The sequence below is a fragment of the Aythya marila genome, assembly GCF_965140915.1.
Source record: "Aythya marila genome assembly, chromosome: Z".
Lineage (NCBI taxonomy): Eukaryota > Metazoa > Chordata > Aves > Anseriformes > Anatidae > Aythya > Aythya marila.
In genome coordinates, this window is record NC_139080.1 from 17930191 (window position 1) to 18074369 (window position 144179).

Consider the following 144179-nt stretch of genomic DNA (forward strand, 5'->3'; position numbering starts at 1 on the left):
AAACTCCTGCAGTTACATAAGACAGGCTCCTTTTCCGTAAGAGTGAGAGTACAGACGCATGTTTCAGTCATAGAACTGACTAAATCACAGAATCACAGAATCACAGAATTTCTAAGTTGGAAGAATCTTCCCTCTGGTCACATTTTCCCATTGCTTGTCTATTCTGGGGCTTCTTGGACCTTTTCAGGGGGTTCTTGAGGAGGTGATCTCTCTCAAACATAGTATACTGCACTGAGGCACTAACCAACTTACTATAGTAAATCTGCATCCCAGGTAAAGAACTAAAATTGATCTCTTTTCTTTTACCATTTATCTCTGTGCGTTTGATAGGAACAATAGAAGAGAAAAAGGAACAAATAGAAGAGGGAAAAAAAAAAAAAAAAAAAAAAAAAAGTTTTTACATTCTGAAACAGAACTATTGCAAGCAAAATATCTGAGATGGGAATCTTAATGGTGGCAGAGATCAAAAATAATCTTCCAGCTGTAGTACTTATGGTTCCAGTTTTAGTTCCAGTAGATAAGAAATTTGTTCCAGCATCATAAGCTTCCTTCCATTTGTTGTCTATTGCAAGCACTGGCACATACGTCTAGAATGCATATTGTGGATACAGTCTGTGAATACATGTTGGCACTAGTTCCTTTACAGCCACGGAAACACCTGCCTCCAAGCTAATTTATAATCTGTACCTATGGCCATGGGCCACTTACAAGTTTATTGAATAAGGTCTTGAGAAGCCATATAGGAAAGACTCTGTTCTTTCTCTTCCTGTTCCACATGACATAAGTTTGGCATTAACAAGTCACATTTTTATGTCCAACTTTATAGATTGTTAATAATATGTAAAGATATTTGATATGTAAGATCATGGGTCAAATATTTCTCACTTTACTCGTGTGAGTAGTCCCACAAACTTTATTTATACAACTAGCCTGAGCAAGACAGTCATGGTTTACCTTCTCTGTAAAATTACACTGCATCGTTATGAAGTAGCCCTCACCATACCTCACAGCATTCTTAAGTCTGAAGCACAATGAATGTCCCACTCTTGAGCTGTTCAGACTAAATCCTGTAAGATAAAGGAGAGTTGTCCACATGTAAAAAGAAATCTGACAAAGCAATTGGATGCCCTGTTTCTTCTCACATATGGTTCAATATAGTAAAATATCATATCCTCTTTACGTTTTATGGGTTTAATGTAGCCCTTTTTGTACTACATAGAAATAATTATGAAAATCCATTCAACCACTATTTCCTTGACAATGTTTTTTTCTTTTGTTTATAAATGACTGCGGAGAACAGGTCTGTAAATGAGTCATTGCTTTTGACTCTAGTGTATTCAGTTGGCATACTGTATCCTGGCCGTCTACTAGACCTAGGTGGTTTGTTTTTGTATAATTATCATCTAAGTAATCAGGAAGTGGAATCTCCTAGAATGTTTATAAATATCATGAAGAGTCATTATTAAAAGTACCAGGAACAATCCTGTAGAAGATACGTCACATGGTCTGGAAAGCAGAGAGGAGAAGTTCAGGTTGTAGTAGTTTTTCTCCACTGACTTGCATAGGAAAGAAAAGCATTCCATAAACTACAGAGCAACATAAACAACTCATTCCGATTCAAATCTGGATCCAAGCTGGAAGCACCTTGGGTTTAGCATTTAGCACTGAAATCATTTCAACACAGAACAAACAGCAGAAAGTTTCCACAGCATTTGCAGTTTTATTGGAAATCGGCAGATGGTGCTTCCACAAGGCCCTTTACAAGTTCTGCTTAATGAAATATATAGGTGGCTAGGTCCTGGTGAAATGTTAAGTTTAGCTGTCATGCATTGCTGTGTATTGCACCTGTAAAGTCTGTTCATTGACCAAGTTTCTTGCAATTTTTTAATTGTGGACCTACCCATAAAATTGGCGGATTATGTCACAAATTTCACTGTTAAGCCTCAGTATGGATGACAGACCAGGTCCTGGGAGTCAGTCGTTCCCCTGCAGCTTGAAGAACAAACTGCATAGCTACTTTGCTATGGAAAATATCTTTCCTGGAAATCTAAATACACTGACTTAAGTGCCCTCTGACTGAGGGACAGAGCTCTGCGCAACCCAGGAAGAGGTATCCTACCTGAAGAATAAATGAGTGCAGCATCAAACAGCAGGGGATAGACAGCAATTGGCTACTGCAGTGAGCTGTTTAGGAGTATCAGTAACAGAGGCACAACTTTTTGCACAGCCACAGACTATCTTGATTTCAGGGCCAGCAAGAGAAATAACTCCACTTATTTGTCTGGTACCCTGCACAGACCTTTTCTTCTCACCTCCCCTCTGATCCATGCTTGGTAGATAGTGGAATGAAACAGTCAGGAGGCAGAAGCCTTTTGTGCCCTGTTCAGCATGTGCTGGCAGGCCTGCTGGGATGTGCTGGAAGAGATGAAACACTGTTTAGGGATTCCTCCCCTCCCACTACCCATGCAGGACATGGTTTGGTGTCCCTCACCTGGGTTATCAGGTGGACAACAAGAGCTCTGGACAAGGCAGCTACCTTGGATGCATTCTGCTTTTGATAGTAGAGTTTCAGAATAGCCCAGGAACATATATTTAATTTATAATTACACTCAGAGTGCAACATGCAGGTTTATTACCATTACCATAAGTTAATAGTGACCTAGGACAAAGCAAATGAAATTAATTTCTCAGAATGACAAAGGAAAGATCATTTATGATTTTCCAATTACTATGTACTATTTTAACCCCTCATCTGTTTTTCTCCCTTGCAAAGTAACCTTATCACCACACTTGTAAGCCCATTCATATCCAATGACTTATTCCTTAGCAGCAAATTACTGAAGGTATTCTTGCGAAATGCTTAATAGGTCTCAGAAAAAAAGTAAAGCATTCCTTTGGTTCCCAACTGCCTTTGATGGCATCAATAAACCCTTTAAATCTGGCAGCAGCTAACACATCCCATTGGCGGTAACCATTACTTCTTCTTTCTTAGAGCAGATAGCTGGGGAGAAGAAGCAACTCCAGAAATAAAGTAAGATATCATCAAGTGTTTGAAAAAGTCATCTGGCGAAATACACATGCAAAGGGAGTCAGAGAAGTAGATACTGACAATCTCAGTTTAAAAGGAGCCAATTTCATGATCCTGAAGATGTCCCTCCACCCGCCTCCCTAACATAAAATGAAATGAAATAAATATTTAATAGTAATAATAGAATTGATAATTAAAACAATTCTCCTTTCACCTTGGCATCTTTTTTTATTACTATTATTATTTTCTGTCTTCTTTTACAAGAAATCCATATTAATAGAAGTTTGCTATTTCTGTTTTTTTCCATAAAAAGTGGAATGGCCACCAAAGCTCTGAAACCGAGAGCAAAACAGTTGAGGCTTCAGGAGGGAGCAGCTACACATAGTCCTCAATGCGACATGAAGGCAATGGGCAAAGGCAGGACATCCAAGAGAGCAGCACACCTCATAGACCCCAGACTCAGGGGATCCCATAGACTTGGTGGGAATACTCCTCAAGGAACACGGAATAAATGTCCTTCTGAACAGCTGCCTTCTGCACATCTGTGTTTCTATATGCCTTTCAGAGCATCAGAGCTTGGGTATGATCAGAGTGGTCTCAAGGGAAGCATCCCTTGTGGCACATTGTTTGAAAGACACTGGAGATATTTCCCACATGCGACTGAAATCCCAGCCTGTTCCACTAGAGGGTTGTGGCTAAAGGACAAGCCTAAGCAGCGGCACTAACAGGCAGGCTGGTGTGATCTGCCTCAGTGTTGTGATAATTTTCATTTTCTGAATATAGCCTTTACTTTCGACCACTGGTTCTTCTTGCAGGAGCAATCTGTGAAGCATAAAGCCCTGAAATGTTGTCCTTTCCCCAGCTTCTGAGCCTTCAAAGCTCCCATGACACCTCCTTCTTGGTCTGACTTTGCTGACTACAGAACAAGAAAGCTTGTCTGATTGTAAGATATTAAGATAAAAAAAATTGCTGCTTAAATGATGTCTCTTCTCCTCTACCATACAGAAAAACTATTTTTTTGATGATAAAGAAAGTTCACAGCATAAAAAAAAATAAAAAAATAAAAAAAGTAAATTGCAGAACACTTCTACTAAAACAACAGGCCAGTCCTAATAACCTTTTAGCAGAAAGATGGGTCTCAGCCTGGTAATAGACAGCACCCTTATCTTGTCTGAACTGGAACGATCAAGAAAAGATATATCAGATTTGAAGGTAATCCTAATTCTGCCACTAAAAATGACATTGCTGAAATTGAATCACAAACATCCTATCTCTTTAAACAAACTGTTAAGTCACAAAAAAAAAAAAAAAAAAAAAAAAAAAATTAATGACAAATAAACCCATATCATCTACCTCCTCTCCTATCATGCAGACATACTCTTATCTGTGAGCATTCATCTTTGTGTCAAGTTGTTTCTTTTTTTAACTTGGTGTTGGATCCTGCCCAGGATTTGACTTCCCTTTTCCATGAAAAGAATATGATTTTATTTCTGAGAAGTACCAAGTACATTTTGGAATTTTTCTCTCTCTCTCTCTCTTTTTTTTATTTATTTTTTTTAACTAAGATGAATAAAACCAACACTCTCATACTACACTCAGTAGAATATCCTACAAAGTGCCAAAAATTACCTCCATTTATCCTGCTGAAGCATAAAGACAACAAGCATGTACAAACCAAGTTTTTAGGAGGCTTAAAGATCTCAAAAATGTTGTGTATCTTTAAACAAGACAAGGGTAAATAAGGATAAAAATACTACTTTCATTTCATTTATAAGTGGTTCCAGACATTGCAAGTTATGTTGTTGATATGCTGTTATTTTCCTCAGAAAACAGTTACTTCAGTTGCAGCATTGAACTTCAGTATATGGCAATTTGAGCCAAATAACACACAGAGTCTGATGCTTAAATGTCTCTGTTGTCTAGATTTGTTATGTCTTCATCTCTGAGGTATATCAGAATTAATTCTTTTAAGGATTTGTGTTTTACTAGTAGCAGGTTACTAAACCTTTCTTCAAAATTTTGTGGATAAAGCACTCACTTGGCTTTAGATACTCATATATTTTATCTCCAGTTTATAGATGTCAAAACAGTTTTTGCCTAGGTCTCCTCATGAATGCTTTCCATTATTCTCTTCTCCTTTGTTTTACGAATAGTTGAGCAAGTTACACAGACATCTAAGAACAGAACTAAGGGAATTCATCCTTAGTCCTCAAGAGGTCTCTCTTATTTTATGAATTCCTTGTAGATATAAGTCAGTTTGTGGTAGTTATTTGAAATTAATATATTTTCATATATTCAAGTTCTTCTTTAAAACCTCCCAGCTAAGATACCTTTTTAATATTTTTTTCTTCACCAAAATATTCTGAAAACTAATGGAAATCTAAAGGCACGAGCTTGTTTTGATTATCTACTTTAGAGTCCACTCTGGAGGTTCCAATTATTCAATTATTTACCCCTACACTTTCCTTTCTCTTCCTCCTACCCTGTCCCTCCACCAAAAGCTCTTGAATTTCTGTAAATGAAGGAAAAGGTCTTTCTCTGACAACCATATTTTTATAAAGTATGATGCTTTTGCTATTCTGCCTTCCCATCTTCCAAGGCCAGCACAGCCTCCTATGTTGCAGGCCTAAAAATCCTAGTTAGAATTTCTAGTGTTTCTACCAAGGAGATATTTGATGATGATAGCTACTGGAACCTGGACATCATATAAGTTCAGCTCCCATTTTTCAAAAATTATGCCAAAACTAATTGTTCTTCAGAGAGACCTGAAAATGCGATTGCCATCTCAGAAAACAGAAGATAGGAAAGAAAAAGAACACAATAGCTATTTAATCTTAGAACACAATAGCTATTTAATTAGAACACAAGCTATTTAATCTTACTTGTTTGAGTCAAACCTCATGATACTCATACCTTCAGTACACTTGACCTTGGTAATACTACAGCTCACTGAGGCGAGCTGCTATTAAAGACAAAGGCTCAGAAGAATCACTGGTGAGAGGAATGAGACCTGAGGTATTCTTTAGCTAACCATTACTGCTATTGCTAGAGAGAAACAAGCTCATGCCAAGGCTCAGTCAGATTTGCTGGGTTCGCTCATATACAGTGGACAGCACTGCTACAGCATTCTGCTTAGAAGGCATTTGAATGAGCTGATTGTTCAGTTTTGGACTACTCTGTGCCTTTCCCATTTGAAGATATGGCCACCTGTACATACAAACATGTGTTATCACAGCTGGAAAGGAGAATACAGAATCTATAGTGAGGCTATAGAAAGGTGGGGTTCGGTCTCTTCTCCCAAGCACCAAGTGATAAGACAAGAGGAAACGGCCTCAAGTTGCACCAGGGGAGGATTAAGTTGGATCTTCACTGAAAGGGTTGTGAAGCATTGGAACAGGCTCCCCAGGGAAGTGATTGAGTCACCATCCCTGGATGTCTTCAAAAAACACGCAGATATAGTGCTTAGTGACATGGTTTAGTAGTGGACTTGGCAGTGCTAGGTTAAAGGTTGGACTAGCTCATCTTAGAAGTCTTTCCCAAACTTAATGAGTCTATCATTCTATGATCTTCTCATCATCACCACCACAGAATTTCATCCTCCTTTTCGATCTTATAAACAATGATCAAAAAGCTCAGTTAGGTCAACAATGAGTTTGATGAGGGTCTAGGAAAAGAGTTCGGAATTGAAAACACAGACTTTTTGCACTTGTGCAGAAAAGATGGAACTATAAGGTTAGAAATAAGGAACACATGGAGCCTGGGCCAAACAGTGGTTTCCTTCCAATGCCCATAATGAAAGAAGGTTGAACAAACTTCATGAGCAAACCTGAGACAACTCATCTGGGTCTCCAGGATTATCGAGCATCTGCATGCAAGATTTATTTACAAAAAAAAAAAAAAAAGATTCAATAGTAATCATTATTGTAATATATAAATGAGCCACCTAATACAGACCAAATCCTGCATGTCAGGACTTTATGATTTGTAAAACAATTTTTCTTTTAATAATCTTCTTTATCATTTCACACTTTAATGCATGGAGCCATGCTATGGATGTTTGCAAAAATGAATGAGATAAAGTAAAATAGCAGCAAGAAAGGATGGCCACAGGAGACAGAATTAGATGGGATATGGAGTTTTTTCCTGCTACTTTACAGCCTATTCATACACTTCTGGGGACATAATTTTTTGCTTGATTCAGTTGCATAAACACAGAAATTTAATGTCATTTGTCACCTGGGTACCCTAGAACATACAAGGCTAACAGATGTGATGACACATCTGTGCCAGTCATACACACTTCCGGAGAAGCAGCTGGAGTCCCAGTAGTTTAGGCACATTGCATGGGAAAATGGTTAAAGCTCTTCTCCTGCCTGTACCTCAGTCCCTCTCCAGATAATCTCTGTTCTTACCCTTCTTGCTCTCACAGTGTTGCTGAACAACAAAACCATTAAGGATTAGCAGGTTTTCAGAGCTGGAGGCCCCCCAGTCATCAGTCCCGTTCTGAGAAGTTGGGGAACAAAGGATTTGGTTGATCCTTAAAAGAGGTAAGAGCCAGAGCAGAGACAAGAAAGCAGAAGCTTACTGTAACCTAAACATTAGCAGTCTGTAAATCAGTCCTTCTATTCAGATTTGTGGCTCCTCAAGTCAACTCTTGATCAAGAGTAGAAGAAAGCAAGTATGAACCAACAAAGCTAGTGGACCCGAGATACAAGGATTCCTCCTAGACCCCCCTCCTTGGACATGAACAGGGCATAAGCCAGTTATTGAGGTACAGGAGGATGACAGCTTTCACAGTACATGCTGTGGAGTCAACAGACCTTCAGCAGTCTATGCATGGCCCCTGCTCAAAAAGAAAAGAAAAAAAAATTACCATGGACTATTTCTTCCTTCTCATTCTATTAGCTAATATTTACAGTCTTACTTATCCCATAAAGCCCTGACTACAAAATAACAATTTAGGAGGTCCACAGATTTTTTGTGTTTTGTGTTATGATAAGTCTACAGAGCTACTTGCAATGACATTTATAATACAGTATGACATAACACATTTAATTTGTACTAAAAGTCTTTCTGGAAAGTCACTGTTATTTATGCAATAGCACAAATGTTCTTTAATGAACTGAAAAGAAAATTTTGATGGTCTATGAAGAGTTGTACTACATCTGATGTTGTAGCAGATCTTGAAATAAAAACATTTTTAACACTAACTGCTTTTTATGCATATATTTTGTTATAAAAAAATATAAATGAAAGAATCAGGGTAGTCACAAGATACCCCTTTTCTGCTCATAAAAAAAGCTCATCACAGTTGGCAAAAAGCTTTTCTTTGCTTCTGTCATAGCCATGACCTTAACTTTTCTAAAATTCTTTGTTGCAATTAGTCTTGTTTAGATCACTGTTTTTGCTGGGGGATCTTTCTAACTCATTTCTCCTCTCACATGCTATATATTCACCAAAATATCCCACCGTTCTAGGAGGTGACATTTGGAGTTTAACACAAGTACTGCGCAGGACAGTTTTGATAACATTCCAGTAAGCTGCAACTGACTGAACAGCATTCTAAAATCCATTTGGTTCCATTAATCTCTGAAAGTAAGCCATTAAAACTGATCCTATTCCTTGATGGGCAGTAAATACAAACCTTACAATAGTTAATGATCTATTCCTAACGAGGCTGTAAGTTTGATGTGCTCAAGCACCTACTCTCTCAGTCTAGTAAGAGGATCCAGTATGTCACCACATATATGCACTGAGCCAGAAACTGTCCATTTGTTACCCTTTTGGCCATGCTATATTAAGTTTTTCACAGTTGGCTATGGGTAGCACTCTCAACAATGATTTTTATTCCATTTAAGCTTCAGGCTGGGACCTTCAGTAAAACAAATCCTTTTTTGGATTAGAAAATGATGTGACTCCACATATCCAATGAATCAGATATGCCCTCTGCATTATCTTTAGTAGAATCAAAATAACAAGAAGAAAAATAATGTAATAGCAAAAATTAATTGAATTTTCACAGTAGTTATTTACAAACTACGTCCGTCCTCACTTTAATCTTGAGATTTGTCTCCAATCCTGTTCCAGCTGCAACTGATTGCCAACTGACATGTCTTTTAAAGTCTGCCACACTAAATGTTCCAGACCTTAAAAGTACAATAACCACATATAACCCTACCATTCCCAAAGCACCATGTGCCTCATCTATTATTTTAACTTAAAAATTTGATGTTATATCACCAATTGTGACATAGCTCCTCTTGGCAGAGTTATGGAAGTAGGAAAGGCAATTTGCCAGTCATGAAGCTGGGCAAGAGCCATTTTGCACTTAGTACACGACTAAGGACCACTGAAGATTCACTTAATACTGGTCTTCCAGGAACTGTTATATCTGACATCTTTGCTCTTTCCATGCTCCATTCCTCTATGACAATTCTTAATCCTTTACATGGAAAATGGGTTGTCTAGGTATGGTGGTGATGCCTTTCTGGCATTTAGGCATTTCTTCAAAACAGCAGCAGCCTAAATGGCTGTTCAGAGTAGGTTGCCAGCAATTACTACATTTTCTTTTTCCTACATTCTCGAAATTTCATTTAGAGTCAAGGTTGGAATTCCTGCTACTGAACACATTGCAATCTCAGAAACTGGAGAGTCTTCTGCCCTAGCAATTCCATGGTCTGTGCTTCTAGTTGTTTTCTGTTCTCTGCAATTACAAAGAAAAGTATCCAATCAATATATCAGATCAGTGTAGGACTGGATCGGTATTTTACAGTTTTGCATTTAACTTCCACGGAAAGTCAATGACTTTAATGCTTCCCTTAATTTTATTTTTTTTTTCCATTTGAATTTTCTACTCATGTCCAGTTTTTCAATAACTTGGAAACCTTTTGTAACTAGTTTATCAACATGTCATAGTTTTCATTCTGCTCATGCATTAAACCTCACCTCACCAAATCACATCCTGTTAGCAGTGGGTACTGAATAGTAAGGCCTGCCTCACTTCCTCAGTGCTGGTTCACAGTGCCACCTACACAAGAGAAGACAATGGGTTTGGAGTATCTAAGGCAGCTTGTCCCACCTGGCCTTCAACAAGGTGAAAGTATCCACCAAAGTGCACAGGGACAATTTGGTTACTACTACCTGAGTCACCAGTGAAAGGTAGGAAGGGGGCCAATTTGTCTCATACCCCACACAGGTCTATTTTATCTGACCTAAAACATGAAGGACACCTGTCTACATGCCTTTTTTCTAGTCTGAACAAAGGCACAGAGAGAGTGGCAAAACCTCCATGGGCTACCAGAAACTCCCATATTTAAGACCACAGTAACACTTGTCACACCACCCTCCTGCTCTTCCCATGAACCGCAATGAATCAAAGTAAACCTTTAAAGTGCCTTCCAGAAGGTCTGAGCACCCATCATAGGGTTGATTATTAAAAGTGCAGATTTCTCTCCTACAAGAGGAGTAGTTGACCATGTTCAACTCCTTATTTCAATTCAACCACAGGAAGAAGTTCCAAATAGAGTACAAGAAGAAGTTACAAATAGAGTGTTTCCAGCTGTCTTGGTCAAAGGTGATGACAGCTTTTTAGATGTGACTTACAAAACATTGACTGATGAGCAAACTTACACTCCCTTTGCATTACCCCCACCCCCCCCAGTGATATTTATTAGGTAAAATCCCTTTTACCTCTTAATTCAGTCCATTGTACACTACCTGAAAACCCTTTGGTCAATTTAAAACATAATAATAATAATTGAATGTATTTGTATTCCTCTCATAAGCACAACTTTTACCAATATCATACAATATAAGTTCTGTATTTAACCATCTCACTTATGTGTAGGTATAACTTCACTGTAATAGCACACATATGTAACACCTGAAGAGCATAACACCAGAATTTACTTAATACATTTGAGGGGCTTAGTTTTATCAGAACTGGTTTGCTTGTTTTTCATGAAAAAGTCTTGGCTAAATTACAAAATGAACCTTTGCATTCCAAGTTCTTGTGCTACTCTGAAAAGCAGTACTTGACATTTGTACAGCAGGAAAAGGATTGAATTGCCCACACTGGGGAAAACAAAACAAAACAAACAGCTGAAAGAAAAGCTTATAAACTGCAATAATGCAATGGTGGTCAGAAAAGTCCTTAAATTTGGTATCAGAAATGTAAAATAGGAGAGCTTTCTTAAAAGTGCCATTTTCCAAAAAAGGGCCCTAATTTTTGTGGTAACCAGGACAATTAGGTGAAGCTAGCAAGGTTTCTCTGCTACCAGAAGAGGACGTTCTACCTTTATTTGAGCTCTTGCTCCGTGGGAGAAGCCAGCTGTGTGAGAAACCAGATTAGATGATGCGTGCATCCAGGACAACGGGAGGATGCTAGAAGCTTCTTCACCTCTCCTGAATTTTAGGCAGGGATGTGTCAAGATAGGTTTCCAAATTTTCTCGACCCAAATCAAGATCTCTTCCAAATAATCAGCTTTTGCTTGCAGTTCTGTTCACACCCGAGAAAACATTATAAAAACATGCTCTTTACCAAATTGATGGTCCTGAGGTGGCCATCCTTGACACAGGCAACAGCTCCTGCATTAAGAGACAGTACAACGAGGATGGAATAGTAAAATAATAATTAAAAAAAAAAAAAAAAGCTTATGCTAGCACAATATTGACACCACAAAATAAATATTCCACACACATATGTACATGTGTATATATGTACGTATGTTAATAGTACATGGTTAGTACAAGGTTACACTCTAGGATTACTTTTCCTCTTACTCAGTGTTTTGCAGAAATTTCCTCAGAGAACAGCCACTTAATATATTGGGTTATGAAGTTTGTTGTAGCTAGAGCTGTATTAGAGATAGGGAAAAGCCACATATTTTATGTAAATTGAGAGCTAAAACTGAACTTTCAGGAAGTCTGAGATGTTAGGATATAGGGGTGTTTTAAAAGGCTTTATTATTCCAAGTTCAGGGCCAGCTGCAAAGATTGGACTCACATCCAAAAACATATATTAAAATGCATACACTTCTTGGTAGAAAGAAGTTTTAAAACCTGTCAGGCTGAGAACAACACTCTTTTTGTGTGCTGCTTGACAATTCAGTTACAGATCGACCCTATTGTTTTTTTGGTAATTTAAATGTGATTGTTGGCAAAGCAGAAAGGGGTGGGGGAGTAGTACAGGGAGGCACACAGTGAAAGAGAAGAAAGCATTTCTGATTATACAATGTTGTTACACACAAACCCAATATTTAGCATCTAAAAAAAAAAAAAAAAAAAAAAAAACAATAAAAGAAAGAGCAGCTGTTTCTGTGTGATGTCAGGGAACAGGTGTGATACAAATCTCCATACCAGCGCAATCATATTGATCTCCCGATGATGCACGCATGAAGCACATGTGCAAACGTTATCGACCCATCCGGCATCTCATTTCCAGGAATACGGCCTGAAAATGCCCCTTTATAATTGAAAACATTATCAGGATAAACACCGCATTGGCCAATTATGAAAAAAACACAGACAAACTTGGGGAAAAAAAAAAAAAAAGAGAGAGAGCGAGAGAGAGCAGGAGCAGAGCGGGGAACCTGCGCCCCAGTGGCGCGGTGCCGGGAGCGGGGCGCTCGGTGCGGGGGCGAGCCGAGGCAGCCCCGCCGCTGCCCCCCAGCCTTTTCGGACCCCCGCCGGAGACCGGGACAAGCCCCTTTACCCCAGCTCCCCAGGGGGCGTTGCCCGGTGATGGAGAGGGTTTTGGGGTCCGGCCCCCTGTAGGCACCTTGCGCCTGGGGTCCGTCTCCTGCAGGAGGAGAGGCGGCTTTGGAAAGCTGCCCTTTTCCGCGGGCTGAGGGGCGTTTTGGTATTAATTGTTGATGCCGTCTGCCATTAGAGGGCACTAAGCAACCCTGCATTCAAGCTGCTCCGGCGAGAGAGGAGGGAGAGGCGGGGCGGGGGGGCGTGTGGGGGGAAGAGTGGCACCAATTTGGGAAAAAGATTAAAAAGGATGTGGAGTCCCGGAGCTTCTGAAGTACTCAAAATGCCCGGGCGCTGCTCAGGACGATGATCATAATAATAACAAAAAAAAAAAAAAAATGCAGCGAGGTCAATCATTTACCAGTCTGCTTCTTAATGCGTGTGACTGCAGGTGGTACCGGGGGACATTGTGATTCATGCCCACTTTCAAAGCGGGACCCGGGCCCGGGCTGAGGCACCCAAACAACTGTCTTCTAATATTAGCACGGCTGTATTTCTGGATCTATTATAGTCTGTCCAGACAGATCCCATTGTAATGGGATCTTTTATTAAAAGATTAGCACTATCTCCTGCAGTTGGTGGAAAAAAATCTGTTATCGCTGAGTTATTTGCAGTTGTGGGGAGGGGGCGGGCGGTGGGGGGGGCCGAGGGGCGGGGGCGGGAGGAGGGCTGCGGGGATGGCCGGCGGAGGGCGCGGGCGGCCGCGGTGCACCGGCCCCTGACCCGGCACTGTCCGGGCATTCCTGTCTGCATACTTCGCAGTCTGTTGTGCTTTGGTGGCTCAGAAAAGCGAAAGAATCGAAATTAAAAAGGCAGCTTTTGAATAAACAATGCCATTTTCCGTTAAGTAATCGTTTTGTATAAAAGGAAATATCGCCTACTCAGTTTCATTCAACGGTGCCAAAAAATGTTATAAATGAGAGACCGCCAACTTTTCTAAGGGGAGAATAATGCCAGACTGTGCTTAATAAACTAGTGCCCTAGAAGTTCATTATCGATGTTGCAATCCTTTCTGATTCTGAAAGGAGACCGCCTACGTCGCCCCCATTCCCGTCTCGTCCTCCCGGGCTCCCAGTGAAAAAGGCTGTCACTTGGGCAGAGCCCTAGGTATTAAACTTTTATTCGGTTCCTTGCTGTTTTTTTTTTTTTTCCTCTTTATTTATTTATTTTTTTTTTTTGGTCCGGGGTTGGTCGCTTGGTTGGCCGGGGCTTTTCTTCGGGGGCCGAGCCGTGTGTGCGCGCCGCTGCGGGCACCGGGGGCTGCGGAGCGCGGATGGGGAAGGCTGGGGAAAGCAGCGCGGCGGGGGGAAGCTCCGCGGAGCAGGGCGCGGAGCGGAGCACCCCCGGGCAGCGGAGCCCCCTCGGGGGATCAGCGCAGCCCCCTGGGCCCCCAGCCCCGCTCCCTGCGCCGCGACCCCCGTGGGTCGCCAAAACCCCCCGGGTGCGCGGCGCGGGTCCCCAGGGCTTTGCGCTGCCCCCCGCGGGTGCGGAGTTTGCGCGGGTGCGCGCCCGGGGCGTGGGGGTGCGCGCCCGGGGGGGTGCGCGCCCGTGTGTGTGCGTGCACCTAAAGCAGATAATTGGAGAGGGTTTCCAGAAGGTGGAAAATGTCACCTGATTCACACTGAACTTTTTAAATCTCCCCACCCCCGAGCAGACACACACACACATTAGGAGACCGCCCACCGCAGACAGCTAAGACCCCCGTATAGATTTAAAGAGAGACTGCATTCAGAGCCTGACGTTCATTCAATAGAGCGATCATAAGCAGGCTGGCTAGTGCTCGCTCCCTCTCCCTACTCCCCCTCACTCTGTTTCTGTGTCTCTCTCACTCCGTGCTACGCTGAGGATGTTAAATCAGAGGATCCACCCGGGCATGCTCTTACTCCTGATGTTTCTCTGCCACTTCATGGAAGACCACACAGCGCAGGGTAAGACCGGATTGTTTATTCGTAGATGCGTTTTATTGCTGTTGTTGTTGTTGTTATTACTGTAATTTTCCGTCTTTCGGGCGCTGTTTAGTTCGCTGCGGTGTTAAACGCCTCTCTCCAAGGTCCAACAGGAAAGAAGTTAACTGTGGGCATGGGGCTGCTTTGTACCGAGGCACAGAGGTGTCATTTAGGTTGCTTTTTGATCGGATCTTCACCCCGCTCTGCACAGGCACAGAGGACAGATGAGGATGTTTCTTGGTATTTTTGTTATTATGCAGCATGAATGAAGAGCAGCATCGTGGGGGAACTTTTCCTAGGCTCGGGTCCCGAATGAGTGCTCAAAGTTTGTTGGTAATTTAGCTCAGATTCTTATCTCGCCCGCCTGACAGAAGGAGAGGTGATGATGGGGAGCCCCACAATTACAGCTGACACTTTCAGAAACCAATAGTGGTCATTTTCCGGACATTCCTTTAATATTAGGATTTCCTCCTTACCCCCCTCCCTCCCATAGTGAGTGTGTGTGTATGTGAGTGAATGTTAACGTGCTGTAAATTCTCCTGCGCTGAGCAGTATGCTTCAGTGAATTTGATTTTTTTTTTTTTTTTTTCTTCTCGCGAACAAAACAGCCCCGAACCTGGTATTGACAACTCTTAAGAGCCCTCTTTCGACACAAGGGAATATTGATTTTTAGTTTGGGGGCTTTTTACCCCTTATCTTGACCGTGTGACACCCACAACCTGGATGTCTTACCGTTGCTTGTTTTACCATTTTTCTTCCATTTTTTCCCCCACGCCCCTGAGCTAGAGCAGAAGTTAATCTAACGTAGGCAACTGTAAGACGCAAAACTTTTTTTTTTTTTTTTTTTTTTTTAGGGCGTTGTTTGTTCTGTGATTTTTGGCAGAGGGGTGGGGAGGGGGACACGACACGACACGTCCCCCCCCACCCCGCGACATCCCGGCTGGCCGATCCTGACCCCTCGCTCCGGTACGTTCCCATCGGAGTAAGGAGGCAGGATCGAGCCCTCGCTGGATGAGCACCAGAATCAATTGGTATCGAGTCGCTGGAGAAGTCACACTGGTTATTCACGAGAGGCTCATCACAACCAAAACTCTCCAGCTAAAGTAGGGGGAGTTGCTTGGACTAATGTTCTTGGCGTGACTCCACGAATAACAGGGATACTAGTAAAAAAAAAAAAAAAAAAAAAAAAAAAAAAAAACTCTATCCGGTTTAAGGACAGTGTACTTTCCTCTGCAATCCTTGCCGGAGAGACGGCACCTCCAACTTTTCCAGTTGGATCGATTTTGAAAACTCCGTAGGGACCTCCTCCTCTGTGTGCCCTTGCGTTGTGTGTACTTTGCTCACTTTTTTTTTTTTTTTTTTTTTTTTTTTGAGCTCTGCTGACTTATTTTAGTAAAGGGAAGACGTTTGTTAATAGCAGCAGCGAAATGTGGAGATTTCGAAAGACTTCGCTAACAGCGAATGTTCCCAGTCCGTGCGGATTGCAAAATGGGCTGGGGCTGCAACTGCGTGCGGCACTAAAACAATGCTGCTGGGCAGCCGCCGTCAGGAGGAGAGGGCAGGGGGAGGAGGGAGGAATTTGCAAGCGCGATTTTCTTTTTATTCCCTTTTAAATGCACATCCTTTTCAAGCCTCTGTCACGTGCCGGCAGGGCTCCTTCTGCTCTACATATGGAATAAATATCTCGGAAAACTGCCTCGTCCTGTTTTGATCCGGTCTTTTTCTTTCAGTCGCCTTTAATTATTATTTTATTATTATTGTTATTAGTAGTATTATTATTGTTATTATATTTAACCGCGGTCCCAAGCGGGCCGGGGTAGCTGCAGGTTACGAAAGGGGGCAAATTAAAGCAGCCGCAGCGGCCAAAGTCGGGGGCGCCCGGGGCGCAGCACGCGTTGTGCCCCGGGGGTGGCGGTCACTGAAGGCGTGCGGGTGTCCCCCCCCCCTGTCCCTCCGCAGCTGGGAACTGCTGGCTCCGGCAGGCGAGGAACGGCCGCTGCCAGGTCCTCTACAAGACCGACCTCAGCAAGGAGGAGTGCTGCAAGAGCGGCCGCCTGACAACCTCGTGGACGGAGGAGGATGTCAACGACAACACGCTCTTCAAGTGGATGATTTTTAATGGGGGAGCCCCAAACTGCATCCCCTGCAAAGGTGAGGAGGGCCCTGCCAGGCACATAGGCCTGCACAGTGGGTTGGGGGAGGCAGGGGGCTCCAGGAAAACCATGCTGCCCCAGGGGGACCCCCTTTTTCCTCGACCATGCAGAGGGGTTGAGGGGAGGGAGTCCCCCACGTCCCTATCCTTGCAGGCTGGGGGATTTCCCTTGCCTTCCCTTCCCCACGTGGGTGTGGGGGTGTGGGGAGGTGTGTTCGCTGTGTGCCCTGGGGTCACAGCGTGTTTTCGTTCTCTGAGCGATTTTGGCACCAAGTCTGTCCCGCATGCTGGTTACTGAAGGGGTGCCTCTTTCCTTCCGTCAGAAACGTGTGAGAATGTGGACTGTGGACCCGGGAAGAAATGTAAAATGAACAAGAAGAACAAACCTCGGTGTGTTTGTGCTCCGGATTGCTCTAATATCACTTGGAAGGGCCCCGTGTGTGGCTTAGATGGGAAAACCTACAGGAACGAGTGTGCCCTTCTCAAAGCCAGATGTAAAGAACAGCCCGAACTTGAAGTCCAGTATCAGGGCAAATGCAAAAGTAGGTTTGCAAATCTCATCTGATCTCCCTCAAATGCCAAAGGGTGTGTTTCTGAGTGTAGGGAGGAGGAGCTGACGTACTTCCCCAGTGTAACCAGAGTGATGTTGCAAGTGCTGGGAGACAGTAACTAAACCATGCTCAGCAGACCAGGACCTAGCTGGACTGAGAGTTCCCCAGGGTCTAGCAGCACTTACGTCCCACCAGCTCCCCTAAGATGGGAAAGTCCCCTACAGCAGCCCTTAAATGAGGATTGCTGCTGAATGCTTTAACTGATCATTTGTCTCATTGTGTCACGCATTTGCTTCTCACTGGGGTGCTGGGCTCCCCTAATTAATCACTCTGTTTCTGTCTTTATTTCAGAGACCTGTAGGGATGTCTTATGTCCGGGCAGTTCCACATGCGTGGTGGATCAAACTAACAACGCCTACTGTGTGACGTGTAATCGAATTTGCCCTGAGCCTACCTCCCCTGAGCAATATCTCTGCGGGAATGACGGCATAACTTACGCCAGTGCCTGCCACCTGAGGAAAGCCACCTGCTTGCTGGGCAGATCCATTGGATTAGCCTACGAAGGAAAATGCATCAGTAAGTATCTCAGCCGGACTGATAAGAATGGATGGAACAGAACTCGCAGTCTCGGCTGCTTGGGGGTATTGTGGATGTGTATCGGTGGGTGCGTGAGTGCGTGAATGGATGGATGGGGTTTGTGCTGGGAAGCAGGAGAGATTCCAAGCACCCTGGGTTTGTGTTCCCCTCCAGGACAAAGCAGAGCTAGAGCGTGCTTTGCACCAGCAAAGATTGTAAAAGGGGTGAGGGAGTAAAGGGTGTGATCCTGCTCCTCTTGCTGTCACTGTGGGTGCTGACATTAGTGTCCAAGGGAGAAGTACCCGCCATTAAATAAATGATGACATGGTTAAGGCATAACAAGGTCTCGATATTCAGTGGATCTGGATTCCTGGAAACAATTGTCTTGGCAAAGCTTGCGTTAACTTAATTGGAAACATCTGATCACTTTTTCCTCTTCAAAAATATTGCAGAGTTTGGAGACAGTTGGTGGGTGAAGATAGGAAAATAATCTCAGTGCATCCTGACATTTTGTGTTGTAATTCCCAGAAAGGAGCGGTAGTGAAGCATGTTACGAGGAAGCACCTTGCAGCCTCTGCTCCCCCAAACTGCTGGAGGGATGCCGGGGAATCTCAGACAGATTTTAGTTGGCATAGGTTGAGGTGAATTCCCCCTCCAATCTTGTAGGAAACAGCTCTATGAGAGTTAGTGTAAAAATAATTGATTTAGAAATGCTGAATGTGTTGGCAAATTCTCCACTTACCACTAATTTGGGGAGCTGAATTGCCACTGACATCAAACGGAGCAGGAAGGTCATGTGCGATATAGGCAAATGTAATTATGTATTCCCAGGGCCAAGCTCTACTGGCACGGCTGTCTTTCCTCCCCCACGTACAGACAGGCAAACATGTCCAAGGGACTACTTGCTTAAAAACAGCAAACATCACCCCATCTACAGCATCTGAGCTCTGTCTATTCACAGTTCATTGGGAAGAAAAGGAGTTTGGGGTTGTTTGGGTTTGCTTTTTTTTTTTTTTTTTTTTTTTTCTCCTTTGTCTTTTCACTTACCTCTAGTATCTTGTGTATATTTTTAGAAGCAAAGTCCTGTGAAGACATTCAGTGCAGTGCTGGGAAGAAGTGCTTGTGGGATTTTAAGGTTGGCAGAGGTCGGTGCGCCCTCTGTGATGAGCTCTGCCCTGAAAGCAAGTCAGACGAGGCAGTCTGTGCCAGCGATAACACAACTTACCCAAGCGAGTGTGCCATGAAAGAGGCAGCCTGCTCCATGGGTGTGCTTCTAGAAGTAAAGCACTCTGGATCTTGCAATTGTAAGTGAGATTTTTAACTCTGCAGACACTTAAGGCTTCTGAAGGCAATCCCTAGGTAACAAAGACTTACGCCTTTAAACCTAAGAAAGCTTAATTTAGAGATTCAAGATACGGCACATGTGCCATACAAGTATGTATGTATCACGCACACGCTTTGGTTACTGATGAAATGCAATAGATGTCCAGCAACCAGTTGACTTTCAAGTTGGGGTTTTGGGGATATTCTGAGAACAAATTGTTTTCTCAGAAACGGGTTGCCCTAGGAGCATACTTTTAGCAATTTTTCCTGATTTGTCTGCTCTCGTGTGCTTCGCTGATTGCTTTATTAACACTCGGATAAACTCTTAACTCTGTCCAAATGAACGAGCCTGATGGTAGCACATGGGCACCTGGCTTGGCACAGTTGCCTCTACTAACTCTGAATGAAGGACACAAAGCAGTTAAACCTAGAACACAAGAGCGCTTTTTATTTGATTTCAGGAGTCTGCCAATAAAACCTGAGCCATTGATTCTTCAGAACTTTCTGCAGTTATGACTTCATAGATTATGTATAAAAAACCTTATTGCATAACAGCAGATGCCAAAGAGCATCTCACTACAAGTCGCATAAAATGCAACGCTGTATTATGGCTGTTCAGAGGGCTTTGAAAACATGCACTGAGCTGCTTCTGCGCTGTTGTTGTCCTTATTTAAACAACAGCTCCCCTGTATTCCCCCATCTAGCCATTAATGAAGACCCAGAGGAAGAAGAGGAAGATGAAGACCAGGACTACAGCTTTCCTATATCTTCCATTCTAGAGTGGTAAAACCTCCATCACTATTGGAACAGCCATTGGGCACGAAATCAATGTCCATACTGTAAATAAGTGTATGCTTATTTATTTTGGGGAGAAAAAAAGTATACATATAGTTGAGTCTCGTAGACATTTATTTATACTGTGTCATGTTTTATAATTTATACATAAAATGTCTGGTTGACTGTACACCTTGTTTTTTGAAGAAATTTATTCGTTACGGGAAGAGCAGTGTTATTTATTGTGAGGTCTCTTGCTTGTAAAGTAAAGCTTTTCTTTTTTTCTTGTAAACTATAAAAGTCCATTCCTTAGAGCTTACCCACATGATCTCATCTCTTTGTTTCACTGAAGTTAACTTTTTTCCACTTTAACAAACTTGCATGTCGGTTTCTGTTATGTTTATTTATTGGATTTTCTTCTTGCCGGTCCTGTACATAAAAGATCCCTCGGGTTTTTGTTTACAAGGAATCTTGACTGACCAAAAGGCATTGTAACTGACTTAAATATACTTCCAGGGTGCAGTGAGGCGGTCTTTAAGGAAACCTCTTCCACTTCACTTTTCTCTGCTTCTGATCAGATCACGTACTGACGTGATCTCAATGCGCTGAGCATTTATACTGTACTATAAGAATTCCGGACCCAAAGAAATCGGATTATGAAGGTTGTTAATAGCTACAGGGCTAACTGTAATAAGAATAAAGTTTTATTTTATTTTTATTGTTTTACTTTTTGTAACATGCATAAATGTTTTACCAGGTGTTTCCTTTAAGATGGTCTTGCAGTACCACTTTCAAAGTTTTGTTTCCCAATCAGTGTGTCACTAAAAGTTTTATCAAAGCTTTATCAGTTCAAGTTTCTTGCTTTTCATAATACTTTTTTTCTGATGCAATTTTATATTTTCAAACATGGCGAGTTAAATATAAATTCATTTAAATATATAGTTTTGTACTTTTCTACCATGTAAATGTGCAATGTATATAAAAGTTATAATGTGTATTTGTAAATAAATGATGAGTGAAAAAATAAAAAATGGAATTTTCCCTAGATGCAGTCCTTGTTTTTTTGCTTCTAAAGGGTTCTGGTGCGGAGGAGATGTACTGGTAGTCAGGGGAAAGGAGGCTTGTGTCTGACTTCGCACTGAAACACACTGGTTAAGGCAAAAGCTTTCAGCTGACATTAATTCAAGAAACCGTTCTTTTCAGACAGAAGCAACATCTCCAGTCTGTTGATGTTACTTCATTTTAAATCCAAGTACTCTGACGGATGGGAAGAGATTCAGCATTTTTGTTTCCCTCTCCATCCTGAGAATAAAACGTCTGTCATTTCTTGGACATCTTTAATTTGCACATTTCTAGGACGTTTCGAACACACATTTGAGTTTATGTTAAGCTTCAGATCCATGTTAGTGAGGTTATTGTATCATAATTTTAGATGAATAATAGAAAGGGCAAATGATGAACTTATTGCTCAAATGCAAGACAGGTAACAGTGCAACAGACGAAGAAAAAAAAAAAAGAGATGCATCAAACAGCACATTGTCACTTGGAAATTCTTTGCTCCCAAGAGGAGGGTTAATTCATTAACTGTTTAATTCTGAACCAATCTTCAGATTGGACACTTTTATTGTCCAAGACTCAGAGTCCAGTGAACTCAGAGGAAAGGTATCAGCCAGCCATAGGCACAGTAGGGATCAAAATCTTGTTTTATGCTACCGGGGTTATGCTGTTCTCCCAAACAAGGCTCTACTTATCAAAAATTCTCCACTGTACTGCACAAAGCTTAAAAAGGTACCAAGCACCTTCTTCAGTAGCATTTAAGCAGTTTGCTGAGTTGAGGTTTCAGAGCGGAAATTGACTTACCCGGTTTGTTTGAATACAAATCGTATTTAAAGCCTGTTCCTGCTATAGTCTTCTGTGTATTTCTTACTATACAGTAAACTGTAATTTGTTATGGATTGTTTAGCATTATCCAAAGCAAATATAATTTATTCATCTATGAACACATAAAGACTACAGGCGTGCATTTATAATATTGTATTCAAAATAATAGCAAAAAAATTCTTCCCTTCCTCCTTCCGTTGCTTCGTTTAGACAAGTAATCTCTTTGGAAGGAAGTGCACAGTGAAAGGAGCAAAGTGAGCAGGATTTTAGTCTCCTGAGGGCAACAACCCAGAATAAAGGAGAATGGGGGCTGGGAAAATAGAGGGATGGAAACAGACCCTATCGGAAAATCTCCTGATGAACTAATAAACACATGACAATGAAATAGAGATGAAATGTTTAATAGATGTGGTGAGTACAAGGGGAGAGTTTTCTCAACTTCAGATAGGTGTCAGCTACCTCATTTCCAACAAAACGACAACATTAAAAGGCTGCTTTTAATTGTAAATATATTTACATGTCTTACTGTAGCAGAGCAGGATTTCTGGGTTCTAATTTTGCGTCCTGCTTCACAAAGTCACAGCCAAATTCAAAAAAGCATCAAAAATGCCAGGAAATGTACATACACTTATGTATGTACATGTACACGAAACAGTCACACAAAATAAATAAATAAATAAAACTACATCAGGGTTTTGCTGATAAAATTATCTAAAAGTTCTGCCATGGCTTTTCCCATCACTACTGCTATTTCCATGCAGCTGAAAACCTCAAAACCTACCTTGCACCAAAGCCTGCCTGTGGTGTACAGGTGAGGCATCTCCCAAGAGGCTTCATGAGGTAGGCGCCTTCTGAGCATATCTAACAGACACCAACCTCAGCATCAGGCATGATGGCCCCAGAGCCTTTCTCCTAGAAACACATCCAGAGGTAGTGGCAGCACAGCTGCCAACATTTTACATAATATCATACTTGGAGATAAGGTGCTTGCTGATGAAGTGGGAGATGCAGGTTCATCGCCAGTCTCATCCTGAGGAGATCTTTCCCACATCTCCCAAGAGCACATCCACCAGCAGCTCAAGGTGAAGCTCAGAGAACTGTCTGTCATGCCTCCTGAAGCCATGCTTCTGTGTCAGAGAGGAAACAAGATTATTTGAGAGAGGATAATTTGCAACCCTAATAGGTGCTTCTTTTGAAGAGGAAGTCTTGGGTTCTTGCCCCAGGGGCTGCCTACACGTTTTGCATTTGTAATTGAGTAACATACATAAATAATGCTTGGAGCAGGGGACAGAATCCAGGTTGCCTCCCCTTTTCCTTCCCCTAGTATGTAAGTGCCTCCGTCCTTGAGCTATGAAATCATGTTTAACCCTCTGTTTAAATCAAGATTACAAATATCACATCTCTTTCTACACTGAGTCATAGTTACAGCATGAGAGGCTTTGGTTTTTCCTTTTCTCTCCTCCAGACTTGTATGTAAGGAACTTCCTGGGAAGTGGAAATGTGATCTTAATTCCCTCATGCTAAGGAAGGTGCTGAATCTGTATTTTTTTTTTTTTTCTAATTCCTTTCCTTTCTGAGGGTTTCAAGAAGGTGGTTTCCAGCTCTGAAACCGTCTTGCACAAGCTCCTAAATCCAGAAGAGAAATAAATTTTCAGGAATATCTTTCTCTTCAGTGTTTTCTATCAGCTGGCATATGTATTCCCCTTGCTGTAAATCATATTGCTGAAACTCCTAGTGAACTCTTAGTTCACTATGGCATGTACTAATGTCAGGCCTCGAACTACATTCACAAATGCAGGCGCTTAAATGTCAAAGAGTATATGTTTGAAAACAGAAACCCATGCTCTGGCTCTTAAGCAAAATCAGCTTAATTCCAAGAGACTCGGTTTGAGGCATTTGAATGATAAGAATATTGCTTCTAAAGCCCTGGTTCCCAAACCTATTCATCCATGCAATATATGCAAGCGAGTGTAGACAATTTTGATCACACTCAAAAGCATTCCTGATAGCTATGTTCATACGATAGACTTAAGAACAATATAACGGATCTCTTTTGCACCTTTTACCTCTTTGCTTGCTTTCTGCCTGCTAATGTACCTCACCTAAAACCACATTCCAAGCCCCTCAGCAAATTTCAAACAGCTGCCTTTTTTTTTTTTTTTTTATTACATAAAAATGTTTCCTTCTTTCCCTCCAAATGGGAATCAGGTGAAATTAAATTTCAGTATGCAGTGCTGTTCTCTAGGCAGTGACATTTTACTATATAATGAATCATCAGCACAGAAACATCTGTATCTTATCCTTTTGAAGAACTAGGATTCCATGCTTTCTGGTGAAGCAAAGCATTTGTACATAGACCAAGAGGTTCACAAGCTATCAGATTTTAAATTCATAACTCCCTGAACATAAGGCAATTACTCCTTTTCTTCATTTGTTTGATATTTCTGTAATTCCAAGGCCTGCCTGACCCATTGCAGCAGCATGAATTTTGCAGGTAGAGGTATGTGAAAAATAGTTAACTCAGAAGTTAACTATGTATTTATTTAAGATAGGTGTAAATAAATAATGGACTTTAGGGTCTGAATTTTGCTGATGCTCATTTGGGATTATCTGTATAATTCAGTTAGATTACTCTTAAGAAATATGGCCAATGAAATTATCATGCAGTGGAGCAATATAATATAATATAATTTGAAATGAAGATGAGAGCCATTGTATTCAGCTTAGAGACTGATTTGGAGTTGAAACATGTACAGTTCATTTTCCTCTGATTTATAGGTACCTTCTTATGATCTCTTAAACTTTAAATGGATTTGTTCAACTTTGCTTTTGGATTGAAGAGCACTATTGTGTCAGAAAACTGAAAAGAAACTCTGGACGGTGATAACAGCTTATCAGACTTACTAGATGCAGTTACAGGATAAGGAATTTACCAAAGTGGTCCACTGTAGATCAGAATGCCTGAAGGCTGCTGAATTTCCACCTGTGCAAATCAGCAACAGCATGAGAGCCTCTCAGTGCTTCCCATGAGGTCTATAGATAGTTGGAACTCCCCAAAACTGAAATCACTGCATTCCCATGGAAGAGTTAAATTTTACTAACCTGGTTTTAAAGATTTTTGAAATATTTTTAAATTAATGTTGAAACCTTTCTTGATGGTATGTTAGATGTACACAACAAAAACATTTAAAAACAAAACAAAACAATATTTTCCTCTGTAGCAGGATTGTATGCCAAAATACAGTTTTACATAAGTTCTAATATATTTTTCAAGATCCCTTAGCAGCTTGGAATGCTGTTATTCAGATAACAACATTCCTATCAGTCTTTTGGTGAGCTTCATGTTATTTACTCTTATTTTTTTTTAAATTTTTTTACTCTTAAGTTTTTTTTTCTTAAGCACTTCTAATTTTAAGAGTCACCTGGAACTACAAGGATGATGTTGATAAATGGCCATTGTTAGAAACTCGTAGAAGGTACTAATATGAGCTACCATTTGATTTTTTGAATTAGAATCACAGAATCACAGAATTGTAGGGGTTAGAACGGACCTTGAGAGACCATCGGGTCCAACCCCCCTGCCAATGCAGGTTCCCTAGAGCAGGCTGCCCAGGTAGGTGTCCAGATGAACCTTGAGTATCTCCAGAGAAGGAGACTCCACAACCTCCCTGGGCAGCCTGTTCCAGTGCTCCGTCAGCCTCACCATGAAGAAATTCTTTTGCATGTTGGTGAGGAACTTCCCGTGATCCATTTTGTGGCCATTGTCCCTTATCCTGTCCCCACAAACCACTGAAAAGAGGTTGGCCAAATCCCTCTGTCTCCAATACTTCAGGTATTTATACACATTGATAAGATCCCTAAGCATTGCTGAAAGAAGTCATATGGCAAGACACATAGATAAAGAAGATAGGTAGTTATGCAAATCCTTAGCCAACATGGAAGAAAGTGTGACTGAGGACAAGAGAGCTCAGCAGAGGCCCACCAGGATGCTCAGGAACTGGAGCACCTGCTCTAAGAGGGAAGCCTGGCAGAGGGGGCTGCTTCTGCCTGGATAAAGGAAGGGCTTGGGGGCAGCCTTCTACCTGCAAGAAGGTCATGGAGAAGATGGAGGGAAGATCTCCACAGCAGTGCATGGTGGCAGGACAAGAGACAACAGGAACAAGATGAAACAAGAGAAGTTCATACTGGGTATAAAGGAAGCTTTTTTCCCCATGAGGACAATCCAGCAGATGATCTCCTGACACCCCTTCCAACCTGAATTATCCTCTGATCCTATGAAGAGATAAGTCCATCCATTTTTAAGTATTACAGATTCCAGAGCCAGAAAGGAATGTCCAGTTTAAACAATTCCCTAAAGAAACATTTATGGGACCATATCACCACAGCTGCTGAATGCAATCGTCAGGAGGAACATAGAGTGTTCCTTCTTTAATATGTCTTTCCCTTACACAATCCTTAAGTGATCCTAAAATTCCTCATAAATGCTATTTTCCCATTGATTTTGGTGAAACTTTTTGCTGTGCAAGGAGTGCAGTACCTATTCACTAGAATGTTCATTCTATATGGAGTAGAATACATAGCGGAGAAAAGGCAAGCAAATGCATAAAAGTTTCTCTCTGTATTTCTCAGTGAAAAAAAAGTAAATAAGATGAAAGAGTGAAGTAGTTAAAATGTGACTTTAAACTATTGTATTGTTCAGATTGCAATATTTTTTTAGGATTGACAATAATTCTCAAAGAGACAATAACAAGTACAAGCTAGATTGGTCAAGACAGCAAGGAAAGCAAAAAAAACCCTAAGGCAAGACACTTGGAAAAATAATGGATAATGCCCACTGGAGCAACTAAAAAGAGCCCTGCAGGGAAGTTTCCCATAATCTTTTCCCACATACAGATGGTTTAGTTGGAGCAATTCAAATCCTTGTTTCAAATGGTGACTCCACCAAAAAAACTGCAAAAAGTCTAAAATGCTTGGCATAAAGATACACAAATATTGAGTACTTCCACATTTGGACTCAAACTTCAGAGAAATTATTTTTCATTCATTTTATGGGAAACGAAAATGGACTCAGTCTATCTTTCTAACGATACAGACATGGAGCTCCAAATTTAAGCAGCCCACAAACTTGAGAGTCGCACTTCCCAACCCAGCATGCCTGGAAGCTGTGACAATTCATTTATTAATCTCCCCGGCAGTCTCCATTTACGGGCTCTGATGGAACTTCAGCCTTAATTGAAAGGCACTTGCCACTGTCAGCAACCTAGCAAGCAGCACCACATGTGCTGACGGGGTGAAACCCAGCCAGGGCCCACAGCAGAAGCCCTCATTTCCTATCTGGAAGAAAGTCCTGGCCAGGATCTGAAGTGTTTAGTTGCAGCCAGTGTACAGCAAAGGTAGCACAACAGCTAGGCTTGGGGACATACAATGTCTTCATTTGGATATATTTCACAAACATGCTGCAAGTTAGTAAATAACTGGTTATCTTACACTTCAAAAAATATGTGCTTAGCAGTATGCACTGCTCTTGGTATTATTACCATTTTGTCTGTAAATGCAGACTAGGTGATTGCAGTGCCATTGTGGACCCAGGTATTCAAATACATACTTAGGGCCTTATATACATTTGGAAATAGGTCTTACTCACTACCTGAGGTCTCCTCATTACTCAGTCACTCAGGATCCAGATAACTCTTTTCTGAAAAATAAATAAACAATATACATATATATGTATATATATATATATATGAGAGTTTCCTGCTTGATAAGATTTTTTTTTTCTTTTTTCTTTTTCTTTTTTTTTTTTCTGGAGAATAAGATATTCCATATGGAAAACTGGGAGAAACAGAAAAATGTCATAGCAAGGGGAAAAAGAAAAAGGAAAAAAAAAATAATAAGAAGGGCAGAGTAAAGATCCCAGGAAAACAGCATAAGACTGAAGAGTTATTTCTCTCTAAATGCCAACAACGCTAAAAGTTGTACTTGAATAACTGCACAAAAAAAGCCAATTTATCAGCCCCTCAGATGTATAAGTAATGCTGTGAATGCTGAAGTGCCATCTACTGGTATGTCCTGTATTAACTAACGACATTCCTTGGAGCCCACCATGGGACACATGAAACTGAAGCTTCATCTTTTTTGCTGCCACTGGCTTTTTGGTAATTGTGAGTAATAGCTCTTGCCAGAACAGTGTGCTAGTCTCCCCACTGCGAAAAAAGGATATTAAGATTTCATAAGCTGTGGGATTTCACATCCCATGCAAAGCTTTTTGAGATATAATGGTAGAAAGTTCTGCAAGAGAAGTAGGAACTCCTATAGAACCATCTCCTTGTCCAAACATGGCACACCTGTAGAAAAGGTTAAAAAATGAAGTGGGAGACACAGAAGGAAAGGAGAACAGAATACATCAGAGGAAGATGAAGGGAGAAGAGGGTAAAGACCAGTAGGAGTTAAGCAGGAGGAGAGTTGATAGAACACACTGTAAGTGATTAATTGGTAAGGACAATACAATTTACACTGCAGTTTTAGCAGATGTGTATGTGTTGTTCCAGCTGTGGGAACAACAGACTCTCCAGATCTTGTTTCTGACACGCAATAACTGTGAACTCCATTATGTGCAATAATAAATCTAAGCAGCACCTCCAACATATGAATGAGAAAGAAAAAGAAGGTCTTATTTTCAGAAGTGTTAGCACATATTTGTCAACACCCAATTCAGCTAAATAGCACAAAGGAAGACTACAAGACAATGGTAACCCATACCCAAAGCAGTGTGTGAGCTTGCAAGTAGATACACATTTTTGAAAATCTGACCCATGTTTAATAGGTAAGGCCTCCAGGGATGGCAGACTGTGCAGGGTCTTGGGTAGCCTGGATGGGTTTGTTTTGCTGATGTATTTACTGGCTGGTATGTTAATTTTTTCAATGTGTTATAGAGCAGTTCCCAAGTTAGGGTCATGACCCCACTTGGGGCCCACAAGCCTGGAAGTGAAAATGAAAGTGGGGTTGTGACCCTGGAAGTAGGGTTGCTAAGGGAAAACTTTGGGAAGCCCTGATGTTGTGCTACTAGGTGAGACCCCTATGTGGATGGTGAGTTTAATCACTGACGAGGGATAAAGTTTTTAACAATGCCTATATTTCTCACAGACTTTCTGACTGATTTACTGCCGGATTCAAGTACAGGTCTCAGGTACCTTAAGAATGATTTGAGAATTAAATTCAGAATTGTACGTGCTACACCTTGAAAAGATCAGGCCGGTAAGTACAGACCCACTGTTTCCTTTAAAACATCCATTGGTCGCAGTAGTCTACTGATCAGAGCATTTCCCTGACAATCCCTGGCTTGAAGAAATCACACCCATCACACCAAAATCTGCCATTTTTCAGAAGGGTGATCACCACCAGAGTATCACTGTGGGATGCAGCTAAACTTACAGATTTTTACCTAACTCTGCAGTGTGACCAGAGGAGGTGGGGGTTGTCCCTCCCACACAACCTGCATTATTTTGGGGCATGGAAAGAGTATATTTCATGGTAGAACTGGAGAGTATTCCTGACTTTCATCTAATGAAATATTTTGTAGCTATTAATAGAACAATTGTGATCTGTAGCATGCCATTTCAGTAAGCGAAGAGACATTAACAGCTGATTTTTGGCAGTGACATGTGTCTATTTCTCATTTATTAGTAAATTGTATTGATTTATACCAGGATTAATTATTGATGCAAATATTTCACCCATATTTTTTCTGTCACAAGCAGGGGAAAAAATGCATGGCTGTGAATAATCCATACAATGGTTTATGAAGCCCAAATTCCTCTGAGGGTATCAGATATCCACCTGGTGTCCCTTAGTGCTGGATTTCACATTTAGATTTCTGAATTAACAGATGTGTACAGTCACATACAGGCAGAAAGCTCCTTCTTGATGCAACATCTGAGGAGGCACGTGAGCACTGTTTATTTTAACTAAATTGTGGGATATCTTGTGCTTGTGAAATTTGGTCCAAATCTACTCATTTCAAAATGTTATTAACCAGTGTTCTACAGTGAGCTCAACTTCTAAATTTTAGTTCATAAAGCACATCTGAAAGAGGATAAGTGTACATACTGTAATATGGATCCAAAACCAAAATAGCCACAATTTTGAACAGAAGCTTCTAAAACTCCAAAACATACTTTTATAATATATGCAATCCTATTAAAAAGTGAATCTTATTTACATTCTTGCCGGAACACTTTGATACATGAGATCCAACACATTTCAAGTCACTTTAGGTAAATAAAATTTGTAGAAGTCATTATTATCAAAAACATAGTGTTAAAAAGGGGAAGTCTGAGAATGAAGAAACTCAATTGAAAACTTACAAAATTTTTATAATGCTGCAAATTTGAGATACTTGTATTTGTTGTGTTTCCAAGTTTTTTCTCCACTAATATTAAGGCTAGAAAGACATTTTAATATGAAGCACAGGCTTCTATGTATTCATGTTATGCAAGAACTTGAGGATTTTAAGAAACTAAACAAAAACAAATATCTAAAAACACAATAAAGTCGTAAGAGTCAGCAGGGCTGACTGCCAAGCAGAAAGGATTTTATTTATTCAGAACTGTTCAGTGTCTATGAAACTGAAGCCTTGTCTGCACTTAAGAACATCTCTTTTTATTGGTCCCGCATTGGGCAATCATTCTCCCTATCCAGAAGTGGTAATTCTAGCTGAAACATGATTTTAAAGGTATATCTTACGTCTGGCCGTAGCAAGAGCTGAATCTTCAGCACAAGTGTCAGCATACTTACATCTGCACTAGGGCAGTGTGAAGCACAGTTACGATGTTGAAAAAGAATTGCACCGCTAGCAAACATAATCATGCTAGTAAAATTATTAAGTATAGACCAGACTTGAATACACTATTTTCTGAAGAACCACAGAAACCAAGCTGACATTTGGGATTTGCTTTTTTCACAGGAGCAAGTAGCCACAGCTGCTTATAAAGTTTTAATAGCTATGTTTTTCACTACCGTAGCAAATCATATAGGAAAATATCAAATAAGCTTTTATAGTAGTCTTGTAAAATAGTCAACAGCATCTATCAAGCCCAGAACCTACATTCTCAGTCTTTGTTCTGATTATGTTAATAAAGGGAAGAAAAAAAAAACAAAAACAAAAACAAACAAACAAACAAACAAACAAAAAACATGCAAAATAAAAACCCCACAACGTAATATTTTGACATATCTGGTACAGAAAAAAGGAACAGTTGAATATGCCTGTCATTATGAAATCCTCATCTTCTTTAATGAACAGCAAAATATTTAAGGTCAATTTTTCAACAACTCATGGAAAAAAGCTTGCACATATTATTTGCATATTCAGACCAAATAACTGTCATTTTCTTGCACATACAGTCACTTTGATGTCTGTCTCAGGCAAATTGGCTGCACTATCCTGTTCACAGCATTCTTTGAATTTCCTTGGGTTTCACAGAAACTGAAAACCGTAGATGACATCTTTGTTTAAAATCTTCAAGGGGGACAGTTTCTCAACCAACTGTTGTTTATTTTTGTGAGGGAGGTGAAACAGACTTACTGTTATGTGCAGTTTTTCTTCCCTCAACCCCAGGTTAAGAAGAAGCGCTGCTGCCACTAAAGAAACCTGGCTTGAGGAAGGAGGTGGTGTTTTTCACCCTTCCATGCCTTCTGTGAAGGCAAGTAGCCCTAAGCTGCTATGCTCAGTACAGAGAACTGTGTGGGTCTTAGGTTACTGAGTTGGAAAGGGACCCTAGGTGGTACTCGGAGGCAGGTGAGCGTGCAGTGAAAATCTTCTGAGAACGCTGCACTGATAAGCTAAACTGCTAGAGGATGGGTGAGCAAGTGCAGCATGAAATTGTTGTATTTTGTTATATAACTGTTAGGCCAGATACTGCTCTCCCACAACTCAAAGTCATATTCCAGAGATTCACCCGGGCCAGGGGTCATCCCCAACAGGCAGCTCAAATACACCTCACACAGAGTAAGGGGCAGACATGCTAATCACACAGACAGAGGCCTTGCCATTCCTGTTAGCTTTGGGATCAAAGCATAGTCCTCAGTCCATTTTGTTCACTAATACATACAGAGCCTTCAAGTCAGATTTACATGCTGCATGTGTGAAACCTCTCACTTATAAGGTCTAGGAGTTACTTGTATAACTTGCAAGTGATGGAATGACATAAGACAAAGCCACAAATGAGTTGTGCATGATACTCATCTTAATTCTCTAGCAGAGGCACACATGTATCAACCTGTCCATGTTCCTCACTCCTTTAACAGCACTGCCGAGATTTTTCTTGGAGAATCAGAAAAAAGAGATAGCAGGTAAGTGAATATATTCAATTAGTATCTTAATATGCAAATATTATACAAGTAATATACTAATAACAGAAAACGTTCTTGTTATTAAAGTACTCAGGAAAAAAAAAATTGATTGATTTGAATAACTCGAATGAACTTCACAAGCTGTGTTTCCGAATAGGAGAAGTGCCAGATTTGGAATAAGTAGTTGCCTTATGGAGTCTTGGCGTTTTCTCCTGTTCAGAAATGCAAACTGTGAAGTTCAAGTGAGCTATGCAAATCATCCTGTCTTATGCTTCTCTTATTAGGCAATTCTGTCTTGATACTCTGAGTAATGAACTGCAAAACACAGTCTCAATGGTACATGGAATCAACATGTTACTTCAAGAGTGGAGACACTCTTAGTAAATAATTGTTTGGAATAATTTCTTTCATGCTGAAATTAAAGAGCTGCTGTATGCACAAACATAGCTAGGAGGACTGAAACAAAGAATAAGAAGGAATGAAGCACTATTGGACACACCTCATGGGTTCCTGATATCACTAGGAATATCCCAGGTGCATAGTTCAGTCTGAGATGCTATCTAAACTATGGGATGTGGGCAGATAATTCACATTTCCTTTCTTGTGTGTCACTGATCTGTCTGCATGAGAACAATTTATCTGACCTACTAAACATAAACACATCAAGAAGCTTTGCTTTAGAAAGGATCACAGCAATTTTTACAATGTTAAGAAAAATACCAAAATATATCAGTAAAAGAATGAAAAAAAGGAAAAATGTATGACAATAAATCGTATTAAAATAGCCAGATGGACTACTAGTCCTTGCAAACAAGGGGAGTTAAAACACATAAACAAGGCTTATGTGGCTTTGTTTTTATTCCAGAAAGTTGGTTTTACAGCAAGTAATTAAAAGGTACAGTCTTGGAACTCCCCACTGGAGAGAAAGCTAGTTTTCCAGAATTAACTAAGCAGAGACTATGCTATTACCTTCATACTACAGAGCAACAAAAGAGCTGCTTTGTCTCCATCAGGATTTCACAGACATAGTAGCTGATTGACTGGAGGGGAAAAAAAGAGCAAAAGAGAAAGAAGTGAAAACACAGCTTCTGAAACTTTACTGTATTGCTAACTGGAGAAATCTATAGTATCTACAGTCAATTTTGAGCACCCAGCTTAGCCCAAGCCCAGTGAGCCACAGTGCAGTATTACTCCTCTACTCATGAGAGCTTTGTGCATGTGAAGTGTGGTGTTCTTAGGAAGATCATGTATTTTTTTCCTGCAATAAGATGAGTTGTTCTCTAAATTCTTCCAGTGGGAGAACTTTCTGTCCTGGGCAGAACCACTTGAAAGTATTAGCTACTGGCATGCTGATGATCTTAGATTAGCTTTTCACTGCAAAGGACATAGGCAACCAGCCTTGCTAAAAATGACATCCAGGCTCTAGCAATATAAAGGTAAGCGCTAAGAAAGGCAAGGGAAAACTACAAAATAGCGACTGTTGCATTTCTCGGGCTAATTTTAGCCGTGTGATTTGCTTAGATTCATTAATTATTTCAGCAGCCCTAATTGCCAATGAAGACATCTGCCGTAAAATTCTCTTGATATCATCTGAAAATTAAGTCTTGGTCTCACGTATTAGTGGTCCTTGCATGGTGGAAGAAAAGACTGTTCTATTTTTCTATTGACATGATTTTAGGGAAAGATGTCTTTTTTGCCATCAAGGAATCTAGACTGCTTGCACACCATTAAAAGATTCAGTCAAGAAGCTTTTTACTAAGGAAATTACATTCATCCCTAAAAATTATGCTCTTTAAATAAAAGAAAATGCCACCCATATTTTCAAAAGCTGTAACTTTTTGCTGTCTATATAAAAATAAGATGAAAAAGAAGGGAGTTTTGAAAACTGACTATAACCATCCTGCAAAACACCAGGGATCTTTTTTGTAGCATTTTACAATCAAAATCCACAAAACTATGGGGTCTTAGATGTTAGAAAACAAGAGTCATTAAGTGTTTAGGTTGTTGTGATTAATCTTACAAAAAAGCCCTTTCATATAAAAAACACTGAAAATAAACAAATAGAAATATATTCTCTTCACATATTTTGTTGAAAATAGACTACCTTTTCAGTCATCATGAGACACTTCTGCAAAAGGTCTTCAAGACATCTTTTGACAGGCTGCATAGTAATTGTATTCTAACTGTAATTCTATTGTCAGACACTGGTGATAGGGAAATCAGGGCCCAGGATACTAGAAAGAAATACAACCTTCTTCCATATATTTAGGTGGAATGATATGGAAATAAAAAGGACCTTGTGTTATATACTTCTGATGGCTCCTTTCCACCTATTTTTGCTATAAACAAAGGAGGATGACCTATGCTGAAAAAAAAAAAAAAAAAAGAAAAAAAAAAAAGGAAGAAAAGAAAAGCAGGACTTGGTGCCTTGTCAAAAAGGGAATGAATAATACAAAAACAAGCACAGAATTGGACTAGGCTAGAATCAACTCAAAATAAAAAACATTCCCTAGGAAATCTGAGTTTGGAGCTTATTTTCATCTGAAGGTACTTAAACTTTCACTGATATTTACATCCCAACACGGTCTTTTTCCATCAGTAAGCAAAGTTTAATTTCTGTCTTACACATTTCAGATGATTTCTATGGGTTTGCTAGAATTACCCTACCAATGTGCAAAAGGTCACAGAGAAGGCAATAATTAAATTAACTAATTAATTAAAAAGGAAACCAAGAAGAGATGGGTAAAATGCTAGACAAACATCTTGTCACACTGATATTGAGTGGTCAGATACTGTCATTCTTTGATGAGATAATATATTTTCAGAGAATGGAAATGCAATAGCAATAACCCACTTGGTCATCAGAAAAATAAAATGTGGTATGATACCATAAAGGAAAGTTTAAGTTATGGTGGAGGAAGGTGAGGATTATTAGAACAGTAAGGCAGGTAAAGAAAAATGTACAGAAAGACAAAAAAGGAGATGATCACAAGTATTCCTGAGAAAGTAAGTATCAAACCAGAGTGTTCCTCAAAAATCATGCTTAAAATATTTGTAAAGATATGACAAAAGTCCATGCGTACATATGTTCATAACCAAAGTTAGGATATACTTGTATAACCCGTACAGAAGACACCACAGATAGCACCTACAAAGAACTGGACCAGTACATTTACAAGAGAAAAAAAAAAAAAAAAAAAGAATGAGACTCTAGACTGAGGGACTACTAACAACAATACAAGACAAATGTGTGATTTCAGCATCCTACAAGTCAAGCACAACCCCAGGACAGGATACAAAGAGCACAAAGTTCTTCAGCAGTCTTCCAGAAGGAGCACTGGGGCAAAAATAGCCTAGATAAACTTAAAACAGAATTCCAACAATTTATTAAAAAGATTACATAATGTAGTTTCCTAAAATAGGAGGAGATTGGATGAGCTAGAAGATCCCTTTCAGTCCCTACATATGTTTTAAAAGACCATAACACCTTGCCACTATTTCTAGAAATATGACTTAAAAGCACAGTAACCTGTATTCAACAATTTTCTATTGCAGTTAATTTTCTTATTCCAGTTCTTCAAAATGAAAAGCTATAAATGCAAAACTCTTTAGCCATTTGATAAAAGGAAAATCTGAATACAGAAATCTGAGTTGCTATGGAAAACTTTTAACCTTTTAAGGCAACAGTTAAACCATAATAAATCACAGAATCATAGAATGTTTTGAGTTGGAATAGACTTTACAGCTGCCTGGAAGAAAAGGACCTAGAGATATTGGTTGACAGCTGTCTGAACGTGAGCCAGCAGTGTGCCCAGGTGGCCAAGAAGACCAATGGCATCACGGCCCCTATCAGAAGCAGTGTGGCCAGCGGGGCAAGGGGAGTGATTGTCCCACTATACTTGGCTCTGGTGAGGCTGTACCTCAAATGCTGTGTTCAGTTTTGGCCCCTCACTACAAGAAGAACATGGAGGTGCTGGAGCAGGGCAACAAAGCTGGCGAAGGGTCTAGAGAACAAGACTTATGAGAAGCAGGTGATGGAACTGTGGTTGTTTAGCCTGGAGAAAAGAAGGCTCAGGGGAGACCTTACTGCTCTCTATGACTGCCTCAAAGGAAGCTGTAGTGGGGCGGGGGTCAGTCTCTTCTCCCAGGGAGTAAGTGATAGGATCAGAGGAAATGGCCTCAAGTTGTGACAGGAGAGGTTTAGGTTGGATATTAGGAAAAATTTCTTCACTGGAAATATTGTGAAGCATTGAACCAGGCTGCCCAGGGGAGTGGTTGAGTCACCAGCCCTGGACGTATTCAAAAGACATAGATAAGGTGTTTAGGGATGTGGTTTAGTGGTAGACTTGGGAGTCCTAGGTTAACAGTTGGACTTGATGATCTTAGAGGTCTTTTCCAACCTAAGTGATTCTATGATTCTACAGATCATCTAGTTTCAACCCCCCAACATGGGCAGGGACACCTGCCACTAGAGGATTTAGGAAAGAATGAGGGAAGGAAAACATAGGCTTTTCCTTCTTTGGGAGACCCTTACAGCTGAAGGCTGTGGTGATGGAAAGGGCCATAAAGATAATTATTCAAGGCAAAGCTCAAAGTAACTTATACAATATATTATATATATATACAAGTAATTCTTACATAAGAATTCCTCAAATTCACTTTTATTTTGTAGTAAATAATTGGCAGCTAAACACAGTTGAATGTCAGTCTTTTTTTTTTTTTTTTTCTGAGTATCTAATTTTCCCTGCTAACAAGTCACATAGCGATCACTATTTAAATACAGAAATGGTGAATGCTGTGTATGGACTTTGTAACTTGGACATTTTTCAAGAATTATCTCTAGAAATTGAAGATCAGAAACATTTAAGAACAAGTTTCAACACTTTTGTCAGTGATTTTAAACACAAAAAACTAAGGAAAGGGAAAACTCCTCTGTGAAGGAGATACTAATAATCCTTCTGAAGTGCAATTTCCAAATTTGTAAATAAAGAGTATTTCAAGTCATTGCAAAATTTTGCATTTTTTTTTTAAATCCAAGCAGAAAATTGTGACAAGCTTATTTTATTTTATTTTATTTTATTTTATTTTTTAATCATTATCTTTTGGAAGTTGTATTTTTTTGTATTCATTCCTTGTCATTTGAGGATCTTAGTTTTGGTTTACATTTAATTTCACTGGAATCAGATAGGTCAATTCAGCAATGCATTTTAGTATGTTTCAAATTTCTTTAGGGCCATGAATATCTCCACTGAACATATACAGGACTTATATTACGTGAATGTGAGAAATACAGTTGGGTTTGAAACACACCTGATGAGACTTTACAAAGTCTTTCAGGCTAAAATGTGCTCAAAATGTGTCTATTTTTTAATATGCATTTCTAATGAGGTAATATAAATTAGTGGTACCTCTAGTATCCAAATATGAAGGTAAAAGCTCTCTAAACTCTCTGAACCTGTTAGATACTTACTTACACAGTTGTTGTGTAGCTTAACAAAAATAATCTTTGTGAATATATATATTTACCATGTCTAAGATTCATCAAAACTAGAAAGAAGCATGAGGCATAAGATAAAATTTAGACTTCCAGAAAATGTTGGAATTTATTTTTGTTTCTGAGAGCCTTTGTTCTCATTCAGAATGCCAGTGATCCTCTCTAGACCACAAAGATTCAACAGAAAACCTTGACTATTATGTCCATTTTGTTCATAAATGTACCCTTTTATTTCATCTTGCTCTCTCTTTTCAGAACAACTATTCCCTTCTGCAAAAGGAAAACCCTAATAGCACTTTCCTCCAGTGAATTCCAGTAAAAGGGGGCAAGCAATAATAGAAGTATGGAATCATGGGCATTAAAATGAAACCATATGGAAACATGGGCTGAGGATTTAAGCAGGAAAAGTACTGTTTAAAAATTAATCTTTATGGCTTAATGTGGATTGTTAGGAACACTTAAAAAGTTCTGAAAACTATTAATTCAATGCTGTTACATAGCTGAGGCTCTGAAAAAGCTAAAACAACATTTATGTCGTCAGACTGGCTCATCGTAGAATGACAGCCTGGGAAATACACTATGTGACCTAAATCCAAACTAACAAAAGACCCTGAAGAATACTTATTGTATCTGTCATTTTAGTCACAATTTCTGTGACTGCTGACATGTACACGTGTACAGGGAATTTATTACCCTGTTGTGGTATTACTACCCTTCACCTTCTTATGAGGGAAATAGAAAATGAGAAAGAGGAAGGGTCTCCAAAGTCTCACATGGCAAATAAAGAGTAAAGAAAGGAATATGAGAACTATAGCAATATTTAGCCTGTTGTTTATAAAAAGGGAATAAACTGTAAACTTCAAGGATATATAACAAAAAATATATGAGACAAGTAGTGTTAATTTTTTTTTTTTTTTATGCTTTCTGAATTGACAAGAAGAATACACAGACACAACAGGGATTACAGGTCTCTTTGATAAAGTCTCTATTTAAACCTGTTTCTGCTTTCTTCCTGGAATGAGCTAATCTCTCCAAAAATATATTCTCTGAAGTGACTCAAAAGGTAATTGCTAATGTATGGCTTAGAGGTCAGAACAAATGTGTGAAAAAAGGAGAGGAATAATAAATATACAAATAAAATTAGGAAAGGTCCAGGATGAGGTAATTTCACAAGCCAATTAATCTAGCAAATGCTTAACTGTTTCACTGAAGAGCAGGAAGAGAAAAAGTGATGATCTATATGACCATTGATATAAACCGTTCATGTGAAACAACACATGGGTGAATTAGGTTCTCCCCTACTCGATCCTGACATGGTAGTATCAGCATCAAAAGGCACATATTTGAATAACTTTACTGTATTAGCTAAAATTAAACTCACCAGTAATACTGAACTGGATGGAAAAGAACTATTGTGTCTAACACTTTCTGTTTCAGATGAAATATATATATATAATATATAATAAATATACGTATATATAGGTGTTTAAATAGAACTGCCTTTGGTGAAAACTAAATCTGATACAAAACCAAGACAACAATTTTATCAAGAAAATGTCATAGAAAATAAAATAAAAATGACCCCAAATTAAAAGAACTAATTAATTATATGATTAGGGATTTTAAAATATATTTTAAATGATTTATTTTATCTCAAAATAAAAGTTCCATTTTATTTTTCAGGGAATTAATATCACTTCTGCTTTGCCACTGCTTCCTGATGGATATACATGTAAGTATCCTCTTCCTCAATATAACAGTGTCCTGCAGCTGAATGGCAGATAGGACCAATTAATATGTTAAACCTTTTAGGCAAAGGACTGAACCATCCCATTTTACCCCAATGCTGAAACAGGCCTACAACTTATCATTTCATGTTAAGACTCTGAAGTTTGATTTGGTAAACTATACTCTCCAAAATTAATAACTTACCTATTTCTTGTAAGTCAAAACCTTGTGGCATTCATAGTCCTACTGTTATTGTTAGATTATGTGCTATTACCTCAAAAAGAAAAAAACAAATGGGGTGAAATAACTAATTTATAGCACTTTTTTCCATCATGAAGACAAATTATAGTATCCAATAGAAATTACATGACTACCACAATGATAATCCCATAATCAGATACGTACACTACTAATGACAAAGTACAGCTCAGGCCTTAGTACAAAACTATATATGTAAGTAGACATCCTTTTTCTGAATGTTTTTGTGATTAGTTTTATACAGGCTATAGTATCTTAGCAGGTAGGAAACATGATGCGCATCACAGGTGTCATTGTGATTCAATCACTAAACAAGTGTTTAAAGAAAGCCATTTAGAGAAGAGAAAATTAATTGAGAAAATTAATTAAGCAATCAGGTATCTTAATTTATAAAAATAACAACACATTTTGGGAAAGATGTGGCATTCAAGCTAAAGCTGCCACTGCCAAGAATCTGTATTAAAAATGTATTCCTCAGCATGTAATCTGTCCAGTAGTTATTCTGAAGAGGGTATAATGGTCTTCTACCAGTGTAGTAAGTAAAACCAGGACATTCTTCATTATCTTCTCTTACAAATGAGCCAGAATTTCTTTTCTCCTGGAATTTTTCTAAATATTCTATTTAGAAAATATTCTGCCAATATATACTTTCGTCATTTACTTCCATGGAAACAGAATCATTAATCCTTAAGAATTCCAACAGCTGCTTTACAGAAATCATATTATTTTCCTGGCACCACAATCCTTTCTGTAGAAACTCATTGTGTCACCAAAACCACATACCCTGTACAGTTAATACAGTGATGGTCACAATTGAAGTACAATACAGTGGGCTGTACTACAGTGTCAGATTTTGATCACTTCCATCCAAATACAGAAGGTGCAGAAGTGCATGTATGGCCTTTTCTACACCAGCACGCCACTGCTTAAGACAATTACAGAATCTGTAATTCCTTATGCAAAGCACTCAGAGACAAAGCAAGCATAACCCAATTGGGATAATGCCTTCCTCTTTTTGCTGTCTCTTGATTTCAGATTCCAGTTACTACAGGGACATCCACCCCTCATTTCTATATGGACAGTCACAGATATTACAGACTTTTTGGCAACTCTTGTGACTCTTAGACTGTCAAACTGTGTGTTTAAGAGAAAATGTAATTTTCATTTTACAACAAAGATCCAAAATAACATTCATTGTTCTGTAGGATAATTTGAATATGCAAACTGAGTAAAACAAAAAGGCCCTAAAATCTGGAGGTAACCCATATTTTTATTATTGAAAAATAATAAATAAATAAATAAATAAAAAACTCATGATACTCTAAGCCCACCTTCACATTTCTGAACAGAAGGGTTTGTAACACCAGGTCTGTGATAGATGACTCCATCCCCATATAACGTATACAGTCAATCTTCTCAGCAGATGGAGACATGGGGATTTCCATGGGAGGGGAACCACTGAACTGTAGAGATCTGAACACTTACCCTTTCCCAGAAGAACTGAGCCATGGAAGTTGTTGGGATATGTTGCCAGCATGAAAGCCTGCTCATCAGTGAGCTCTGAGCAACACACCAACACCTGGAAAGAGCAAGAAATAGGGTTTTCTTCAGTCTGGTCAAGAAAACAGGAGCACAATGGCAAATGGCGGAGTGTCACACCAGGAGAAAGAAAAAAAACTCTTGTTAATTTTGCAGCACAGTAGGTGTTCAGACTCTGGTTCTGAACTGGGGAAGCCCAGGATCCAGCTCCTGCTTCATTTCGTATGGGCCATAAAAAAGCAGCCACCCTTGAAAGTCCTGTTTATATGAAAGTGATGTGGAGATAATGAAAACATTAGGAATACAATTTCAAAAAATGCCATACAACTCATAACTGTCTTATGGTGTTTCCTACCACTGAATATCATCAAGCTCATCAAAACTGTGTCTTTCAGAGAACATTTCTGAGTTGAAAAAAAAAAACAAACTTAAATTTAAGGATATTATTCAGGATGAGAACTTCAGCTTAGAGGACTTGATGACATCCTCTCCTGCATTCCTATCATTAGAAGCACCTTAGAAGCTTTCTAATTCAGTTCTCATAAAGCTAAAGCAAATTATTTTCACGTTTCTTATTGGACAGCCTGGCTGCTTCATAAAAATTAATTGTTACTACATATTTTAATAATTCTCTGTTAATCTACCAAAACCACTAAAAAGCCTCTTAGTTCAATGAAACTGGTGACATTTAGTATCATAGTAGATGCTATTCCTTAAAATTAGGTAAACTGAATGAGAGAGAGAATACTTTAAAACTACTTTTAAAAAAACTTAAATTTCTCTTACAGAGTGATGGTACTTCTTGTAAAATCTGACTACAAAATGTGTTTATGCATCTAAGTGATGATGAGATCACTGATAAAGTGAGCTTCAAATGGCAAACAGTAAAAAAAATATATGTATATAAATTCTCAAATAGTTATGTTTATTTTAGCTCACCTGGCTGCTGTTTTCATAAAGAATTAGAAACTTTAAAATATATGTATTTTTTTATTACTTCTTTTCAGTAATACATTAAGAAACAGTTTCTGATTTTGAATGAAATGGAAATAGAGTTTAGAAAAATGGCAGTTCCAACGCACTACTTACCATTCTATGACTTAGTCTGTTCGGCAGTATTATATAATTACAGTTTTAAACCTTTATCTTTCACATTAACCAGTTTAGGGGGGCTTATCCTAATTCCTATACATAACTTCACAAAGACCCTAAAATCTCATCACCACAATTTAGAGCTGATAAAATAATATCAGAAACACCAGGTTTCCTAATGAAACCTGATCAGGTTTCCTATGGTGGTTGGCTACAGAGAAAGCTTTTAATTTTTGTATCACGAATCGAAAGACCAAGGACCAGCCAGACTTATATTCAGTCAAGACTAGGGAGGAACATTTCCTGAAGTCCACGAACCTCAGGAAAAATTCTGATGGAAGAATGATTAATATTAGCATTATCCATCCAGGATGGCTAAAAGGAACAGAATCTCTAAGAACTACTCTCCTTTTATTATGCTAAGACACTCCCACTAACAAGTACTCAGGCACACCCAGGATCTTTCAAAAATCATGTGAGAAAGCAGATGGCTATAAAAATTCAAAGACTAAAATCTGCTTCACCTCCAGTTAAAAAACAAACAAACAAACAAAAAAACAACAAAACAAAACAACAACAACAACAACAACAACAACAAAAAAAAAAAAAAAACACTAGAAATTACCCTACAGATGTTAATAATTGTCTGGGGTGGGAGACAGGGAAGGGGGAGGCTGGCTTCTAAGTAAACAATACAAAAAAAGACAAAGAGGTCCCTGCTGATGTAAAACAATAAAAGCAGTTTTCTCAGCAGTGTCAGCTTAGCAAGCCTGAGGGTCTGTATTTTAAACCCCAGCGGCCTGACGTCACTCACCCTGATGCTGTGTGTGAAGGAAGCTATCTCTCCGCGATGACCGACCTGAAAAGTGTTTTCAAAGCCCAGTGGGCTAATGTCACTCACACCGAGGGTGGATGGTGGGATCTCTCAGGGTGGCAGCCCGAGGGAAGTGAGCTGCAACACCAGCAGCCTACCATCACTCACTCTGATGGCAGGGGGTCAGCTGGGATTCTTTGGTGGCCTCCCGGGCAATAGTTAAAAAGATTTTGGTTCACATGTCAATGTCTAGCTTGAAAGCAGGGAGTATAAAAAGTGATTTTTTTTTTTTAATTGTAGTTCACAAGTGGCAGCAGTGCAGTCAGGAAGGGGAGTTTCCCTGCGAGACTGTTTGATTGCATGTGAAGCTTACAATGGAGCTGGCGTTGCCTGGTTTTAATTTTTTTCTCCTGTATGAGCTGAGATGTTTTATTCTCCCATATGGGGGGGGGGGGGGGGGAGGAGAGAGGGGGGGGAGAGAGAGAGAGAAATTAAATCCAGACAGCTCCGACTGCATTTTAAATTTCATTTGCAATCAGACTTTGAGAATATTGTCATCTTCCTTACCAACCTGGCTGCCATGTAGAGAATGTAAATAAATACTGAAATCCCCAAACATCATGTTCTTATGATCACTCATCTTTTAACGCAGAAATTGACATTTGGGACACAATCTTCCATCAAATTTATCCTGGCACTGAAAGCATGGTAAGGTTTGTAAATAACTATATAAGAGAAATAGTCTTTGTCCGACTGCAAATGCTTGGAAAAACAAACAAACAAACAAAAAAACCTCTAAGGGTAACCGCAGCTGATATTTCACCAGCAAAAGAAATTACTGTGGGTAAAACGGAGCCAACAGAAGCACTACTTACAGAGTGAGCTCTTACAAAGCCAAAACATGCTTTTCAAAATAAAAATTGGTATTTGAAAGACTAAGTTCCAGTCCTGTAAAAGGTAATGTTAATAACTAAGTACATGTTAAGCTACCGCCATGCTTAGATATACAAAGGGTCAGAATCTGAGAGTTATCCAACACTTAAATGATCGATTCTGTACATAAAAGCAATACAGCCAACACACAACATGGAACTGAGTGAGAATACATGTAGCTGTAACCAGTATAATCAGTTTGCTTGTGTCTTGTACCCCTTTTCTACCACTGCTCTGCCACACAGGGCTGTCAAGATCTTTGAGAATGATGACTTTGTTTCCTGAATAGTTCCTACAAGCCACTCAGGATAAAATGTAACAATTCAAAACAATTCACTAAGGAATATCTCTAGATTTCTCACTTCTAACTGCAGTTTATTTGAGACTATGAAATTATTTGCATCTGACTCGATTTCCTTGGGCATAGAGTAAAATTGTGCAACCTTATTCTTACAGAAAAAAAGCAAAAGGTTAGATTTTCCTCTCAGATTCTCACAATGTGTGCTGTTCACATATGTGAAGAGAAAATATGACTCTAACCCTGCATAGTTAAGCTAATAAGCTTTCTCATAGAGAGAGACAATAGAAACTGTGAGCATACTGTACAGCACAATAAGTGCTGGCACATAAACTGTTTCAGTCTTGAGGGACAGTGTTTCACAGTATATCAGTGACAGAAGACCAGCTTGCAGCCAGAATTATGAATGAAAAGTTTAAGCCTTCATGAAAGTATGGATGTCGAATGATTCTTTTGCGGTCACCTCAAAAACTAACTTACTGTATTATTTGGGGGAATACTGCATGTAAAGCTTTATTTTCTAAGACTGTGTATACGCACACAAATTGATTAGTTTGACCTAAGATGCAATGATTAAGAAGGTCTTATATCATATATAAGAATACATTTACACAAAGTTAAGCCAGTCACATAAAACAGTATATACCTAATTTACAACTTTACAGGAATATCTTAGAGGTCTATTTCTAAGGTCTATTTCCTATAGTGGGAAAGAGAAAAACTCGTATCTCTTGCCCTTTCTGAGGCACCAGACTGCAAGGGACTGTTGGTGCATATTAATTTCACGGTAAACTGTGTGCTTGGAATTGCCACACATGCTGTCTCTGGAGAACTATGGTTATTTGTCTAGAAATAGTCTCTCGTGTTTGTGACTACTATACAATAATACTTCAGCAACAAATGCTATGGTTACATTTATATTAGTAAATAAACAGTCCAAGGACCCTTTTGTACCCCTGATACAGCTCAGCTTACGTGGCACAGCTCACATCCGTAGAACTAAACTCTTTCTGCTCTTCTCCCCAGCTCCAAAAACACAATCCAAAACCCAGAATGGCCTCATCCACACTGCTTATTAGGAACAGTCCCAGGCTCACGCTGGTTCCCAGACTGTGCTCAGACATTGTTTGGGACGGTGCTAATTGGCCTGGGCCAAAACCTTTCCAGGGACTGTGCTAGCAATTAGCAGCACGTTCACTTGCGCACATGCTCACACCCATCAGTCGCTGTGATCTAGCACAAGACAGTCCTGTTCCCCCAGCTGCCAAAGGCAGCTCCTGATTTTGGCACCTTCCTTTTATGGATGCAGTTAATAAAGTGGCAGCTCCAAGCTCCAGCTGCCCCATGGTATTTCCCTGTCCTTTCCCCATCACCCACTGGAAAGGTACCAGGAAGAGCAGGAGTTCAAAGAGAGCCATGTGATGCACTTGCATGCTGCCTAAACTGCTGTTTCCACCTCTGACAGTGAAAGAAGACAGCAGATGAAAAAACCCTGAAAGCTGGGTCCACTCCAGAGGTCTTCAGATGAGCTGTGATTATCTGACAACTGATGGAAAATAGACAGAATCAAACAGCTTGCCTCAGTTTACATTTGGACCTTCAAGAGCAACTGGCCTCAGCAAACGACTCTTCACCAGCTGATGCCTTAGAACAGTTTTAATCTTTTCCTGCTTCCAGGGAACAACAGACTTCTCCTTGCTGAGGCATCACAGAAGGTACAAGTTTAGATTAACTGAATCAAACGTGAGTTGGTGTGAAGGCCTCCTATAACCTACCATCACTGAGGCCACTAGAAAAAGATTTTGGAAGAGGGGAATAAAAGTTCTTGAGTTTTCTGAGAGGCAGATATTCCTACTCTGTCTATCTGAATGTGAATGAACGTTCGGTATGAGAGAGAACATGCATTATTAGGTTGGTAGCTGATACATTGAAAAAAAATCATAGAACTTCAGGGAACAGAGTTTTTCAAGCCCTTCTCTCAAAACACTTGAAGAAAAACTAGTAAGCGCAAAGGTTTGGTGTATTTTCCCACTGACATTTAACACAAGCTGTCACCTTTCCATATAGGCCATGTTCAATTAATCATTGCTACAGGATTACCCCTGCTGTCTGTCTTATTACATCTGACTTTGACCATATTTACTAATGATGGAAAAATTCCTTTTAAATACTCCTATCCATAAAAGCACCCAATTTGTAAAGCACTGTCCTTACTGTCTTTGTGCTATGCTGCCCAGAATGATTTTTCATTTTTCCTCTTTTTCTGCATAGCTGCTGTTTTGAAAAAGAAAAATAGTATACTTTTCATTTCTGAAATGGTTGATGGGAAAAAAGTGTAGAAAATTACGTATGTGAGTGGAACACTCTAACAGGATGATTTACAACAGAAACTGTTTTGCAACCTTTGCCTAATACAAAGACTATGAAATAGTGGCTCCAGGTCTGACGTTTAATTAGCATTATATAATACAAAAGGGTGTTGTTTGTTTGTTCTCATTGGAAATTAATGTTCTGTTGATTTGATAACTGCAGAAAACATTTGTTCAAAGTTTGTTTAACTTTTCATTAGAACTATTATTCTTCTGTCTTTTATTTGGGACAAGAAAGCACTGGATTAACTTGCTTGTGTAGAATTTTTGTATCTTATCTTGTGAAACTGCGCAAGATAGAAAAAGTCAGGCTTCTCTTGGAGCAACTCACAAACCAGTAGACAAAACTAATTTTTCCTCCTGTAGGAGTTTCACAACTTTTTGTTTAACGTTTAACGCTTCTTAGTATTTTTCCAGTTTTTCAGTAAAAATGAAACTTGAGGTAAGTTTGTTTGTGTTCAAAAATGGCAAAAGAATTCAAAATAAATAAAATGGTGTTAAGAGTGTGGAACTTTCTTCCCCAGAACCAGAAACTTTTCAGTCCTTCACAGCGTTGCAGATCCCTCTCTAACCCTGCGCTTTCGCACCATGTGTTTCCGGACAGTGTAGGTCATTTGAGGTTTTGGCACCGAGTACCACAGTGCTTGACTCTTCTTTTACAGCAATCTATCTTCTTTAACTGTGAGTGAAGCGTCATATTCCAGGACGTGAGCACTGTTATTTCCTTGCCTTTTTACAGTTAGTGCATTAAAAATATGACTCAACTTTAAGAGAACAGAGGCCTTGCCTGTCTTCCTTCGTTGACTATAGGAAACAAGTCTAGAATTGGTTTATCTTCCTTGTCCGACTACGGGAAGTAAGTCCAGAATTGGTGTAAAGTCAAAGCAGGGCTCCTACACGCACAGCATGTTAGATACATGTTTATTGTAGTGCAACAAGCACTTGAGCGTATTTTAAGCAGAAAAACTAAGAAATAGGTCAAGACGTGCAAGAAGACACAGCAGAGCTCTGCCACCCCGGGGTGCCCCGCACCCAAGGGTGCTGTGAGGCCTGACAGGGCCCTTCTGAAGCCCTTCAGGCCCCACGTCCTTCGCTGAGGACAGCAGGAGGGCGGTGTGAGGAGGGTGCTCGCCCCCCCCCCCGCTGCCTGCCTGCCCGCCCCCTCCCTCCCTCCCTCCCCGCCCGCCCTCGCGTTTCCTGTGTCCGGGCGGAGGAGGTTTGTCCCAGCGCCGCCGCCGTCCGTCCCCCCAGCGGCTGCGCCGAGCGTCATGGCGGCGTCCCTCTCAATGTCAGCGGCTGCGAGGCTCCGCGCGGCGGCCCGCCTGCCGCCCGCCAGGTAACGGCACCGCGCCCTGGGCCCCGCCCCCGCCCCCCGCCCGCCGCCACGCAGCGCCCGGCACCGGCGGCACCGGCGGCGGAGGTGGAGGCGGAGGCGGAGGCGGCCCGCGGGGGGGGGGGCCGCGGGGCCTGAGGCCTGCCCGGGGCCGCCGTGAGGGCACGGCCGGGCCGCGTGTCCGTGTGTCCGTCCGTCCGTGTGTCCGTCCCGGCTCGGCCTCACGACCGCCGCCGGGCCTCCAGGAGGGGGGGGGGGGGGGGGGGGGGTCGGGGGTGGCCCTGCCCGGCCTGCGGGCGGCCGCCTCGGCTCCTCGCGGCGCCGCCTTCCCGGGGATCCCTGCCCCCGTACGGGCACCGTGGCGCTGCCCCCTTCCTCCCCCCTCCCCCCCGCCGGCGGCTCTTAATTTCCTGTTAATTTTTTAGAGGGCGCGTGTCTGCTCTTCCACTGCCTCCCCATTCGCCTCGAAATAACACTGGAAATCACCGTATAATTTTTGCTGCTGCTGCATTCTTTTTATTTTTTTTTTATTTTTAAAAATATATTTATAATTATTATTGTTGTTATTGTTTTGTTATTGTTATTATCATTATTATTGTTATTATTATTTTTCTTCAGTAGAGAGACCTCTACCGAAAGTCCAGTGCGTGGCCCGAGCTGTAGCTGACGGTGTGCGCGCACGAGACAAGGGTTTGTGAGAGCGCCTCTGGTCAGGCAGAAAGACGTAGTTCGAGCCACTGCCCTACGATTTTGAGGGCCTCCGGTGCTACGTAAATTTTTAAATATAAAAGTGGGTTGTAGAAAGTTACAGTGGCTCTTAAATCTGTGTATGTTTACATATACGTATGTAAACATACACACCAGGAACTGTACATACAGACAGAGAAAAAAAAGGACTACAACCACACAATTTTTTTTTATGAATTTTATACTGACAGTCCCTTTAGTTGCTTCTGCTTATTCCTTAAAATGACACCTGTTTTACAGTGCTGGAAATTAATCTTCAGTCTCATAAAAACACTTTGGAACCCAGATATAAATTTAGGAATTCCTCTGTGATAATGCAGAAACTTACTGTTCATGTTTGCTTGTTTCTGCCCTCTGTTTGGTCCTCTGTGGTGCCGATACAACTGTTCCCTGTACCCTGTAAACTGTGTCAGTCAACTGATCCAGGCTAAAAATAGCTTTGTTTGTTTGGAAGTTTTACCACCCTACCTCATAAGCATTTATTCCAAAACAAACAGTAGGATGTAGCAGGGGTAGGAAGGGAGCAGCATGGAGGTGTGAGGTATGGGCCCTCAGGTTGGTGTTTCTTCCAGGAACAGGACCTCTGAAATCATGCCCCAGGTTCCTTCCCTGCCACAGAAGTGTTAGTGTCCTTATTTTTTCTCAGTAAAAGAGAAATTGGAGATGCTCGTCTCGGAGGAAGTTGAACTTGTGTTTCACGTTCCTTAGGAACGTCACCCAATCATAAATCTTCAGGTGGCTTGGAGAAGATGCAGGGAGAAGTACCATGAGTCTCTCTTATGTCGAATTTAACACATTTTTGCAATCATTGCATGTTAGACAAGTGAGAATTAAATTTTCCTTGGAATTGGGAAACCTGGAGTACTGTGTCAAATTCTGGGCTGCCTGGTATAGGAGAGACATGGAGCTACCAGAGAGAGTTCAGTGAAAGGTCGTGAGGATGAGAAAGGAACTGCAACCTCTGTGCTGTGTGGAACAGGACTGCTCACGAAAAGAGAGTCTAGCTTGGTGGGATATTACCATTATATAACTATCTGAAGGGAGGATGAGATGGGTCAGCCTCTACCCAGGAGTGTTCAGTGATGGGATGGGAGGCAGTGGGCACAACCCTGCACACAGGAGGCTCCATCTGAGCACCAGGGGCCCTTCTGTGCTGTGCGGGTGAGGGAGCCCTGGCACAGGCTGCCCAGACAGGCTGTGGGGTCTCCTCCATGGGGATATCCAAAAACTCCAGGACATGTCCTTGAGCTGCCTGCTCTGGGTGTCCCTGCTTGGGCAGGGGTTGGGCCAGATGGACCCAGAGGCCCCTGCCAGCCTCAGCCCTTCGGGGATTCTGTGAAACCACTGAATTACAGATTCATGTTTTTTGCTGAAATTACGGGAGTGATACGGTTTATTGTTTGACCACTGTAGGATTAAAGTTAAAACCTTCAAGCAACAGTTCTATTTGCAATGGGTTTGTTTTGCAGTTCTATTTGAGGGTTTCTTTTTTTTTTTTTTTTTTTTTGTTATGTTTGTTTGTTTGTTTTTCATGCAAAACAAGTTTCTCCAACAAGTTCTCCAGTTTTTGGAACAGAATAGTAGTTTCTTTCTGATTTTGAAAACAGTTCCCAAAATCATTTTCCAGTAGTCAGAAAACATTATATTCTGATTTCTGTGAGTTATATTTGACTCTTACAAGTACTACATGTATGTCTTCCTGTAATGCAAAAATTGAATTTATCAGTGCATATTTAAGCACTTCAGAATACACATGCCTAAGTTGCTTGGTGTTTCTGAAGTGTTGACTACTAACACAACGGGGAAGTAAGTGTTCAGTCATAAGTTAGGAGCACATACAACAATATTCCTGATACCTTTAGGAAATAGTGTATGCCTCGTTTAAATCACTGAAGCAGCAGTTACTGAGTCCATCACTCTTCTCTCTAGTGGTGACTATTAACAGGTGGCTTGAGCTGTTACACAAAGTAGAAGTACCTTTTTGCTTAGATCAGTTTTGAAACTTTTATACTGTGAGATCTATCAAGTTTAATGATCTTAAAATTATGTTGAATGTGTTCAGAGTTTGACCTCTTTGGGAAGAAGGGTATACCTAGCTTGTCTGTCTTACTGAATTACTTCAATTTTGACCTCTAAGTTAAGCTCAGCCAAAATTTGATTTAAGGGTATAATTTAAATAGCACAGGTCTTCAAGTTTCATGTGAACAGAAATAGAAAGAAAAACAATAGGAGGAAAACAAAGGAGGGACTGTCTTGGGAAAGACTGCAGTTTTGTCATGCATTAGAGAATGTGGGTAGGCTGAACTGGGAACAGAACACTTGAACTTCTGTGATGGAGTGACTGCATCCGTTGACAAGGGAAGACCGACCAGTGTCATCTACCTGGAATTCTGCAAGGCCTTTGACATGGTCCCACACAACATCTTTATCTCTGAATAAAGAGAGATGGATTTGAAGGTGGGCTCGTCAGTGATAAAGAAATTGTCTGGATGGCTGCAGCTAGAGAGTGGTGGTCAATGGCTCTGTGCCCAAGTGCAGGTTGGTGACGAGTGGTGTCTCTCAGGGTTCTGTCCTGGGACTGGTGCTGTTTAATACCTTAAGAGGAGCATGGCCAGCAGGGCGAGGGAGGGGATTCTCCCCATCTGCTCTGCTCTCATGATTCCCCACCTGGAGTCCTGTGTTCAGCTGTGGGGCCCGTAGCACAAGAAGGACTCAGGCCTATTCAACTGAGTCCAAAGGAGTGCCACAAAGATGATCAAAGGGCTAGAGCGCCTCTCCTCGAAGACAAGCTGATGAGGTTGGGATTGTGCAGCCTGGAGAAGAGAAGGCTCTGGGGAGACCTTATTGGGGCTTATAAAACTTTTTATATGAGCAGATAGGACAAGGGGGAATGGTTTTAAACTGAAAGAGGGGATATTTACATTAGATGTTGAGAGGGCATTCTTCACTCAGAGAGTGGTGAGGCCATGGCACAGGTTGTGCAGAGAAGCTGTGGATGCCCCATCCCTGGAAGTGCTCAAGGGTGCTGGATGGAGCTTTGGGCAACCTGGGCTAGTGGGAGGTGTCCCTGCCCATGGCAGGGGATTGGAATTTGGTGGTCTTCAAGGTCCCTTCCAATCCAAACAATTCTGTGATTCTGTGCTCTGTGTTTGACAACAAACCAATTTCTAGTGAACTTTGGAGCTATTCATGCCAAAGCCGCTTAGCATTTGAGAGTCTCGTTGTTTCACAATGTATTGTAGTCAAGATACAAAGATTCTCATTTCTGTTGCAGAAGTGGAATATTTTGTGTATGGAGGCGTAATACCTGGCTATACTGTCCATACGTTAAATATGTTAATTACGTTAATTTAATAATGGATTTTTCTTGTCACTTTTCAGTGATAGATGATGGTTCTTCAGAGTGTATTCCCTGCCTCTTGTAATGGTGTTGTAAAGACTGAGGATGATCAGAAGTGTTTTGCTAGTTTATCATCATGGACACCTGAGGTTATGAGAGTGAAGAGATAAGGACATCTGTGTAGTAGGAAGTCAGTTACTCAGTTCATGATGTATGCTGAGGAGAATCCGGCAACTTGGATTTAAATCCATTTAAATCTTATTCTTGAGTTGGCATTTACATTAGCAAGAGGGTTTGATCAGAACAGAATGAGACAGGAAGCCGTTTTAGTGGGAAAATAAAAAACTTCTAAATGCAAAAGAAGCCTATCAAATTGTTCAATTACTACCTTGTTCTTTCATCAGTAATAGATTTATTATTTTTTTCCTCAGAATAACTAACTTTTACATATTGCTGTCTTTTTTTAATTATTATTTATTTTCTTCAAAATAGCGTTAGCTTTTGTTGCACGTTCTTAAAGTATGCCTTAGTAGGCAGACTTCAGACTTCCCAGAGATAGCTCTGCATTGACCAGAGAGCTGCACAATAATTCACAAAGCTGTTCCTGTTCCTGGCTAATAGAAGCACTGTTTAGCTAACATTAGTGCTAGCCAGTGTGACTTTTTTTCAGACTTTGAATAAGTAACATTTGGCAGCAATTCTTTTTTATTATTATTATTTCAATCACCTGTTGTGCATGCCAGCCATGTACTGTCATATGCTGTACAAGATAGTGTACATGCGGTGTTGTCAGGTTCAGACAAACCAGAAACTCATTTTTCTTTAACAGACATTAGTTCTGCGGCATTTAACTTAACCAAAATTGATACCAGTGACTAACCACATCTGCATACACTGTATGGTTAAAATTTCAAAATAAGATCAGGGGATAAAGTTCACAGACATCTTAACCTTGTGGTATAAGTTTCTTTTGGTTGTTTATGGGAGAAAAAGACCTTTGAAATACATAATTAACTTGGATTTTACAATTTTATTTAATTACTTTAATTTCTGTTTTGTTTTTAATACATATCAGAGAAATTATGGTGAATCAAACTACACTACCACAGCAGTACAACTGCAGACTGAAATGCAGAACAAAGCTCCAGGGAGTTTCTTAGTCATAAGATTACAGTGACGTGGAGGTTTGGAGCACACTCAAGGTGAAAGATGTGGAGAGACAAATGGACACAGCGAGGGGAGAAAAAAATGAAAAACACTGCAGCTTGTACAGATAATGAAGATAAGTTTAAAAACAAGACTCCAGGCAGCAGTGAATCTTCATCTGATCTTGCAGACAGCCTCAAGAAGCAGTTTGGAAGAAGTAGGTGTTACATATATTTAAGTGTATAGTTAATTTAAAATACATTCTTTTTGACTCTGTCCACACTGTTCAAACAATGATTGTGTGGATAAGAGAGTCTAGCAGTTACATCTTGAGTATTCACTGTGTCTGAAAGCATCATCAGTGGTTATTTTTTATTGTCACATGCCTCTTGAATCATCATCTGGTCTCTCTTTCACGTGAAGGAAGAACCTTTTCCTGCATCCATTTTTCATGCTTTGACAGGGAGATTTCTGACAAGTAGGATAATTCAAGTCCTTTTGCAGTACATTATGTAGGATGTCAAAATCGATAATCCTTACTTGCTTCTGTCCTGCAGTATTTGACAGGCAAACAGCGTACTGTGTTATTCATGACTGGTTCATGGATATACATGAACCTAGAATCATGCGTATCTGCACAAGGCCAGAGCAGCTCTGGTGAACCAGAGTAGTGTTTTAAATCTCCTGCTTTTGGCAGTACGGGGAGCAGGGTGAAGGACTGTTCCCTGCTTCCATTAGGATGGAAAGAGGATGCTTTGGAAAGACCACACAGGGAACAGGAAATGTAATGAAACATTCGGAACATTATAATGTTGCTGTCAAAATGAAGAATTCTGTCAGAGATGAGAGAAACACACAACAGAAAAATACCATTTCATATTATGCCTTCTTCTAGTTCTTGTCCATATCCTTAATGTTCTATGGGACTCCGATAATGTTTCTTAAATTTTAGATAGCTTCGGTGTTGGTCCAGGTGAGGAAGAGGATCATCAGAAATATGTGGAAACAGGAGGGTCAGATGGGGAAAAGAGGTGGGGAGGGCCAAAGTTTGAGAATAGGGGGAAAGGGTGAGAAGTGCTGCTCTGGAAATGACTGTTTTTCTATTGTAATCGGAGAAAAGTAAATAGTGCAGGAGATGATGGTAGCAAAGCATACCTGATGAGACTTCTTAAATTGCTACTCATAGTTGAGCATATAACTTAGAATGACTTATTTTAATTTTATTGTTTCCTTCACTTTTGGAATTAGAGCCCCAAAGAGGAAGATAGAAGGAATGACAACCTCTTTAGCAAGAGCAGGTTTAATAGAGAAAAGAAGGAAGACCTTTAAGGTATGTTTGTATGGAAAGATAGCAAGTAAATGAGGTGTGGGTTTGCTTTTGCAGTAAAACAGTTGAAAGCAGTGCAACAATTCCGTTTGAGTTTAGAACTGTGGGTCACTGCATATCTTTAAGAAAACATTATTTCATTCTAAAATATGTTTTTTCCTATGTTTACTGATCTGTCCACCTAGTGGTCTTCCTTCTACTTTGAAGATTTGAAGAGGAGTGGAGAATGAGAGGAAAAAAAAAAAAAAGAAAAGAAAAGAAGGGGGCAGAGGTGAAGTTTGTTGGCACTAATATCCTAAGACAGAAGGACATAATATTTTCCTTAGGGACTAAACAGTTTAAAATAGGTTTTGATACTGTGTTTGAAAATGATGCCTATTTTGGTTTAAAATACAAAAACAAAAATAAACAAATTCTTTCATGGAAAAGGCTTTTATGGTGGTATTTCCTAATACCAAATATTTGGTGTCTCTAAGTTTAAGAGAAGTGTTTTTGTACAACATGTTACAGTGACTTCAAACATGAAATTTATAGATGAAGAAATGCCATATGGATACAAGAAGAAAGGGAATTTGAATGCCAGCTGTCAATAGATAGCATTTCAAATCTATGTGAACAAAATAATAAAATTTGCTTTAGTTGTAGTGGTTTAATATATACTGTTCATTATCTATAGACTGGGAAAAACTTCTTGGGTTGCAAAATAACCTACTCCCATAAAGTAGGTTTGATATTTATGATTCAGTTACCTATCTTTTTCCACTGTAAATCTAAACTCAGTGCAGTATCTATATATGGTTGCCCAGAAGATGATTGTTTCGGGTTTGTATTTCTGACTGGTAGGAACTATCACCTTTAAAGCTGTTCTTCACAAAAGCAGGTACTAGCAAAATGTACAAGTGAGATTCAGAAGAACTTAAGTTCCAAAAATGAAGTAACTCAAGAATTTAAATGCCATCTATCCCAATAGCATGCTACTCTGGCCTTTCACTTGCAACTAGCTACAGCCAAATTATTTATAATGTATCTAGCATTCATGCTATATATGTAGCATTTCTGTTTTGCAAGGAAGCAAGTGCAGTAGGAATTGTTAGACCAATGTATAGGTCTCAGTATGTTAGACCAGTATACTAAGTCTCCTCTGTGGCACTGTTGGTAATTTCACCTATTAAGCCCATGTTGACAAATGGTGAGGATAGAAACACTAATTAGTTAATATGACTGACATTTTAAACTTTTGGTCGTGTTCTCAATTTTCAGTATTGCTTTTGCTGACACCTTCTTAGTGACAAATCGCCTAGTTAGAATAGTAATAATTTCTAATCATCTGCAATCTGCGGTAGTGTCTGACACTACCCAGAATCTGGGGAATCTGTGGACATTAAACATGTTTGAAAACAGTGTTAGGCATAAGATAAGTTTCTGGGAATACAAAAGCAAAATCAGTATTCATTTCTGTCTGGGAGTAACAGGTAGTCTCATTCGTAGTTACATTTTATCTTAGCGATGCAGAAAACTTGCGCATTTTTGAGTATTTAAAAGCAAACTCTGCATTTTTTTTTGTTACCATAAGAAATTAAACTCATAGTATTCAAAGAAAATCTGGAATTGAAAGATATTCTAACTCCTGCAACAGCTATTGATTTTTATGCTATTGAGCAAATTGGCTGTTGTATAAAAAATTGGCCGTCATAAGAGAAAAGTTATTTGTATTGAAATGCTAAGCAGGGAAGATAAAACCTATTATAAATAGGATTTAAAAAAAATTAGAACAAGTTTAAAAAAAAATTATACTAACAGTTTCAGAAAATTTTATAATCCACCAGAGGTTATTTGTATAGTTTCATCCATGTACGTTTTCGTTCTCACAACAATACAGTGGGTTTTGATAAGCTTTTTAAAATTTTTGTAAGAATTGGATTCTGAGTATGTCACAAAGTATACACCCAAGCTGTTTTAAGATTATGTGCATTATTGTTTCTAATAAAAATACTGTTAAGCTAGCAGGAGGCAAGCTGAAAATTTACCGTTGCCTTCTTTATAATGCACGAGTCCTAAGAAATGAATCACACACTTTTGTCTGAATTTTTAAGTGCAGTTGCTCCCTACTGCCCAGTATAAAAGTATGTTTTGGTACTGTTTTATTAACAAGCCACTTTTAAGCAGCAGTAATCTGTGTATGACTTAATCTTCCCTTGACCCGTGACTGATGTTGAGGAAGTAAATTAACTTCTGACTTGACTAGACAGACTGTAGGCAGTTCCAGAATGTGTGTGGGCAAACATTTCTTGCAGCTGTTTATTCTTGCAGTGTTAACATGAAAGATCTCATTAACAGCTTCTACTTATATTTAAAAATCATATTTGATGTATTTTATATAAAATATTTGAAGTCTGATCTTTTTTGAATGTGTACAGTACAAATATAATTATTCTGATATTGTCATTTGCTATAAATCTAACGAGGTCATGTCCTACTAATGTTAGTGATGCCATAAAGTGCAAAAGAAATTCTTGAGCTATAGAATAACTATTTAATTTTTCATTTTTTCTGTGTATTTCAGTAGTTTTAGTTAGAGATTTTTATGAATATTGTATCTGAATTCAGTAATCTTCAGAAGTACCATTTTTTATTTACAAAACTAGAGGTGTATTTTGTAGCTATTTAAAGACCCAACAATAAACAAGTGTCTTACTGCCTTTGGTTAGAAATACTGTGTTTTAAATTAAGGAAAGAAACAGCTCTTCATGCAGTAATTTTGACTGTTCTGTCATGTATTCAAGGCATATTTGTATGTGCTGCATAAGTTATCAAGGGGAATTCTGCAGCAGTGATGTTTTGTCATACGTCAATGTTGATTGTACCTACCGGAGAAAGAGACAAATAATCTGAATTTTGTTGTCTGAACTGCAATTCAAGAATAAGGTTTGCATTTGAAGCACCAGTTTTGCCTTAAGGGTTTATTCCATTTGAGAACAGAGTGAGTAATAGCAAGGCTAGTAGTCTCCTTTCAGGGAGCTAATAGCTACTCATATAGTAGGACTATGAAAAGAGACTAGCAAAAGGAAAGAACAGTACCAGTGGAGGAGAAAAGAGTCAATGTATAAATAAGAGTACAAGGAAACACACAAGTATGGTAGCCAATTATTATTTTTATCTCAAAGGTGAATTCTCAAAAATTGATTGTAAGATTGTAATAGCTTTAAATGGAAAGAAAACGCAGTAAGATAATTCTGGAACAACAGTGTAGTCATCCATTCTTTTAAAGCAGACTTAATTTAAGAAACTTGACAGTTTCACATTACCCTCGTACCACAGCATAGTTTATCCCTCATCAGTAATTGTCTGAGGACTGCAAATGTTTGTATGATATGCTGTAGAAGGAAATACTTCTGTTTATGAACTAGAGCTATGTAATCACTACTTGCACTTAAGTGTAGAATAGCATTTGAAGTTCTGATGTGATAACTTCTGTAAAACTTAATTTGGAGACTTACATAGGCCACGTAGGTTGCAGCCAAACATTTGTTTTAACCTAAGGATGGATGGGTTTTGTAGAAGCTAATTAATCACACTGGTTCCCACACAGGAAAAAAATGTGTGGTTAGTACCTTATGAGAAAGTGGTAAGATATAAAATCGGTCATTACAGACAAACTAGATAAAAATTAAGCCCTTTGGTTTGACTGCAAAGTAATGAGGCTGAAAAACACATGCAAATATATTACATGCAGTTGATGAATCTGAGTTTAATAGAAATTAATGAGTAGCAGGAAGCTGCAAAGTCTGGCAGAGTCTTCCCTTCTTGCCTGAAGGGAAGGCAAGTTGGAAAGCAAAGGTTATCTCACCAACAACAGGGCTTTCACTGACCAGGACACAGTCCTACAGCATCTCAGCATGAGCAGAGCTAGGTGCAATTGATAAAGTCTGTCAACAGTTCCAGACACAGCTAAGTGATAAAAGCAAGGTCCAGCGTCCATCCAGAGTGTCCAGTCAGGAGCAAAAGGAGACAAGAGACCGGTTTGAAGACAAGCTACAATGTTTGTCTCAAGTCCATCCAGGCAACAGAGTAGAAACGTGGTTGGAGCCATGCTGCAGGTTTGGGGATTGAGGGATTGAGACAAAACGCTAAGTAAGGATCGGTAGAGCTAGTCATGTCACTTGGGTAGGGAACAAAGACCCAGAGCTGAGCTTAAATGGAGCTTCTGGTGTTCACAGAGGCTGTGAGTGAAACTGATCTGAGTTACTATGGCCTGTTAGTGCCCTCAGGGCCCTGACACATGGTCTGGCAGCCTTGGTCTTCATGCTGTTAGTGTTAGAGAACAAGCTGATGTGAAAACTCAAATCATAATTATTCTGCAGTATTAGATGGCACCATTGGTTTTCTTCTCTGCATATAACTCAGTAGGCAAAGAGTTACTGAAGTATCATCATAGAATCAGAGTAGTTTGGGTTGGAAGCGACATGAAGATCACCCAGTTCACATCCCCCACACCATGGGGGGAGGTCTCCCAAGAGCTGACAATAACAAATAACTTGTTTTTTCCACTCAGAGGTGTATGGAATAGATGAGTTGGAATTATTTCAATGGAGGAATAATTTGTACAGGCAGAAGAAGAAAAAATGGGCTGTGGTTAATTAAGCTGTGTGGTATTGTGGAAAGTAGCAAAAGCAGATGGTAATTGTGGAATGGTGACAGTTCGAGGAGGAATTGAGGACAATAATTTGACCTCAGGAAGGAAATGGAAGAGTAAGGTGGCTGAGATGAGGTAAATTGGACAAAGCAGGGGTGAAATAAAATTATCCACAATGTTAACTAGATTATCCCATTGCCATCTAGAACAACTGCTGAGAGCATATAGTTCCAAAAGTGACCTTCTGTATGTCATGTTCCATTTGTGAGACATTTGGCTGTGATGTTTATGAAGTACTACAAACAAAAATGAATAAAAAGCTCTGGAATACATTTTTTTTTTTTTAATAGTTGCCCAACAGCTTAGGCATACTAGCCACATAGATTCGTTGACTTTTGTGAACTGTTACAACCTGTAGTTTTGCATTAGCACTTCAAGGGATTGGTTCTCTTTTTTACTACATTTCAATAGTTTACAGTTTAAATGTTTGGTGACATTAAAATAAGAAAGAATTTGCCTTAATTTGTATGCTATATTTTATAGATTGAGATTAGCGTAAGATTGTTAGAATATCTATTACATAAACCTGTATGCTCAGTCAAATAGGAAGGCAAAATCAAGAGGACAAAATACAAGACTACACTATGCCATAAAACATTTTGAGTAAAGATTCTTGCATGTTTGCATTTTTTGTTTAGTTTTACATAATTCAAAGGCTCTTGTTCGAAATGCTTAGGCTTCCCTAACACAGAGGTGGGCTGTGGAACATTAGTTTCATTCCTCACAGTTTTGGAATTAAACCCTTTGACTTTTGTTGTTCTTGCTATAAAGAGAGCACAGTTTTTAGTTACTGTCCAGTTATGTGAATGCCTGAATGTGTATGTGTGGGGAGAAATTTGACATTTAGTAAGCACAAACAAAGCAAATATGTCACCTGTGTGTTTTGTGTTTACTCCCAACAGAATTTTTTCCCTCTTCCTTCTTAACTTTATTAGGTTTTCTAACTAGATAACGTAAAATTCAGTTGATAGTTGATAATAGGCTGTGCAGCATTTCTAGTATTACTTGCCTTTCAGATGACTTGCCTACAGAAGGTTTACTGGTCCTCAGCAAGCTGTGATTTTCAAATTGTGATCTGCAATGAAATTTCTAAGATTAGGTCTTATTCTTTAGACTAGCATGTAATGGAATTGCTGATCAGCAGCTGTACAGTTTGGAGCTCCTCTGCCACCTGACAGCAAATGGACATCTTATAGATGATATATTCTATTTCTAAAAAAGTATTAGCCAAAATCTCCTTTCTTTCCTAGTGAGTTTTGTGATTTCTACTACAAAAATACTTAAATATTTTTGGGTCATTCTTAGCATGTAAATCTCCTCTGTCAAAAGTGTTTCCAGTCTTTTCACCACTGTTGGCTAGGATACTTTGAATTACGTGCATATAGGGAACTAGAAGCACTTGCATGACTTTGTTCTGAAGTTTATTTGCAAACAAAGACGGAGTTTACATCCTAGAGGTTTGAGAAAAGAGTCTGGTATCAGCCTGGGGCTGGCTCAGAACTGTTTCAGGACTTGGAGCCCTTGTTTGCCTGGGTGCTGACATGAACTGGAACTAGTGTGGATTTTTGCCCCAAATATTCCTCAGATCAAGCAGTTTTCAATGTGTAAATGCTTTTGCCATGCATGCTGCTGTTTGGCAGTGCTCAGGAGCATGGTAGAGACACTTGTGTAACTGCAGGAATAGTTTGAGCCTGTGTGTGTTTTCTGCCAGGCTTTTGCTGAGCCACAGGAAGGGCTGCACTGCTCTTCGTTGTGTTCCTGCTGGTGGCAGCTCACAGAGCTGGCGTTTGTCCTGGGGACTTCACTGGGTTGCCACAAGTGGCTGTAATGCTCTGGTCCTAGGGCAGTGTTGGGAACTGGAGCTGTGATTGCATAGTGCTGTGATTCGACTGGTGCCATGGCAGTCAGTAACATTTCTTTATCCATGGGGAAATTAAAGTAGAATCCCGAAGAACTAAGATCTGTCTGTTTCCTTCTTAATAAAATATTTAGTGCTTAGAGGTATTATATTATTTCAATTTCCAAAAGCAAACCAACTTAACGTTTTGCTTTGGTAATACGCATTAAGTTACAAACCACAACTAGAATGCTAGAAGTTATTTCCTTGTACAATTAGATGCCCAGTGCTTCTTTTCACAAGCAGATTTTTCTAACAATAAAGCGCAATCAGTTCCTGCCCTAATTTCCAAACCCACTTCCAGAAATACATGTTTTTTCATATGACCTTCTATGTTTATGTTCTTATGCAGTATTTATATATTCCTATTTCAATTTCGGCCTTTTTTTTTTTTTTTTGGAACACAATATAGAAATTTCATTACTTTAGATTAAGTAAGTCAGTATTCCTTTCATTCATTCAGAAATAGAACTTACAGTGTTTATAATTCAATATCATTTTGCAGGCTAAGTAAAAATTATGATATGCCATTATTGTCTGAAAAGTTATAAATGGGGAACTTGCTTCTCTTCCAAATCCCAAAGTTATTCATGTGGGTTCATACTGCAAAATAGAACTTCATGGTCTCCACATGTACTGTTTGGCGTTATAAACTATCCCATATTTTGTTTATGTTGGGATGTTATAAAAATAATAAAAGTATCCTGGAAAAAAAAATAAAATATAAGTGACTCTGATAAGGCATTTTCACTTTAGTAACAGTATAACGGTAATAAATTTACTACCGAGGAAGCATTATCCCGCTGTACTTAAGTTTGTCTCTCACAAGTTCAACTTTACAAGCTATCTGTATAAAAATGCAGTATATTGGGCCTGAATACCATGATCTGTACTGTATCTGACATGATGTAACAGGCAGTCATTAATGTCTGCATTTTACATGAACGAACATTGTGCTAATTTGTTTTTAGTCTACTTAATTGTAGTGTGTGACTAGGTTAGATGTTGTGAAAAGTTCTGAGCTGACAGTTTTTCCATATTCTTGTTGAGAATTTCAGGGTGGCTATATGCTGTGAAGCTTTTATTCTTCATAAATGCCTTAATATATGTAAAAAAATTTTGCTTTTCTAAGAATGGTTATCTCATTTGTGCATCAAAGGATTCAGTTCTGCTTCTACATACACACATCTTCTGGTGCTCTGGTCATTCATTATCAGAATACTTAAAACTCCATTTAGACTTACTTCTTAGTGAGTGCCTGCATTTTTTTATGAGGTGCATGAAGTTTTCTCTAGGACGTTGTTTCATCTCTGTTGTGATCTGGTTACATGTGCCATGATATCTGGTTTTCTTTAATATATCTCCAACAGTTGACCAAAAGGGGGTGCTAATAGATCAAACAGTCAGATGTGTTGCATGAAGAGGTTAAGGAGCCTTTTTTTCCTGCAACTAATTCAATCTTAACTACTAGATTAGTACAGGTAAATATAAGTTTTTGCATCTGGGTGTCATATATAACACGCTAGTGGCAGTGGTGCTTTTTGTGGAAAGCAGATTCATGCATTGAGAATATGGCTGCTTGTCATCTTTTGCTAGGCTTGTGGGACTTCCTTGTGACACTTCCTGGTGTTCTCTTCTGCAAGACTTCAATGTGTTTTGCTGCATATGAGGTTAAATAAACAAAAGCATGTAAGTGTTAAACATTGGCAGATATTTGAGAACTTCAAATTTGGTGATTTTTACAAGTTAACTATAGATATCCAAAGTTACCGAGATAAATGTTTAAGCCAGACGCCTTAGTTGCCGTCATCCAAATATCACGGAAGACTTCAGTTTTTGACTGTTTGGTTTCTTCACTTCATCAGAACTGGTTAATTAATGCCATCAACAGAGCAGTGACCTCTTAATTGTCAGAAGGGAGAAGACATGTCCCTGAAAGCAAGGAGCTCTGCTATGTCCTTATTCTATGGCAGGATAAGATGGTTGAGAGACTAATACCTGACATATATTGTGGTGAAGACTAAAGAACTTCAAATGGCTTCGTAATGGACCTCTCCATTGTGTAGCTGAGATGCAGAATGTATTTGTGACTTCACTGACTGTAGGTGGGGAGTAATGTCTTCTCACAGAAGACATGCATGTGTTTAGTTGATCACAGAATTTGTTTTTCCAAAATAAGTGAAACTTATATAATTTTTTGAATTCTGCAAATTCACATTTTCTCTAGTATTCATCATTAATTCATTCACTGTTACTGAGCTAGTGTGTGAGTCTTTTTACAAGTATTTAACAAAAAGACTATTTAGTGTACTCTTTGTCAAGTTTCTATGTTTCTACTCTTTCTGTTGAGTATAACTTTGAATTTACTATGGGACTCTAAAACAATAAAACAACTGTAGCCTTAGCCCAGTCTGGATGTAATGTTCCAGCCTGTAACGCCATTCTCAAGAACAGTGCATTATGAAAGAAAAAGTGACCTTAGCTTTTTTTTTTTTTTAATTCCTAACACCAAAACCCAGAAATGTCATTAACATGTATTGTTTTATAGCAGATCTTAAAGCTGAGCTCATGCTGTGCTGGGCCATGATTAAACTCATGCTTTAAAAAAGTATTATAAATAGTTATTTTTTAAGGGAAAAGCAGAAAGTAATATAATAAAATGATAATAAATGATAGGATTACATAATGATAATTTTGGAAATGATTATGCAGGATCATATAGATCAAGTTTAAGGAATTTAAATGCCCAACACAATACTCTGGGGGTGGGAAGGGAGAAAATACCACTTTTGTAATTGTAAACCAAATGACATTTTGAATTGTTCTTGTTTTTGTGTTTTTTTTGGAGCAAAAGAACTTGTTATAGGTTCATTCAAAGTTAGTCATGTTTGTGGAAAGACAAGTATACCTCGTTTGTGTGACAGACTAATGTGTAAAGCACACAAAAGGTATCTTCCATTAAGACAATGGCTAGGAGATTTAAGAGAGAAAGTATCCTTGGGGCGAAGGGATCTTAGATGCATCCCTAGAGGCATCTTAACCAGCTGTAGCCAGTCCTCTTTAATGGCAGAAATAAAACTAGAGGCTAGGAGACCTTGGTTTGCTACAATCCAAGAAGCTGCAGAGTTGATTAGCTGCATAATGGGTATGTGAGAAAGTACCAGGAAGATTATAGAGGACATGAGTGACTTTTTTTATAAAATATTAATTTTACTTCTAAGTGATTTTGAGTTTTTTTTTTTGTATCTTTTGTTTTAGAAGACTAATTCTATTAAAAGTCAGTCACACCTCTGTTTGTGGCAAGGTCATGGGTCACATCCTCAGAGAAATTCTCCTAAAGTACGTGGAAAATAAGGAGGTGATTGGTGACAGCCAACATGGCTTCACTAAAGGCAGGTTGTGCCTGACAAATCTGGTGGCTTTCTGTGATGGTGTTTCAGCATTGGTGGATGGGGGGAGAGCATCTGACGTAATCTGTAAGGATTTGTGCAAAGTATTTGACGCTGTCCTACGTGATATACTTGGCTCTAAATTGTAGAGACATGGATTTGACAGATGGACAATAGTGAGTAAGGAATTGGCTGGATGGTAACACTCAAGGAGTCGCAGTCAACAGCTCAGTGTTCAGGAACAAGATTAGTAACAAGTGGTGTTTCTCAGGGGTTGGCATTGGGACCAGTGCTGTTTAGCATCTTTGTTGGGGACATGGACAGTGGTATTGAGTGCACCCTCAGCGAATTTGCCAATGACACAAAGCTTTGTGGTGCTGTATACATGCTGGAAGGAAGGGAGGGAAGGGTCCAGAGGGACCCGGGCAAGCTTAAGAGGTGGGCCTGTGCAAGCCTCGTGGAGTTTAATGAGGCCAAGTTCAAGGTCCTGGGTCAGGACAATCCCAACCACCAATACAGGTTGGGTGGAGAATGGATTGAGAACAGCCTTAAGGAGAAGGACCTGGGGGTGTTGGTTGATGAGAAGCTTGATATAACCTGGCAATGTGTGCTTGCAGCCCAGAAAGCCAACCGTATCCCGGGCTGCATCAAAAGAAGCATGGGCAGCGGGGTGGGTGGTGATTCTCCCCCTCTGCTCTGCTCTCATGATACCCCACCTGGAGTCCTGTGTTCAGCTCTGCTTCCCTAGCACAAGGACATGGAGCTGTTGGATTGAGTCCTGAGGGAGGCCATGAGAATGGTCTGAGGGCTGGAGCAGCTCTCCTACAACGACAAGTTGAGCAAGTTGTATATTTTTTTTTCAGCCTGGAGAAGAGAAGGCTCTGGGGAGACCTTACAGCGGCCTTCCAGTACCTAAAAGGGTCCTACAGCAAAGCTGGGAAGGGACTCTTTGCCAGGGAGTGGCATGACAGGACAAAGAATGATGACTTTAGGTGAAAGGATAGGATATTTAGATTAGATATAAAGAAGATTATTTTTTGTTTTTACTAAGAGAGTAGAGGAGGTTGCCCAGAGAAGTTGTGGATGCCCCATCCCGAAGGCCAGCTTGGATGGGGCTTTGAGCAACCTGGTTTAGTGGGAGTTGTCCCTGCCCGTGGCAGGGGGATTGGAATTAGATGATCTTTAAGGTCCCTTCCAAACATTTTGCGATTCTATGAAACCAGGCTTTTGCATTTAGAAGCTTGTTTTCTTCTTCAGTATCTCACAGTAAGAAAAATGCTTGGGCAGATTCACAATGGATCTGGCCAGCTTGGAATCTCATCACACTGTTTATTAGATAGTTAAGTTTGAAGGAAGTTTGATCTGTATTTTGAATAGGAGATGAATAAGCCTGGAAGATAGCAGGGTGTATTGTTGCTATATCTAAAACTTTCTACAGAGTTTCTGAACATTAGAATTAAATTACATTAGAATTAAAGGTCTATTTATTTAAAATATTTTGTTTATGGTAATTTTAAAACAGAGCTTGGTTTGTCATAGAATGGTAGAAAATAGGACTCGAAGATACCAACATGGGGGAAAAAAAAAAAAAGCATAAGCAGTCAAGAAAGGCATGATGTTGTAACATGAAGCCATATTGCTTAGAAAGAGAAAGGAAGAAAACATTCCTGTTCCAGAGGTCAAAGAAAGGAGAATTGTATGAGAATGGAACAGTAAAAAGTGTATTTTATGCTTTTGCAATTCGGTCTGTCACAAAAAGCCACCTAAAGGTCCATGGTGTACGTGGGCAGAGGCAAGTATTAATTGGGAATTTTGTATGAGTTACTTTATTGTTGGGGACAGAAAAAAAAGTTGAAACAGAGTAGTCACCTAAGTGATTTAGATTTTATGTTCATTTAATTTGAAGGTTAAATAAGTGTTGTCAAGATTAAGGGGAGATATGAGTGATGAAATGATATTTCTTGTCATGGGAGTTTGAAAAGAGAAGATACCGTGAATGAGGTTTGTTTCATGGTTATCTCCTCAGTGAAGTTAGGACTTGAAAGTGCTCTAAGTTTGTGTCACTGAATGGGGAGGAGGTGTTGACTCTACTGGGGATAGAGAGGCCTTGCGGAGGGATCTTAACCAATTAGAGGGCTGGGCAATCACCAACAATATGAAATTTAACAAGAGTACATGCCAGATACTGTACCTGGGAAGAGGCAAGCCTGGCTATATGTACAGACTGGGGGTTGAGAGGCTGGAGAGCAGCTCTATGGAATAGGGTCTCGGTTGACAGCAAGTTGAACACAACCCTGGCAGCCAGGAGAGCCAGTCACACCCTAGGGTGCGTCGGGCACAGCACGGCTAGCCGGTCGAGGGAAGGGATTGTCCCACTCTGCTTTGTGCTGCTGCTGCCTCACCTCCAGCACTGTGTGCAGTTTATGGCACTACAATATAAAAAGGGTATTATATTATTACAGAGTATCCAAAGGAGGGCTACAAACATGGCAAAGGGTCTACATGGCAAGATGTATGAGGAGCAGCTGAGGTCCCTTGGTTTGTTCAGCCCAGAGCAGAGCAGGCTGAGGGGAGGCCTCATGGCAGCCTGCAGCTCCTTCACAAGGGGAGCGGAGGGGCAGGCGCTGAGCTCTGCTCTCTGGGGACAGCGACAGGACCCGAGGGAATGGCATGGAGCTGGGACAGGGGAGGGTCAGGCTGGGGGTTAGGGAAAGGGTCTGCACCCAGAGGGGGGTCGGACACTGGGACAGGCTCCCCAAGGCAGTGGTCACAGCACCAAGCTGCTGGAGATCAAGAAGCATTTGGACAACACTCTCAGGCACATGGCCTGGTTTTTGGGTGGTCCTGTGCAGAGCCAGGAGTGGGACTTGATGATCCTTGTGGGTCTCCTTCAAGCTCAGGATATTCTGTGATTTTGTGATTAAGTGTCTGACACTAGGGACAAGCATGCAATGAATGAAACTTGTTGAAAATGAAACAAGTGCTCTGGGAGTCAAGTAACGCTTTCTATTAACTTTCAAATAATAATATTTCAGATCACATGATATTTCAAAGTTGCTGCTACATAGGAAAGCTCCAGGGTACTTCCCTATGAGAGATGCAACAAATGGCAGTGTCAATAGTGTGTCATCATTAAAGCAAAGCTGCTATTTTATGTTGTCTTACACGGAGAGACCTCCATGGACTCCAGATTCTTAGTCTAGTCCAAATGCCCATTTTCAACCAGTTTTCAAACATGGAGTACTTACAGAAAGTTCCAACTCACTGTAAGCTGGGGCTGGACAGAAGTCTGCGTATTTAAGGAAAAAAGGTTGCAAATTCCAGTGGCAGGTGAGCTTTTTCAAAAATCCTGTAGTCAAGTGAAATGGCCTTTGAAAAATGATGAAGAGGAGCAGAAATTGACTTAGGCTAGCAAACTGTCTGTCTGCTTTTGAAGAAGAAGAGCTAAAACATCACAGACAGCCTTCCAATTCATCCCATCTGACGGAGACACCTTGTGCAAATAAATTAGCTCCTTCTGTATGTGGTTTTGCCCACCTTTAATCTGATGGGATTTTTACCAGTATCAGTAGTTTCCTGTTAACGTTTATTTTTTTCCAAAAAGGCAGAAATTTCCAAAATGAACAATCACCTGAATAATAAGGATGTCAGGTGACATAACGCCGAGTGGAAATAAGTTTGGAAGGGCATGGCATGAAATACATTAAATTTTGTTCAAGTTGCATCTATATTACAAGGATAATGTGTGATTCTGATCAGCCTAATTACTCCAGTCCTGGCTTCCATAAACCCTTCACATGTTCATCAGACCTTTTCACAGAGCAAGGTTCTGAGAACTTCTTGATTTATATCAGATTATTTTCTATCCGGAAAGGACCGATTTGATTGTATGGGCCAATATTCTTTGGCCATACATTAAATAACATAGTGAATACCATATCACATGGTGTTCTAGAATAACCGTGGAATACTATTTTGATACTAAAATTCCTGGGATGGAGGAAGAAACTTATTTTCCCATCACGGTGTTTTGCCTTGTTTAATGTTGTGCGCTTTCAGCTGCTTCCCACTGGAACTCACGTAATACTCCTGTTAAGAAACTTTTAGGATAACTTCATATTGGGCATGGTTTTGAAGAAGGACTATCTAAAAGCATCTTTATAGTATATTGCAGTTATAGTTGTATCCTGTTTGCATGACATACTTGTTCGATATGTCCAAATTAAAAAATGACAGCTGTGTTGTTCTCTGAAACAGAGCTTTTGAGCTAACAAAGTAGTTATCATTTAGATGTGAAATTCTTGCACTCCCTGGCTTCTGCCAGAACTATTACTTCAAAGTACACTTGCAGGCAAATTTTGTCATTTCAGATACGTGTCTGTCCATATCAGAAAGTGGAGTGATTCTATAAACTTTGTGCTTTGAGTTCATTTTTCCTGACATGGAGGCTTTTTGTTGTTGCTATTTTCAAATCAAAGATAATTTAATAGCATGTATTCTATGTTAGAGGTATAGATTGGTGGGAATCTGCATTTGAGATATTACTGGACTGAACTTTCTTCCATTTGTGTAGATCTGTAAGATTTTTGTGGCTTACTTGATAGTCACCGACTTTGAATTTCTTTCTAGTGTAGGTTTTACATCCTCAAAACTTTACCATGCCAGTATTGTCTGAAAATTGAATGCTCATTTAGTTAATGTGTTAAATCCAGTACAGCTATTCTTTTGTTATGTGGAATTATGACTGGCTTTTTCCAAGAGATCAACTTAGTATCTTCAAATGTGGCACAGAGGGTCATGGTTTAGGGATGGGACACAGATGTGGGGACACTGAGGGACATGGTTTAGTGATGGGACTCAGTAGTTCTGGTTGATGGCTAGACTTGATAATCCTGAAGGTCTTTTCCAACCTAGATCATTCTGTGGTTCTGTGAGTCTATGAAGTGCATTTTCACCAGAATCCACAAAAATTGGAGAGGGATTTAAGACTAGAAGATGCGGGTGGATGCATACATTATAGGGACTTTTCCCCTGGCTACACCTTCCGTGTTCTCATTGGCCTTGTAAAATGCTATGTAAAGTACACGGTTGTAATTTTTCAGGTTTTGAATGACTGCGTGCAAGTTACCTCATCCCAATATGCCCTTCAAATTATTGAATGTGAAGTGGGGGGACATTGAATTTTGATAGTATTGCAGATTTTTTTAGTGTCTTGGAATTCTGCTTCAAAAGCTGTGGGGTTTTTTGTGGAGGCAATTGTGGATGGTTTCCTCAAAAGAGATGTAAATGTTATCAGTAGTATTAAATTACTAGAAGTACAGTTGTAAGCATCCCATAGAGAAAGTTCATTTGCATTTGCAAGTATGTGTTGTTTCCCAAGTCTGGTAATCTGAAGAACAGTTGAAACTAAAGTGGCTTAGCCCCTCTTACTGTTCAGTTATTTGTATTCTTGCACTATTGTACCTCATTTGTTTAAAGTGACCTTAATTAAATGTGAAGCACACTACTAGCTCAGAGAATTGTGCTTTCTAGCTTGTTTCACTTGCTGTTGAGTTATTTTGCTAAAAGATGATTTGCACTCAAAAGGCCTTATCCTGACATCAGTGACATAATGCAAATTGATGACAAATTTTGTTTCTCAATTCAGTGATGGGGGATTGGGTTCCATATTTCCATCTTCACTTCGCAGGTTTAGCAATTATGCAGAAAGATTAATCATATTTCTTGGAAGCTAATAAGCTGGCCCGTACTGATTCAGGAGTGCAGCAAAATAATTGTGAGCTTTGCCCACTCAGAGATAAAAAAAAAATGTGTTTGAATTATCAGTTTATTGTTTTTTTTCCTTAAAAAAAAAAAAAAAAGTTAATATTCTGTTGTTGAAGCCTAGAACTGGAGCTTTCCCATTACAAAGAGGTTTAAGATTTTTTTCCTCTGATGCCATCATTTTAAGGATCAGAGTTCCAGAATGCTTGCAGCAGCCTTGTATTTTTCTGTCTGTTCGTGACAAACCAGCTACTGTACATTCATATAGAGCAGTACAGTCCTTGCCACTGGCAGTCTCTCTGTGACAGAGAGCCTGTAGGCTGACATAAAGTGCAGCCTGTTGTGAACTGCTAAGTGGGAGTCTGCCAAAAACTCAGCAGACAGAACTAATTGGGGAGAAAAAGGATTTTTGTGCCCTCATCTCTCCCTCTTCCATTTTTTTTTACAAGACGGATATTGTTAAAGTAACTTGTTTATGTAAGATTTGTCTGCCTCTATTTTCTCATTGCATGAATCATTTTTTAACTTCAAGTCTTGCACTGCAGGTCACTGAGCACTTCCACATGGCGGCTGGCACAGAACCAAACTCGAGACACGCAACTCATCACAGTTGATGAAAAATTGGTAAGGGTTTTCTACTGCATACTGCTATGATACAGCCTTCAGGGTTATTTCTGCACAATAGGCATTCAGTATGGTATTCTCCACTCTTCTAGGAAAGCCATACAAATGTGAACTACAAAGCAAAAATCCTTCATACATTTTTTAAAAAGCAGCATTAGTAAAACAAGTATGTGAAGGAAATATGGCATTCCAAGTATTAAGCAATATAAAATGATGAGTACCTTGTTTATTATTGCATTGTGGTCAAGGACTAGTATGAGCTGTAACTTATAACAAATTTGCTGTTTTTGAAATCTGGATATTTTTCTCTGTAGTGAAATCATACAGGATTTGCCAGCTTCCTAAAATTATCATCATTAGGACCCATATTACTAAAGAGAGTGTGTAAAGAAGCATGCAAGGTTATTGTTACTATGTACATATACTCTAGCTTTTGAATATGCATGAAGGTTATATTACAACTAGGAACAAATGCATAACATTCTTCTGCTAATCAGTAGCAGATCAGAAATTTGGCAATCTTTTCTTGTAAGTTCTTCCATAATGTGTGGTCTGTTACTCTAGATGCAACCTGACACTTATGTTTACATTATTCAATAGTATAATTTTTGTAAGACTTCTGGAGGGAATGCGTCACAGCAAAAGCATGCTTTTCATTGGTTTTCATACTGCTTTTGAATCCTCAGGAAAAAAAAAAAAATCCCATCATATGTACCAGACAGTTCATATTTATCTGCTCTCTTGTATCCCTGAAGCTATGTTAACTACTTAAGAACAAGAGGAAATATTTGGGATTTGTATTTATAAATTGAACATTTGTAATGATAACTACTGGTGGAGACAGCTCAACATTAACAGATTATTAGGAAAAAATGCACCTATTATAGCAACTCCTTAGGGCTTTTATTTCTAACGTTTTCTAACACAGATGTAGAGAGATTTTTTTTTTTTTACCTGCCTGTGCATTCAGCTTTCTTATATACTTTTTTTAATTTTTTTTTTAATTTAAAAATTAGTAATACCATGTCAGGTTCACAAATAAGGGAAGAAAAATAATACTGTATTTCAGTGAGGGTGGTTATTTGCTTACCTAATTTCATAGTTTGGGATTCAGGAAATTTCATTTAATGTATAAGAGTTCATGAGTCACTACATAAATAAGATGCACCAACTCAATAGACCCACATTTCCCTAAACATATTATGAGTTGTGTTTGTTTATTCTAGCACTGTTCTGTAATACTAAAAAAAAATGTCTAAACATTTTGATAATGCCTGAATTTACAGTGTCACATTTCCCTAATGTAACCTCAGGTGATGGATAGATACATAGGTCTGAAAGAGACTGCAGTGCAAAGACAGACCTGCAAAATAAACACTCTTCTATCTTCTGTTTTGTATTTAAATGTACATTATTCTAAGTCAGGGTTTTTCATTTCCCTGTCTAACTATGAGAGTTTATCCCTTCAGTTGAGTTAGTGATGCTAATTCAAAATACAACTGTTCTGTTCTCTCAGTGCTAATGTAAATGAATCGTAAATGAGGTGGCTATTTCTAATGTCATTATGTGTTCTCATCAAGTTGAAGGCACTGTTTACGTAGTTGTTGGTTTGCTTTCTTTTTTTTTTTTCAGATCTGATACTAGCAGCCATTGAATCATTTTGCTCAATACTACTGTTTGCTTGTCAGCTTTTGGTACATATAAACTAAATGATCTTTTTATTCTCAGTTCTTTCCAGCATTAAGTTAAATGTCAGACTGAATAGTATTTTCCTACAGTACTGTGCATGTAGGCACGCATTCTAGATGCACAAATCCTTTTCCCCAGACTCTCATGAGGCCTGAAACAAAATGATGTCAAATTAGAATAACATTTATATGGTTTAATGTGTATATTTAGATATAGTCTGACATCACCTTACAGGTGGCTTTTCTGTGCACATCAGAAAGGAGCAGCAAGAACAGGTGGAAAATGGGTTGGGGTTATCTATTTTCTGTATTCCTTTTAAAACTCTTTATTTTGAAACTGAACTCCTTCATGAGTAGATGCTTGCAAGGTTAATATATATAGTAACATTATTATGGTTATTAAAAGAGTCTAATTGCCTGTTGTAATTGAGTTCTCAGTACTTCTATGGGCCTTGTATTCCTATGTGTGTGTACACTTGCTAGAACTTGATCAATGTGGATTCCTTTGAATTACCTGAAGTCCCGTTTGAATCTGAAAGTACTAAAACATTCCTTGTCTTGGTAAACTCAAATGAGGAGGGGGAAGAGTATTGTAACACTGAATTATTAAGCAGTAGTCAGTTGCCTTCTTGCTACAGCCCAGCATGTGTTGAATACAACAGAAGAATGAGCTCTAATGAAATAGTGAAAAATGAAGGTGGTCTAAACACTATATTGTGGATGTCAGAAGAAAGTGGGACTTTTAAATGTAAAAGGAGTTAAATGCTCCACTTGTATATAACTAATGCAAGAAATGATGTTTTTGTCACAAGTATTAGTCGTTTTCTGTGAATGTTGAGTAAAACTTATTTTATGGACACTTAAATCCAAAGAAAGTAATACAAATTGAACAAAGCTAAACAAAAATACAGTTCTTGCATCATATTTTGAATCTCTGGCCACCGATTAGGTCATATTCCAAGAGTCTGGACAAATAGCTGGGTGAAAAGTAGTCTCTCAAGACCCTGCTTGTGTTAGGAAATTTGGGCTATAGAGGACAAAGGCTGCTGGCAGCATATCTCCCTCAGGTAATGTTACAAACAGCTTAACTGTTTGTGTGTATGGAATAACTTAGTGTTCATGATTGTTACATCAGGCTTCGGTGGTTTTGCCTAAAACTGGGATAAAACTCTTCAAAATTACCATGATTTGTTTCAGTCGTTATAATTACAGCGCTATTGGTTTTAGCTAGAAGAAGTCCAGCGTACGTGCTTTAAGCAGGTTCCCAGTCAGCACAGGTGACGCTGCATTGTGGTTGTCTAGCATGGAGTCTGTAGAGGCTAGACACACTTGTGGAGTAGCTGTCTGCATAGGGCAGGTGCCATACCAAATTCTCCCCAAATATTTGCCACTAAAATAACTTTTCTGTAATGGTTAAGTGTTGCAAGAGTATTTTGAAATTAGAGTAAGTGGCAGAAGATATCTCATGCATCTCAAAAGTAGGATACTCCATCAGTAAGTAACACATATGTAGTGACACAAAGCAAAAATGAATGCAAGCACAGTTGTAGAGTTTGATCACTGGGGAGATGCTAGAAACATTGGAACAGTGGTTAAGCATCAGATATTAGTTGCAGCCATCTCACAGATGTTTTTATTCTGCATTAGGCCAAGATGAAATAGGATGGGTTGCTACACAGAATTAAGCATTTGAGAACAGCAGTATCAAGTGCATTTGACATGGTACTAAAGTGATTTTTGCAGCATTTGGGAACGTGTAGGCTATATCACAAGCATGGCAGGCTAACCACAATAATGCTATTGACACTTCAGCTGCTGTCCTGAAACTGCTAAACTTTGTCAATACTGTTAATTAAGCTTTTTCAGCAGTAGTTTAGAAGTCTCAGTTCTGAAAATCAATAGAGGGACAGTTTTCTTCTGACTGTAGACAAACTTGCATGTAGCTGTCATTGACAATACCTTGCATGCTGCAGTATATGTTGAATTTGGCACAGGAAATCTGACCCTTTTTTGGAGATGAGCAGTTCATACTTTTCAGATCATGTTCATGACTAGCAGTCAGTGCTGCATTCTGCATCAGCCTAGGCCAAAACTGTTTAGTAACTATTGTGAAATGGGGATCAAGAGTCTTAGCAGCTTCCTCTTGGCTGTCCATAGGTAACAACAGTTAGTGTCTGTTGTAAGTGTTTACTACGGTATAATCCAGGAGTAGCAGTATTAGTAGGGTTCTCGGAACACAAACCTCTTCGGGGAAAAAAAGTATGCATGGACTTTCAATAACTAATTGAGGGAACACTCCAGTCCATTTTTTCTACAAGACTGCAGTATTAGCAAACATCACACGGTGTTTTCAGGATTGAGTCATAGTTTGTTCACCTTCATCCAAATCCCAGTTTTGGCGAGGCTTGGGATGTAGTGAAATTGTATGATCTCAGTTTGAAGAGTGAAGTGTGGACTGTATGTATATTATAATAAACAGGGATAATACTGCAGCTCAAAATAAAATATACAAACAAGTGAAAAATAGCCTGGAATGATGAAACTTCTTTGGATATCAATCTGATAGTCTACAGTGCTGTGAAACAAAGGACACAGCAAATCAAGCTTTAACATGCTCTTTGAAGTGTGATTGTTCCTATCAGCCTTTCCCAAGAACCAAGAGTATACAATATACTGCACTCTGAAAAACAAGGCAGTAATGTGTCATAAAGTTACGTGCAAGACAGTGAGACATTGCATTTGAGGACTGCTTATAGGAGCTGTTTTTGCAACTCAGTGAAGAGAAATACTTGGCAAAGCATCCATTTATTAAAGACAGGCTTACTAGATTTCCTTTTCTTGAAACTACTATTCAGCCAAGAATTCTCCAAGCATTACCACTGTGTTAGATAATAAGGGTATCATGGATATTCTATGTTTTGGTTTTCCAAAATTCTGTTAACCCCTTGTGGGTGATTCCTTGAGGGTTAGTTGAAGCTGTTCATAAAGCATTTTAACAGGATGAAAAAATTTAGAATAATCTTTTCTTCATTTAATCCTCTCTAACTGCAATATTTATTCAACTGGTTACCATAAAGAATTCAGTTTAGGATAGTGTTCCTCTTTAGATGAAGAATGTAACTTCAATAAATTTTGTGTGCCTTATACTTTGGCCAAAATGGCCTTGTGTATGTCCCGTAGCTTGAAGAGGTACTTTATTCCATCACAGTTGTGTCACATAAGCAGGTGAGCAGGTTATTTGAATTCTGTATTGTACTCGGGATTCAGGATGGATGAAGAGTGGTTTGGTGCTGGTATAGAAAATGTTTAATACGGTGTGTTTTGTCTTGTTTCGCTTCATATTCAATGCATTGTGTTTAGTTTACATTTAGTCATCTGTAGCTGTGATGTTTGACACTTGAATGGTATTAGTTGCCATTGCAGAAGATGTTTAAGATATTAAGTCACATTCTAGAAGTACTTCAAAATTAAATAAATTCTTTCAATATAAATGAAATATTCAAAACTTTACGTGTTTGCAAGTAAAAATACGTACTCATCTACTTGAATTATGTCTAATTTAAGTGTGGACTTAAGCTGAGTTAAACACTTTTACTCTTTTTAGGATCAGTAAAAATTGTGTGTGTGCATTTTTTACTGGAAAACTTTATCTTTAAAAACATTTTTCTATTTCCTTTTTTTTCAGTGAAGATTAACAAATTCTGCCCTGGGGAGAAAAAGACTGTCTTGGATGATTTTGTCAAGCTGTTGATGTGATGTTTAATATTTAAAGGTTTTAATGGTTTTGGGGATGGTGATAATCCTTCTCACTTTGCTTACACCATGCTGGTGTGTCTACCAGAGCACTGTTTATTTCTAAACAGTGATACTCAGTTTAAATCACATGTCAGTTTCTTTTGTAGTTTTGACTGGTAGTTGCATTTGGTCTTCAGTACAGTACAAGCTCAGGTGTAGGGGGTGTGTGTGGAGCTACAGATTATCTAGCCACTTACACATTTTCAGCACTGCTAATTCAGTATGTTTTGTAATTAAATAATTGGAATATCCTATCTTAGTTTTGCCTGTACTGCTTGCTACAACTTGTTTTTGTAAGCAATTGTAGTTTGATGAAGCTTGCAATGGTTTGGAAAACCTGGCTGGCTAGATACTGATAGACAGCTTTCTGTAAGAATGTCTGCAGGCAACAAGTTACTCCTCAAGATGAAGCAGCCTCCTGTTCCTTCTGAACACTTACAGAAACTACAGGAATTGTCCTCACACTTAGCCTCTTTTAAGAGCTTTTAAGTAAACAAAAGCTCAGGATGTGTGTGTATATATATATATATTTTTTTTTTTTTTTTTAAAATACAGAAAACTTTACATTTTGCACATGACCCTGAACCGTATGTGACGTGCTGCATAGTTCTATCAATGAGCTGCAGTTGCACGCTTATCCCTGTATATGTTCGTTTAGTTTTAGGATAGGGTAAATGATTTGGATTTCTTCCTCTGAGAGCCTTTTCTTCTGGTGGATGGTAGTGCTGTCTCTGCTGGGTATTGGAAGGAGGAGTGACTGAGATTGAGCTTACACAACCTCCTAACATCTCGAGTGTCTGTTTTGTCTGGACTTCCTTCATGCAGCATTCTTGTGCAAAAATTTCAAGGCTTTAGTCTGCAAGCACTGGGTCAAAGAATATGTCAGCTTGAAGAGTATGCAGGCGATTTTTTTGTTTCATTGCACAGTATTTTTATTTTCTATCAAGGAATACTTGTTCTGAAGTGCTTGCTACAGTGGCTGTTCAGAAAAATAAAAGGAGTATATCATGTTTAGTTTGTCTGGTTTCCAAGGGGTTATTCAACATGCAAATACTTGTTTGGTTTTGTAAGCAGTGTTTCTAATCTGCTAGAAAGAATAAAAGTAAGCTGTTGATACAGTCTAGTAATCAAGAGGAGTAAGAACTAACTTCATTTTTGGAACAGTTTTGTTTTGTATTTCTGATTTTTAAAGACTAGGTCATACTTTCATGTTCTCATAAACAATGCCGTTATCCTGGCCTTGTCTAGAATGCTAAAGTTAGTATCCCCTGTTATTGAATATTTCTGTAGATGACATGAATTCTTTTTGTCTTGTGAGGAGTAGTGAATAAACAAGTCCTTGTAGAGACCTTGTTTTTCTGTCCACTAAAATGTCTCTTTCCTCGTTTATGTAGTAAATCCAAATTCAGATAGATAAGACACATATTCTGCTTACTGTCTGAGAAAATTCTATGTACAGACTTGAAAGCGGTTTCTAGTCTTGAAGTTCAAGCTGAATTGTCGTATTAGTCAGAAAGAAAAAGCTTTCCTTGTCTGAAAGGGAAAGTTGCAGCCCAGTAATCCCATAGGATTGGGCATACTGCAGAAGAGCTTGGTGCTTTTTGACAACTACAAATTTCTACTAAGATGATCAATGATGAAATGGAAAACGATGTTCTTCCAGAACAGCTTGTTGTGTGCCTTTGAATTACTTTAGGGGTTGCTTTCTCAAATCAGGAATGTTAAACTGTGTTAAGTGAGGACATGGACCATGGAGAGAGCAACCGATGTTCAGACCACAGCGTTTTTTAGTTCTTGTGTTGTGAAGTCTTGCATGCATTGTAGGGAAGTTCTCAATCTCTTGTTTGGTCTTGACATACTCAGTGCTATTCATTCCATAAAGCCCATCCATTTATATTTTGTGTAAAGGAAAATCTTTGCTTGATGGGGAAATAATTTTCATCCTGTTAACTATTAGCTTATATAATTTTATTCTTTATTCTTCTGTTTTTTATTCTTTCTTAAGTGACCACATTTTTGCCACCATGCCTACTCCATTTGAAAGCATTCTTGGGTCAAATAATTCTAGCTGTCTGATAAGTCAGAAGTTGAATAACATCTTCTGTAATGTCTGTTTCCAAAACAATTTCTTACTATTTTATCACTGTTTAGTAAACATAATAGTGCATTGTAGTCTCCTTTGATTTTTTTCCCCACAGTAATAGAAAACCGAAAAGGAAAGCTGTAGTGGATCAAGTTGAATTACTGAATTTGAATACCTAGTTTTTTATCTTCATGACAGGTCTCTCTATTATATTAGAAAGTACAAGACCATGGTTTCTGTCCTGTAAGTAACCTTTAAGGCCAAGTATATAAAAGCCAAAGCACAAATTGCAGCAACAAACGTCTAGATAGAGCAAGCTAAAAACAGCTTGTAAAATAACACTTAACACATTCTATTTGTGATTCTGCTTTTTACAGAGATAGTAGAAAGCTTCCATTTTAGCCATATAGGTAAATTTAAAGAAATAGCTTTTGTCCAGTGGAATGCAGCCACGTATTTATGGATTATGATTAAACAGTTGAGGCCTCATGAACCTACCAGGGAATAATGAATGTGTTACTGTTAGAAAAGATCCTCCTAAAACACATGGAAGGCTTAAAAGCTGTGTGCACTAATTAACAAAATACAGTGAACATTTAAGCTGTTAATAGCCACAGCATCCCTGATGCATAGACCTTCAGTATGCTAACACTGCATAACAGTTCTCTATTGTGCATCTCTTTAACGAGGGTAACTGTGTCTCTTCTTTTCTTGCTTCACTACCTGCTGTGTATGGAAATCGTGTACACTATTTAGCACCCGCTTTCAAGTCCGTGCATATTACATAGAAGCATTGCATCTCGCATTAGGGACAGCTTTTAACAGTCCCGCTTCCTTGTAACTTCTTAAATGCAACTTCTAAAAAGCATGCACCGGCAGTGATCTTGCTCTAAATTTGCATTTCTTGATTGGGGATTTGTGCTTTCTGTTTTTCTCCCATGTGCCTCATACCACTGGCTACTTTGTGACAAAGATCTGTTAAAGAAATCACTTTAATTATAAAGGAGATGTAGAGAATAGAGAACATGCATCACAATGGAGGCAGGCATCGGTTTACATGAACTCAGAATTTCAGGATATTGTTCTTAGTAGCAGACCATGCAGTACTGTGGCAGTATTGTCAAATTAAACTTGAAAATGCTACTTTTTGCTCCACCCTTCCCCCATCTTTGATGAAGATATTTTTTTAATAAAAGCCTAAATAGCTTGTAAGATTTTAACCCTTCAAGTTAAACAGCGTTCCACAATTACCCCTAATGACAGAGTAAATAGGTAGTTGGGAGGTGAAAGGAAAAGAACACTGGAATGCACAGTAGTGGAGTTCTTTCAAAATATTGTAGCATTCTGTGCTCTAGCTACCAGCTTTGGCTGATTGATAGCTACTTAAACTGAATCCACAGTAGCTGTTTCATATACTGTAGTGATGATGTTACTTACAACTTCATCATAAGAAATCTTACTAGAGTTACCAAGTCTTAAAATTTTGCCATGTATCCAAATTTGAACTCAACAGCTCAGCTTTTTGCTGTCTAGATTATGAATTGTCTCAATAAAAGCACAGGTGTTCTGCATCACTGCAGCAATTGCACAGCTTATGTGTAAGTAGTGTTCCAGTTCACTGTCACCCTCTGAATGCTGTGTTCCCTTGAGTCTTTTGCAGCTTGAACTGTGAGCTTTTCCACAAAAAAACTGGAGAAGGTACACTGACCACACATCTTACACATACTAGATGGACCCTGTCCCTTCCAAAGGCTGGAGATGATAAAACAAGCGGTGTGAGTATCTGGGGGCTCTACCAGGGCCTTATTTGGAAATCTACCAGGGCCTTATTTGGAAAATTTCTTAATGTGAGGTTTTGTAGGGTTTTCAGATAGGCCCAAAGCAGGCAGAACCATTCATTTCCCTGTTCATCATGGAATTTCTAGAAAACAGAAACTTTATGAAATATACTTAGGTCATATGCTTACGATTTATTTTGTAAATACACACACATAAATACAGGTAACTTTTAATGAATGTTAAAAATAAGGACTTCACTAAAATAGCATCAGAATCACACAAAAAATACAGAAAGTATTCCTAATGTCACTGAGCTGCTGACTGGGGATTTGGTTGTCCATTGTCAAAACTACTTACACACTGGAAGCTTTTTTAAATGCAGGTAAACTAAAAGTGCCTTTCCTTTTATTTGAAGGTTTATGGTCTAAAAACTCCTCTGTTTTCTTATTTTTTTGCCCTTTTATTAATCTGAGGATTGACTCTAGGAACACATGTATTTTTAAATGCCTTACAGGTAGTGACAGTAAAGGAGCCAGCCACTTGTGTGTGTGGAAGCATAAGGTTTGCTTTTACATATGCTTTGAATGAGTTCTAGGTAATACGTGCTATCTAAATCTTACTTTGTTGTGAGAAAAAGTAGTTTACAATATATGCTATAAATAACTCAAGAGTCTTTTTTCCTGCCTCATTAAAGATAAGCACGTGGTTTATAATTTCCTCAATCTAAAGAATGTCATGACACTCTGAAGCCTCTTAGAGGGCTAACAGTAACAATATCAATATATTTCATAGAAATATATTCTTTTTCCAGTTTTCCTCCCCTGATCACCTGTACTCCTGTCTAATAATGATTTTCTTAATTACAGTCGTGTATGTTATAGACTAACTGTGAAATGTAAAATCAGATACTTGATTTCTGTTTTCTTTAGTTTCGTGACATTTACTCAGACAACATTTGTAAAACTAAGAGGTACTGTTACAGGAAAAAAATGCATTCTTAATAATTAAATAATAGCTTTTGTCTTGCCCTTTGATTCTTTCTTGGCCAAGAAACCTATGCTAAGCATGAAATAGCAGTTTATGCTGGAAGTGGGACTTTGTTTTGAATACTTCATTTTTAAGTTTCTGAAATGTTGTTTACCTGTCCATCAAAAAAGTACAGGCTGAATGGTGGGTATTTTCTGCATTTTTGTCATGCATTATGGTTTGTCAAGAAAAATTCCACTCTGCTTTGAGGTTTTTCAGGGTACCATGACATGCTAAATGTCATACTTCTGTCTTTATTTTAAGCATTATGGTTTAAACTCACAAAAGTACAACTCAGCAGCTTTTAACGTAAATTTTAGCATTAATCACGTCTGTAAATACAATTTTTCTATTACTCTGGCAGGACACAAAATGTGAATACACAGTTTGGGAATGTAACAGAGCTTATAAATAAAGTGCTTCAAGAATTGAAAGATGGGTTGGTGAGGGGGAAGTTTTCTACTCATTGTTATGAAGTCACATTCAAATTTGTACAACACACGTGGGATTTTCAGAAGTCCCATCACCTGTGGAACTGTTTTGGAAACTGACTCCTCCTTTCCATAATGTCAGTGTGTAGATTTAAAAGTATTAAACGAACTTATGATGATTCCAGCAGTGTGACAATTTCTGCTTCTGTTAGACCCACTTCTTGGCATGTTCTTCTCTCTATACCCAGTTTTTCTTCCGTGTTTTCTGCAAAACTGTCTATGTAAAGAGATTTTCTTTAAAAGCATTCTTGCCATCTTTGTTATTATTGAATTCTGCCTCATGTTTATGGTGTTTGGTTTTCTATTTGTTTGTTTTCATGTGGTTCTTTCACTGCTTTTCAACTTTTTTATTAATTGTTCTGCAGTGTGGTTAGATGGGAGAACATAGTACGGGTAACACATGTTCACAGATTACTGTGATAATGCAGAAAGATTGTGAAGCCTGAAAGAAAGCTGTATTCTGTGTGATACAGACTTTCCTAAGGGCAAATATGCTTTTTTCCCTTGTTATGTCTGTAGCTGTTAGATAAATGTTGTCTGACCATGTTGAGTTCATTCTGCTCCATTTTTCCATTCATGATTTGCATAGTAGACTTTGTTCTCTTGCACGTATTTCAAAAACAATGTAGTGAAATGTAAAAATGTAAATATCCTCATCCTGAGTTCCAGCCTAAGCAGCTGAGCCCACCAAATAAAAAGCCTCTTTCACAGCTGCTATTTGGTGGGTATTGTGCAAGCCGGTTTGTGCTTTGATACAGCAGCTCGTACAGAAAGTGTATTGCGATGTGAAACGTGAATTTATAGCAAAACTTCATGAACTTAGGCTGGTAAAACAGGTTGGGGGTGCGGAAGTAAGCAAGCTGCTGTGAACTCCTGTAAAGTACAGAAAACTTCTCCTTTCCCTCCTTTCTAACAAGTGTAAACTCTTGAGGTTAAGTAGGTGGGGCAACCGGAAGTAATTACTAAGGCCAGTGGCATTTTTGCGGTTTAATAAAGGCAGAAGCTAATTATTCAGTTTTTATTTAAGTGAAATGATGCCAAAAAGGAGGTTCCTGCCGAGCAGCTGCACTCCTTCAGTGTTACCCTAATTTACCACAGACACAACTGTCACAAACAGAACTTTTAAACTTGATATATAGCCACGAAAGTAAGGAGCCCTTTGTCCGGAGTGCATGCAGAAGAACTCCTTTATACAAATCAACCGGCAGATGACGGACAATGATGAAAATTTGATTCTTTGAAGTCATAATGGTCATTGAAATGTGTGAAATTCTCGTATTGAAAAGAGAGCGGCTAGCAAGACTCTAAATCCTGGGTGGTTGCGGGAAGCTTGCTGGGAGGTTTTTCTGTGTTTTGACATCAACTTCCCATTGCTTGTTCCTGGTTTCCTTTATTTAAAAAAAAAAAAAAAAAAAGAGGGGGATGCTAAACAGTATAGTTGATAGGAGTTATGTACAGTTTTTGCCTATGCATGGGGAGAAATGTCAGAGCTGAAATATGATACCTTTACGAACACCTGACTCATCCATTCAAAAATACTTATTTTCAGAGATATTTTCTATCGTTTCTGTCTTTGCCTGGAATTACAGAGTTCAGTTCCTTGTCTCCTTTGGAGTTTGTGTTATTAGTGGAGCACTACAAGAAATTTTCCTTTCCTTTAAAAGTTATCATTATGCTGAATCCTGCTTTCATTGACTCTGCCTGTGTATGAGTTTTTCTCCCCCCCTATGTAGCACTTCCATCATTTTTATTACTTCTTCCAGGACAGCTTTACCAGCCTTTCCAGCATGACAAGTGTTCTTAAGTAGTGTAAGTTGTAATAAAGACACAAACTCTTCTTGGTTTGTAAGCAATCTGATGTTATTTCTGCTGCTTAAATAAATGCTTCGTCTCTCTGAGCTTATTTCAAGAACCAAATTTCCACAAATGGTTATTAAAAAAATTGAAATTACTATTAAAAAAGAAACACCGTATAGATAAATAATCCAAAAACGAAACGGTCAGAATTCATCTTCTAGATGATAGCATGCATTAAAAACATGAAGCAGAATTGTTAATTTTTAGTACTGCAAAGTTATACAGTTCAAATCCAAAGTCTTTTATGTTATCACCTTATTATTTAGAATTTGTAATGCTGAACACCTCACTAATATTTTTATATGCTAATGGAGCAAAATTCAGTAAAGAACACTTAAAAAGGAGGAAAAGATAGTAGTGTGAAACTAGCTGTCAAAAACATCATTGTTTTGGAAAGTTGGTTCACAGGTAGTTTCAATGAAAACTTGAACTCAGAACAAAGCTCTGAAGACACAGTAGAGAGTTCAACCCAGTGCAGCACAGTTCTTTTCAAGTATTATATTGTTTTAATGGAATCTTGGAGCGGGAGCTTTAGCCCATTGAAATGTCGCTTAAAGGACAGGTTCTTCTGTCACTAGCTGGAGCTGTGTGGATGAAATGATCATAATAGAGTGTTGTAATGCATTTTAAAAGTGTGAGAAATCAGTTTGTCTAGACTAAGAGTGCGCCTACAGGGAATAGGAATTTTAGAGCTTCTGTGCTCTTTAGGTGTCAAGTATGTGATAGATGCCAAGCCTTTTTATTCCATATCTTTGGCAACAGCTCAGCTATGCTACAGTACCTTACATGTCTACAGCAAGCAAAAACAGTGATTTTATGTCAGGACAACTTGGGCTTCAGAAACCAGAAACTCATTGTCCTAACAACTGTCTGTTCAATTGCCAGCTTTAAAATGGGGAAGATATCAATAAACAATTGCTAGATTCCCAGAAGGCATGGAAACTTTAGCTATAATGAATCAAAGTGTGAAGAGCTAGCAACATCATGTAGATATTTTAGTTTCTGAAAGTAGGCAGGTTTTAGTTTTCACCTTGAAAAGATTTTTTATGGGATGAATCCTATTATTAGTAGTAAAATAACTTTGATTTGGAGCCAAACAAGTTCCCAAAAAACCATGGCTTGAAGGAGCTTAGGATTTATCTGGGTTATTGGTTTTGTTTTCATCTAGGTGAACAAGTCTAGGCATTTCTTTACCACAGTTACCTCATATATATAGCATTTGCTGGTTTTTAATAATGTTTGTTGGTTTTTTTTTTTTTTTTTTTTTAAGTAGTGTTCTGTATGCACTAATATGTAGTGTTTTTATGGGTTTTTGGTGTGGAGGCTTCAAAAGAGAAAATGTAATACGTCTATAATGGTAGTTAGTATAGTATTTAATCACAGAGAATTCATAAGCAATTCACAAACCTGTAAATCTGAAGCATAAAATCCATAATGGACATACAAGTTGCTGTGTTAAATAATATCTTTTTAAAAAAGAAAAAAAAAGTTTTTGTAATATTTTCAAGCTTGCAAATGTAGAGGTATTTGATTGCTAACTAAACCAGAATCTATCAGTGTAGCAGGATCCAGATTATTTCAGAAGGGAAAATTAAATATTGGGGAATATTCGTACATTTTCTCAATAGAAACGTGTTTGTTAAAATACAGATGTAAAGGATAATACACTTGTACAGGTCTATAAAAGGCAAGCTTGGAGGCATTACATACAAGGCATTGAAGTCCCACCAAACTTTTACTGCATGTAAAAAAAAAAAAAGGTTAAACAAAGCAGTTTGCCAGCTCAAATAAGAAGACTTGAAGCTATTTCCTTCTGAAACTGTGGTTCAAGCTTCAGCAGTCAGAAATGCCAGTCCGTCAGGAGGTGTTTCTTGTGTGTGTTGCAACAGTTCAGTAATTGGTAGTATTTCATATCATTGCTAGACTCATTTTAAAAATAAACATTACTTGATCCTAATGAAAGCATTTATAATGGAATTGTTAAGATATTTTGACAGTTGCCTTTTGGTAGTCTGGATAGAAAATATAAAATTTGGAAAATCAGTTTACATGTTTGTGTCGCCTTCTGTTCTAATTGCGAATACAAGTCAAACACTTTAAACATGCTCCCTGCTGCAGTTTTGAGGGATTGATCTCCCAAAGTCTATTTTCTAAAGTAAAACAAAAAATGAGACTTGCCATATTTCAAAGGATTATATGGTGACAGCACCAAGAGCTTTTAAGTTTGCCACAAAGCAAAGGCCCATAAAGTTAGTTGCTACAGACATGTAAAGCCACAGTATTTTGTCTAAACTTGTTTGCCTTTTCATTCAAGTCATGCCACTGCTGGTGTGATGAGTTCAGTATGCCCAGAGTTCTGCTACTCAATTTTGGACTTTAACCACTTTACAGCTTGTTCCTGGAGAGAGGAGGGGAGGGAGACCAAGGAGCTCCCACTGGCCTTTTAAGTATGTAAGGAACAGGAGTAGTTCAGGATTTGATGTTTGATTTCACTCTCTTTACTGTACTAGGGTGAACTGACAGGTTAATTTTATGTAATTACTGTTTAGTTTTTAAAGAGAAAGTTCACTTTATCAGATGCTGCTGAGAGTAATTTTTTTGTGGCAATTCTAGTGAGGTTTTTCCTTCTTACTCTGTGTTGGAGTCAGCTTCAACATAAAAAAAAAAAAAAATTAGGTGTTTTTTGTGATCCTTCAGTTTTTATCTTTGTTAGGTTTATTTGTAGAAAGCTTACAAGCCAAACCTTAGTTGAGGAGGGCATCCTACTTCTGACAATGTAACACATTATAAGCCATTTTTGTGAAGGGTGGAATCTCCTGAATACTTTTATCCTTCATAAAAATACCAATGAGTGTTACCAGTGTCAAATGGTGCAAATAAGTGAAGAACATCCCTTTAAAAATGTCAAATTACTGTATAACACCTGTTTAAAAGACATGTACTCAAACTGACACCAATGGTTGTTGAGCGTTGTTATTACTCAGTTTAAAAGACTGAGCCCTTACTGTTGGCCTAGAATGAATAGTGCTAAACTAGGTAGCCTTATAATCTGCATATGTTGAATTTGAGTGAAAAAAAAAAAAATAGTAGGTCTGCACTCTGAGAGGGGGTTAGTAAGTCAGATGAAGAGCCCTGACTGATCTTTTGATCTTGAATATCAACTAGTAATCTCAGGAAGATGTGACTCTCAAAGCAGATATTCAGAGCTAGAAACACACTTGGCCTTATTTTTTAAAGAGGAGAGGTCAACTTTATGTAATAATTAATGGTTAGAGAAATAAGAGAGCTGAGTTCTGGTAACCTTCTCTACAGTGAATAGAGTATTGTGGAAAAGATAACTTCTGCTGCTTCTTCATACTAAGCATACCTTTTCGATTCATTTTGGGTGTTGCTGCCTCTTGATTATCTATATATCTTGATTATATGAATGTGTTCACTTGGGCTTAAGTTTGCATATATATATATATAGAAATGTGTGTGTGTGTATATATATATATATATATACATGCATTTGTACTACATGAGATAGATGGCTGACCAGGATCTTGGTGAATAGACCAGTTTGTATTAGCTGTAGGCTCCTAATGTTAATGTAAAATTTCCAGATTTGTTGATGCTTCAGTTTATGCTCTAATTCTTTGTTTAAGGGGGAAAGAAGAGTTCATGATACATTTCTATGGGTGCTTTAGCTGGTACAAGCTGGAGCAGTCCTACCGTCACAGCTGTAGTCTGAGAGTTGGAGGGAATGTCTCCTGCCTATTGTCTGGCACTATCAGTTGTGTAGCCAGGAGAAGAGCAGGTTCAGGTAGCTGATCCATGTTAAATCGAATTCAGCCAGGGGAAGTAGGATGAGAGCAGTCCCAATGTGAGTCTGCTTCAGCTTTATAAAGCTAGACTCATACATTTCTGCAGAACTTCTCTTATTGTAATTATATTTAAAAAAAAAAAAAAAAAAAAAAAAAAAAAGGAATGTAATTGTGTAAAAAGCATAAGGAGTATTATTTTAGAAGTCTTGTCTTTTACATGAATTCCTTTTTAACAAGTCCAATTATGTTTTTCACAGGATATCACTTCTTTAACTGGTGTTCCAGATGAGCACATCAAAACCAGGAAAGTTCACATTTTTGTTCCAGCGCGTAATGCGATGCAGGCAGGAGTTAACAACACGAAGAAATGGAAGATGGAATTTGATAACAGGGAGCGCTGGGAGAACCCTCTGATGGGTTGGGCATCTACGTGAGTAGTTACTGAATTTTCAGATACTTTTCTTCTATATTTGGCTCTTAACTAGTCATGTAAATTTTAAGTCTGAAATTTTCTTCCTACCTGTAAATATACTAGCTTTAATACTGCTTACAGTGATTGACTTTGTTGGTTGTATGATTAATGATTGTGTAAAAACTGATTTTATCTCATGAAATCATCTGGAAGAGTTTGGTAAGTGTTAAACAAAAATTTCAACTATGACATTTGTGCTGATGTTACTGTATGCCAGCATCAAGAAAAGAAGGCTATTAGGTACCTGAAACAGTGAATCCCTTCTCAACTGTCAGTTGCATGCCAAATTTAACATTTGTTTAAACATAAACTAATGATATCTAGTTTCTCTATTTTTTTTAAGTTATATAAGATCTGAAATGAAGAGCTACAGTTAATTTTTAACAAATTATTTAAAAAAAAAAAGAGTTTGTTTCAATGTTGCCATTAGGAGTAGTAAAAAATCTTAAATACACTGAAATCCAGAAAAGGAGTAATGCTACAATTTAGAGATGTAAGTATAACTTAGATGTACTTATTTTTTTTCTAAATAAATGTACTACCTACGTTTTATAATGTGGTTAGAATTCCTGTAAACTGGACAGCAATTTTTCTGATGATACTGAATCTTGTTATGAAGCTGTCTTGTAGAGGCATTATCAGGAAAGTTAATTATTATCCATAAACAAAAGTTAAACACTGGAAATTAACTTTCAAACTGCAGAATGGATGCAATGTGTACTGGAAGTGTGTGGCTGCAATCATAATGGCATTTACAATCAAAGAACACAAAATTCTGATAATAAATAAATAAATAAATAAATACATATGAAGTAATTTGGGAATACATTTTTTTCCCTAAGGTGTAGTAAATACATCTATGACCAGATTGATCTATTTTTTTTTTAATACAAATGTTGTGAAATATTAGTTTAAAATAACTGGAATCAAGTCATCCTATTATTTTGGTTTTCCGTAAAATATTGAGGCTTACAACCTGTAACGTCTTGGCTGTATTGTTATTGCAAAGGAGTTACAGAAGCAAAGATGAACTGTGACTAGATGAGGAAGAAATCTTAATTACGAATTAAGATATCAATTGTATTGAAATACCCTGTTAAAATACCTGTTTTAACACTTCAAGCTTGCATACAACAATGACCCCATCTTAAGTAATTTGTGGGGTTTTTCACCATCTCATCTTAAGCATACTAAAATGCCTGGTTCAAGATAAGATTTCAGTGCTTTAAAACAGTTATGGCTTGGATGATTCCACTACTGCAAGTAGCCACCATGTTTAGCAAGCAATGGCTGTTGTTTCACAGTGGCCTAAATTAACTGATAGACTGTTGACATGCAATGCACCTTTGTGTTCTGTCTTGTGAGCTCCCAAAGTGTGTAGCCACCAGTGTCCAGTCCATGTATACCCCTGCACAGATTAGAGTACTGTAACCGGTGCCAGTAACACCAGCTTTATAGTTCAGGTTGAATTGAACTTTTCCTCAATTCCCCTTTAGTTTTCATCTGACTTTAACTTCTCTAGACAAGTTATTTCTTGGGTGGGAATCTGCATTTACTCTTTCCTTTTGAATAATGTGATATAATTATTGGTGAGTACTTTTCTCCTGAACTCCATACACTTGCTTATTTACTATAGGTCTTTTCTGTATTTCTGTGATTTTACAATCTCATTTCTCTTTTTGTGTGCTTTTTTTTTTTTTGTCATTGTCATCTCTTCTTGGTTGTAGTTTTTGCAATGCTAATTATCCAGTTGTAGATCTGAATAAAATAGATTAATGGCTTTTTTTTTTTTTTTTAGTTGGGAACTTTGGTTACAAGAATACTTACGGGTAGTTCTTGAGTACCTCCCTAATACGAAGCTATAAACAAAGAAACGCAGGAATCATATGGTTTCCATTGTACAGAATCTCAGAAAAAGAACAAAATTTAGAATCCCAATTTGTAATCTCTGATAGATAGCCTAGAGCATAGGAAATGCTGTGGCATTGTTACTACCACCAGGACATCCAGCTGGCTGTTCTGAACTCTAGCATTTGTTCACAGATTGTCTCAAATTTAAATACATGGATTGCACATGTAAAAGAAACCAAAAAGCTGTATGATGGATGATCTTACCAGAGAGCAGAACACACCAATTCTGCACAGTCCTCATTTCCAAACTGCCTCTGTCGTGGAAGTTTTTCACTAAACTTTCAGTACTGAAGAGGTACAAGTTCCTCGCTACACATCAAAATGAAACTTCTTTGTTTCCCACTTAGTAGTGAGTTGACTAGATTTTTCCAACCTCAATCACAGAAGAGATGACCAATAAGCAAAAGCTGTCACAATATTGCAATTTACTTGGTTGCATGATTCTCCTCTGATCACACAATGGACTAATTCATAGTCCCTAATTCTCTGTACTGCCTTTGTAAGATAAATCTTTACATGTTTTTAAGAAAGCCCATCACAGTGGCATGTCAAAGTGTAATTTCTGCCTTTATCCTGTTATTCTTTTTTTTTCTTGGGGAATATATTGGATGTATAGTGAACTCCATTTTTCCATGTGTACATCAGATAAAATTACATTGTTGTCTTTGCTGGAAGCTAGATTCCCCCTCTTCCCTTCCCCCTCTGCCAGTCACAGGCTTTGTCCTTTATTGTAGAGTTCAGTGTTCCTTTGGTTGCTTTTTCTCTTCATTTACCCATATAGCTTCAAAGAGAGAGCAGTCAGAGGCAGCTCCTTCAATAGTTCGTTGCAATTTGGTCTTGTCTTGCAGTTGTCTCCCAGGCTCATGTGTGGTGGCTGGCTCTTGGAAGCATTATGCAATCATTGCGCTCCTATGGCCCCTATCTTATGTCTACAAGAGTCCTGTGGATTAATTTTTAAAGTCCTTCTTTTTTAAACCTTTGTCATTGCTTTTAAGTTAAGCTTTTATAGCAACAAATAAGGGAGTGTTTTTTACTGAAATTTTAATTTGTTTCCAAAAGCATTTTGCTTATTTCCTTCCTTTCAGAAATGTGGTTGAGAATGGCTGATAATTTGAAAATAACCACTGTGTAATTACTTAGCTAGCAGTTTGAGTTTCTGAACTTTGTTTTCAGTGGTGGCCTGAGATCTAAGTGAAGTACTGGAATAATTTTTGGTGGCCATGTGACTTCAGCCAAATCTGAACTATGAATTTGTTCACATCTTTTCAGTCTTTGATTAATTCCTGCTCTGTTCAGTTTGAAATTATTCTCTCTTCTGTATAAGATTATTCTCCCATTAGCTACTCTCAGACTTCTGGCCTCCATGAATTGTTCAAAATTGCTGTAAGCCTCCCAGTCACCCAAAAAGAAAATGTGCACACAGATTTCAGAATCAAAAAGATTGTTGCAGTGCATTTATTATAAATTCAGCAGGTAGTTAGACATATTTATTGAGTAAAAAACCTTAAAACATTAATTTCAGCAGAAAGTTAGGAGGGAATTTTAACAAACTGAAAAGTGGAAACAATATTGTCCACAATGTAAATGTTAATCCTGGAACTAATTAAAAATGTTAGGGATTTTGAATGGCTGAAATTCAGGCTGCTTTTGAGGTGGTATACCACAATGACTTGTGTAATATAGCCTTTGGCTAGCACTTGAGATACATATACAAGTATTTTTTATTTCAACTGTTCTTAGAATTTGTCATCTGATTTCTTACAGAGCTGATCCGTTATCCAACATGGTTCTTACTTTCGCTACTAAAGAAGATGCCATTGCCTTTGCTGAAAAAAATGGTGTGTATTACGTTTATGATGTATGATAGATTTAGCTTGATGCTTAGTCCTCATGGAAGTGATGAATTAGTAGCACTGAGTTAAAGCCAGGAATAACACACATGGGGAATACAGCTTCTTCAGCAGTTTTTCCAGTGGTGTGCAGCTTTCATCTATATTTAGTCGAGGGTAATTAAAGAGTAAAATTTCTTAATCGGACTAAATTGTATAAAGTTGTTAGTTGATTTCTACTATGCACCCATAAAAATAGGAATCCATTAACTTTCACAGTTAAAAAGCTAAACCATTCAAACCAGTGCAGTTTATTTGCGCTTCTTAAAGTCTGGTACATGTAATTTCCCTGTTGCTCTTAGAGGGGATCATTTTTACACTTAATGGTCTTAACTGCATTGAAAAATAAATCGTATTCATTAAGAAAAAAATAGGATCATCATATTTGCATTGGATATATAAATTGTGATTTTCTTAATAGTATTCTGTAATGTTTTGCAAATAATAAGAAATTACAGAAAATCTGGTGTTGCTTTACTTACACTTGTGTATTGTTAATGCTATTTATTAGGAAATTCAGTTTGTAAGAAAAAAACCTGAATCCTGGCCATTATGTTAATGAGGTAGTTATGTTATCTCTTTGGACATGATATATTTTACCCTTTTGGTATGCATATTCAAGTTAAATACTCCATATGTTCAGTGTAGGAAATCTATGCATTCACTGAATTAGTAATGAATCTCCATTGTGCAGAAAGCTACAAAGAAATTTTACCAACTAAACTACAGTGACGTATAGTAGTTCAATATTTACTTAATTTGCACCCATAATTTTACCATGAGATATATGAAAATTTTCTGCAGGTACTGTGTTACCTAAATTAAGGTGGCATAGGATTATATGTATGTTATGTGCATCATATTTTCTGTAGTAGTAGCTTCAGTATCAGATGCAGCTGGAAATAAAAATTTTACAAATGTGGTTTTAGAAAGAAAAGAGGAACATAGGCACTCCTTTAGAATGGCACAACTTCTGAACTGATATTGTTGAAATACGTCTAAGTCTGGGAACACAGTTAACTTTTCTGTCCTTTCAGTAAGAATTACCCAAGTTTTGCTTAACAAAATTCCTTGAAAACCTCACGTTTAGCTTCTGCAAATCCTGGATTATTGCAGACATTTTTTATAAGATTGGGATATGATTTTGATACAGTTCTCACTGAAGGACTTAAGAAACCTCAGGCAAGCTGTCTTTGTGCCTGTCCTTTCTGAAGCATCTTCTTTAGTAGGAATAAGAGCACAGAATACAGTAACAGGAGAGATCTCTGTCCAAAATATGACTGCTCAGGATGGTCTGAAGTTGAAATAAGGAGGGAGCACTCATTACTGGGTGAAATTAAAAGTTTAGCCTGTAGACCTAAATTTCTTTTTTGTCCTGTCTGACATCACTGTTGATAAACATAGTTTTCGTAACAAGGACAGAGAGTTTTTCTACTCCAGAGTAACCTTTCGTCACATGATGAGGATGTTCTTCCAGAAGATGTTCTTCCACAGGCAGTGAAATCTGCTTTCTATCCACTTAGTTTGTATGGCAGAGTTATGGGCAAAAATAATCTCTTACAGCATTGTAATATTTTTATAAAACTGACCTCTGCTCATTGTTGTGAACAATTGACAGTTCCTAACTCAAGGAGCATGTTCCAGAGTGTGAAACCTTATCACATATGGCTGTCTATTGCAATCCAAAGGTAGATGTAACTAACTTTGTGGATTTTGGATAGCTATGGCAGGCCAAGTCATTGTGCTGGCAGTTGCAAATCTCTTTTGGAGGTATTCAGTGCCTCTCTATCTAGTGTATAAAATCATGAAGCAATAACTTGGGGCTGTAGATTCCATTCTAGCAACCAAGTGCTTCAGTGTTAGGTGTTACAATGCCGAATGTTGCAATACCACAGTCTGTCTCTGAATGTAGTCCTGGCAGCTCACTCAATCTTAATTTGTTAATCAGAATAGTAGGCAAAAGTCAGTGCTCTCACACATGGAAAGAATATGTTTTTAAAACCTCACCCCTATTCCAGTATTTCTTATAGTTAATAATAGTTAACTTGGAAATTAACATTGGTTCAACCTAATAAACAAAGAAAATCTTGGCATTTGTGAATACACAAAATTGAGGCACAATGACAAGGCAACATGTGCATCTAAAAAAACATGTTTTGATGTGTAGATGCATTTTGAGTGTTTTCTGTGAATATCTTAACAAATGTAGATTTTCAGATACATGTTAAGCCTTTTCAGATTTACCAAGTTCTTGTTTTAAAACTGAAGAAATGCATCATCTTATTAGTAGCAGTTAAAACTGGATTCTTATCCACTTCTAGCTTCAACTCAAGAATTTCAACTTTGAGTGAAATGTTGCAGTTAAAGAGACCAAACTTTGGAATACTGAGTGCTGCCCTGGCAACTTTCCAGGCACCTGGAGGCTGCAACCAATTTGCATTTTGATTTACATAAACACTAATATCTCCACCTCTTCTTTTCTGACATTTTTTAGCATTTCTCTGGCTTAACTATCACATAATTTACTTGTCTTCTATCACTTCATTCCCTTCTCTTTTACTACTAATTTTTTTATGTTCTTGTAAAAAGGTTAAGTATTATACTCCCTTTTAATGTTGACTTTTTTTTTCTTTGCTATTCCTTACTTTGGTCCTCCCACCTTTTTGTTTTTTTCTTCAATACCCATTATCTCCAATGTCTCCATTCACTCCCAAAGTTATTGTATTGGTCTCCTGTATGCTATTTTTTATATCACTTCACCTTTTTTTCTTTCCTAGCTATTTCATTTCCTGTCCCAGCATACACAGACTGCCCGTGTGATGCTATAGAGTAACGTAGATGTTATAGAGCTTGTATACAGTAACATAAATGCTATAAAGCTTGTGAAGTCATGATCTTGCAGGGCTGCATACAGAAATGGTTGGTGTTCCCTGTTGAGCTTTTCACTGATGACTGTCAAGGTTTCTGGAGGAGTATTGAAGGTTGAGGTATGCAGTATGGTGAAGTATCTCAATTTTGAGAACAAGCATGTGTCACATGCATGGCATTTCTGTATTCTCTGCTGCCAGCTACAAAGGAAGAACCTAGTGGATGCCTATCTGGAGAAAAAGATACTAAAGTTAAAAGGTTTAAGTTGCATTTGCTCTATATTGTATGCTGTGAATATTTAAAATTCTCTCTTTTTTTTTCCTTACCCCTGCCCCTGACCATTTCCCCCACAACCTCCAGGCTGGAACTATGACGTTGAAGAGAAGAAGGTTCCAAAACCTAAATCCAAGTCTTATGGGGCAAACTTTTCTTGGAACAAAAGAACAAGGGTGTCTACAAAATAAGTTGGCATTGGCTGTCTCTGAATGTGAATAAAGTCAGCTGTGCTGTATTTATAGTCCAAGTATAATACATCTCTTAATCTCCTAATAAATTTGACCTTTAAACTACAGATGCATCTTGTGATGTCTATTTAAAATGTTTTTGATGTCTCCAATTGAACCTGTTACAAACTTCCCTATATAGAGAAGAGATTTGGGGTGTTCATACTTGTAAAAATTTGCTGCATTAGGAATCTGTCAGAAGGAATGTTCAAAATCAGCTGCAACTTTAAAGAAAGATTGTGGTTTATCTTTCAGGGTAATTTTATATTCAATATCTTGTTTAAACTTATCAACTCTGCATGTAAAAACTCTCAATATAAGTGTATTTTTCTCATTATATACAAGATAAATCTATTGGATGAATAGCAGTGTGATATACAAAAATTAACATTTGACTATAATTGACACAATTCTTCATAAATATATTACATAAGCTCCTTTCTGCTCAAATCAATATTGACATTGTTCCAGAATAAGAGGATAGAATAACTTCAATATAAACCAGTGGTTTTGTGTTGAATATACAGGAGGCTTACTCCAAAAGACTGAGATTATAATTATTTCTCTGTGGTGCTCTTCCAGCATGAAACTAAACCAGTTAAATATTCACAAATTTAAATCCAAAGAGTGTCAGGTGCCTCACACAGCATCAGCATACACTAATTATATATCTATATATATCTATATATATCTATAGATAGATAGATAGATATTTTATTGCTGGTTGCATATTTATCTGCATTGAAGTTTCCTGTTGCCTGACAAAAGATGCTGTGATAGCATCTCAGACTTAATATTGAATATATAGTCTAAACTCAGTTTGTGTTACAAGACATTAAATCATTAATTATATTAATGTACAACATTGTTTGGAATCCTTGCTGTTACATGTCCGCAGCTTTTGATTTATTTATTTTTTCCTTTAAATTGTAGTTAACAAATTGTGGTATCAACAGACGGTCAGAGAAATTTATTACAAAGTGGGGGAAGGGTACACCTTATTCACATGCAACTTAGAATTTTATCCTAACCAACTCTCACAAAAGAAACAGCTGAACTCTCTTCACACAGAGCTCAAGAATGGTGGAAGTGCTATCCACTGCATTTTAGCAAAAAGAAGGCATAAAACTACCTTACGTTGTCTGGACTTGCTTATATACTTGTTTCAGTTTTAACCAGCTGCCCTATATGCTGGCTAACATTTGTTTAAACCATTGTTTTTGACCCAGTTTCAGTGTAATCAACCAGTTGGCTGATGTTGCTGTTTTCCTACCACAGACAAGAACTATTACTTCAATTCATCTTCCTATTGAATTTTGAATGCTGCATTGTGCAGTGGAGCCTACATTCCTCCAGGAACACCAAAGTGCACCAAACTAGAATCTTAACAGTCCAGTATCCTGCATCTCTTTGTATTTCAGCAAAGCTAAGTATGCAGTCCTTACTAATGAGGCGGTAACAAGAAAGGCTATTCGATGACTTTTTTTTTCTTCCTTTTGTGTTTTGCAAGTGAAGATCAGGAAGATCTTATTTTGTCTTCAAGCTTTGTGAGATAGTTGTCAGCATTAAAATAGAAAAGTGCCTGAGTATCTAATGCAGCAGATGCACAACTTGATTTTTGAAATTATGTAGCCCAATGTAATGACTGATAAACATTAAATACCTGTCATGATTTTTGGAAGCCTAATCTGTGAAGCTGCTTTATGTTAATCCATACCACTTGTAACTAGAACCAGTTTCACATAGAGCAGAGTTTCTTTGGTTCTTCAGCTAAGATAATGGCAATATTCAAAAGAGTATTTGTTAAATTTCTTTTTAAAGAGGCTAGAGGAAGTTGCTGCTGTTCATTTATTTTATACATACATTCATATATATATATATATTTATATGCACACACATCTTCGTTATGGTTCTCTAACATGCACGCCACTTTGAAGTTACTTTGTGAGGTTTGAGCTAAGCCCTTCTTTTCCTCCAACCACTTTCCTAGGACTTGGGTGTTTTTTTGATCTAGGATGTAGGGGTTCTTGACAATGAGCATGCTGACACTGGTAGAGTTGATTATTGTTGCTATAGTTTTTGAAACATAGGAGTAAAACTGAGTGCAACAGTTTGCAAGAGACAAAAGATTAGTGCCAATGGGATTATATTATATATGTATATATTTAAAAACAATTTTAAAAAAAGATATTAAACTTCATTCCCCTTTCACTAACGTACTCAGAGTACTCCAGAACTAGGCTTAAGCTGAAATTGTACAAGATGATATGACCAGCTTTAGTTACATTCCTTTAGAAGTGAATGCTTCATTGTTGAACACCACCGTTTATCCATGGTGTGTTATGACAGGTAAAATTGTTCACAAATACAAAATATATCAAAAAACAAAAAAAAAAAAAAAAACAAAAAAAAAACAGGTACCATAATTAGTCTTTTGAGTATCCTGACATTGGAAATCTAAAGTGATTTTCAAGACTCCAGTGTAAATGCTGAATGAGGTTAGTGATGCATCTTGATGGTGGTAAGTGTAGCTGTGCTGCATATAACTAATCAGATCTTTTCCTGGTAGTGATGAATTGAGAATTCTGGAAGCATCAAAATTCTTCATGAAAAAAAAGAAGACTTCAAAGTTCCCAACAAATAAAACACATTATTTACCCAGCGGAATTTACATACATCTAAGATACCTTACAATCTGTCGTGGTTTAACCCAGCAGATTTACACCACACAGCCATTCGCTCACCCTCCCCTCTCCCTCTCTGGGACGGGGGAGAGAAACGGGAAAGTGAAGCCCGTGAGTTGAGATAAAGACAGTTTAATAAGACAGGAAAATAATAATAACAATAATAATAATAACAATAATCATAATAGTACAATGATGATAATAGTACTACTAATAATAATGTGTACAAACAAGTGATGCACAATGCAATTGCTCACCACCTGCTGACCGATGTCCAGCCTAACCCCGAGCAGTCCGGCCCCCTCCCCCCGGCTAGCCACCCCTATATATTGTTCAGCATGACCCCATATGGTACAGAATACCCCTTTGGCTAGTTTGGGTCACCTGTCCTGGGTCTGTCCCCTCCCAGCTCTTGCTGCACCCCCAGCCTGCCCGTTGGCAGGACAGAGCAAGAAGCTGAGACGTCCTTGGCTTGGACTTAATTTACTTTAAAACTTTAATTGTTGCACTGCTCTGCAACAATTAAAACATCGGGGTGTTATCAGCACTCTTCTCATCCTAAGCCAAAACATAGCATTCTACCAGCTGCTAGGAAGAAAATTAACTCTGTTCTAACTGAAACCAGGACAAATCTTAAGCAGAAACAACAAATAAAATATTAAAGAATCACAAGACGATTGCATGCCAACATTGTAGAGATGCCTTACATAGGTGTTACTTTTGCATTGAGCTGTGTAGATTTGGGAAATTTTTCTTGCAGTTCAGTAGAATCCATTATTATGGAAAGGCTTACGCAAAAAAGTATCAAGGCCTAACCTGAAGTACTTTATACTCAGACTTCTGCATATTTGTTATGTGAAGGATTTCAAATAAGGAGGCAGAAATCTGCTACTTGACTTAATCCTGTCTCAGTTTTATCAAATCATTCTACAGTATCACCAATTTTCTGGAGAAAAAAAAAAAAAAAAGGCTTATCTTTGATTGGTTTCTTGGGAAGTTGCATGTCACAATGAGATGTGGAGTATTTGAATCACATATGGGTGAACGTGCTTGCTTTTAAGAAAGTTTTGAATTCATTACTTTGTGTACATGCACTTCTGTGTAACTATAGCTTGGTAGAGTAGCGTGTGGCTTCACACATTCACAACTTTGTGGACATAGGGAGGACTTCCCAAAATTTTCCACATCAATCTTGGTGTCTGTTGGGTAATCTCCACTGCACCTTGGTGGAGCTGTATGTGGTATTAGTGGTCCCAAAGACGTGTACAGACACAAACCAGCAACAATGTCTGTAGAAGCTGGGTCATGTAGGAAGATGTCAATTTTTTTTCTTCGATATGCTACTACTTTTACTCCTAACAGGTCTACAAAGTATGTGGTACATTTCTTTACATTTCTTCTATTTTATCCCTCTTGACCATGTGGAAATTTCAATGCATGGATTTTTGGAAGATTGGCCACTCCAGTACTATAATTTCTGCTTAAAAACAGGGATATTTTGGATAAATTTTAGCTTTTTTTTTTTTTTTTTTTTTTTCTTCTTCTTTCTTTTACCCTGTATTTGCATTTCCTTCTTACTGTCATCTTTTGTCACAGGAAAACAAAACAAAATAAAAAACCATACCAACCAACATTATCTGTCTTTGGGATGCTCGGAAGTACCCTAATCTGTATACTGTACTGTCTTTTCTCATACCTAAACAAAATTAAAATGCTGCCAGTAAATGTTCTCCATTCTGTTGCTGAATTCACATACAAACATTTAATATACTCTTTGCAGTATTAGATTCTCTACTAAATGTGGGTGTGTACCTGCACATGCTTTGATATATTTTGCATGTTTATGTTGTGAAAAAAAAAAAAAAAAAAAAAAAGGTAATTTAAAGGTTTTTATGGGACACATTATTTTGAAGATAGGGTAGCATTCATATTTCCTATGAATATATTTTTATTAAAAATATTTAAAACTCTTAAAATTACAATGATGTAATGGAACCTAAAGACTGTCAGGAAACTAAGAGCACAGTTTCAGATTTCTAGTAGTATATTCCTTAACTACGCAGTTTGATGGATAATTTAAAACAAATCAGACTATTAAGTGATATTATGAAATGGAAAATTTAATTACCCTTATCTGCAAAGTTTTGTCATGTTAGAGAAGGAAAAGTTAATTTGGACTAATTTTAGCTTTTACCTGTAATTTCACACCAGGAATTTGTGTAGTTTGTTTTTGCCAGACATAGAGTTATCTGACCTTACATTTGGTTACTGGGCATGTGAGCATATTTTATTATTCCAAAAAGAACAAAACAACAGATAAATCTGAAGTAACCTACAAAATAATTTTAGACAGTTGTGTGATAAGTTACAGTATGTCTGGCAATGTAGCTTTCTTTGGTAAGTCCTTGTCATCTTCTCCTGACATTCTGAGGAGGATTTTTTTTTTTTTTTAGTACTTGATTAATGCTAGAGAGTATCAGCGACAGCAGAACATTTCTGAAGTAAATGTGCCTACAACAGCTCAACACAATAATAAAAACAAAAAATATATTTTGAAATTGTATTGAAAGCTGGAATTCAGTTGGATTTAAAATAAGGATTCTTCACATTTATCATGACTGATCATAGAAATGTCCCTGCCTTGAAGCTTTTCTGTGCAGAAAATATAAATTAAAGCTTTTTGGAGAAGTTGATTAGATTAAATAGGAAGGCTGTCTGGCCTACAGAAACTTGAAATTGTGGAACTATTATCTGTAGCTTAAAGATTTTGCTTAAAATTATTTCTTGACCTGAATAACAGAACGTGACAAATCTGATGTCAGGTTTGTTTGTTTTATTCCCCTCCAGTGGTCTCTGTCTATACTGCCATGCACAGATTCAATATAAAAAGGATGGGTCAATTTGGCTGTTTAAGAAACTAACTCACTTTACACATGTAGAATTGTAGACTATCCTGAGTTGGAAGAGACCCACAAGGATCACCCACAAGGATCACTGAGTCCAACTCCTGGCACCACACAAGTCTACCCAAAAATTCAGACCATATGACTACGAGCACAATCCAAACGCTTCTCAAACTCCAACAGGCTTGGTGCGGTGACTATGTCCCTGGGGAGCCTGTTCCAGTGCGCGACCACCCTCTTGGTGAAGAACCTCTTCCAGCGTGAACCTCCCTTGTCGCAGCTTGACTCCATTCCCTCTGGTCCTGTCGCTGGTCACTAAAGAGAACAGATTGGCACCTGCCCCTCGTGAGGAAGCTGTAGGCCGCAATGAGGTCTCCCCTCAGCCTCCTCTTTTCCACGTTGAACAGGCCCAGTGACTTCAGCTGCTCCTCATACATCTTTCCCTGTGGGCCCTTCAACATCTTCATAGCCCACTTTCTCACGTCCTTCAGGGGAGTCAGTGAAAAAAGTGACTCCAGTAATCCGTCTGGCTTTACAGAGGGTTTTCACATAGCAAATTTTGGAATTCAGTGGCAAAGAACTTTTTGGCTTCCCACACTAACTTAACTAGTATGTATTCAGTGGTATACATTGCTTGGGTGTTGCACCTGCCAAATTGTTCTTGAAATTCTGAGGTGACACCTGGGAGAGGTACAGAGGTATACAGTTAATATGTCTGTGGGAGCTCTAGACACTCCTAACTCATCACTGGATACTTTAATATCACATTATGTGTGGAATTGAATTAGCGTAACACCTAAAAATAAAAGGCAAGAAAAGGTAACAACAGACCAACAGAAAATTTGTCTATCTTAACTACTAAGTGGAGAGTTAAATATAAACACATATATGTGTGTGTGTACTCTGCATACAAACTGTGTCAAGTTCTTGCTTGGATGTGGGGGTGTAATTTACACCTAGAATTTTGCTAGTGTGTGTGAACTACTGGATCAACCATGCATATGTCACTTTGCAATAAACTTGTGTTCTAGTTTGTGCATTTTCTGGAGAGCTGGAACTGCTGGATATTTGGGAAAAAAAAAAAAAAAAAAAAAAAAAAAAAAAAAGTAGGGTGTTTCTTTTTTCACAGTAGTGATCATCAGCTTTTCAAAAGCCAGTTATCAGACTCATGTACTCATATGTGGCTAAACTTCCCAGATTCAAAAGTATTTTTTGATATTGCAGAAATATTCAAATGAATATTAAGTATTTTCATATATGTACAGCTTACCCTCTTAAAATATCCCAGTAAAACAGTGGCTTTACAGTATTCAATACAGTAACTACAATTATTCTTCACAGGTATCACTGTAAAACTATATAAAAAATAGCAAGGAAGACTTGAAGATACTGTTTACCCAGCTATTGCAGATATAAATACTGGAAGATATTTGAATTTTCCTGCATTATGTAGAGAAGATGAGAAAATTCTTAGCATGTCTATCAAGTAAAGCAGTTGTCTTTTAGGCTGCCTTGGATGTCTGTTACAGGAATATGTATGCAAAGTTCTAGTCAGCCTATTGAGATGATTTTTCTAATCAAATGCAGGCTTGTCATTGCTGCCTTCTGCTTTAACCAGCTAAGGGAAGTAAAACATCAAACTGAGAAATACTGTAAATGTAAAATCTGAACAGAACACTTACCACAAGCAGTCCCTAATATATTCTCCGGTCAGTGCTTGGATGTTTCACCATTTTGGTTTACAGACAATCTGATAAGTTGTTGCCAAGTAGGTGTTTTGTCAAAATTACATAGAGAGCTGCTCAGAAATGAAATGTAATTTTGCTTTCTTCCCCCTCACCCCCACCTGACCGCTTTTATTGCCTCATCTGGGGTGTCTGCACAGTGCTTGAGAAAATCTTTTTGAGTGTTAGACATGGCTGAGGAAATGTTGCAGTTGCATGGCCTTTGCATTGCAGACTGTCTCATTTATTAATATATTGCATAGGTCATGAGGTTTTTAGCTTTATATGGTGCACTTTTTCTTTCTTTTTGGCAAGACAGATATCCAGTTTACCATAGGGGTACTGATAGCAAAGTTCCTTCACCAGTCAACATCCTGAAGTCTGGACTTTAAACATATAAAATACCCCAAAATTACAACTGGCATAATATCTGTTTTTTAAAAAAAAAAAAAAAAAAAAAAAAAAAAAGAACTGAGGAAAACACTATAAAAGAAACTACTAAATATTTTACCACTACAAGTAAACGTTTTCTTTAACACTTTCATGATCCCTGGTTTGCAATCGCTCTTTGCAGCTATACATAGAGCAACTCAGAGGAGAGTATGGTTCATTTGGCTCAACAGGGAGTAGTACTGAATAACATCAGTGAAAGCATTCAGTAACTAGATTCCACATTTTGCTCTTGTGCAAGTGTAATAGCTATGTAAATCAAATGATTTAAACAATATTTTTTTTAGGTATCTATAAAAAAGCTTTAAGTAGCTATAAAAAGCAAAACCTGCCACTGTCAATATAATCCAAATTTTAAAAAGAAAGGTAAATTGGAAACAACTTTGCTGCAGCCCATCACTGTAACTTGTAAAGTATCTGCTTCTATGTGAGGTGATGTGAGAACTACCCACCTGTCCACAATGCGGATATCCACACTTAAACTGTATTCCTTTAATAGCTGGTAGGTTTTGATCCATTTAGCCTAGTGTAGAAATCTGAAGAGCTGAGATGCACTGAGCTTCAGATGTACGTTTTTGTCTACTCCCATAGGCGTGATGTGAATGCTAAGTGTTTATATGTCTCAAAAGAGAGACTAAACAAGCTATTGGGGGGTGGGGAGGGGAAAGATCATTAAAGGTTATTAAATACATAGAAGCCACCTCCAGCTTAGAAATCCCTTATGCATAAATGACTGGAGGCTGTGAGAATACTTGAAGGTATACGACTCAGCAGGCATCCCTGCAGACCTAGACGGCTGCCTACATTCATTCCCCATCAGAAACAGGACGTGGGCTAGATGGAGCCACGGTAACCACCTTTATGTTCCTATAACCACTTATATGTCTATAAACAGAGACTAGTTAAGCTGCTGCTATCTCAACTGTAAGCATGTCAAGATCAGTCATCAGTACCACTCTTCGTTGTCTGAGCGATGATTAATTTTTGCTCCGTAAAATATTATCTAACTAACTGAGGGATGTTGAAACTGTCAAAGTGACATCACTAGATCTGACTCTCCTTGCCTTGCACAGCTTAAGTCTGAATTACAGATGTATTTTCATTTTGTCATATTTTCTCAAGTTCCAGGTATTTTTCTGCCGCCCTTAAAAAAGATGGCTGAGGCGGCTGCCCCTGCTACAAAGATGGGCTAAGAAATGCCTTCTCTACCTTTCTTTTATCTAACACTAGTAGTTTGGTTCAGTAATGAAGTCCTGCCAATGTCTGAAGATTCTACATATTTTCTGAAGGAGGCATAGATGCTACAAGTGAACGCAACAGGAGTGCATTTAGGTATACTCCTCTGGATGTGACCTCAGAAATAGCATCCTCACTTCCCACCAGTGCCTACCTTCACATTTCAGACTAAGAAACATGTGAGCGAGAAAATGCAAAGCCCATGTTTGAACTTAAACCTCTATCTTCCCAAAGAGCTCCAGGAGAAGAACATGGGAGGCAATATGGGAATCCCATTTCAGGAAGGGGAGATGACAGACTACCTGAAATATTTTTCAGGGAAAGAGCTGAGATCATTTTCAGTTTCTCCCTTGCCTGCTTTCTATCCACTGGAAGGCAGGTTATGAGGAAAAGCAGGTAACAAATGCAATTAGCACTTCTGCTGCTGACTTTTACATGTTAGAACAGAGTAGAAAATAATCAGCACCTGGCTCCCCCACTCACCAATCACAGAGTGCACCTTAGGAAATTGTCTCAAAACCAGGTTTCACTTCTTGCCTCCTTTTCCCACACTGCATGATGGCTTATCTTCAAAGCATTCCCATTTCACTATCTTCAGACAATTCTGTTTTGCAGGTGGAAGGCAGCTTTTTGTTTTTCCTCAACTTTGATCATTACCATATGGTCTTTCATATGTGCTCAGGGTCTCTTTCCAGGATCACGATTCATTTTCCTATTCCCGGGCAATTTTTCTGACCAGGTCTCTACATCAAAACAAAAACAAAAACAAAAAAAAAAAAAAAAAAAAGGAGAGGGAAAGAAACAACAACAACAACAACAAAAACTGAAAGACAAAGTGATGTGGTTCTTGGGAGTATTTTGGATTCCAGACAGAAATAGTTGTATGGTGCCAGGGACATAGATCTGTGGCCTGGCCTGGGGATGAATGTTATCAGGTATGAAGTCTTATCTCAGAGGAATGTTAACCTAAGACGCAAATATCCATAATAGAAAACAAATGGTGTCACACAAAAATCCAGTTCTTACCGGCGCCTGTTGGGCCTTTTATTCCTTTCCATAGGCATTGCCTTAAAGACACACAGTCATTCTTTGAGTGATGTGGTTATATATATTCCATCCTGGCACAACGTTTTTTGGAGTTTGGAATTTCTTTTTTGGCCAGTAGGCTCAGCATCCCACATCTGTGCACTTGAATGACCTTCTCCATCTCCTGAGGGCATAAAATGGCAGTATAGCCAACCGTCTCATCTGCGATTAGAATTGCTAGTAGTGTCTAGGTACTTAACTCTCTTTATCTGTGGCATATCATTAATCTACTACTAGGGTAACTCAAGAAGGTTTTATTTTTAGGCTTCATTTTGATTTTTTTTTAACCTATTAGAGGCCTGCTGTTTGAGTTGTCAGCAACATAAACAGCTCTCAGTCTTGGCAGCTTGCAAAATATTCTCTGAAAAAATGAAATAATGTTGGGAAATGTGGATTCATTGAAATCGTTGTGATTTATGAGGAAATTCTGGCTTAAGTAAACATGTTTTGAAATATTTTGCATCCCAGGCACTTCAGATCAAATCACTGAACTTGCATGAGATGAGCCAATAGATGGAAATTATACTATCTGGGAAGGCACACTCGAGGGACTTGCACCTGCTGCTGCTGCATCCCAGGTGAATTCCCAAACTCTGAGGAATTCTAAGGAATTCCTTTCCATTTTTCTGGCCCAACTAATACCTAGTTATCTGTATAGAATAGGACTGTTCCAATCAAGGGACTGAAGCTGGCAATGACTCTAAATATGGTTAGGGTACTTGCCTCCTATGAGAATGACCTAGGTCTGATTTGGAGCCAGAATTTCAGGATAGATTTTATGTATCCTAGGAAGCTGGTGTGACTATTAGTTGCTCTAGTTTATTTCTCTGTTGAACTTTTTTTTTTTTTTTTTTTTTTTTTTTTTTTTTTTTTCTGTGCAAGGAACTTCAAAAGCTCCATGTTTTATTTCCAGGCAAGATCCTCAGGGATAATATTTCCCCACCCACTTCTAGTTAATTTAGGGTATCTTCTTTGCCAGATCACAGGCAGAATATGCTGTCTCTCAAATCTCTGCCAAATTTTGGCTTAGAATGAAAAATAATATAATTTCTAATGCCATCCTGCAGAATAGAATTTGCAAACTCTGGATTTCAGAGCATCAACAAGAATCAGTAAAACTAGCTTTAATTTTAGAGAAATCTGTAGGCAGCAATAACCCTGGATCTAAGACTACTTAGTCACGTGCCATTGGGCACATCCTTTTCTCTTGAAGCCAAATTTTGTCTTTGTTATATGCAAGAATTTCTGGCCTGACATCCTGATTCAGAGACTAAAACATTCTGTCATGTCTGGTGGAAGGATCCTGTTACTGTGTATAAGGCTGTTCTCACAACCTTCACCTATAGTGATGCCGATGATAAAAATTTGCAATCTTATGTTCATCCAAATAAGTGCTCCTCCTATTTCCCTGAGACCCAGGGAGTCTGATCAAGTATCAGCTTTTCTTTGTACTTGACAGCAATCCATCCAGCTTCTTAGATGCTCAAAAGAATTGTTGTGTGGTTACTTTGCAGTTATTGAGCACTTCCTTTCTAGCATCAGAGGTGAAATGAATGGGGGCTGTTTTTTGACTCATTAATTTTGTTTATTAAATTGCCTTTGTGTGGCTATAGGAACTTTTATGAATATTTTAATTCTGCTTCTTGAAAACCAATAAAATTCCATTTTACCTTAATACTCAAGCAAAAATTTCTTCTTCAAATATTTGTAAGCCTTCCATGTCAATCACTTAAATACTATAAAAAGGCTTCAAATACTGTATATGTTAGAAGACTTTTTGATGACTTACATCTTACCAAAACATTCATAACCCAATTGAAGTGACTGGTTTCATTGAAAAAGTAAAAAAGGAAACCATTTTTACAAGTAGTGCTGCACATTTTCTTCCCAAACTAATCCATATGGATTGCTAACTCAATTACACTGTGTTAACAGATAGCTAAATGAGAATCTTCTCCCCAGACAGATAAAGATTTACTCCATAAAAGCTTCTGCAGCTTCTTTTGGAAATACTCCCATCTTTGGAGTATGCACTATGCCACCTGTTTATGCATTTATGAAACACTGCTCCCTGCGGGACAAGTCTAGGATGTATGCTTATTTTGATAGAGTGGTACTTTAATCTTCAGTCAGACTCTCAGCAATTACCTCCCGCCACTGAAGTCATGTCCAAGAGTAAAATACATGATACTTTTTTCTCCTTCCTTTGAATTACTTCCACAAATTAACTGTTCTTTGTATTGTGAGTGTGTGTGTATACACACACACACATATTTCATGCCCTGCTATTAAAAAGCTTTTAACAGATTTATAAGGGAAGGAAATAAAAGGCCTTTGGCTTTGATCTGTCCCTTTACACATCCCTGAATGTGATGTGGGAATACCTAAGACTCAAATGAGGAACATGTAACAGCTCTGGATTAAGTATTCTTATGCACAACAGATAAAGATTTGTTGCACAAATAGATTTAATAATACAGCAACTGTAGGAGAAGAAACAATTTGGTCTCCTTTGAGTGAGTATTTGTGTATTTCACTGTTGGTCCCTTGCAAATGCTAATCCAGTGATAGGAAAGAGATGCTTACCATCCAGCTAAATAAAGATTGAAATGCTGCTTAATCAAATAAGCTTATGTTCAAATGTTTCCCTGAGGGCATCCAACTGGTTTGATGTCTGCACACTGTTAACCAGTGCTGGGTATTCTCTCTACATTCTATACTGTCTTTACAGCTGAGCTGTAATTCCAAATATATCTTACTCACTCAATAACAACTAAGGATATATAGGTGTTTCTTCTTTTAAGGGATCATCACAATTCTGCTCAGGGAGTAGACAGAATTAGCTCCAGCAGGTTGGATCATGGCGGTTTTACAAGAATGATCCTTTCCCGAATAACTAATCTGTTCTGGCCAGTCAGCATGTTTATCAGGGAATTCATAATTCATGGGATAAACACTTTTATTTTAGCCCTATCCAGTATTTCTTCCCTTCTAGGAAGAATAGGGTTTACTATTGCTGTATACACAGCAATCCGGGTGCACCTTGCTGCACCATCAAGGTGTAGATGTAAGACCGAGGTGGTTCAGTAGGAGTTCCTCCTGCAAAAATAGCTCATTGACCACAAAACTTCTTGTAGAACTAGTAGTTGGCTTTATGCATCTGGAAGAAATAAATGAAGTGGCCTATAGTCTCCAAGTGTCAAGCAGGTGTTGAGTGACACCTTACAAAACTGAGCAAGGAACCTAATATAGGCTGTCCAATCTTCTCTGCTGCTTTTGGAACAGTACCAAAAATAGTGATTGGTAAGTTGCAGTGATGTTTTTTATGTCGTTTGGCATAGAAGGTTGCGACTCTTAACATCACTGTCCAAAGACAAAATCCTGCTATACTGCCAACCTGTGTACACCATGAAGTCAGAATGGAAACACAGATAAGTGATTATTATATTCCTGCATCATCAGAAGCTAGAACTTACTCTTCTGGCTGATGAACCAGTGAAACAGAGAAGGGCATAGGAGTGCCTACTTTAAAAAATAAAATAAAATAATAATAATAAAAGGTAAAAAATTAAGTGTCGATTGTAAACTGTATATTCTCAGTATGTTCAATTAAAGGACATAAGGAGCAATTGCCTATACTTAATGTTTTTTAGGACAGCAAACCTATTCTAAACAGCTACCGTCACAGAGCACGTTTAACTTCAGTCTGCTTCACACAGGAATAGCTCTAGTCCATCAGAAGAGGACTCTTTCTGACTAATGTTCCAGTCAAATTCTTTCTTGAACTGAAATGCCTGCTTGGAGATTCAGTCCTGTCTTTGGATTTCAGACACAGTTCTTTTTTCAGTCTTTCCCAAAGCAAATTAAAAATCTTAGGTTTGACAATTATTTGGTGAGATCGAAGGGCTAAGGAACAATATGAGCCAACCACAAATTCCACAACTGTCTACAAAACTATCTACTCTGACTGCCCTAAATATGTAACTATGCACTTCCCCACGAAACTTCAAAATCCTATATAACAGTTTCTGCCACTCTGTGTCTAACCCTAAATTTTCAGCATCAAGACAAAAAAATGTGAGGGACGATAATATGCAAGAATAAAATAGGAAAAAAAAAAAAGATGTCACGAATGTCCCTATCACAGCCTTAGTAGTAATGGGGCATTTGTTTTAAGAAAAGGCATAGGGGATCCTAGAAGATGAACACTACTTGATACCACAAAGAAAGGCAGAAAACAGAAAAGACTGTCAACAGTCAGACAACACATGCTGAACTTCGGAGAGGAATGTGTATTGTACTTAATGATCATGTTTCATATTGTATTATACTTAATAATGCACTTAACTTGATTGACCTGGGCAGTCAGGGTTTTCCTAAACAACTGAGCAGGGCTGAAAAGGTTTTTGTCCAGCTTAAAAAAAATACCAATAAATTCTGTCCCAATATCCCATCACTTTCTGCAGCCGTTGTCTGATGCTTCAAAAGAAAGTAACCCTGCCTACCCTCATTCCCCAAAAGCCAAATTATGCACTGAGGGAAAATGTAAATCTCTCTGGCCCCTGCAGGTAAACAGCTGGCAGGATTAAAGTATTTAAAATACAGTGCAAAATACATATATGGAAATGCAGTCTCCTTTCAAGCCTCCGTTACAGATACAAGAAGTTAACCACCCCAAGATACAAATCACAAGTTTTAATTTTCAACATCAGAATGACTTCTATCCTGTCATCAAATCCCAGTTACACACTTGTGAGTTGCTTGCATGAAACATTATATTCTTTGTGATCCTTATGACATTTCAAATACCAGTCCAGAATGGCTTACCTCTAAAGTACTGATTTTTCTATTCCAATTACCTTACTAATTTGGCCTATAACCAGTTCATACACCTATTTAGCCAATACTTCCTCCTGGTATTTTTTGTTTTAACAATAATAATAATAAAACTATCAGATTACTTTTCAGCATTTGATTACTAAACACATTGATCACTTTCTATGTCACTGTTTTTCCATTTCCCAAATAGTTACAATAGCCATTTCTGTCTTAAATTATTCCTTTTGTAACATAAGTGGTAATCAATGTACATATTCTAAACAAAGCTTTATCTTGCTTTGGATGCTGTCCACTTTCAGAGCACTAATAATCTCATGGCAGAGTATAGTTTTCTTCAATATTATTAAGACCAGCTACTCTAGCAGAGAGCTACAAGATAAGCAGCACCAAGTTGAACATATCCAATTTTAACCGCTGGCACTATTTCTTTTAACAAGAGTATTCTCTATAGCTTTGTCTCCAGGTGTTGTTAGAAGATAAGTGTATCTATAAAACATATTTTATTTTACAGGGCCATACATAAAGAATGAGCCTCTTCCAATACTAAAAGTACATTTCAGTCTGAAGACAAGGGAAGGCTTAACTGAAGGTTTCTATTCAACCAGTTTGCTTCCAAATATAAATACTGCCCAATGCAAAGCCAAAAAGATTATTCTAAATAGGAGTGGAAATTTGATTGTTGTCATTAGAGTTGATGGTGCTCTGGAGGTGGAGGAAATGTGTTATTGCAGTTAACTCACACCAGCATTTGATAATGTAAGTATGAGACATCACAGTCAAATAATTTTCTCGGAAGTAGGAAATGTGTAAAAGTTGGCAGTGACTTACCAGTCAGACTCTGAACTTGGCTTGTAAGGAACCTGTGATATCAGTCTCATCAAATGGAAACACTGAAAATTTCAGATAAACACTGGGGAAAAAGAAATTTGTGCTCTAAATTTTGTTGGTGGTGTTTTCAAGGAAATAACATCTAATTCATTAAGAAGTAGATTGTAATCTAACATGACGTTGATTAATCCAGTAGTTTTTAATTGTCTTCTTCTGATAATTTTGAAACTCTTTCAGTTTCAATGTATTTTGATACATGAGACATTTCCATGGAACTAGATTAGACTAATAGAAACTTACCTTAAAACAGAGAAATATGAAGCATAAGAAATACTGAGGATAAATCTCTCTTTTCAGTTTCTTTTTTTTTTTTTTCTTTTTAAGAGAAATCTATCATCAAGTGGCCTAAAAATGTTATCACCTATCCCTACATACTTTGTCTTACTTACAAACTTTAAAACAACAAGGAAAAGTCAGCTGAATATAGTCAACAAATAACAAATGGGAGTTGTTTTCTTACTAAAGTGGCAGTGCTCATGGTGGTGATTGTACTCCTAGTATTTACCTTCCATTTGCAACACAGCTTGCTAATCTGGTGATTATTTGTGTGTAGTCACAAATAAGATAGATGAAGGAGAAAGGGAAGTTATTCATCAAGATTGCAGACTGAATGTGACAATGGTCAATGTATATCAGGATTGCAACTGTTGAAACAAATGCTGATTTGCTAAGCCCAAATTGTTTAGGAAAGGCAAAGTGTTAAGATATTCTTTAGATAGCTTTGCTATTCTGTTCCCCATTTAAGGACTGAAAAACTAAGATTTTACAACAAAAATCTTCCATTGAAAGTATATTCCCTCATGATGAAGCTAAGTGAAATGTAATTTAGCTTTAGAGATTTAAAAAAAAAAAAAAGAAAAAGAAAAAAAAAAAAAAAAAAAGATAAATTTGTAGGATTGGATGAAAGTAATATTAACAACTCAGTTAAATCATTAGACTAACTTTTTCCAGGGGATCAAAATTTTCTTTTCTTCCGCAACAGGGATAACAACAGTTTCTTCTAAAAGAAGCAAAGAATGTAAACAAAGTTCATTTTTATAAAATTTTCAACACTATTCAGGCAAACAATTTTTGTCCAGGTGCCAAACAGAATATGAGCTTTAACATGAAACTCCTAAGTCCTATGGCAAAATTTATCCTTTGAGTTTGCTGGTTCTTAAAAACTGGCAACAGGGATGTGCTGAATAGATTATTGAGTAGCACATAACTATTTTAATTAGACAGTTGCTTTACTAAGACAGCTTTCAAGAACAAGTCCTTTAAATACATTGCTGTGTAATGACTAGAGGAAGTTTTGTACAGGGGGAGATGCCAGATGATACATATATATCCAAGTGTATTTATATATCTTAGATGAGGGAAGGGGCAAGGGAAGTGTGTGAAGAGCTGAAGCTTGGCTATGGACACAAGAATTTCCATTCTGTTCTAGCATTAAAGTGGGTTTGGAAACTACTGATCAATCAGATGGTATTAGCAACACATTTGTGTGTGTATGATCAAAAAATTGTATCAAGGAATTAAATGTTTGGTTACCATGGTTGTGAGGTACTAAACTTTGCCTCATCATACTGACACTAGACACTCTGAAGAGCAAGCAGAAGGACTCCAGAAGTGAGAGAAAGTATAGATGAAATCACCAAACCAGGTTTTGCATGGTTGATTCATTTCTGAATTATAAAGTTGCTGCTGTTGTTTTTTGAACATGCTATCTTGAAGAGCATCCATAGCTGGTGAACTTGGAGGAGCAAGTGCAGTCATCACAGTAAATTCTGTTGCTCTTGCATCATTTTCTCAAAAAACATCTGGCCTAAACAGCCAAGGCAGGTCTGCCTTTCAAAACACAACAACAGCAAGCATTTCTTTCTATGTGGGATTAAAAATGTAGTTGTTGGTGCCGTGAACTCATGATAGTGGGCCAGGACATCACAGACCAGAAAAAATGGTGTAATATTATACTAGTGAATGCACCTTGTGAGTGCCTTCTCCACTCCTATGAACAGGCACAACCTTTCAACCCCATGTGGTAAGCAAGTAAGGGTATCACTCCATGACTCCATTGCCTGAATTCTCTTATCACAGTGGATGCTATTTTTCAAATAAGATCTAGAATGTAAAGCTTTCTGGCTGATTTAGAAAACTAAACCAGACCTCAAACAACAGATTTTATCTTAAATCAAGCAAAGAAACAAACAAGCAAACAAACAACACAAACAAACAATCAAACCAAAGGATGTCAACTTAACTGAGTTCTGCCTGCCTCTGTGTTCTTTCCCACTTGGTATCTTACGCTGCTGGGTGTATCTAGTGCTGAGCTGCTCACTGATACCCGTCTTTCAAGGTCTGGCAGAACCTCAGGATGATAAACTGATCAATCTGGACATGTTTCATTCTTAATGTGAAAGAATCCTGATGTGCCGTAGATGTCTGTGGGGATTTCAGTGGCTGTCCCTTGGCTTGCAGAAGTGAGCAAGCAGCAGCTTGCACTGCTCTTGGAAAGGAGTTACAAGGTAATGGACATTTTTATTAAGCTCCGATGTATAATAACAAATTACTGATCTTGTAACTATTATCCTGATAATGAATAATTTGCACTATTCTTGTTTTTTACGTTATCGCTCTTTAAACCCTCCATTGCCTCACTCACATGCAGTCTCTCTCACACCTCAACTATAAAATTTTGTGTTAAGTTCCCCAAGACTGCACAGCACCATTACAGTGAAGGTCCTGTCACATTTTCTGGTATTAAAAACTACTTTCTCAGAAAATAGCAAACCTGCTGCCAAAAACATCTTTGCAAATGTGCTTATTCTTTGGTCAGACTGTATGTGTGTAACAAAGCAAGCATGTGTACTGATGAAGAAGAAGGACCATGATCAGAACACAAAATATCTTTGGCAGTGGGTGCCAGGGGAATTTCTTTGTCATCCTCTGAAAAAAAAAAAAAAAAAAAAAAAAAAGAAAAGACAATTCAGGTCTACCAGTTTAGCTACTCTGCTACTCTGCTACTACATTACTACTTTACTGTAAGTAACTTATGATTTCAAAGTCAGACGTTGAAACTTTTGCTATGTGTGTAGAATATGAATCCTGTGCAGGTGCTTGAACACATCACAAGTCCCCAGCTAGAGTGACATGGAGAATTCCACTTTACTAAGAGAGTAGTGTCAATATACTCTTCTATTAGAAAGTATGTCAAACATAAAAATTGAGGTTTTTTCACGGTTCCTGGCTCCTGTAATGCAATATATGGCAGTTGCTCTGAAACCCCAGAGGCTGTAGCTTTGAGTTGTCTTTCTTTTATTACTTTGCACAAGCTCTCTTTTAAAACTGAGAAGGGAGGATGGGTTAGAAATGTAAACATAAAACAAAGTGATCAATGATACCTATATGGAAAAACCCATTTTCAAAACCAGTCTTCAGTTTTTTTCTCCCAGCATTAGACAGCAGCCAGACTATGCTTTTTTTTTTTGTACATTCTGTTGTCCATGGCAGCTCCTGTTTGCATCACTATTATAGTGGAATAACAGAAAATGTAACCGTTTCTATATAGGCTGACAAACAATATTTTAAACCTCTAAACTATAACTGAATATATATAAACCAGCTGCAATAACTGGAATGGAGCTAAGAACAATAAAACAGTTTATGAAAAAATCACAAATATTTTTGAAATTTGATAATAAAATGATTTTTAAATCCTGTTGAGTATAAGGTTGGAGAGATTTAGAAGTCTACCAGACGTTCCACTTTATTTTCCTAGCTTTTGTCTGCTAGATCTAGATTTTTTCAGTAAAATTACACACACTTTCTCGGAGTTCATTTCTGACTTACTACCCAAACAGAGATAAAAACTGCTTTAGTGCAGTTGTTTATTATGTTACTTTATGTCACATGAGAAAAAAAAAAAAGAAAAAAGAAAAAAAAATATATATTACTTGCTCAAGTAGACTCACGACTTCTATTTTTTCTATTTGATTTTGAAGTCGCAAAGTATGCTCAGTTTACCTTCCTTTACACTGTAAGTGTCTGAAAGTCAGGGCTGAACTTCCTTTGAGTTTCTCCACAAGAAAATAAATGTTCTTGGAACATGTTGCTCTAAGTATCATTGTGAGAACATGATGATTCCCCCCAGAAATAACTATTAACAGTGTCACAGTGTTCCTAAATATTTTCCTCTGCCAAAAGTTTACTTACATTTTCCTGATAATGACAAGGGAAACATTGCTGAATTTAATAAATAGCAAGATAAGATGTTAAACATACCACATTGGCCCTACTAATATTTATTTGTGAGTCAGTCTGGTCTAAGGTGAGATTACTGGCAATTATTTAGAACATCACTTATTCTAGTCATATACATTAGATAGTAACTTAATAATGTTGTCAGGAAAACACATTTCTGAATCTGTTGGTCCAGTGAAGTCTGATTCTTTTAGGAAACACTAGAAGAGGACAGAGAATAAATTAGCAATCTGGTTCTTTACAGGCTGCTTTTGTGCTTCTGGAAAAAATAGTGCAGGTTTCAAAAGACTATTTTGATGAAAGCAAGATCTTTTTCAGTTCACAGATTGCAGTTTTAGATTAAATGAATATATATATAGCTAACCTACATGTATGAACTATGCTGTAAATAAAAAGATTAAAGAAGAAGGAAGAAAAAGAAGGGTGGAAGAAAGTTAAACAGAGGCAGGAATGTAATGAACTTTTTTTTTCATGACCGTTGGAATTTCTGGTTGTTTTTCATTATAGAACACTGAGACTATCCAGGAAGATAAACTGGTGGAAATGGAACATATTACACTCTGTGAAAAGGAGCTGTTTCAAAGACAATAACCACATCTGAGCACTGACACTTATGTGGAGATGATGTCAAAGCCACCCCTCTACCACCTTCTTTTCTTTTTTAAGGGGCGATTTTGCGTGGAAATTCAGAAACAAATTTGGTTCCAAAATATACTGCTATCCTATAGGATTACCCAAAAGTACCACCGAGGTTACAAATCATGAAGATCTTGTGGCCTTAATTAGCATGGCCTAGCAGGCACAAACAAAATGTCCCAAACCCTGTGTTTAACATATAGCTGTAAAAATGAAGCTGAAGAAGCAAAGAAATATAACTCCAATGACTGAAAGGAAGCATTTTGGAGCTTAAAGCTCTTGGCACATGATGAAAGATCTGAATGGAAATGGCAATAAGAGCAGACTGAGCAATTAGCAGTACAGAAGTACTTATGACTACAGAAAGGTGTGTGGCATAAAGTGAGTATAGATGCCGCAAGGGCTACAGAACAGATCAGTTATCTTAAGTGGGCATGCAGAACCAGGCAGTCAAAACAAGAAATAAATAGATACAACAGGAGGGGAAAAATAAAAAAAGAGTGAGAAAAGGACATGAGTTATGAAGTTAGAAAATGGAAAGAAAGAGGAAGGTGGGAGAACAATTTTATTTTAGAAGGAAGAAATTGATATCAGGTTATTTTTCAGTATGGGGTGGGGAGGCAGTTTGAAAGGGGAGAGTATGGTGGAGACTGTGCATGGGAAAAGAAACAGCAGAGAGATATTTAGGGAGACATTTTAAGGTCATTCAATTCTGTATATTGGCAGTAATCCATTGTGGAGAACAGACAGCTACTGTAGTTGTTAGTAAAGATAAATGTCATTGAATTATAGATGAACATAATGGAAAAACTTCATGTCTAGCCATTGTGTAAAATTAGGAGTGGGACATACTGGCTGTGTGGGCCTGGTGAATGCCAGGTGCGTGGGTGAGTAGTGAGCATGGGGAAAGGGTGTCCTATTCAACTGGGCTATTCAGCTCTTACACTGGCACTGTAATGTCATTATTTTTTCCTGCTCTGACTTCTGAGTACAAACCAAAGAATAGTAAACATGAAGTACATTGGTGACTATCTCAGCACGTCCATATGTTTCTGCCTGCATGTTCAACAAAACAGTGAGGGGGGTGAAGGGGGTGGGGAGGAGGCTTGACTTTAATCAGATGATTGTTCATAAAGACCTCTGTTATCACACCTGCTAACAAAACTGCACCACACCAGTTCACAACAGACAACAGGCAGACAACAGATCCAAGCAGTCAATTAGAGATTAAACCTGGTTTAATATTAAGGTCTTTATCTCTTCTGACATAGACAAATTCACACCACCTAAATTCAGTATTTAATAGGTTAATGTTGGCTTGCCAAATCTAGAAGTCTTCAGCCTTCTTCATGAAAGTCTTAAGTCTTTAAACCTCTTTGTGCTCTTAGATGTACCAAACTCTTCATGTCTCCTTCTTTCATGGGACAGCAGGTCTCCCTTTTGCTGTTATACTGAACAGTGGTATTTGGCTCTTGCAGCCAGCACAGTAGCTAAGGGGTATTTATTGTTTTATATATTGCTTTATGAAGCATCTTTTCCCTTCACCCAGTGCAGTCTGAACAAAGTCAGGGTGATGGTGTTGCTTTCACTACTTCCATGCAATACACCTTTTTTTTTTAAGTATCCATTTTGGCTTTTCTCAGCTTTGGCTGCTTTTTCCCCCAGTATTCTGTACATCACTCCATTTGTTCTTCTGCATGCGCATTTGATAATGACACAACTGCTTTTCCAATAACCTGCTTCCTCTGTCACAACCATTAAAGGTGTTAATAGCCCATTTGCTGAAGATTGTGCTGTCTGCATACAAAATTAACTAAATTTACACAGACTGCTAACCAGGCAGTGTTGTACAGTATTGGGAGAGTGACCAATTTATTTATATTGGTAAAAATTCAATGGAACTCCTCAGCCACGGGACTTATAAAGAGCCAGAGCAGGATGAACTATGCACAGTTAGCCACCAAAAGCAGCTTACTAGAAAAATGATGAAGGCCTGTTATGTCCAAGCTTAGCCTAAGAAACTATGCAGGTTGAAGCAGATTAACTGCTGGCATATTTAAGCAGAAATTGAAAAATGTATTTTATAACGCAGTTTTTGCATGTTTAAATAAAATACATATGGTAAGACAGTAGCTAACAAGGAGAAAGTAGTGATTTAGATAACATTAATAAAAGAACTCTTCATAAAATGCTTAAAAAATAAAAAAGGTAAAAGTATGTTTGCAAGTGAATCGCTGAGAACAGGTTTCCTTCTCTAACCTGCAAGGTGAGATTTGGTGGAAACTCTCAAAGCACATCCAAGGCTGCAGGCTCTGGTCTGGAGATGAACCATTGTCATCATCTCCTGATAATCTATCACCCTGGGGCGCATCAGCTCAGGTGTTGGAGATTTGAGATCATTTTAGTTTGCAGCCTCTGACCATTTCTGGCTTTGATCATGCCTGAAAATGAGGAAGGGAATACCAATATCTTAATTGTATCAGAGCACACATTGGACTTCCTTTCTTCATAATTCTCACTCTCTGATTTAGGGTAGAACTAATCCACAATCTCTATGTCTGCTATCACCAGAAATCCAAACATCACTTGTAGAGAGAGGAACATAAGAGGTTTCTTGAGCAAAAATAAAAGATAAACATCAGCATCACAAATACAATCACAAAACAGGAAAAAGGGGGAGGTGGAGAGAGAGAGATGCCACCTCTGCCTAGGGAAATTCCTCATCTGTAAGCTGCAAGACAGAAGACTGTCCCAGGAGCTATCACTCTGTGATGGTATCTATCCATATAATCTTCCCAAGATACTTGATTTGAGAGACAGTGTACATGGATCATTGGCTTCACAGCTCCAACTGTTAGGCTCACGTGTGTAGCTTCTCAGAGCTGGATCTTACCTCCATCATAGTTTCCTGCCTCTCAACACCACACCCTCTCCAGTATCATCCTCAGGCTGCCATCCCTAGGAACTAAAGGAAAGAGGCCTCTTTCCTTTCAAACAGACCCATCCCCTCATATCAGAGGAACACAGTCACTTGGCTCCTGTTCCAACGTGTATTATCACTTATCCCTGCCATGTGCACTTCACAATCTGTGCCACTTTCCGGCCACTCAGCCACCCTCTGCTTCTATGATTCAACTTCTGAAGGTTGCCGCCAGCCTGAACGCCTCCTCTGTGACAGCTACACAACGTGTACTGCACACTGAGGGAACCACCCAGGGCAAGAACGAATTATACCTTTGTGTCATGGTCAAAAGCTCAGTCTTGCCTGATGCAACTGACTCAACTGTAACTGGCAAAAATCTACCCCTGAGTGAAGGAAAGCATAACTGCCTCTCTCTTCTAAGCTAGCATTATGGAAAACACAGCTCATTCCCCAAACCTGGAAGACCTGGAAGAGAGAACTTTATTATATGGTCTGTCTATAGAAGATAAACACACCTGCTGTTTCCCTCCTTCTTTTACATGTGTTCAAAACTGTTCCATCTTGGAAGAAATTCCTTCCTGTCTCTTCTCCAGCCACCTAAATATCAGCCTACAGCTAAGACAAGGTCTACCCTGGGTTCCACCCAGCCCTACATGCTGCCCCACCTACTGGGGGTAAGACAAGAGCTGTTCCCAAACACGACCCTGGCACTGCAGGGGTTAATGGGGGCGATGGGGAGGGGAGGGGGTGAGCCAAAAGAAAATAGCACGACACTCTTCCCAGCTTGTTTGATGGAGATGCGACCTGGCAGCATTGAAAAGCTTCAAGATTAATGGAGAAAAGGCGGAATCTGACAGCTTTTCCGCTGGTTTCACTCCTCCTGGGTGGGCCGATTGCTCTTGAATGTCACTTGCTACTTAATCTTGTGTATCTGAAACAGACTGACGTGTTTGGGGAGCCCCGCTTGCTCTGTATAGACATCAATTGGGAAGGCAGATAAAAGGAAACTGCATTGAATTACTCTCTTATGCCTTTTATAGAGCACTTTCTGACTACAAAATAATTAGTAGCCCCATCCAACGAAACCCGTCGTGGTTAGGATACTCTTTAAACACCAAAAGTGAGGAGGAGCAAGTATCCCTTACTCTCTTCCAGCTGCTTCCCAGAGCATGAAACCGAGACATGTTTATACTCCAATGGAAACATCGCTAGATAATATTGTCATTTAATATCACCTCACTGTCTGTGAGACGCTTGTGTTGATTTTTTTCTCTGAATTGATTGATTTCTGTTTGCAAGATGAAGATTCGTTGGAGAGTTAACAATTTATGTGTTATATACTTTCCCTGCTGAGCAGAAAAAAAAAACTTACGTACTCTTTAAAAATGTAATACATCTCCCACTCAGCGAACATGATACATTTTCCCTTGTAGTATATAAAGGGGGGCATGGGAGACAAAAACTTAAGACTTTTTTCTCCATCTGCAGTGCAATCATATGGTGACTGTCTTGGAAAAGACATCTGATTCTTTTTTTAATCCCAGAATTTCAAGTCGAGTTCTTCCTTATCTTTCATCCATGCTGTACCATCTACGGCAACCTAGAGATAGTAGCAAACAGAAATAGCAGTCCACAACAGTTTGTGAAATTTGCTTCATGTCCCAAATTGAATGCTAGAAATATGAAATATGAGTTTCCCCTTTTTTATTAAAAAGAAAAGAAAAGAAAAGAAAAGAAAAGAAAAGAAAAGAAAAGAAAAGAAAAGAAAAGAAAAGAAAAGAAAAGAAAAGAAAAGAAAAGAAAAGAAAAGAAAAGAAAAGAGAAAAGAAAAGAAAAGAAAAGAAAAGAAAAGAAAAGAAAAGAAAAGAAAAGAAAAGAAAAGAAAAGAAAAGAAAAGAAAAGAAAAGAAAAGAAAAGAAAAGAAAAGAAAAGAAAAGAAAAAGATAATTTCTAACTATACTGGTGGCATAACACAGCTAATCAGTCTACAATCAAAAACCCAAGTAGAACTCCAACAGTCTGGGAGTTAACATTTGAAAACACTGGAAATTAACATTTGAACCTTCGAAGCATCTAAATAATAAGGTGTGCTTTGATGCCATACAGATTAGCTTCTCTCTCATGATAGAAAATTGTCTACAATAGATAACACTTAGCCGACTTGACACAGGATGTATCTACTGCAAAGTATTCTAATATTTTATTTTTCTAATAAAAAATCATGTTTGAAAAGCTTAAACTGTATCATGCAAACTTCTAGCAAGAAAAAATGTCCCAGACGAAACACCAACACTACTATTTTGTCACCCAAATACTTAAATGCTAACACCTAAAAAACAGATACTATGAGATGACTGTGCCCTCACCAATTATGTAGACCTATTCAGTTTGAAAAAAAAAAAAAAAAAGGAAAAAAACTCCATTCTGTGCATTTTTTAAAGCATTTTTTCTCAGATCTAAGTGGCACTTTAAAGGAAGAAAATGTGATTTTACACAAAGACTTGTAAAAAGCTGTGGGAATAGCAGCCACTTCACTGTTTTTTTTTTTTTTTTTTTTTTTTTTTTCAGCCAACTAATTTCTATGGCTTTTGGAGGAAGACAGAAGACATAACCTGAACGATGAATCACTTCTGTGAAAGTGTCACAGAGCTATGTTATTTTATTTATTTATTACTATTTTTAATAAGGAAATTTTCAGACACCTTACAGCTCTTAAATGAGCAGCTGTTATTTTCTGATTGGTTTTTGTTTCAGGAAAGCTGCAGAGAAGGGCCAGCAACTTAATCTCAGAGTGTACAATTTATGTTAATGGTTTAAAAAAAGTCATTTACAGAATGTTTTAAAATTTGCTTTATTTAATAAACTTGACAAACTCCAACTGTTGATTTTTTATTTATTTTTTTGCCTTGGGCTCATAACTGTATTTTAATAAATGAAGTGTAATTAAAAGTATACACTTCAACAAAGACCATATGAGATTTCTTACAGTTCAGATTGTTAATTCCCCATTTGATCTTTAAAATTGTTTCATGTATTTCTCAACATTACTCCTATAGCAAAATGCAGAGAATGTTAAAGAGAATAAGCAAGCCTTCGTAAGATGATTTATGGGAAATGAATTCCTTTATCAATGTATGCTCAGTTGAAATACATCAGAAACAAACAAAGAAACACTACTACTAATAATAAAAAAGATGTTCTAAGGACATTTTTATAATATTATGCATTATGAAAAAACACATCCCAGAAATTAAAGGGTTCTCACATCACTCCCTCCCCCAAAAGCAAAAGATTTGCACTGTTAAAAGATACAGGGGGCTTTAAAGACATTTACTAAATTTTGTGGAAACCACTTAAACAAAATTCTTTCTGTTGATGCAGTCCAACTAAATATATATTGTGCTTGTCAGAATAAATCTTAATCTTTCTATATTTGGCTTTGTTTGCTAAACTTGCTTGAGGCTTTTAAGAGCAGTGGTCAAATTCTACACACGCATTTAACTTTGTCCGTTAAGTTCCTGAGACTTTGGCACAAATGAAGGTGAGCATGTTCACAAGAGCCACATCTTACAAGTAAAATGTCCTAAACTATGTGAGAGATCCCACTGAGATCCCATTCTTTTTAAGGGTTAGGAGTAACAGGCAATTTCTGCTAATTAAATGGATATCATTTTCCCTGGAGTAATTATTGTTCGTTGACATTATACCAACGTTTTATCAAAGCAGGAGATGCAGCCAAACCTTAGGCAATTTATACAAAACAACTGTTATCTGTTGCATTAGGATACTAAAGGGAATTTCTTATCTGGGGATGCTTTGTGCAACGTAGTGCAAGCACTGATTTGCAGCCCAGTTCAAAGCACCTGATATCATAGCTGACTGACACAGCACACTCTCATACACTCTCATAACTCGCAGTCCCCTGGTAGGTGTGATATTTGTTCTTACTGTGCCTTGGCCATGCTAGAGTCTTGTTAGGAGTCAATACCCCACTAATAGCCATTCACGTGTACAAACATCCACACAAACACGTGCATAAAACAAAACCCAGAGAGTTTTGTTTTCCTTCTGTAAGTTGTAAATGCTGCTATTCCTGATGAAAATGCAATCACAAACCAAGAATGCTTAGATGAACAAGACTGGCGGTAAGTTATAGTGTCAGACAAAACAATGTTTGAACTGTTTAGTCTTTTATATCACTACAGAAAAGCAAGAGACTTTCAAGGTTGAGTTGGACTTCACAGCTACACAGGCAAAGACAACAGAGCTGTTTGTTGGACCATCCACACACACCTCACAGCCCCTGTACATCCTCAGTCCACTGCCCAGAAGAGACACAACATTCTGAATGTATAATATATATATGCTTTGTTTTGTTTTGTTTTGTTTCAGTCCAGGAGTTCTATTAAGAAGTTTATTCTGAAACCTATCTGTTAAAAGCTCCCTGTGCTTGGTAAATCTAAAGGTGAAACTTATACAGTTGCAAACACCTGTCATTAACCTGAGTTTGAAGCAGCAGAAATGAGAAGACCCTCAGGATTCCATCCTATTCCTTCAATTCCAATTTTATTAGGTCATAGTGAAATGAGATGGAGAGAAAATGACTGTGGTGCAAGAACTACATTTTTTTTTTTTCTAATATGAATGTACAGTCATGAGCATAAAGAGCCTATTCATAGCATGGTGTTTCACAAAGCTATGACAATCTAGAAGTTAATCATAATTTCTTTCTCAGAATGGCTTTGTTGCAAGAATTTCAGAAGAAAAAGCCTTCCTTTGGCAAAATGGGGCTAAATTCCATTTTACCAATCTCTAGACACTTTTCAGAACCCTGAAGTATTCTTTTTCCTTGTACTCCATCCTCACACAAACTCAGTACTGTTTATATCCACTGAATAGTGTAAAATGTGCTAGCTGTTTTTGGGATTTCCAAAGCAGAGTACTGTTCCCTGATGTGAAAGTGAAGGCTAATGTTACAAGACCAGGAGGAGTGATGCAGCCCCAGCTGAAGACGGATGTTGGAGCCAAGACACGGCACTGCATGGAGCCAGGTGGGCAGCACCAGAGGAGCTGGGATGAGGGGAGAACAGTTGCCGTGAATTGTTTGTTTAATTGCTAAGATGGAGGATGGACAAGTGTGTGTCAGCTGGAGGAACGAGTGAAAACTTGGAAGGGAGGAGGCTCAGGCAGAACAGGAGGCTCTGCATTACCAGGCAGCCCTTAAGTTTTTCGCAACATAAGCCAAAAAAATTACTTGGCTCCATACATGCAGGAGAGCTGTGAGACGATTAATGGGTTGCCACACACACAAACATGTGCATGTATATTCTAAAGATAAAGAAATGTGGAAAAAGAAACAACAATGTAAGTGTCCTAAAATATAGTATTCTGTGTCAAGATTTGGGAGGAGGGGGAGGAGGACTACTGGCTAGGTTTAAGGTTTGGCAACACTTGATTATTTTTCAAAATCCCCTCCCTCCTCACCACCATTACTCCCAAGGGTGGGATTTTTTCCATCGTGCTTTTGATGGCCCCAGCCTATACCCCAGGTCTCAGTTCCCATGACGTTGTCTTGGAAACCTAACTCAAACCTCTTTTCTTGTGTGTGCCAGGGAAACAGGGATCTGCAGCCAGTTTCAGGAGTCCTTCCCCAGCTCCCCACGGCTGCTCAGCACCCCGCAAGGCCCGGTGTGCCATCCTATACACTTGGCTCTGTGCTCCGTGGCCACAGGCTGGGCTTGGATGGTTGCTTTCCAACCCCCTGCTGCCTGGCTCCATGGAAGAGTGGAGGGAACGTGCGTTGTAATCCTATTACCTCCTCCCCATGGGGAAAGGAGAGAAGGCAAGAGGCAGGTCAAGAGACAGAAAAGAAAAGATTGAGCAACTGCCTGCAGCAAAATAGGGAATTCCACGAGGGAATGCTGAATTTGGTGGCATCCTGACGAAATGCCAAATTACATAGCCACTTGTAATGCTACTTGCTGAGCACAGGGGCCGAGTCTGGGGACCAAGACTAAGATTATTTGGAACGGTTCACACAAGTCAGGGGTACTGTTTCAGATTCTCATTGGAGTGAAGCACATGACAGTGCACTGGATTACACCATGCATTTTTAATTTTTTCCTTCAAAACTAAAAGGGTTGTTTGTTTGTTTTCTCCTCTGAACATAATCGTGAATTCCATTGCTATGAAATACATGGAACTCTCTTAGCAAACTGTTGCTGCATTTAAACTATTGCCACTCTCTTAATGGATTATTGATGATACAGTATAATACAATTAGGCTGGCCACTATACTGAGGCCATCTGCCAGTGATTCACATCTTGCCTAATTTTAAAATCCTTAACTCATTAACCTCTTTCTCTCTCTGCCTGTATACATATACATATATAATGCATAAGTATATTTATTATTCTGGTGTATTTCTTCAGCATTACATGAGCTTTGCTGATAGATCAGGCGATGGCCCACCTGGATCCAGCTGCGCTGCTACTCATACTGGACCAGAAATGCCACATGCTGGCTGCAAAGCTGTGACGCAGTGGAAACTCATGCTTCTGGGTCCAGTTTGTCTAAAGTGTGCTACTGTGCTAATGCTGTAACTACAGGCTTTGTGCCACATGAGGTATATATTACCTTCTGCAGCCAGCATAAGGCTAGCATGAATTTCATATAGTGTGGCATAACTAATACAACAGAAGTGTTCTGAAGTGTCCCACATCGATGGTCAAGGTATGACTCTGTTCTTCATTGAGACAAACAGCTGCAACTGCTGCACATTGGTCAGTTCTCAGTTACTCTGTGGCAAGTCACTCATCTGTCTTATCCAGCTTAAAAAGAGGCTCCTACTGTTAAAGAGCACCTTCCCCAAAGAAAGAGGTAGCTTTAAGTCAGAGGTTAGATAGACTTCAGTGTCAGGTTGCAACTAGAGCATATGATTTTTAATGGGACTCTTTTCAGTAGTGTGAAAGCAGCTGAGATCCAACCCTACCCAAGGGGGGATGTAGACAGAGGGAAGTTAATGAGTTTTATGCTTAGTACATGCTATTCCACAAATCTGGAAGGATAAGCTCCCTGCTCTCACTTATAGAACTTGGTTTAAGAAAACCTGAAGCAGGAGAAAATCCTTTGCTCAGCCCTTTGCTACTGTATTTTTGTGGCACAATAAAAGGTATTGACTATTCATTTCTCAATCACTGAGTAATCCTAGAGTTACCTACCTGATGGAAGACCCTTTTCCTATATCTCATTGCACAGCTTCCACAATCTGCTGCATTTGTTTTTCTTCAAGGTTCATGGTGTTTTATCTTTCAGAAGTAGAAGCAAGGCAGTTCTGGGCTCCCCACTGATGAGACTAGTTCTTCTGGTAATGTGCCAAAGCCTGTGGTTATCAGGTTTCAGAAGACAGTGAAAATCATAGTTGTTTATACTATCTTTTAACTAAATCTTACTGTAATCCCTATTGTTTATCGGTTTAAGATAGTTGCCTAAGTTTGAGCCTAACTTTTTATCTCCGCTCCACATAGTATTCAATATCTTAAAAGTGTTGTGAGAAGGGACTATTCCTCTTCCTGTACCTTGAAATCTTCCCCCACTGATGCTCACATTTTATCCTTCCCAGCTTCCATTGTTTCAACAGCCCCACAGTGACTTTTTATTCTATAACTAAAGAAAATTTGTTATTCCCAGAACAAGTTGTTGTAGCCAAGTTCTATGTGTCTGAAAAGGTGGTCTGTAATGGCTTTGCTGGCAAAGGCATCACTTTAATTAGCGTTGACAAGATATTAAATCCCTATTACACTTACCTATTTTCTGGCTTAAGTACTTGGAACATCCGGTCTTGCAGAATGCAACTTCTTTTTATTTTTCCCCTTTTCCCAAGTTTTCAGTGCAGTCTGGAAGGGTAGCTGCAGCTGCCTTGGTGCAATACAAGCCCAGTGCATGCTGAGCTGACTGCTTTGCAGTGTTTGCTTGGTAAAGGCACTTAGGAGCAGTTACTTGGTGTAGAAAGCATGGATGAGAGTATCTCATATGCCTGAAGTGTGCTGTTGGCATAATGTGTTTCTCTCTTTGTCCACCCTTCTTTTTTATTTGCTAACACACGACCACTGCTCTCATGCCCTACATAATTCTTTTACCTTTCCTCCTCTTCTCTGTTCCCTTTCCCTGTCTTTTCCACACCTTGTGCCCCGGCCAACATCCTCAGAGAATGTCTCAGACCCTACGTCCCAGATCTATGTTGCAGATCTCCAAGAGCAACCACATATGGGGAGAAGCACACATTTGGATTTCACATGTGTATGGTGATTTCACCATTCTGGTGCCCAACAAAACAAGAGACCAGGCAAGTGTCTCATTAAAGAGCTAGACTGGCTTTCCAGTGGTGAGTGCTAACAGACAGCATCATGAGTTAAGAGCTCCTGGATGGAGCACTGGAGCTCATCTGCCACACCTAGGACACTTCTGTCCTCCTAAGTCGACAATATCTTTCCCCCTTTTACTTCTGTCACATGGAGAGGGTTCATTCTTACCTTCTAGGCTGTGGTCAGGGAGAGGTACAAGGTTCTGTGGTTCTGTGGTCTGGGCTCTCACAAGGTGTCTCTGATTAATTGATTAATAGTAAAATAAAAAGCTTAAGCTTTTTTTTTTTTTTTTTTTTTTTTTTTTTTTTTTTTCCCTCCACGTATTGTTGCCAATGTTCTTTTTTTTTTTTTTTCCTGAAATTTCTTGCCTAGCAGAAAAAAAGATCAGAAGGGAAAATACCATTTCACATTATTCTCTCTATTTGTCAGACAAACCCTATTTTTCAGATCACTTTTATTATGAAGATTATTACTGAACATAGACAAAATATCTGATACACAACAGGGTTTCTAGGGTTTTTAACCATACAAAATATCTCTCAATTTCCCCCTACAGGACTATTTCACAGGCTGATCAGAAAGCAGGGTCTGCTCTGCAGACTGTTTTTTCTTAATTAGCCTGAGATTCAGACAAATAAAATCAATGAGCTGAAGTCTGGCACACTGATTTATTTTCAGGAGCAAGGTCTCACTTCGCAATATCATTTGAGGAGACTGTGTATTCCTCTTTAGTTTTATTTGCTGAGTTCCAGACAGAGGTTGTATAAAAATAGACACATGAAAAAAAAGAAGCTCTTTCTTCAACCTATTATTCTCAACTACACACATCCTTGAACCATCCTTTTTCTCCTTCTATTTACACCAGTCCAATGTTTGCGCATTGTTATCATCTCTCTTAACAGTCTCCCAGCCCAGCTCTATATGACTAACTCCCTTAATCTTTGTGGCAGGGAGGAGCAGTGGAAATTGCAATTGTTCTGTATCCACTGGCAGCCTGACAGATGAAACAATCCCCACACAACGCTCCACTATCAGCCCGCTCCTCACGTTACCTGGCAGCAAACTGGCTGGCTCCGAGGAGTTGCGCAGGGTATGAGAAACCCTGCCACAGCAGGGTGGTCTCAGTCGGGATCGCTCTGCCCCCACCTTCCCTTCTGCTCCCCATTCAGGAATTTTACAGCTAACTAATTTTACAGCTACCTTGCACCGATCGTACTCAAGCAATTACTTACTGAGATGGGTCAGAGAACTAATCTGGCTGAAAACTCTCTTGGAAAAAGGAGACTTTGGCACCAGTGGGCAGGGGGTGGAGGGAAGTGGCATGCCCATCAGCACACGCTTAGGAGGAAGGTGTGCTGGCCTGCGGGGCCTAGCATCTGCTCAAAGCCACCCGATTGCCTGGCTGCCCTTCTGCTCCTGCTGGAGATACTGCCCAGGGACACCCGTGTGGATGGGGCAGACTTCCACAGGCGCTGCAGCAGGGTGAGAGCAGTGGCTCAGGTACATACCGACGGCTGGCTGTACAGGATGAGTTCACAGAATCACAGAATCATCTAGGTTGGAAGAGACCTCCAAGATCACCAAGTCCAACCTCTGACCTAACACTAACCAGTCCTCCACTAAACCATATCACTAAGCTCTACATCTAAACATCTTTTAAAGACCTCCAGGGATGGTGACTCAACCACTTTCCTGGGCAGCCCATTCCAATGCCTAACAACCCTCTCAGTAAAGAAGTTCTTCCTAATATCCAACCTAATGTTCCTTGAGACCAGGCCCACACCAGGCTGAATGTGTGATATCTTTGTTGTTGCACTGCTAGTCACAAATGTCTGGCAGAACTGAGTTTCTTCCACTGATCTCTCCTTGCCACATTCCCCAGTCCACTCATGTGGTGAGGAAAGAAAGGCCCAGCTGTCCTTAGCAGCTCCTTTTCCAATCCTTGGACTGTGAGGACTTTGGTCTACAGCAAGCAGCTAGCCACTTGCTCAGAGAGTAAATGTACTATTTAGGAGTTTTGAAAGAGTTCAGGAATTGCAGGACAGCCCTAGCAACACAGCATCTGACCTGGATGTTCCTATCAAAAAAATTGCCTTGGACAAGGCACGACACCACTGCTCTCCACATTGCCAGAGAAGGGGGGTTTTCCTCAAACAGTGAATGAGATTTGTCTCAGTTTTGCCAGAATGGTCAGGTGTGGCTGATAAACAAAAAGGTCAGGGCCCCAGATGATGATAATTCCTTTCTATGATAAATGTCTCCCCCCGTTTCCAGTTTATATAATGACTACTAAGAACACTAACTTAATTCCTAATGGCTCAAAGTGAGCACATATCGAGCCCATTAATAATACAAAGATGTCCAAGAAAAACTGGGAGAAAAGCATTAGGAAAAAAAAAAAAAAAAAAAAAGAAAAAAAAAAAAAAGAAACAACCTAAAACCTCCCTAGGAATCTAATCATGATAGGGTGAGAAAAGAATGTGGCCATGGATTGATGGATGATGTGTAGATATTTTTTGTTAGAGACTTATGAAACAAGTAGAAAGTCCAGATGTTCAGAGACACTAAATCCTTCAGTATTTCTGAAATGGGTGTTGTCAAGGGAGCTAGTTAACACCAAGATGCCCAAATACGATACATCTTCCACTTGGCTTTATTAGCTGGCCTAGCTAAGGGTTTCTTCTATAAGAAAAAGCATTTTGATATTCATCAGAACAACGTTTGTCAGTTCATTTCAACTAACTGCATGAGGCTATCCATTTTAACAAAACATGATCCAAGCATAGGACCTGATTATTCTTCCATGTGTCTGGGAAAGGTGCAAATAGGGTGATTGTGGGCTGGAGTAATCTTCAGTCCAGTTTAGCTGTACCACAGAAACCTGGAAACTGGACATTTCACTCAAAGGCACTGAAATTCCTCTATACTCAGGCAGTTCTGACTTAAAAGATCATTTATCATTCCTCAACTCTTTAGTGATTTGCACCTAGTCAATTCATCTTGGAGACTACTAGACTTTTACTATCTCCTTTTTTTCCCCTTATCAATAGCTATTATACTGGAAGAAGCTAATACTGGAAGAAGCTCTTAAAAGATCACTCATCCGTGTCTATGTTTTACGCAAATTAGTGAGCCACTTACCAGACAAACTTAAGAAAAAATATTTTTTCCTTTCATTCATGACCTACTCTGCTGGAACTTAAATCAATGATACTTCTTCAACACAGTGGCAACACCTAAGTCAGATACAGTTTTGCAGTAAAAGTGACTTGACTTTTCATTTTGGTGAATTTTCAAAGGAAGATCAAATCTTGCTTCCAGGCTTTGTTCCAGTCAATCCAGTGGCTTCCCTAGTAGCAGCACACCTGGCAGTCTTCTGTAATCTGCAGAAAATTTTCTCCTTCACTGCTGGGGCTTGGCTGCAGGTTTGCTGTTCCTCTTGGCAGGTTCTCTTTGAATGGCGGTCTCACCACTTGGTGCCAGGATTTTCATCTGCAGTCTCTGGGCTGTCCTTCCACCAGCTCCCCAGGGAGGAAGGAACACCTCTGCCTTCCAGAAAGTACTTGGTGTCCTTCACAGATGTTCATAAGGATGTTTCTAAAACTTTCTACTACCCGATTTCTTGTGACTTCCTTCATTCTTGACCTGATCAGATACCAGGTAGTTTTACATTTTGCCCTTTCTGGAAGAAAGGTTTTCTGACTCAAGAAACAATAATCACAACCTTTCATGAACTTCATCCATAACTGCATTATTGATAGCTCTCCCGGAGGCTTGGAAGATGTATATAGCTTTGTAGTTGTTTCTTGCCTATATTACACTTACCCTCACTCCCTTTCAGTAAGTGAGATACTCTCATTCCCTCCTCCATCACTTCATAGGCTTTGTGCTCTTACAGCTGGTAATATACCAGTGAAATATACCAGCTGTAACCTACCTCCTCTGGAAGCTGCTCTCCCCATTTTCCTACAGCACTTTCTTTACCAACATTGACACCCCACGAAATCACAATTGCTTAAAATAAAGGCTTCGTATATCAAAAGTCTAATGATACAATACTTTTTGTTTGTTAACTGCCTTTCTCCTAAGAATCTTAAGGTATTTATGAGCAAGGTATTTAAGCAACCCATTTTCTTACCAGCTGCAGTAGATTGGCAGGTTTTGTTATTGTTGCTTCTAGTCCTATTTACAGGGGAAATATGCTCATAGATAAAATTTCATTTAAATTTTAGGATTTCTACCTTTTATGACATTTGATAATGTTTTATGATAATAATTCTGAAAAAAATCATATATAATATTTTTCTTAGATCTGAGGGGTGGTGTGAACATATGTATATGTGCATAAAGACAAAAACACACCTCTTTCTTTGTATATGGAAAATGTTTTTCCTCAGTACCTGAAAGCACACAAAGCATTAGTGATACAGAGAGCAGAAGGAAGAAAAATATCTAGTTTCTAAGTGTGACCAATGTATACAAGAAGTAATCATTGTTGGGACCACTAAAAATTGCATGACCAGCAATGATTTATTAGTAGTGCAGAATCCAGCGAAATACTCCCCTCTAAATTATTGTTTCTCTGGCTCTAAGCATTCAATAAATTCCCAGCTTGAGCCAGGGAATGTATTTTCTCCTCTTCTCTATATTTTCCTGTGGTTTGCATTATCATTCACTAAATATATTTGGACATAGCATTATTTTTCTTGATATGTGGATTCAATAGCATTTGTGGCTCCCCCTTTGACCCCTCCTCCCTTTTAGGAATTTCACAAATAAATCATTAACAAGCACTCCCATAATTAATTGCTGTCTTTTGAAATTATATAATAGTTATTCAATATTAAATAAGCAGTTCAGAGTAACAAATATAATCTAACTCAGCTCACTAGGTTGAAAGGCTTGAAATGTTTTCATTTTCATGCTTACACTGCTTAATTTCTCACTTTCTTTTAGAATATATATAGAAGTATTATGGACAATTTGCCATCCTTGTACCAGGATGACAGATTAGTAAAGCATCTTAGAAAAGAAATCTCTGGCTGTTTTCTGAGAAATCACCACTCTCCTGCGACCAATTCTTTTTATTAAGGACTTAAATGCTTCATACAAGTTTATTTTGTGCTAGTTTCTGCAGCTTTCATGAAAAGGAAGAAGAAAATACTCAAGTGCCAAAAAGAACAGGCAAAGTTACTTTGAAATGAGCCAGACCAAAAAGTCCCTCATGTTGCCTAAGCAAAATACTCAAGTTGACAAGCCATTGCTGCCAGGTTGGTCAAAGTCAAGTTCATCTTGGCTGTGAAACTGCTGAAGATGTTACCAAATGCAGTGAGGACTGGGAAGCCTGCTGACTGCCACTTTGAGAATAAAAGAGGACAGAGTCAGCTTTCAGTGTCTCAGTGACACACAGGTAACCACTAGTATTTCGTGATGGTCTTTGTGGAGTTTCTGCTAATTAAGAGAAAACCATTGCGTGACACCAATTAAAGAAAAAAAAAATCATAGTGAAATTTCTAAAAATCAGAAAATTTATGTTTCATTACTGAATACAAAGAAGAGTAGTCATTGTATTGTGGGCCTAGTGATGGGTAGCTCTTGCAACTAATGAGAAGAACCAGAAAAGATCTGCTAGGCCATAAATGGGATCGGCCAAACATCAGACAAAGATAAAAACAGACAAAGATGCATCATTTGAGACAAGAAATCATTTGTTGGGCCATTTAGTTTTATTTTTAATTTTAAACTGTGCTGATCTGGGCTTTATTGGCTCTGTAGCCATGACAAGGATGGTGCATGACTCTCTTTTTTTCTTTTTGGCTAAGATGCTAGACAAGTTCGTCTTTTGCAAATTAGCACATGTGACTAAATACACAATGATAAAAGCACTTATATTATTTCCATAAATTCCCCTGACAGTCATTTGAATGCAAATTGAACTGAAAGAAACCCTCTTTAAATGAATTAAGAAGGAAAGGCAGAGGGCGGGGTGGGAGGGACAGGGGTGGGAGGGGGAAAGACAGGACTGAACACAGAGACAGAGAATAGATACAACCTCTTAAAAATAGAGTTGGTTCTTATTCAATATAATTCAAGAAGACATTTTTAACATCATTATTTAGGGTCATAGGCCTCTTCAGTTCGTTTATCCAGCTTGAGTGCAGTGATACAGTCAAGATAGTGAAACATGCTTCATCTGTCTCAGTACTGCAGACCAGAGACTGTCTGTTATGTATTGGCTTTTTCTCCTTTTGTCCTTAGGAACAAAAGAAACAGCGGTCTCTTAACTGAAAGGATAGCAGCACAAAATTGAAATGATACAGCACAAAAATTGTGTCATATGTTTAGAATCTGCAGCAAACATATCTGCTTTTGGTGAAGCTCTGTTGCCCTGGTGTGTGCAGGCTGTAGAAGACAGATGACTGCTAGAAGATTTACAATAAAGCTACACTTAATCAGTCAACCAGTTTATTTTGGCTTGAAAACTGTGAAGAAGGACAAAAGTTTATAAAATGTCAGAGTGTGGTAGGTTATTTAGAGTGAGTTACTCTGAGAAAGGGTTACACTACTCAAAACTAATGTTTCCTGGTACTGCTCCCCATTGCCACAGCAGAAACTGAGTGGGAACTGCAGCATGGGTACAAACACCAAGGTCTGAAGATGAAATGAGGAAAGGCAATATGGGCAATACATATCTCCCTGTAAGCCCCTATCAAAGAAGCCAGATGGAGCATGAAGGTTCACCTGGGTGTTAGTCATCCCAAAACATTACATTGGAAAGGATTAGGACTGGGAAAATATGACAGATGGAAATTAATCTTGTATGAAGTAGTATGGAGAAAGTGAATCCAGAAGGAAACCAGAAAGAAACTAGGCTTATACACTCCTCATGTTTTCCTAAATCAAGGATCTTTCTGCTGGCCTTTCAAATCTTTCATATATTGAAGACCAATAGGTAGAGAGAGATCTAATGAAAAACCAGGCATGGTTCGCAAGAAGTGGCACTAGTGATTCGCTGTGTGGTCCTACCACTGCTCAATTGCTATTCAGCTCTAGTGAGTCAGGGATAACTGTACAGATGGATATATCACAGTCAGAAGAGATACAGAATGGCAGTGTGGCTCATTTGCAAGTATATTTCCATTTGAAAATAAGTTATTTTGTCTTAAATAACTTATTGTTAAAGAAACTTTTAATCCCTGTCACTAATTTTTCACTAAGACTAAATAAATGTAACACAGTACAGAGTATTTGAGGCTGAAATAGCCACATGGACCCATTTGGTTTAAATAGAAACAGTCTGAACTTTGAAAACTACAGCATGCAATTACACAACTCAGCTTATATGCAAATCTGAACTTCAGATTGTCTGAAAATTAGAAACTAATTGATGTGCATTATAGTAAAGATGAATAATACATTTAAATAACAACATGAACTGTCCATAAATCTGGAATAGCTGGTAGTATAATTTAATCCAATAGCAAGACTTTGAAACATGTAACAGAACAGACTCTAAAATGTGAAGATACCCTTTCTTTGTGGCTGTCTGGGTTTGGGTTCACATTGTTCAGAAGATACATGTGAATGTTTAGCTACAGCTGAAAGAAACGAACTATATCCAATAGATCCTTTCTTGTATAGAATACATCAAAAAGACAATGCCAAGATCTATGAAATGCTTAGACAAAAGACTCTTTAAAATTAGTCTTTCATGAAAGCCATTGTTCAATCATCTTCTTAGTGTGAGCCAAGATATAAGTGTACAATTCCTGTATCAGGCGAAATTGCTCTATTGTACACACATTTTCTTCATAAAACCATAGTACTATGATGCAAAATTTAGCTTTTATCCCAAAGGAGTCTCTGAAAAAATAAAAACCAGGCCATGCTGGGACTCCACCAGGTCTCCTCTGAAACTGCTGCAGAAGAGAGCTGTAACTGTTTACAAGGTACCACAAAACCATGTGCTACTTGAGATTAGTGAAATCGAGCCCCTTGTTACCAGATGAATTTGCCTGGGTTACCAAACTGAAAGTGCTTTGGGAAGCTTCATATTATATGATTACAGCCTTTATTTGGTGGTCTCATCTTTGGAAGGCCTTAGTTGCAAAGGGAAAGCACTACCGTGAGAGTCAATGTTCAAACACCAGCTTTGCTTCATAGTCTGGCTGAACTTCAAGCCAACATTTCTGTGTATTTGAATTCCATCCCTGCAAAATGGAACGGAAAAGAAGTCTTCAATTGAGGAGAGAATTTTGTGAGGCTTAATTTGGTGAGTTTGTAAAGCTATTTGGAAAACAAAGGAGAAAGAGCTGCAGGAGAATTATAATAAGTCAGGATGTTCCATCCACACAAAACTGTGGCATAATTGATTAAGTATTGATGTGAGGAGAAGTGCTAGAAATAGATTAACTACCAGAATAGATTAACTATCAGACAAAACCTCTTCTCTAGACAGCTAGCGGCTTGTACTGCCCAGACAGCACATTCAAGGGCACTGCATAAAACCTAGACAAAACCAGGGAAATATTGACATGGTTTCATCTCTTTTAACCATTGTTCTGTCTGGATGGCAAAATATTTTAGCTACAGGTCATGTCGCAGTCACCCTCTAAAAACATGCATACTTCAATGTGTTAATATGCCGTAAACAATTGTTCGTGTGATGATGGCCTGGATGTCAGCAGCGTGATGGGTCCCGGCTCCTATCAGACAGGCAATGGAGATTCTGTGGAAGCTCCAGACATAACTGGCAGCCTTGTAAGACAACAGCACTTTATTAACACTCTCAATACTGAGTTCAATGTCAAATTCTCAAAAAAATGCCCTTTTTTCCCAGAAAGATTTTCTGATTGCTTGAAAGGGGGAGAGAGAAACTGAGATAAGCAGCCAACAAAATTAACATTTCCCAGAATTATTTTGAGACATTGTCAGCAGTGGTCTGATCAGAGCTGCTGGCATTGTGCCATGCTGTTAAAGGAGTGCGTTAAACTGTGATGTTAGTCAGCCCTTGCACTGAACTGTGCCACCAATGACACCCCACATTCAGAAGATGCTATCTGCAGCCACCCAGAGGTCACTGCTCAAGGCATTCCCAGCTCTCAGAGCTGCTGGGGCTGTATGATAAGGGGGTAAGGTTCTTTGGATGCCAGGACATCCAGGAAGCAGGGAAGAAGTTAGTTTACTGGGTTTCTACATTTTCAGCAGAACAGATGAGATAAGATGAGGATCAGTGTTCTTCTGAACCTGTCCAGGTTTTCGGATGGGCCCTGCATGAGCAAAAAAAAAAAAAAAAAAAAAAAAAAAAAAAAAAAAAAGTAGAACAAAAGTAGAACTCTCTACTCTGGGGAACAGAGGCAAGATCTGGCCCAGCAATGAGAGAACTTCACCCCTTCTATTTGGGTTCAAGAAACAAGTCCAGGTTACGATGACCAAGGATCAGAGGGTTGTTTTGCAAGTGCTGGAATGAGAAACCAATTCTTTGTTTATCAAACACACCTGCCCTAAGTGAGGGAAGGTGATACCCATCATTCCCTCTAGTCAGTTTGTATGGATTTGCCAAGTTCACCCCACACTCTGTCTCCCTGCTGTGGAAATGATCCCTTGCTCCAAATATTTCTACTGTCTTTTCATCCATTGAATGTCACTGGAGACTCATTACATGCTGCAGTAAATGCTGCAGACGTACAGAATTCAGAGATGGAGAGGAAAAGGTGCAATCCCAATGTTTTTTGAGACCATCAGCACCACAGTCCCCATAGCTCTGAAAAACAAGAGCTGTAAGTCCCCATAAGAGGGCCATCAACCACTTCAGCATGACAGCAGGACATCTATGTCCTAACTCTGACACTGGGGATAACTACAGGAGGATGGAGAATTGCACTGAGAATGAAATCCTGACCAAGCACTGTTTAGGAAAGATGTATTACAAAGGCAGATAAAGAAATGAGGATAGATGACAAAGTTTCAAAATAAAATTGACTATATGTAAGTATATCTGACACAAAAGCAATTCTCATAATGCAGAATCACATATTTTTATCCTCTGAAACGTCAATGTAATATTTTTTGTTTTCCAACACAACATTTTCTCCAAGTGCCATTTTGAGTTTCCACATTGGTCTTCCCTACAAAACTCTTTAATGAAGATAGTCTGGTAATATTTTTTTTCTCTGAATTTCCTATACTTAACTAGTTTAAGAAACTGAATATGATATATTGTAGTGTTAATTAACCATGGAATACAGACATGTAGTTTAGACACTGCTCAGTGAGAATAAATAATTTCCATGGAGGAGGAAAAAAATCTAAAGGATAAATAAATATTGTAATATTTTATGTATTCTAGCTATTATGTCCCATAAATGATTAAATGAACGAGTTATTTCATAAAATGCATATAGAAAAAATATTTCCTTTATTCTGTAAACACAGGTATGGCTAAACAGAAAACTTTTCTCAAAGGATACTACAATGGAGAAAAAAATGATGGCATTTGCCTTACCATATGGAGGCCTACGTGTCTCAGTACAGTGATGGTATCCAACATGCTTATCTGCACTCCCACTTAACTCTGCATCTGTCTAGCTACCCAGGAGAACAATGCATCTGGAAAGGTTGAATAGGCCAAGGGAGTTCACATGTATTTTGCAATGTTCTTGAGAAAACTTACTGGAGAGAGGTCAACATGTTTCTTTTTTTTTTTTTTTTTTTTTTTTTTCCCTTCTATCACACTTTAGCATTTCCATTAAATGAAAACATACTGCATGTTATTTGAACATCCTGAGATATGGGTTTTTTTGTTTGTTTGTTTGTTTGTTTTGTTTGTTTGTTTGTTTGTTTTGTTTGTTTGTTTGTTTTCCACTAGGAATGCAGGAATATAGTTCAAAGTGTTTGCATTGTGGAACCTTGTATACAAGGGGAATACTTAAGTGGGCATAATATAAGGGTTTGTACTGGGCAACAGATGTAGACAAAGAGAAACAAAACGGATTTCTGATGGAACAGGTCATGGCATAAAATGCTTTCTAAACATGACCATACAGTTGCAATCCAAAAATTAGCATTGTTGCTATTTATGGAAATGATCTATGAAAAAATCCTTACTGGGGCAAAATTAGCAATGAATATAGCAAGTAAAACATTTTAAAATAGTGATTTAAAAAGAGAAAAATATGCCTGCATTCTTAGAAGATCAAATACTGTATAAGGAAAAATATATTCACAAACATCTCTGAGATTCAGAAGGCTCAGCTATTTTCTTAATTATTAGGTCACTGACCCATGGAGTGGTCAGAAGTAAAGGTTTGTTTGTTTGTTAGAGAAATTTGATAACTTGCACTGTGACTAAGACCAATTGGTGATGGCCTAATACCTCTAGTTTAATAACAGTGAGAACTGAATAGATCTTTGTAAATCATTAAATCCAACATGATTTCTCAAGAAGGATGTCTTACCTGCCAACTGTTTTATTTTCATTGCCCGGAAGAGGAAAGTTAGCTTTCTTGGCTCATTACTGTTTTAGTTATGTTTCTCAAATGTGAATAATACAGTGAAGGATTTTTTTTCTTCCTTTCTTACCCTCCCTCCCTTCCTTCCACTATGGAGGAATATAACGCAGTAAAAAACTGGTATCCACGTGTTAAAAATCCTGCATTTGAATGCTCAGCCAGTAACTTCTATACTATTGGTTTTACTATAACTAAACCTTTATTTATTTATTCATGGAAATAAGTATTTCTGGGTCAACCCTGAACCACAACTGCAAGGCAGAACAGTTATCATGGTTAAGGAGCAGGTACTCAGCAACAGCCATGACTCTTAACTCCTACTCTAACCACTTACTTCTGAAACAGATCTAGCATTGAAACACAAAGAACTCTTCAAAATAGTTAAGGAGATGATCCGACATCACCTGCATGTTCTAATTTAGGGTATTTGCTACATGTATTACTGTTAAATACTTTTTAAAAAGTAGCATGTACCTTCCAGCAGATGGACTTTTGCAAGTTTAATTTTAATAATAAATGCAACATACCTTTAGTGGTTTTGGCATTCTAAGGGTTGTAAAAATTAAGTCAGGAAAGTAACTTTTTCTTGCCCTATAACAGCTGAAAATGCTGACCAACAAAGATGCAACACTTCAGAACATTCTTCCACTTAAAAAAAAAAAAAAAAGTAAAAATATTTTTTCCTAAGAAGAAAAAAAAAAGAAAGAAAAAGGAAAAAAGAAAGAAAAGGAGAGAAAGACAGAAAGAGAGAGAAAGAGAGAAAGAGAAAGAGAGAAAGAGAGAGAGACAGAGAGACAGAGAGACAGAGAGAAAGAGAGAGAGAAAGAGAGAGAGAGAGAGAGAGAGAGAGAGAAAGAAAGAAAGAAAGAAAGAAAGAAAGAAAGAAAGAAAGAAAGAAAGAAAGAAAGAAAGAAAGAAAGACTGCAATTTTTACATCTATAGGAATTCAAAGCATCTTATTCAGCAGTAAATGACATTATTTAAAGCACAACAGTATCCTTTGTAATTAAACAGCAAACAGTGTCAGTGTGAAAAACCTAGTGATCCAGAGGTTTATTTGCACATTATGTATTTTGCAGATACATTATTCAGTTACTGGTGGTATCAGATAGCTAATTTACAGATCAATTAGTTACTGCCAGGCCTGTTGGGCTGAAAACAGTAACAATTTAACAAAGGGTTCAATTTAAACCAGATCAAAATCTTTTCCAAATTTGATTGCTTGAAGTGGCAAAACTTTTAGTTTCTGTGTTACCCAGCTGTTGCTCTTGTACTGAAGCAGCTGTGGAATATCCAAAGTACTTAAAAATTTCTCAAACTCTGGGTGGGAGATGGCCAGCACAAAGTGTATAGCATATTTCTCTACATGCCAATAAAGGCATGAGCCCATAGACACCAGAAAACCCTATTTGAGCACTTCACAAAGGTTAATGAACCTTACCTATGTTCAAAGCAGCAATTTGTTATTATAGAAATGTCTGGGGACAGCACTAATATTTAAAAAAAAGGTCATTCATGACACATCTGTATTTTGCCTCCATATCAATGCTTGCTTTCCAAGTCAAGGAAGAAACAGAAAGGCTGTAGGCGACAATGCTCATGGCATGTCTCTGAGATCACCAGTTCATTAAAGGGGACCAAGTGCTTGCATTACATTTGCTCCACTGATCTTAATGGCAGCACAGTTTGTGTAGCAGTGACTTGAGGTATAAAACTTCACCCAGGGAAAAATAAAAGTTTCCTAAGTTTTCATTAACATTTGGATGAGTTAGTAGCACCCTCCTCCTGTCACAAGGGACAGCACAGCAGGAAACCAGGACATCCCAAATGGTTTCCCATGCCCAAGAGCCAACTCATTTCCATTTAAAACAGCTTTGAAGCATCACTTCACAACCACAGACACTCACATGGGTGATCTGACGCCCTTCCTGACACAATTCCCAGGAGACAACTCATGTGGAAGACCTGCCTGGCTTGGCAACTCACCGGGGTGTACTGCATGCTCAAACACGGCTGCTGTCATAACTGAGGCAAGCCGGTACTCCCCAGAACATACAGGGACAGTTATGTACCAGTTATCCTGCTACAGGGCGGCACTTCTCTGTCAGAAGCAGCACTGAAGCCTGAGTCACCCATCAGAGGACAGGCCTTCCCCTGGGGCAGCACAAGGTCTTCCCATCTCCTCTGACTGAGGAACAGGCTTTGATCTGCACGGGATGACAGTACGCCAGACCGCCTCTCCTTCAGATGAATCCACCAGACAGCTGGGAGACATTCCTCAAAGGGTCACCAGCAAAGGGCCATGAGGGAGAGTGGCCCCAGGCCCTGCTCCTCTGTAATACCTCCTCACTGCCTTGCCTGTCTGCTGAGCAGGCCTGCTGTGAGTTCCCCCCACACCCAGGCTCAATTTGTATGCAAATCCTCCCTCATTTGTTCTTGCTCCCTTCAGAAAGGACAAATTTAGTATAATAACTGTAATTGCTTTAATAACATGAAAAAAACGACACCTTTATGGGACCAACAGTCAAAGACTGACATTGTAACACAGCATGACAGGTGTGGAGGCATGCAACCATTACCATTTTTCCCACTTCATAATTTCTTTCATCGTTTTGTAAAGGGCTCATCTTGGGAAGCCAGCATGGCCGGCTTGAGGCTATTGAACCCCACAGGTTCACAACAATTTACGTGTGGTTCTTGTGGCAGAAGTTCTTGTGCTGCAGGTGAGCAGCATGGACTTTGGAGCCCCTCTCTGGAGGAACAGCTTGTCAGTATGATTCAGTGAGGTGGCAAGGTGGAATCACTACCAGTATCTCCTCAAACCAGCATCTGCCATCAGTGCTGTGGTGTACTCAGTAAAAACCGTATCGTCTACAGGTCTTAGGCTCAGGCAGATGGTTATCCCCACTTCCCACCACAGAGCCAGAGAAGTCAGTGCCTGGTTGTGGCCTGTGTCACCAATTACACTGGGCTAACCTTCTGCACCCCTCTTGCTCAACTAGCCTATGTCTATTTATGACTCTTGTCTACATGGAAAATGGAATGAATGTTCAAGCAATTTGGTGGTGTAGAACTACCTTTCCCCTCTGCATTAGTTGCATAGCCAACTTTTTCTGATTTAATCCCAGGATTAGCAAATGAGAATCAATTTTCAGCATCAGTCAGCTGGGTCCAAGCATATCTGATCATTTTAGTTGAAATGATAGCCAGTCCATTAACTGTAGCATCTTGTAGTTACTATTTGCATTGTAAGCTGTAGTTTCAATCACAACTCCTGCATTACAAAAAGATGAACCCGTCATCACAGATCAGTTATTGAATGAATTAGAGTTCTTCACTGTCTTAAAAGTAGACAGGTTCAAACAAAAAATGCAAATACAGAAAAAAAAAGTTGGTGAGAAATGTGTCTTTGTGCACTCTCAGATGGAGAGAGGCCACAATACTGTGGCTCATCTGGAGATAACTGATCCTTTTGAGTGTAAGGGGAACTCTATGTTTGCCTCAACAACCACTTTGAAGGCACACTTACATGACACGGAAGGGAATTGCATAAACAGGTATTTTAATATCAAGGCCATATTTATATCAAGGGTGTATCAAGCGTATATTTAATACCTGTTTAAAAACAGGTCTTTTAATATCAAGTATATTTTTTAAATGTTACATGCAGACAGGAATTTAATGTTCAAACCAGCAACTGGAAACATTGATTAGTGTTGGGCTTAACCACCTCCTTCAGGTCTTAAACAGGTTAGACATGAAGTGGTGCCCACATATGATCTGTTTGAGAACATGCAAATCACTAGTATTGATATTATAAAATGCCAGACTTAGAAGAGGAAACAGTTTTCTTCCATTTAATTTTACCCAAACCTGAAGGCAAAACTGCCTGCTGAATCACTCACAATCAACCAGAACAAGATTCGTGATTCCAAGGCAGTTTTATGCAAGATTTCTCAATGTCGAGAAGGAAAAAAAAAATATTAAAAATGAGATTTCTTTTCTACAGTTTCCATTTCTTTAATGTCTGTCACCAATATATCAATATATGAAAATATTGTACAGCATTTGACCTTGATATTAAAATTATTTGGAGATCAAAAGCAAGTGCTAAAAATAACCAATGTATTTATAAAGCCCATAGTAGGAGAATCCTATATTACTAGCACCTCTCAGTGGAGGCAGTCCTGAACCAAAATCTCAGGTCCACACAACAGAGTAAGAAAGGAAAACAAACAAACAAGGAGCTAAGGTTCTGTTTCAGATCTCAGAGCTAGGGCTACCAGGAATGTTCCTGGTTCTGCAAAAGACTTTTGTGTTTGAATGTTAGGTACTCTTAACTCTACAGGAAAAAGGAAAAAACAAACAAGCAAACAACAACCACCAACCTTCTTTAGTCTGAAAGTGAACACTAAAGTCAGCTTGCCATGTAAATGAAATGAGGGAACCCCAGGGAACAAAATCTCAACAACATACCGCTATCTTTAGGTAAACATTTGTTTGCAATATCTTTTTTAAAAAAATATTGTCAACTACAGTGATTGACGATTTCACCCCATTTATCACTGACAACTAGAATTATTTTTTCAGCTGTGGATCATGTTAATTGTGGAAGCTAATAGAGAGGAATGTGAGGTAAATGGTCTCAGTACCTTTAGTATGTGTGATGACTTTACCAGACTTGCAGTACTGTATTTACTGTAACCAAAAGGTCATGCTCTCTATTTTAATGATAAACAATGAACTTTCCTGCATCAGTCACACTCCTGCAAATCATGCATAAAAATAATAAAAAGTTTTTGCAAAGGCAATTAGCATTTGGGAATTTTTATTGGTTTGTTTGTTTTGCTTGTTTATTAATGTTAGTTTCATATACTTGAAGGAAGGCTTTCAGGCTTTCAGCTTCAACTAACATAGAAATAAACCATGGAGGATTCAAACTATGTCATTGGCAAGAAAGCAATTTAGTAAAGACAGACTAAAGCTGTTATAATTTACATTATTAAGTGCTCATTTCTTATCTGTGGGAAGATAAATACTGAGGCAATGATGAGACTACATTGTTCACTTCACAGTTAAACAAAAAAGCAATTTCCAAGTTACTGCCATTTAATCGATGTTAATTCTAAATGATATAATCTAATTCATGTCCTGAATCTCTACATCTTCCTAAGACACCACACGTGTGAATGCTATAATAAAATAATTCTGACATAGTTCTGCTAATAGACATTTGTTGTTAGAAGCATTAAAACTACATGATTTTGATACTGGCAGAAATGTAGTCTACAAATGTTATGCAATAGTACTACATAGAAGTTTAAAAAATGGAATCTACTCATAATTTGGAGCATAGTCTTCTCTGAGGATATGCTATCAAACATTATAGCACACAGTCATCTGTGAGA

The 144179-nt window shown here is 38.5% G+C and overlaps 2 protein-coding genes across 3 annotated transcripts; both read left to right on the forward strand.

The window, feature by feature from the left end:
- The first annotated feature begins 13918 nt into the window (after window positions 1–13918).
- FST (follistatin) lies at window positions 13919–21142 on the forward strand. 2 transcript variants are annotated; one of them, XM_082783438.1, is made up of 6 exons: window positions 13919–14709; window positions 16687–16878; window positions 17203–17421; window positions 17782–18006; window positions 19080–19310; window positions 19791–20026. In XM_082783438.1, coding segments are annotated over exons 1-6 (951 nt in total). In that variant the 5' UTR covers window positions 13919–14627; the 3' UTR covers window positions 19793–20026. The 2 variants fall into 2 exon arrangements, with proteins under 2 accessions (XP_082639564.1, XP_082639563.1); XM_082783437.1 differs by lacking the exon at window positions 19791–20026 and adding an exon at window positions 20034–21142 and having other exon boundaries at window positions 13931–14709.
- Window positions 21143–48047: 26905 nt separating this feature from the next.
- NDUFS4 (NADH:ubiquinone oxidoreductase subunit S4) lies at window positions 48048–95354 on the forward strand. Its single transcript, XM_082783122.1, has 5 exons — window positions 48048–48195; window positions 71040–71118; window positions 87901–88073; window positions 91791–91864; window positions 95144–95354. The coding sequence occupies exons 1-5, from the start codon at window positions 48128–48130 to the stop codon at window positions 95245–95247; spliced, it is 498 nt and encodes a 165-aa protein (XP_082639248.1). The 5' UTR covers window positions 48048–48127; the 3' UTR covers window positions 95248–95354.
- The last annotated feature ends 48825 nt before the right edge of the window (window positions 95355–144179 follow it).

What these genes read in the sequence shown, in the direction of transcription:
- FST (XM_082783437.1), top strand. Translation starts at nt 14,628, where the DNA reads ATGTTAAATCAGAGGATCCACCCGGGCATGCTCTTACTCCTGATGTTT. An exon ending in GTATCAGGGCAAATGCAAAA is followed by an intron (nt 17,422 to 17,781) that starts GTAGGTTTGCAA and finishes TCTTTATTTCAG; the next exon opens with AGACCTGTAGGGATGTCTTA. An exon ending in CTACGAAGGAAAATGCATCA is followed by an intron (nt 18,007 to 19,079) that starts GTAAGTATCTCA and finishes GTATATTTTTAG; the next exon opens with AAGCAAAGTCCTGTGAAGAC.
- NDUFS4 (XM_082783122.1), top strand. Translation starts at nt 48,128, where the DNA reads ATGGCGGCGTCCCTCTCAATGTCAGCGGCTGCGAGGCTCCGCGCGGCG. An exon ending in GCCCGCCTGCCGCCCGCCAG is followed by an intron (nt 48,196 to 71,039) that starts GTAACGGCACCG and finishes CTTGCACTGCAG; the next exon opens with GTCACTGAGCACTTCCACAT. An exon ending in TGCCTTTGCTGAAAAAAATG is followed by an intron (nt 91,865 to 95,143) that starts GTGTGTATTACG and finishes CACAACCTCCAG; the next exon opens with GCTGGAACTATGACGTTGAA.